This window comes from Lissotriton helveticus, chromosome 4_1 (assembly GCF_964261635.1).
Source record: "Lissotriton helveticus chromosome 4_1, aLisHel1.1, whole genome shotgun sequence".
In the NCBI taxonomy this organism is placed as follows: Eukaryota; Metazoa; Chordata; class Amphibia; order Caudata; family Salamandridae; genus Lissotriton; species Lissotriton helveticus.
In genome coordinates, this window is record NC_136063.1 from 1,141,946,362 (window position 1) to 1,142,090,540 (window position 144,179).

Consider the following 144,179-nt stretch of genomic DNA (forward strand, 5'->3'; position numbering starts at 1 on the left):
GGGTGCACCCTAACCTAGACCACTTAAAGAATCGGATTACTCACAGTTTGGAAAAATCACGCCTTCAGCATTTCTGAAGACTTAATTCGATCTGTAAGGCAAAAGGGACATTGAAAAACACATACACAAGACATGACAAATACATATATACCGCCTGGTACCTAGTTTAAACCAACGAGCGATCCTGTGCAAACATAAAATGCCCTTTAGTGTGATTGTCTAGATTTGTACCGTCACAAATTATGGTCGGCCCCGTGGGCAAGTATTCCGACCAAGTAATGCTTCCTATTCAGGTTTCTAGGTGCGGTTAGGCATTGTTGGCATTTAAATAAAAATTGCAGGATGCGCCAATACACTTATTAGGATGTTATGCGCAGTGATACTTGACCGTCATAGAGTGAAATCCCCTGTGACCGGAGCTCATCGTGACTAGTTGTTAATTAGAGATTGGCCTCGGATAGTTGCCCGAGCAAACAAAGTGGAACTAGCTTGCAAAGTGAAAAAAACCTCTGTGATTATTGGGTCTATGGTTAAGAAGGTTGCAAATAAAGTTTAAGGAGATAGGAGGCTTATGTTTCGAAATGAGGTTGTATTACAGCAAGGGTCCTGGCAGGGGGCAGTGACTGCGAGTCACTCGCTGGCAGGTGGGAGACAGAAAAACGAGGGTCATTACGATTTTACGCTAGGGAAAAATATTGACTGGTGCGTCCTGTGCCACTTACTGCTTTAAAGCCAGCCACCCGCGTTGCCTAGGTCATACCCGTCTACAGGACCCTAAAACTATAAATGCTCCTCCATCACGAAGATATATACGGAAGTACCACCACTGTCTCTAGGCAGTGTTGCCAGATTTTAGACCCGTCCCAAGCCCAAAGCCGCTCAAATATAAGCCCAACACAAGCCCAATCAGACCAGTTCCAGCCCAAAAACCAGCCCAAATTAGCAAATCTCAAATTATGCACAAATTGTCATCAGAAACAATTTTAAGGACAAATATACATTCTATTTCACCAACAGGTTTATCTTGGCAGTCACTACTGGGACTAATCAGTATGTGAGAAGGAAATGAGTGAGTAAAACTTGCACAATTAGCATTCTCACAAACTATTCCCCATTAATCACACCACTGTAAATATGCACTATCCACAACATAGTTATATGTATGTTATTATTAGATAAATGTAAATAACCATTAGGGACTTATTTCAAGTTGTCTAGTAATAACAGAAGCAAAAACATTACAGAATAAGTACCATTCACACAAGATACTTGGGCATTTTTTTAAACTAGACAAAAAGTCTGCTGTATATATCGGGAAATAACATGTGAACAACTTTTTGGGGAGCGATTCTGCACACTTTTGCCCCCATAATTTCCTCTAGGTAGGGCTAGGAGAAAAGTTCACGAGCATAATCGGAAATGAGCAGTTTAAGGGATCATACTGTAATAAGTGAAAAGTGGAAAACCAGGCACAAAAACATTTGCAATGGACATTTCTCGACCATTTGCAGTGGATATTTCTCGTCGTACACCACTTTAATGCGACAATATAGTGTTCTTCTTAGAAGAATTGCACTTTAATGCGACAATATAGTGTTCTTCTTAGAAGAATTGCACTATCTCTCATGCATGCATGTATCAGCCCTTGCCCAAAGGTTAAAACCATAACAAATCTCATTGTTGTGGAATTCATTATTTTAGTTTCCGCAGAGTAGATCCTGGACACTGACATAACCCTTCCAAGTGCTTTGTAAACTGATAAAAGCTTGAAGTGGTTTATGTTTTTAAATAACATGAAGCATTTACAATGCAAGTGTGCCAGTTTTCTCTTGTGTACCATACGCTATTTACCCCTCCATAGTTGTCTTAAACCTACATACAATCACTATTAGGTTTTACATTATCACTAAATACAATTGCATCAATTCTTGTTTACCATTTTCCAGGGAGGCTGGCCTACAGTGCATCTAGCAGTGCAAGAAGGACTGGTCTGAAAAATCAGTATGCAGATGTGTTTTCTGTTTTGAGGGCCCGTTTTATGGTCTGGTGGGCCAACTTTTGCTATGGATTTCCCTGATATTACCACAAACACTCCCTACAGCAAGCACAAATACCAGGCACAGCTGACAGAATGACGTCTACGTGCATGCGTGAGCACCAATCGCGTCCGAAGAATGCACCGCTAACCTAGTGACAGAGTTGTCAGCGCTCCAGGGCTTGGAATGCGCATGCGTATAGAGTGGTGAGCTTAATGTAAGTCATACGCATGTGTGCAAGCGGGTAATACTCTAGGCTGAAGGGCAACAGCCTAATCAAAACAAGCATTTGCAATGCAATAGGTCTCGTATTAGGAAAGTTTGAGCTATTGGTCTTGTAAATGACAATTTTATTATTTATGTGTTGGTTTTGAAAATAGCTAAATTAATAGCTTTGTCATTTACAATGCCAAAAGTTATAACTTTCGCAAATGTGACACCTATAGCATTTGTAATGCAACATGTTTTGTATTTACGTGACTTAGATATATTGATATTACAAATTACAATGGCTTTTAATTTTTTAAAATAATTAATACTTAAATAAAAGTGATTGTAATTTATAATGGCAATAGCTTAAACTTTTGTAAATAACTTGTGAAGATTATGTTCAGTGTATTTTATTGTGACGAAAATTCAAGAACAGAAGTGAAATATTAACATCTTTTTGTGACATTTGTAATAAAGCTTAATACATTGAGAGAACATATTTTAACCAGTTGTTGTTGAATGGTTGCGCAGAGTGATGCTGGGGTGGTGCAGAGTGATGCTGGGGAGGTGCTGAGTGATGCTGGGGTGGTGCTGAGTGATGCTGGGGTGGTGCTGAGTGATGCTGGGGTGGTGCTGAGTGATGCTGGGGTGATGCGATAGAGTGTAATTATGTGGCTTGTAACTATGTGGCACTGAGTGGTATTGTTTGGAGTGTATGTTGCATTGAGTGCATTGTAATTATGTAGCATATAATTATGTGGCACTGAGTGGAATTGTGTGGAGTGTGTAATGCATTCAGTAGAGTGTAATTATGTGGCGTGTAATTATGTGGCACTGAGTGGTATTGTTTGGAGTGTATGTTGCATTGTAATTATGTAGCATATAATTATGTGTTCACCCAGTGGTATTGTGTGGAGTGTGGTATTCAGTAGAGTGTAATTATGTGGTGTGTAATTATGTGGCACTGAGTGGTATTTGGAGTGTATGTTGTATTGAGCGCAGTGTAATTATGTGGCGTGTAATTATGAGGCACTGAGTGGTATTTGGAGTGTAAGTTGTACTGAGGGTATTGTAATTATGTGGCATGTAACTATGTGGCAATGAGTGGTATTTGGAGTGTATGTTGCATTGAGTGCAGTGTAATTATGTGGTGTGTAACTATGTGGCACTGAGTGGTACTTGGAGTGTATGTTGCATTAAGTGCAGAGTAATTATGTAGCATATAATTATGTGGCACTGAGTGGTATTGTGTGGAGTGTGTTTTACATTCAGTAGAGTGTAATGATGTGGTGTGTAATTATGTGGCACTGAGTGGTATTTGGAGTGTATGTTGCCATCCATCTGCGGGGCCCTGATTTCCGAGAGCGCGTGTACAGAATCAGAGCGCGTGGCACTCCCAAACGCAGTAGATTGGTTGGAAGCGCACACCGAAGCACAGCACAAATGCAAGCGCACAGGACACTTCCTGTCTGGAAGTGCATTGGGTTTCTAGATTACGTATTCACAATAGTACCAAGTAAAGATAATCATTCACCCATTGTGGCTTCCAAAAAGGATGTGCGTCATCTGGTAGGATACAAGGTCACACAAACCCTGGAAAGGGTGGAGAGCGGCAGGAAGATTATATGTTTTATGAAATGCCTGAAACACTGTAGAGACGAACATTAAAGCAATACTGAAAAAAAGAGTCGACTACGTCTTCTGCATTCCTCCTGGCCTAAATGTCTGACTTACCACTGGAATATTATAATTACAAAGCTGGCATAAAGCAGGCTGAGGATCAAGTTACTAATTTCTTGCGAGCAAGCGCTGTAAAGCGGTTTCTGCCAGTAGCGGCTCTCCTGACAAAAAACGTGTGTCTCGTTCATGATGTGACCTGTGGGGAAAACTGCCTTTAATCAAGCAACCGAAAAATGGTATGCAGTTGTGGTCCTGGCTCAAATATCAGACAGCGGGCGAACAAAATGAAGGAGTTGGAAAAAGCTTTCAACGCAGCAACATGTGAAAACAACGTTCTTAACCCTCTCTGCCGTCCGTGCTTGTACAGAAACTGGGACGGAACATAGGCCAGGGCCAAAATAAAAGTGGCCCCTGTTACAGAATTAGATAGTCAAAAAGTGCCTGCGTTTGCAAATCAGTGCAGTTTTGAATATGTTAAGACAAGCGGTGTTAGCAAGGAATGGGAGGGTGTATGCATTTGTCCTCGCTGCGGGCAATGTTTATGTCAACAGTAAACAAGGCACGGCCTGCAGCCATGAATAAGTGACGGCGGGGGGCGGGTGACTGATTTCCGAGAGCGCGTGTACAGAATCAGAGCGCGTGGCACTCCCAAACGCAGTAGATTGGTTGGAAGCGCACACCGAAGCACAGCACAAATGCGAGCGCACAGGACACTTCCTGTGTGGAAGTGCATTGGGTTTCTGGATTACGTATTCACAATAGTACCAAGTAAAGATAATCATTCCCCCATTGTGGCTTCCAAAAAGGATGTGCGTCATCTGGTAGGATACAAGGTCACACAAACCCTGGAAAGGGTGGAGAGCGGCAGGAAGATTATATGTTTTATGAAATGCCTGAAACACTGTAGAGACGAACATTAAAGCAATACTGAAAAAAAAGAGTCGACTACGTCTTCTGCATTCCTCCTGGCCTAAATGTCTGACTTACCACTGGAATATTATAATTACAAAGCTGGCATAAAGCAGGCTGAGGATCAAGTTACTAATTTCTTGCGAGCAAGCGCTGTAAAGCGGTTTCTGCCAGTAGCGGCTCTCCTGACAAAAAACGTGTGTCTCGTTCATGATGTGACCTGTGGGGAAAACTGGCTTTAATCAAGCAACTGAAAAATGGTATGCAGTTGTGGTCCTGGCTCAAATATCAGACAGCGGGGGAACAAAATGAAGGGGTTGGAAAAAGCTTTCAACGCAGCAACATGTGAAAACAACGTTCTTAACCCTCTCTGCCGTCCGTGCTTGTACAGAAACTGGGACGGAACATAGGCCAGGGCCAAAATAAAAGTGGCCCCTGTTACAGAATTAGATAGTTAAAAAGTTGCCTGTGTTTTCAAATCAGTGCAGTTTTGAATATGTTAAGACAAGCGGTGTGAGTGTTTTGCAAGGAATGGGAGGGTGTATGCATTTGTCCTCGCTGCGGGCAATGTTTATGTCAACAGTAAACAAGGCACGGCCTGCAGCCGTGAATAAGTGACAGCGGGGGGGCGGGGCAGCTGAAGCCTTTGATGTGGCAAATGCTGCTGGCAGGGGGAAGCCTGTGGGGAAATGCGAGGCGCAGCCGTGAATAAGTGACGGCGGGGGCGGGGCAGCTGAAGCCTTTGATGTGGCAAATGCTGCTGGCAGGGGGAAGCCTGTGGGGAAATGCAAGCTCGTGCACGAAGGAGCTTGTGGTCATGTGATTTCACGTGAACTGTTGAGAATCCTCATCATAAAAAAGTGGATGGATCGGAAAAGGTCTCTCTACGAGACCTAAACATTGTGCGATGGTGGATGCCGGTGACAAGAGAAGCCAAATACAGTGTATGGCAACAGAATGTAAACCCTGACCCTTAGTGATATTATGGTACAGGGTCAGTGAGTGTGAATTCCTCGCTACTACATTGAAAAAATAATAACAGCACGAGAGGCTACCATAGGCCCATAGACAGACTAAATATGTGCGCAGATTCCACTGGGGGACAAAGAATGGCAACGTAGTGACCCCTAAGGAAATTCAGGTACAAGGTTAGAAAGTGTCGAGTCCTCATAAGTATGAAAAAATCGCAGGGAAAGGACTGCTCCTGTGGGTGGTGATGTAAAAAAAAACTTTAATAGACTAACTATGAGTACAGTTTCCACTGGGGGACAGGGCAGGATGCTAAAGCCTGTTAAAATCATAGATAGGGGAGCGAACAGAGCTTATTGGTTCTGAAACACAGAGGGACCGCAGCTACTCTGCCACGGCCTATTTTACAGGAGTCCTAAAGTTTTAATAATACTTAGAATTTGTGGGAAGGGTGATGTTGTAGTTATCTATTAGAAGGATTAAAGTACCCCATAAGGTATATTATTAGGATATTGCATGTCACCTTGGCATTTAGTCTAGTTCTCTATGTGGTCACAGAACACGTTAATGACTTGCAATATCCTCATAATGTATTGCAGGGGGTATTTAATTCCAGATATAATCTGCCTAGACATATTTCCATCTCATTATTTCCCCACGAAGCTGCTAGGCTCTCTACAAAAAACAGACCCCACGAAAGCTACTGACCGTTCTATACACAGCAATAATTAGTGCTGCCCAAACTATCAATCTGAAATCATGTTATGATACTTTCCAGCCTGGAACCTGTGATCCTTTAACCTTAATCTCTTAATCACACCAAAGTTGTTCTGTGCTAGTTCTAGTTTGCAGTCTTTTTACCACCTAGGCCTTCTACACTGCAACTTTCTACCACAAAGAGAGTCAGTCAAATCTTTATTTGACTAAGTCATATAAGTACATTATAACAAATACAGTGATAAAATATAAATAAATATATAAACATATTCAATTAATAATTACAAACGTACATCCTAAATAAGTAGATCCAAATCTTACAATGCACCTTTCCTTAATCTTTTTTCAGACAGCTATTGCTAGACCCGGGATCCCTGGTTGGCTGAGGAAGGTACTGTAGTGCATGAGCCACTTTAGTGGTCTGATGATCTGTGATGACCCTCGATCACCACCATTGTGTACTGATTTTAGTGTGCTATGTTACTTTAGCCTTAATGTAGGATGGTCTTGCATTACAATAATCTTGCCAAGGAATAGAAGGTATGGGATGTCGAGGTGCAGAGTTGTTGGTGATGGTGCACACATGTGCTCCATAGGGGATACTGAGGGATTAAGGGCATAGTATGATTTGAGTTAGGTGAATTATGACTTTAGCCTATTGGCTTTGACGTGGTCTAATATTATTCTGCTTTCCAAGTAGTAGAGGCCTATGCTTGAGCAACTCCATATTCTAAACTGCAGCCATCTTCTGAGCCTCTGTAGGTGAGAGGTGATATTTGAGATTACATGTGTTGTTCACCGGCAGTGAACCAGAGCAGACCAGTTCTTATCAGGCGGAATGTGCCTTCTTCGCATTGGCGCCAGAACAAAAGCTTGGCCAGCTGCTGTTGGGTGCTTGGTGTGGAAAAGTACAGGAATCTTGTGAGAAAGGTAGGCGGGTTCTTCCAGAAGCTTCGATAGAGGATAGAGTTCTATATTAGAGAAGGGGGTCCGAGAGAGCAGAGAGAGAGAGTTTCTGAGAGGCAGAGAGCTGAGATGCTGATATGCTGAGCTGAGATGCTGGTCTGGTGTTTTGGCGGTCTGATGATACATCACGGTGCAGACGTGCAGACGTGTGTGTGCCACAGAGAGTACGGAACCAACCAGTGAGGGAAAGAGAGACGGACCCTTCTTCAGATGACAAGACGCCTAAGATTATGGTGAGGTGTTCGATGTATATCTAACTTTATCTAACTATGCTTTTATTTTCAGGCTCTATGTATATCTATGTGCTGATGATTGCTGCTAATATGTACTGTGATGTTTAGTTATTTCTTTCTTTTGTCATCCTATTATCATGTAATAAAGAAACCCTAGAGCATATCATTTGTTGGTATTCCTTGTGAGGGAAGGTTGAGACCCCTTTTTTACCAAGTACTTACAGAGGGATGGGCGATTCCCCTCTAATGGGTAATTGTTGATACGGAAGGGAAAGTGCCTCCCATCAGGGATGTCTAAATTACATTGCTAGGAGGAGCATGCGCTGTGTACCCTCTTAGATTAGGAGGTGTTGTGAATTTCTGCGTACCCTCTTGGATTGGGAGGTGTTGTGACTTGTTGTTATTTGCGAGCTCCTCAGCAATGGTCTTATATGTTGTCAGTGTTTATTCCTTTCTTGGGTAAGTATTGTGAAATGTGGTGTCTTTCTGTAACCTGAGAAAGGGTGTGGTAAGTAATGACCTGGTGACTGACAGAAGCACCAAAACATACAGAGAAACACGTCATTACAGGTACCTTAGGCCAAATAGGGACTTCAAGGAAATGAAGGTTATCTTCTGAGATTGCCCCCACTCACCGCCTTGGTAGCTTGGCACGAGCAGCCAGGCTTATCTTCAAGGCAAATGTGTGAAGTATTTGCAACCACGCTCACAGCAACCCAATGATGACACCACAAATAGACTCCACACAAGTTTTATAAAAACGAGTATAAATTTCATATAAAAAGATAAGATATAAATCCAACATATGAGTATACTATTTCTCCTGGTCGGTTGTTAGGCCAGCCAGCCCTTGTAAGTACTGGTGATATTAATGAGCACTTCTAAACATTCCACTGTAATCCTAATACCATGTTATGCAGTTTGTAATGCTAGAATAGGCACTTTTGATTTGTAAAAATAATGCAATGTGTAACACACAATCAGGCACTTTCCAATGTAAAAATAATGCAATGCGTAACGCAACAATCAAGCACTTTGAAATGTAAGAATAATGCGAAGGTAACGCAACAATCAGACACTTTGCAATGTAAGAATAATGCAATCCGTAATACAACCACCAGGTACGTTGTTATGCAGAAATAAGGCAATGCGTAATACACTAGTCAGGTAGTTCGTTGTGCAGAAACAATGCAATGCGTAATACGCTAATCAGGTAGTTCGTTATGCAGAAACAATGCAATGCGTAATACGCTAATCAGGTAGTTCCTTATGCAGAAACAATGCAATGCGACATACGACAATCAGGTTGTTTGTTATGCAGAAATAATGCCATACAATATACACTAATCAGGTAGTTCGTTATGCAGGAATAATGCAATGCGTAAAACACTAATTAGGTATTCCTTTATGCAGAAATGATGCAATGTGTTATACGACAATCAGGTACTCCGTTATGCAGAAATAAGATAATACGTAATACACTCTGGCACTGATCACAGTGCCTTAGGTGGTCTCTCCACCACTTTCTGACTCGCAGTCAGCCTCTGTCAACAGTTGCCCCCAACAAGGGTATGGTGTAACAAAACGTGCAGCTCCACACTACGGCCCCGGTACTGCCACTCCCTTGGCAATACAGGCCACGATACGAGCCGAATCAAAGGCTCGCGCTGCCGAATGAGAGAGAGGCCGAGAGCATCTCCCTCCGAGCCCGCACCCCACCCCAGGAGTCGACACATGTTACTTGGGGGGCGCAAACTCACTCTCCTCTCCTCATCCAGCAGCTTGGGCCTCTGATGCAATCTTTGTAAATTGGCAACGGCGGGCTTGGGCAGGCAGCTCAGCTCCTCCAGCGCTGCCGGTCCAGACCGCTACAGCTACGAAGCTCTCAGGCTGCCACAGGGCACATGCACACAGCATCGCTGATACTCCCTTGAGCTTCGGGTGGACGATCATCGGGCACTCCACACTAAGGTCTCAGGCTGCACGAAGAACACGCGCACAGTGTCGCTGAGACTCACTTTAACTCCGGTGCACGTTAATAAGGCAATCCTCATGAAGGTCTCAGGCTGCACAAAGCACACGCACACAGTGTCGCTGAAACTCACCTGGACTCCGGGTGCACGATAACAAGGCAATCCTCATGAAGGTCTCACGCTACACAAAGCACATGAACACAGTGTTGATGAGACTCACTTGGATTCCAGTGCAAACAATAACTGGACAATCCTCCCAAAGAGTTCAGTCTGCAAAAAGGACATGCAGACAGTGTCGCTGATCCTTGCTTGGAATCCAGGTGCCCACAATCACAGGGCACAGCTTACGAGGGTCTCAGTCTGTAACAAGGAAACGCACAAAGCGCTGTTAAGACTCTCCTGGAAACTTTTGTGTTCCTGAGTTTTCGCAACAGGGAGCCAACTCAACTCGGGCCCTTGGGTATAACTTACTTCAGGACACAGCACAGCAAAGTCCTTTCAAGCAAGGGGACACACACACAGCAAAGTCCCTTTAGCCTTTCCTTTGTTAAACAGCCAACTGCCGGCCAGTCCCAGAACACACAGCAAGAGTCAGTCCTTTCCTTCAGTCTTTTTAGTGATTTCTGCCTTGACAAAGGTTCCTCTTGAACACAAAGTAGCTCCAGTCTTGTTCAATCTTGATCAAGCTATTCTCCAAGTTCAGCTCTCATAGTTACCCCTCAATGGCTTTGAAGTCTTTGTGTTCAGGGGGGCACTGACCCCTGTTCAAACCAGTTCTGGGTGACACCTTCTTACTTTGGATAGAGGGGGTCTGGATTCTCAATCACTCTGCAGGAGATGGGACAATTAGGCCTCCTAAGGTTACTCCTTTCCTACACTCCAGGTGCAGGTCAGCCTGTTGTTGTCTCATCTCCTCCCCTGGGTCAAGACATTCCGCAGATCCTATTCGTTTTCAAATCCAAACAGTCAATCCACAACCAGACAGAGACACACAGAAATGTTAGAGCACAAAAACCCAGCCTCTTCTGAAAGAGTGGCTTCTAAACACACAATGCAAAAACACCTTCAGAAAAAGATGTGTTATTACATTGTGAGTTCAGGCACACTAAACTTCACCTCTCCATCTTAAGCCTTTGGGAAGATAGGCTGGAAAACAAATTACACAGCCTTCCCATTCTATCCTATGGGCAAGATGGCCTTTCAACAGTCATGACATGGTACACACCTTGGTACATGTCCTACTTTTTACATGCACTGCAACCTGCCCATGGGTATCCTGGACCTACCATAGGGGTGTATGATGTGCATAGAAAGGGAAGGGGAAGGTCTGGCAAGTGGGTACACTTCTCAGAACAACATGGCAGTTTAACAAACTGCGGGCAGGCACTGCAATGGCAGGCCTGAGTTCCCTTTTTAAGGCTACTTGTGTGGGTGACACAATTAGTGCTGCAGGCCCACTAGTAGCATTTGCATTACCAGCCCTGGAACACATAGTGCACTTTACTAGTAAGGCAAACATACCAATCATGGACAACCAATTACCATTACACTTTATACAGGGAGCACATGCACTTTGACATCGTTTAGCAGTGGCAAAGTGTCCAAAGCATCTAAGTTGGCAACACCATGTCAGACAAAAGGTCTAGGGGCGGAAGCAAAATGTTTAGGGTACTTTAGCCAAAAAGGGCTAAGTCCCACAGCTACTCAATTCCATATGTTTCCCCAACAGGCAAGGTACACCTAATATAATCAATTACTGTATAACAGGCATGGTTGTATGAGGAGTTATCATAAGGACAGTTAGGAAGAGTTTCAAACCAAGATCCCTACACAGGGAATGCAAACAGAAAGCACTAAGTATTTAATATAAACAGGTCAGATAGAATTTTAATTGAGTATTCCAAACTAGAACTAAATAGGTCTCCATATCCAATATAGTCAGCATAGCAGAACGCAAAACTACTGACTGCATTCTTTGTGCTCTTTTAGTTCATACATCATACAGTGATTGTAAAACAGACACTCTACACAATCTCTAGAAGCACTGCATATTCTCTCTGGGCCATCGAAATACTCAGAAACCTCTAAAGTGTTAAAAGACTACTAATCATAAGAGAGCCAAGGAATAGGCAACATATTGTTCAGAGTTAGACGATCTTCATAAAAGTCCCCAAATCGTTAGCTCATGGATTCACCCATAGTCAAAGCCATAGTAATAGAGGGCTTACTTTGATGTTATCTTCCAAGTAACCTAGTCTCACTTCAAAGTGACTTATATGAGATTGAAAGACTCAGAGAATGGCCAGTAGGTATGTATGAAGTAATTCCCTTCTGTCTGCAACATTTAGGTGTTAATATATCCCCATACTCCTGCCCCATGTTGGGCCACAGATACGCATTTACCCCTATACACCCGGATAATCTATTTCACCAGTTTACGGTGCAACATTGAGGCAAATGTATAAAGACAGTCTATAGTTCTATGAAGATGCTGTATTCTTAGCTTAAGTAACTAACCTCAGGTTAATGCAGAGTCAAACGGAATTCCTAAACTTGTGAAGAGTTTAACTTTAGCTACTGGGACTACCCAAATAGTGTGATACTTAAATTTTGTTGTTTTTGGTCCCCTTGTCATAATGAAAGATTTGGTTAAAGTTGTTTTTGAGTCTTGGTCTACATATAATTGGTGAATGAGTCAAGCTGAGGTTGTAGCCTGTTGCCGTCCTTGATATAAGGACCGCATCATCTGCATATACAACAAAATTGTCTGGTCTTTTCCCCATTTGTGTTATGTCTTTCTCAGTAATGTTCAATTCTTTCTCTATCCCACTGATGCATATTAAAACAAAAAGGGAGTCAAAACATATCACTGGCGAACCCAGGCTTTTGATTTTATTGCAGTAGAACATTTGCCATTTTGCTGATAACAGATCCCAGAAGATGCATCCCAGTGTAAGCGTCTGTGCAGACTAACTAATGACTTTTCCACTCCCATGTTAAAAGCACAGGTGAGGTCCTCAAATGCCATATAAAAGGCTCATCTCCTGGCATTTACATACTTCCCTATGAGAAAGTATAGGTTGAGGTGTTACTCTACAGTTTCCAATCCAAAGTGGAAGCAACAAGATATTACCTTCCTGAGCCGTGTCGCCAATCTGGAAAGAAGAACTCTACCCAAAATGTTAGAGATGGAATCTAATTTTATTATATTTATTTATTTAGTGCTTCATATAGCACCAGCTAGATCTGGGGGTATCAGAACGCCATACAACATGGTCAGGCAATATCAGTCAATAGCAATACTTTACAACATTGTCAAAAGAATTGTCAGTCCATAGTAATAGAGTATACTTCAAGAATCGAGTGTCGAGCCATTGTAGAATCGTGGAAGATACCAGCATGGGACTAGGCAGTAATTTCAGAGTGAGTTAGGTGTTCTTTCCTGGATGGTTGATGTGTTGCATTTAGAATGGCTCTCAGTGGGGCTGAGTAAGATTGTGGGGTGCCTGTGAGAGTGTTGTTCCCATACTCCAGTCTGGACAGAAGCAGAGCATGTGTGAGGCTTTTTTGATCTTTTGGTGGGAGGAAGGGCTTAATTTTGTTAAGGAGTTTAGGTTGTAGAAGGCACCCTTTGCTATAGTCTTTATGTGTGAGCTCATATTCAGACTTGAGTACAGGGTAATCTCCAGAAATTTGACAGAGTCTGCCAAGGTTAGTTTGCAGTTTAGAGCGTCTAGATTATTCAGTCACTCTTAGATCTGGGGGGACAGGCTGTGATTAGACAGAAGGAGAATTTCCGTATTTTTTGCGGAGTTTGAGGTTGTTGTGAGTCAGCCATTCTGGACTTTTGTTAGAGTAGAATTCAGCTGGCGTATGTCTTCCGAGACGGTAATATCCAAGTGGAGTTGGGTGTCATCTGCATAAAGGTGGTAGGCGATGTTTACTTGTTTAGATAATGCGATGAGGAGTTCCATGTAGATATTAAAGAGTGTAGGTCAGAGGATTGAGCACTGGGGGATGCTCAGATTGGTGGCAGAGGTATCAGAAGTCGAGATGTTTATTATTATTTGTTGCGAACAGTTATGCAGAGATGATGCGAACCATTGCAACCCCATACCATCCGCTCCCATCCATTGTTGCAGGAATTTCAGAAGATGCTTGTGGTCGACCATGTTGAAGGCCTCTGCTAGGTAAAGGAGGCTGAGGAGGCAGCATCTATCTGCAGCCAGATAGTTATGTATAACATCTGCTATATTCAGATGTGTGAGTCACGTGGAGCGAAGAGGGCAGCTCCGAGCACCGAATTAGAACTCGACTTGACCTGACCTGTCCAACCAGCGGGGGTCGACTGACGGCAGGATAAGGCGAAAGGAGAAGGAGAAGTTGAACACGGGAGCGCCGCGGGCAGCAACACAGCAGGTGAAAAATGGGAGGCCGTCGGAAGCGGGCTTGGGTTTGGTCCCGTGTGTCTCATAGACTGACTGATTACATCTCCCATCCCAGCCCTCCCTCGCTTCCCCCTGCCCTACTCTGCCACCCATGCCACCCTGATCCCCTGCAAGCCAGGTCACATTTTGGTGGTTGGAGGTCACAGTCATCGAAGCAGACTTGAGAGCAAGCGCGGCTGCCCTTTAGCGGGTGGCCGCACTAAGAGAGTGCCCCTGGTAGTGTGCGGTGGTGACCCGATAGATCTGGTGCAGCCTGCAGCCCGCAACTGCCTTGTGAGCCCCGCTTGCTACATTTTGCTACACTCTGAACCTTGAATTTGCCTAAAGCCACCTCAGCCGCAGCACCCTCCCAGCAGCCACTTAGCACTTCGCATCCAGCATCCAGCAATTTACAGTTTCCAGCTCAGCTCAGTTTCCAGCTCACACAGCTCACAGCCTTCAGGCTTCAGCCAACAGCCTACAGCCAGTGGCTCGCGCCGACCTTTGGTGCCCTTTTTGCTCCTAGTCCTTTTTTTTGGTCCCAGACAGCTTTGAACGCACCTAGTCTACCCCAGTTCCTTCTATCTTCCTACATTAAGCGCCCTCATAGCTGAACCCCTCAGGAAAGCCGGCTGCACCATCTCTCAGCAAGAGTTATTTTTGTTAAAGAATGAGATCGGGGTGGGTGAGGAAAGTATCAGCAAGGCCTGTGGAGAAAAAAATCGCAAGTAGTTTGGAAGCATTAGCCGAATTTCCTGAACCCCCGAGCAATCACAACATCTACCACCTGTGATTCTACCTACTGGTTGCGACCCTGATTTAGGACATGCCCCCAAGCTCTGGCAGCCTTTAGTGCAAGACTGACTTGCCAAAGCACATCCGTCACATCCCGCAATTGATGGGATGGCTGCAGCGCAGGAATATCAGAGAAAAGAGGCACTAAAACCGGGCACAATAGCCCCCCAAGCCCAAGCCCAACGATTAAACAACTTACATTAAGGGACTATTTCAGGAGCCTATTGCCATCGGCGTCCTTGAAGAGGAACCCCAGCACAGCAGACACATCCCAGATCACCCCCCACGAAAACCATTGCGTCTTTGAATCAAATTTCAATTCAGCCCATGATTCACGCAGCTGCTAATGAAGGTGAAAGTTCCTCACAACCATGTTCTACAGCAAAGACGGCCCCTCAGAGCACAGATTCTGCAGAAGCCCCCGAAGGAAACCAACTGTCTCAGTCACCTGGACAGCCCTTTTTGGATCAAAACTCAGTTCAAATGGAACCAGTGCTCTCCCAAGTCCCTTCCTTTAATGTTGCCAGTTCACCAATTGCTCAGCCAATTCAGAACCCAAGTCACTTTTCCCCATTAGCATCAAAATTGTCATCTATAAGTCTACCCGACAGTCAAAAAAAGAGCACTAGAGTCTTGATCCCCCAAGTTGTGTCTCATTTCCGCCCCACATTTGACAATCCCAACTTGGAAAACTCACTAAAAAAGGCCGACCAAGGTGACCAAACCGGTAATTCAGAAGGATTGGGTGAGAATGTTATCCTTTCTTCTCTAGAGCTCACGTTTTTTTCAACAGATCCTCAAAAACCTGCAGTTCAGGCAAGCCCATCAAGTGGGCTCAATGATCTCTGGTCTCAGTTATTGCAAACCCTCCAAACCTTGGCAGCAGCCCTAGCTTATCACTCGGACAAGATGGAACTGCAGGTGCACCTTTTGAACACGCTAGCGGTGTACACCGCAGGAATTGACCAAAAACTAAAGGCCCTCAATCTGCTCATCACTAAAACCCAATCTCAAGGCCAACTGGTACAATCGGGGTGCTGCTGTTCCCCCATAATTGATTCTTTATCATCTCTACAACAATTTCTCAGTGCTAACAGAAATAAAGAAACTCCCATCGCCAAAATCACCAGACCTCCTGCCCCCAGCTCTCAACCCAGGCAAGGGGCCCACCACCATTGAAGACCAACTCTCATCCACTTCCCTGTGTTCCACGGAGCCTGTAGATAGTAAATCAACTTCCACCCAATTAGTTCAACAATATATTACACATAGGCTGTCAAAACGGGAAAGAAAAAGACTACGGAAGAGTCGGAGCAAACATACAATCGAAACTAAAACCTTAAATGATAGTAGCCTCGTCACTACCAACTTAGACCAAGCACGAGTGCCGTTGCATACCTCTGTAGTAAACCTGTCCTCCAGCTTTGTAGCAAAAAGCCCGACTCCCCGAAGAGATTGCTCACTCCCACACACCGAGCAAGAGGGCATTTTCCAAGACTAACAGCCCCATTCACAGCACCTCGCGCAAGCAACACCTGGATTCAGTCGACCTGCAATAGCCGTGCCTACTCCAGTTACAGAACAACTGGGAACCGAAATTCCCACAACGTTCCCCCCAGTTACCCGCCCAAATTATCGAAACAGAGGTGGGTAAGCCTCACCATGTCCCGCAATGCGCAGTCAAAGAACCCGTTTACCAGATTTTTTCAAATGCTTCAAGCGATCAACAGCTGGCGCCTATGAGCAAAAGTCTCTCTACTTTACCCCCAATAATTAGAAATTGCGAGCCGTCCTCTTCATCGGCAGTTACATGTTCGATAAAGCAGGTTCCGATTGATAACCCAAAGAAATAAAAGCCTTAAATGATCAACGAAGTTCCTGCTCATCCCCCCTCCAACCCAGGCACCGTTCTATTGCTAACTCCAGCGTATGTTTCAAGAGGCCCCCACGACATTCTAAATTGTGGGAACATATTAAGACTACTCAAATCATTTCCCAACTTGTGCTTCCTGCAGTCCAAAGACATAATCGCCATCAAATTCATTCCACCATTTGGTACCAACACGGGTGATACAACTGAATTAACGCTCAGGTCCTCAACAATTCGAGAACTGGTCCAGTCAAAAACCAAACAATTAAAAAACTGGGGCATAACAATGCGCCCCTCTTTATCCAACAATTTTGGAAAATAATCAGACCCAAGCCCCAAGTGACAGCTCGGTTCCCTTTTCAGTATTAAAGTCAGCAAGAAGTCACTCTCCCACAGAACTCAGGAGTACCCAATAAATCAGCAAAACCCCGAAAATGTCAATTGGTCATGGCTCCCAGGAGCCCTAGTAAGAAGCCGGAAAGACTGAAAAACCTCCAACCTCAGTCTGTCAATATGTTCCTGGAAAATAAACGGCCTTGGTCACAAAATCCAATCGGCAGCTACCCTTGGTTTTCTAAAGGAACATGATATTATTCTACTGCAGGAAACCTGGGCAGCAGACAGTATTCCCATTGATGGCTACCTTGAATTTGTGTCTTTCTCAACAAGACAATCCAAGTTTGGCAGGCCGAGTGACGGCCTGGTGATTTATGTGTCAACCAAACTTTCCCAGTCCACTAAGCAGTTAAAATTTGAGGCAGTCTGGCTCTCCGGAATCCTTTTGGGCAATCATCAGATCGATAGCCAGTTCCTTCTACTGAACGTTTATATGTCCCCACGTTCCATGGAGAAAAAAATCAAAACTAGATTGCCTGGCCAATACCGCCTTCAACCTGCTCAGTGAGTATGGCAGTATACCAAGCATAATCACAGGAGATTTTAACACCAACCTTCATTGCAACTTCTCCGAAGAACCAAAATCAGCCCTTTCTATGGTTCCATTACACCTTGCCACAAAGTCAATTCCCATAGGAAACGACCATCGAAATTGGGGGAGTATGCAGTCACTAAGCTAGACAGCGTAGGCTATACCGTATTGAATGTTCGTTTCCCCACGGATACTCCTCCAGCCTGGACTCGAACTGATGGCAGTATCTCCTCCTTTATGGACTTTTCCCTAGGGAGCATGGAACTTCTCCCTTTGATTGAGAGTTATCACATTGCACCGCAGGATGAGAGTGACCACCTGCCGCAAATTATAACAATTTGTGCCAACATCCCGGGTTACAAGGAGCTTGCTCACACACATGCAGCCTGCTACACGGAGAATTTAAAAAGGATGAAATGGTCAGATGATGCTGCACCCTTTTTTATTGAAAAACGCAGAATATTGTTAATTCAACTATCTGACACTGATGCTCCTCCTGTCTGCACCTGTGCTAGCTTTATTAACAAACTATTACAAGCAGTTCCACTTAAGAGGAGCACTGAGCAGTTTGCATCCCGACCACTCATCTCAACAGCTACAAAAAAGCTAAAGCTATGCAGAAATCGTGCCGTTCGGAAATGCAGGAAGAGCCCAGGTAATAAATCCGCTTTCAAGGACTACAAGCAAGCTCAAGCAGCTTTTAAGTCCGCAGTACGTAGGGAAAAACAAGCCGCTATGGATCAATTCTGGGTGAAGCTCCTCTGAAAGCAAGAACCCAAACTCAAAGAAATTCTGGTGTCTTGTAAATAGGGGCCAGCTAGGTGGAAGCGGCCATGGCAGTGCAAACATCAGCGCGGATTAATGGACCCTCTATTTATAATGATAAGGAAGTCAACTGTTCCAACCTTTCTAGTACGCCCGACGCAAAGGTACTAGCCATGGAGGGTACGAAATGAACACGGTCAGGCCTCAGCCCTTCATTCATAAGCACATCACTAGTACCCATAAATGCGGCTTGTGGGATAACATCGATCCACTCTCAGAGACGACAGCGACCCCAGAAGAACTAAAACATAAGATTCTATGTTTAATTACGAAAGCTAGAGCCGATGCTGCTCCTGGGACAAACGGTCTCCCCCAGGCCCTGTTTAAATCGGAAGCCGAATTCTGGTCAGTTAATCTGACCCCCTGTTTTCTTATTGCAGGTTAAACAACACTGTCCCCGAGTCCTGGAGAGGTGCCATCATTCATCCCATATATAAGGGTGGGAAGAGAAACGACCCAGTAACTACCGAATGATAGCACTTTTAGACGTCGAGTCTAAATACTATGCCAGCATTTTATTGGACGAGCTACTGGCCTGGACCAAGGAAACTTAGCGCCTCCCCTTCAATCAGTCAGGGTATGTGGCCAATTCTGGTACAACAACTAATCTACTAACCCTATCCGTTTTAAAGAGAAAGCGTCAGTCCAACAAACCCAACTGCACTGCTGCTTCGTAGATTTTAAAGCGGCCTTCGACCGAGTGCCCCGGGACCTACTGTGGCAAAAATTAAAGTCTTGGGGGGCACCCCGGTCTCTGCTACTTGGAATAGCTCAACTCCATTCTGAAACATGGATTAAAATCAAGCTGGGTGAAGGCTCTCATGTCTCTAGGAAGATTGAGACGAGAAGCGGGGTAAAACAAGGCTGCATGCTGGCACCACTCCTTTTCAACCTGTTTATATCTGATCTTTCACAAATTCTCAACAGTGTTAACCGCCAACCTCCCCAACTAGATGGAGTACGTATTACTAACCTTTCATACGCAGACGATCTGGTGCTGCTTAGCCATACTAAAGTGGGCCTATAGAGGCTACTTGATGAACTGCTCCCCTACACTAAAAGCAATTTCCTAGAGTTGAATCTATCATAAACAAAAACAATCTCCTTTGGGAAGCAAAAGAGGCTGTGTGGAGGGTGACATTTCAACAAGATAAAAATGTATTCAACAACTCACTATAAAAGTCTGGGAATATTTCTTGACTCCAGAAGTTCATTTGTCAAACAGAAAGAAGCACTGAGGATCAAGGCTCTGGCTTTAGAGGGCGTCGCCACGAATCTCTCCAAAAAGCTACTTGGCCCCAGCCCTATCCCGCTGTTGAAGGTGATGAAGGCCAAGATAACTAATTCATTAACATATGGCCACAAGATCATGATGGGCACCACAAATACCCTCTTATAAAACTAATAACCAAAATGTTTAAACATGCATTTCATCTGCCAAAGTCAGCATCGCTTGCACAAGTTCGCATTGAACCAGGTCTACTTGACCACCATGGCATAGAGGCTGGTGCATTCATAAAGTTTTGCAATAGACTACGTCATGCCCGGGAGGGCTCTTTGAAGGCAAGACTCTGGCAAGAAATCCAGAAAAGTCAAGCCAGTAACAAATATCGGCTCCACCTGAACCACAGTCTACAACAACTTGGTGTTGAGGAATTCTGGGGAACAAACCCCTCCCAGTCGGTATTAAAAGTAGTCATTAAGAAGAGCATCAGGCTGTGGTCCTTCCACTCGTACAGGGAAATACTGTCAAAAAGGAAACACGCCTGGGCAGTGATCACAAATTTTAAACCCAGGGTGGTACCCCCATATTTATCTACTACATTTGCACTCTTTTTGAAAAGAAAGTTCTTGGCTCTAAGGATGGGTGAATGGCCTTTTTTAATAAATCTGCCAGGATGGCGCCGACCAGATAACCACACTCATTGTAGGCTGTGCGGCAACCATACCGAAGGACTGGAACACATAGTTTGCCTATGTCCCGCAATGCTCACTGTCAGACGTTTTTTACTGCGCAAAGTATGGAACAGGCTCGGAACTCGATCATGCCGCCAAGCCATAATAGCAGCTTTAAACCCGAGCAACACGAAGCTGAACATCGGAATAACAAAATTTGTTACCAAGGCGCTAAAACCGTTGGAAACCCTTAATGTCCCCAATCACTCCCCATTACGGCAGAGTGGCACCCCACCTCTGGGTTCAGTAACTGTTCTCTGACTACCAAAAACCAGCTGACCCCAAGCTGGCCCTTGAGTTGAACAATAACCACCAAGAAGCTCTCCAGAGTTCTAATGTATAATGCACATTTTGGATTTCTCTGTAATTTTATAGGTTTTTTTTTTTTAAAGAGTTTGCTGCAATTGTTTTTATATTGTAAGAGTTTTTAACCAAATAACAATAAAGCGTTTTCCTCAGTACTGCATTCTTTCCTGAAACCTGATTGGTGTGAGCCGAGTAGGTTGTTGGTGTTGATTAAGTTGGGAGAGAACACATTTCTCAAGAACGTTTGGCAGGAAAGGAAGTTTGGAAACGGGTCTGAAATTGTTGAGGCTGTCATTCGGGTCTGCACCTATTTTTTTTTTTTAGCATAGGGGTTGTTAGCCTGGGATCCTGGGCATGGTTTCCCCTGAGTTTTTGCCTTCAGACCTCCTGTTTTTGCTGACCAGTGTTAAAGTGCATGGGCTCTCTGCTTTAAACATGGTCACATTGGCCTATTCATAATTGGCTTATTTAATTTCTTTATAAGTCCCTAGTAAAGTGCTATATATGTACCCAGGGCCTGTAAATTAAATGCTGCTACTGGGTCTGCTGCACTGATTGTGCCACCCACTTCAGTAGTCCTTCAAATATATTTCTGGCCTGCCACTACAGAACCTGTGTGTGAAGTTTTAAACCTCCATGCCGACCTGGCAAGTTAACCCTCTTGTCAGGCCCAAAGCTTCCCTTTTAATACATACAGGTCACTCCTAGGGTATGCCCTACACAGCCCAAGGGCAGTGTGCAGTGTGCTTAAAACGTAGGCCATGTACCTTTAGGTTTTACATGTCCTAGTAATAAAAACTCTTACATGTGTTTTTCACTACTGCAAGGCCCATCTTTCTCATTGGTTAACATTGGGTTTATCTTATTACATTTAATAAGTGTAATTTCTAATTGGTCAGAGATGGGACCCCCATGTTTGACATCTCTGGAATCACAAATAAAAATCCTAATTCATGGTGTAATTAGATTTTAAATTGTAATTCTGAAAATTCCACTTTTGGAAACTTGGCATTTTTTTACTTTAACCATTTGGTGCCTCCTGGCTGTCTCTGAATATACGTCTGGGGTGGGTGACAGCTGGGCTTTAGGCATTCCCTCTAGACAGCAGAACACAAAGGGAGCTTAAGTGTGATTGATGGGCTATCCACATCCTGGTGGACCATCCTGGGCAAGATGGGAAAGAGGAGCTGACACTTACGCCTGTATAGACTATGTCCTGTCCTCACACAGAGGGCTGTGTACTCCCCTATAGCAAGTCTGGAGCCAGGGCAGGAAGTGCAGGGACTATGTGCACTTCAAATGCCTCTCTTTGAAGTATTCCCCCACTTCCAAAACACAGCTGGGCATAAGTACTGGACTCCTGACACCAACAACTCGGTGCACTTCTGGACCTATGGATACTCAGGAATAAGGACTGGTGTGCTGCTGAAAGGACTGGAAATCTACTGGACTGCTACTCTACTGGACTCCTGCTCTGCTGTGCTGGCCTGCTACTACCTTGCCTGGGAGTTAGAAGAACTAGACCTGCATCTTTACCACGGTTGGTACCAAAGTTGGACCTGCTGCCTATTGCCCTCTTCCCTGAGAGTGAGAATAACTGGACCTACATCTCTCCAATCCAGAACAAAAGGACTTGTATGCTTGCCTACTGTTTTGAAGTCTCAAGGACATCAAAGACTTCCTACCATCCACTTGAGAGTCTTGCCTTGCCAAGTGGTGCCAATCCAGTCCTGGACCCTTGAAAGTGGGTATTGAGTGGTGCGTAGGGAAAAACCACCCATCATCGCTGCACAGCTCACAACTGGCACATCTCCCTCAACGCCCACGCATCACTGCTGCCGCAAGGACCGAAAACATCGTGTTCTCAACTGTGCGGCGCATCGCCTCCAGTTCCTGACATATCCTCAACTTGGATGGCTCGATGATGACACATCGCCTACATTTTCTGGTTGGACGACGATGCATCTCCAACTTGTGCAGCTCAGAACCGATGCATCGCTTACATCCAAAAGGGATCAATGGTGACGCATCGCCTCCTCTGCTCCTCACATCTCATCATTGACATAGACACAACCACAAACCAAAGTACTGTCTCAGCAGGCTAAGGCTGGTCCCTGTATCCGAACCATACTCCGTCGTGGTCAGCCTGAACTTTTGGATTTGACCCTGTGTAGCATGACCAGACAGCCCGCCTGGTGCTTTATGTTTTTAAGCACTACATTTCAGTTTTTTCTTTAAAAATTCATAACTCCGGTTATACTTATTGGATTTTTGTCATTGTGATCTTGTTTTGTTCACTAAATTAAGATCTATTTTCCTAACATTATGTGTGGTGTTTTCACTGTTTGCAGTGCTGCACAAATACTTTACACATTGCCTCTCATGTGAAGCCTGACTGCTCTGTGCTGAGCTACCAGAGGGTGAGCACAGGTTAATTTATGGTGCATATCTAACTTACCTTGACTAGGATTGTGGTTCCTGCTTGGACAAGGTGCATAGCTATGCCAAACACAAACCCAATTTCTAACAGGGGTAAATTGGCCCAGTATGAGGCAGTCAGGCATAACACCATTGCTCAGGTAATTGTTTATTATTTGGGTCCAGAGCGATGTTAAAGTGTGGTCACCTTGTAGATGGCCTCTTCCATGAGTTGTTTGAAAGACTTCCAGCTCCTGCCTGCTGTGGAGGACTTCTGACTGAGACTGATATCCATTGAGGGATAAGATTGTGCTGGCAGGACTGAGGGGTGGTTGGGAAGCTATGAACCTCTGTAGCTGGGGGGAGGGTTGCCAGAGGGTGTCTGCAAGTGATGGTGTAGGGAGAGTTCGATCTTCTAAATTTTACTGTTGAAGACTTTGGCAAAGTCATTGTAACATTCATTCGATTCAGTGGGACTACCTTGGTTGGTTTCAAGGTTTGTTGATTAATGATGTTGAAAAGCTATTTGGGCCTTTTTTTTGTTGCTTTATGTTGCATGTTGCAGAAGAAGGTGGCTTTCTATTTTTGTATACACAGGGACACGATGGACAGAGTGCTGAAACTATTCAGACACTCACCCCCAGTCACAGATCTGGGTTGAATCCATCATCATACTTTAGCTCAATTCTCCACCTCAGTTCAGACACAGCTATATGCAAATCAGTCTTGACCCTGTGCCTCATGGGAGCAGTCCAGCCCAAACTGCCAGGCCATGTCCTCCCTGGACCAGAAACAAGCATCCTGGGACCGGTTTCGGCGTAACACCCCCCTTCAGCCAGGCTAGCTTGAATCCAGTGGCAAATTGAGCAAGGGGCCCATGTCTGGGCATACCCTGCCAACTTGGGGAAAACAAAGCAAACACATGCTAACACATGCATGTATGCAAGCTTTGTATTTCCTGCATTCCCCTCTCAGCGGTAGAGATGTGTTAGAGATCAGTTGCTCTCCAGTATCTTTCTACAAGTCCAAATTGCCATTTCCCCGTGTTGAGGACTTTTTGAACCAGGATCTCGAGGTGGTGTTCTGACCCTTTATAGTTTCAAGGGGGCTGCTTGATCTATGATGGCTTTTATCATCGAATTGTAGTGGTTTGTAAGCTAGTTTGTTGTAAGGTTGTCTGGGGGGGGATGAAGACAGAATTCTTTCTTCCAGATGCGTTGGGGGGATTGGTTTGATGTTTCTCAACAATTTGAAGGTTTTCCAAGATTTGTTTGGAGGTGCTTCTGCTTAGTTCAGGTGGAACAGGATGTTGTGGTGATCTGATTAATTGATTGGAAGGATGTTATCTATTCTTACTGCTTCATTGTGGGCTATAATGACTTTGAAGGCTGCACCTCTGTTGTAAGTTTTCCCCTTGCAGTGTTGGGTAAGATCTTTGCTGCGTAAGACTTCATTTAGAAACTGGATTAGTGTGTTCTTTTCATCACTCCAATGAAGGTTGAAGTTCCTTGGATTATGTTTTTGGCATTAAAAAGCGAGCACTCCGTTATCAGATCTGACAAGTGTTCACTGAAGGAGAGTATGCTTCCTGGTGGGTGATAGAGGAAGCGCCATTTTATAATTTCATTGCCTCTCAGCATTAAGATAGTGCTGAGATATTCAAATGTGGGGTAGAAGAAGGTGTCTGTTTCTGTCATAGTCAAGCTATTCTTGTAGATGATGGCAATTACACCACCTTAGCGGTCCTCCCTGTCCTTCTTAATGATTGAGAAGCCTGAGGGACTGGAAGGTCAAGAATTGGATAAAAGGATTAATTCTGTAAAGTGTCTGTGATGAATGTGATGTCAATGTTATGGTTCAGTATTGCTTCAGCCAGTTCTGTTGCATGCTTGGTCGCTGACCTACAGTTTATGAGCATGCAGTGCATGCTGCTTGTGTTAATGGGCTTCTGGGAGGAAGGTGCCATAGGTATTTTGTTGTATTGAGCTGATGGCCTGGCAATCCGAGGAGGATTTAGGTTGCTACCATTTCCAGTGAATGAATGAATGAATGAATGAATGAATAAAACTTTATTTGTGGTTACTCAAAACCATTAAATATAGCACCACACAACGATGAAACATTACCAATTCCAGTGATCACCTGGATCTTTGAGGTGGGGTGACCAGAGTTGTTGTACGGTCATAAGCTTTAATTTTTTTAAGATGGGAAGTATGACCGCCTCTTTCCATGGCGATACCATTGGGGCAACTGTAACAGCTCTGACTACTTTAGTTAATATTGGGGCCAGAATGTGATGTTTTCTTTGAAGAGATCCACTGGGAATCTGTCCTGCTCTGGGGCTTTCTTCAGGGGGCTGTTCTTTATTGCCCTAGATACTTCTTTCACATTAATAGTGTTAGTTAGGGCAAGGACTGCAGCCATATCAAAGATTTTTTCACTTTGCAAGAAAGAATCAGGCATTATATAACAAGGGTTAAAAGCTTTAGAAAAATGTTTGACTCACATTTTTTCAGATTATGTTCTACACCTTAGGAGTTTCATATTAAGAGTAAAAAATTGAGATTTACAACTTTCCAAAAAGCACCTCTTGGCCTTTCGTTTTCCTACTCATTCCAGATCTTATCAGGACTTGTGTCTCACCTCTTCCTTCTTTGCCTTTATAACAATTAAGTCCGTCTGATGACTTTTATATCTTCTTTGCACTGTGGGCACTTTCTAAGGACTTTATGGGTTGCTTATGGGCAGATGTGCAGAAAGAATTAAACCACTGGTACACCTACTCACTATTCAAAGGTTCCAAGGTCAGTAACTTTGTGGGTATGGAGAAACGCAGTATGCTAAATGTCTGCAATGACCACAGTTTGCCTACGAAATTATACATATAATTAGTGCATCTTTATTTGTTCTTACTGAGTCACAAGCGAATTGGTCAGCATTAATTGTGTCCCATTTAAATCTCTCCCCTTTATTTTTTGGGTAATCACTAACCTATGCCTCCGCAGAACTGCCCTTACCTTTCATGTTTAAGCGTATGGGTAGGGTATGAGGGTTTTGATCACGTATGAAACTCACAATTACTCAACAACAGGCTAAATCAGCTGATGCAGAATAAAATCAATTGTATTGCCATATCTGAATCCAGTACATGTGGGTATTTGCTGCTTGATCGTCAAGACAAAATCACTTGTAAACACCTACTATTTTTTTTATTAGTAGATTATTTAATGATTCACCATATAATACGCGTTTAAAATGTGTCATCTTCTGGTCTAATAAGCCACAATCAAGAGTATTACTAAATTTGCATACAGAGATATTGAAAGCTCACAGCAGGATCCCAATAAAACGGTCCAATTCATCCACTACTTGGGTGGACCTATATCCAAAGTGGCTATTAAAGAAATTAATCAAACACCTAGTATATGTTCCAGGAAGCTTTAATGGCAACAATTACATGACAGCCAGTCAAGATTCTAACATTTGGAGTGGATTCGAGCTATGCTCCATGAGAGAAGGATAGTGTTTTGTTAAAATAATATTCCCTGGCTAGATGGTATAAAAGATGGATTGTTGGCACAATCTTGATTTTTCACATCTCGATCTTCCTGGTTTTTAGTCACCGTTGGGCCGGCAAATTCAATATGCAGGAGTCAGTCTATTTGTTCCAGTGACTCAAATACATCTTCCTAATATCAATACCATATAGAGACCTTAACATGTTCCATCACTGGTAAGACTTGGAGCAGAGTGCATTTAGTAGACTGAGTAATGGTAGATCCAGTATGCTACAAAGCACATTAGCAAGATAATGAAGGTGTTGAAGAAAGATTCAGATTACATAGGTGTTAGACCTGGCATCATTGGCGTGAGTCTCCCTTCCATTTTTACTGATTGCCTCCTCAGTTTTTGATATGTTTTGCTGGTTATATGCTTTGGGCACTGTGCCACTGCTATTCAGTGGCACAGTGCAAGTGCTCCCTATGTTAAATTGATGTACTAATTAGTGATTCCATGATTGGGTTATTTGATTTACTTGTCAGACCCTAGCACAGTGCACCATGTATGCCCAGAGCTTGTAAATCAAATGCTGCTGGTGGGCTTGCAGCACTTGTTGTGCTACCCACAGAAGCAGCTTGTAAAGTGTGTCTCAGGCCTGCCATTGCAAGGCCTGTGTGCAGTCTGTGACTGCCATGTCGATTTGGCAAGTACACCCACTTCCTGGTCCCTAAACCTTCCCTATTCTCCATATCAGACACCCCTATGGTAGGCCCAAGGGCAGCGTTCATTGTAAGTATAAGGTAGGACATGCCCTGGTGAGTGTAACATGTCCTAATTGTGAATTACAGCCGTTTTCGCTTTTCACTATTGCAAGGCTAACTGTTCTCCATAGGCCAGAATGCGCAGTTAGATTATTACATTTTATAATCCTAACTGACTCAGGGAACATGGTAGAAATTCGGATTTAATATGCCTGAACTCAGAATGATAAAATACATCTTTTAGTAAAGTTGGTGTTAACATTCTGTGTTTGAGAGTACCACTTTTAGAAAGTAGGTATTTTCTTGTCTATCCAAAGCCTGCCTCTGCTAGGTTGGGTATTCCTTGTCTGGAGTTTAAGTGACAGGGCTGGAGGATTCCAGGAGACAGGCTGAGGCAGACCAGTGGTGAATAGAGAGATCTGCATCTAGATGGGAGGGAGAAGTTGCACCTGGGACCTGAATAGGGCTGAGCCTTCCCTCCACAATGCTGGCTCCACCTCCTGTGGCGTGTCTGATGTCTCTGCCCTGCGCTGTGAAAGAAGAAAAGGAATCATGTCAACAAAGTGCTCCAGGGCTGTGCTTTCCCTCCACAATGCTGGCTCCACCTCCTGTGGGGCTTCTGATGTTTCTGCCCTGCACTGTGAAAGGAAAGAAAGAGTCCTGTAAACAGAGTGCTCAGGAACTGGTTTGACTGGGCAAAGGCCCCTCTGCCTTTAGAGAACAAAGAGAAAAGTAGAATAAATATTGGGACTCAGACCCAAGAACTTTAGATCACTTCTGGGAACAAGAAACCTTTTGCCAAGGAGAAGAACCAAGGAAGATGCAGGAGTTTGGACTGCCCCTCTGCCAGTGTGCTGTTTGCTGGGTTGGCCTGCAGTGGTTTCTTCATTGCCAAGGAAAGGAGAAGGAACTTTTGAAGGACTTTCATCTTCTTACAGAATATTCTCCAAGGGCTTAAACTTGTGCTTGCCTCCTGCTGAAGTCTCAGGGACCAAAGACTTCACCTCCAGCTACCCTCAGAGTTTCCTGGCTGGGAATTCTGTATGCCAAAACCTGCGTGTCGCTGGGAGCTGGAAGCACAACGCATCGAGAAGAAGTGTGACGCCGCCGCAGCTGAAATCGTCGCATCGCTGAAGAAACGTGCCTTCGCCGCATCTCCCAGAAAGCGTGTCTTCATCAAAGCTGCCTGCTGTCACATCACTGAAGAAGTGTGACGCCATCAAAAGAGTCGCCATCGCATCACTGGAGGAGCGTGTCGCAGGGCCTGTTGTGGCTCCAAAGTAAAGAGTCGTCGCAAGGCTGCCAGGGCGTCTACACATCGTCATCGCATCGCCGCATCAAGGGCACCATCTTCTCACATCGCACCAGGATCATCGCATCGCAATACTATATTGCGTATCGCAACCGGACCGCAAGCCGAGAACCAACGCATCATCCCCGCACCGGTGAGGATCACGACGCATCCCCTACTCTGCACAAGCATTGAGGCACGACTCATCATTTCCCCCAGATCAAGGAACCGACCCATCTCCTCTTTTGCAAGCCTTTTGTTCATTTAGCTTTACACATCCAGGTACTGTGTTGAGAACTTTGTCGCATTTATCATCAACTTGAACTAAGCAACATTTATCATCTTTCAGTCAACTTTAAGTATAGTATTGTGGATTTTTGTCATTTGTGGTCTTGTGTTAAGTCTATATAAATAATTCTTATTTTTATAAAACCTGTGTTGTGTCCGTCTGTAGTGTTTTCACTGTATTACTGTGTATATTCACAAATGCTTAACACACTGCCTCTGAGATAAGCCTGCCTGCTGGTGCCAAGCTACCAAGGGGGTGAGCATGAGTTAGTAAGGAGTGTAATCCCCTTATCCTGACTTAGAAGTAAGGGTCCCTATTTGGACAAAGGTGAATACCATTGCCAACTAGAGACCCCAAGATCTAACAATAGGATTTTTTATTAATCACCCAACAGTCACCTGTAATTTACTCGGGGCTTTTATCGACTCGGGCATTCATTTTTACATAGAGATTTTACCCAAACAGATCCTCTGGTTAACCAGATTGTTTCTTAAACTAATACACCACCTTGTTTTTTAAGACACATCATCACTTCTCGCTTGGATGAGACCAAGGGGGGCACATTTTCACAATGCATAAGGGGTTCAATCGGGGGAGGGGGGGGGACGCAATTTTAGATATCTCTTGCTTACTACATGGTTAACTGTTCTTTTCCAGGAAGCATGAGATACTTCCTCACTTTGTCCCCTCGAGTCTGGGTTTCTTCTAATATCAGCCAGAGTCGCTCTCTCACTTGATATGTTTGCTGGGGGGAGAGGGGTCGTGGGAAGCTGTGGATATACAGGGAACTTGTTGCACAGCAATTCCTGTCCATTGATCCGGTGACTGAGTGATTCCTTGCTAATTTACTTTGGCATGGAGAGTTAGCTCATCATCCTGGGTTTTTAATTTACCTAAAATTATTAACATTAGTGCACAACAATCCTTTAATTGACTTATCCAACTTTGCAAAACATTCGGTACAAAACCCAGTCACTTTATTTTACAGGGAAAGTCTATCCCTCGTTTTACTTCCCATGTTAGCCTGTATGCTTCGTGTGAATATAGGTGGAAGGATCAATGGTCAGATTTGCATTAGATTCTTCCACTCTGCCGTGGTTGGGGGAGGCAGCACCTCCCTCATTTTACTTTTTGAGGGTGGAGATTGAGATAGAGCCAGGTTATCATCAGTGTTGTCATTCAAAGGGGCAAATGTAGCTTTTCTGTCTCTTATATGACTATTACCTGCTGTGAGTAACCCTATCTCTATCCCCGTCTCTGGGCGTGGGCTAATTTCCTGACTACTGCTGTGCTGCATCAAGCCCTCCTCTACAAACCAAATTTCGGTATTAAATGCCCCCATGACTGTGGCCAAGTAGTTTTTTCTGTGAGGCAGTTGCCATGCCTGGATCCTCCTCCCCACCCTTGTATGTGAGGTAACTTTCTTCTAGTAGCCACCATTGAAATCAATTAAAATATCTTGAGCTGGGGAATAGTTACCTCGTCAAAGATGGAGTCTATTGGGGTGGCCCAGCGCAGCCTCCTCCAGCAGCTGACAAGCCAGTGGGGTTCACTCTTGGTCCGACCTTCACCCGGGCACGTCCAGCGCTGCAGGCCACTAAGTGGTGCTTTGTAGAGCCACGTAGCGGTCCCCCGTTGTCCTAGGCAGCTAGAGACTATGGGTGCCGTTAACTTCAGATCCCTGCAACCATTCTTGGGGTCCCGCACTGCAGGGCTCCAAGTAGCGTTGTGTAGAGCTGCATGGCGGTCCCCCGCCCCTCAAGTCAGAAAGGGACTATGGGCTCTGTATCCTCTGAGCCTAGCTAACAGCAGCCGCGGTGCGTCCATTGTGGCGTAGGGGCGGAGCCCCACCAGCCACATGGACCCGCATCGCGGCCGCCGGCCGCAATCCATTCCTATCTACATAAATTACTGTGACAGACTCACTGTACATGACAAAACATAATACCAGCAGCAGCCGCGGGAATTGCGCAGGGGGGGTGGCCTGCTGCAGCTTGAGTGACAGACAGTCCACACACTCAGGCTGCAGCAGACCGTGGTGCGCAAGTGCAAGTTGGTTTGCAACTTGCACAAGCATGCGCACTCACCGCACTGTAAGGTCCCCAGCGGGACCTTGTTCGCCTGACACAGCCCGGGTTTACAAGGGGCGACAGGGCGAGCAGCAAATGTGCCACCCTAGCCAATCCTGGCGCTGCATGCCGCGCCAGGATTGGCTGGTCCACCGGCGCAGCATCCCATTGGATGCCGCGCGTGGGGGGGGACATCCTGTCCAGCAAAGAGCTCTGTCGCGGCCGGGGTTGGCGTCTCTTTCGTGTCGTGTGCTCCAGATTTCGGCCTTAAGATGCTGAGGAACTCAGGCTCACACCGAGTGGAAGGAGACGAAGAGCTCCTTCGAATATGGTGAGTCACTCTGTCGGATGGCGAGGGTCACAGGGTGAGTGGTGAGGCACGGTGTTGAGAGGTACATAAAGATATGGGCACTGTTTGTGATGCGGACCGGGGTCATTAAAGCATGGGGGGGAGACGGGCACATCATTGGTGGTGGGGACAGCGGCCATCTGGAAATTAAACTGCAGTAGTGTTTATAAAAGTGACATGGCGCCCCCAAACCCCCGGGCCCTGATCTCCCGCGCAAATCTGGCAGTGATTACTGCGAGCCTGGCCGAACTCGGCACCCGGCAGCTCCACGCTGAGAGCCGCTCAGAGTCAGGACATGTGCACTTCTCGTTAGCAGGCCTGCAAATGTCACCGGCTCCTGCTCTTAGTTGTCTGCTTTTTTTTTCTGTTAACTTAAAAAAATAAAAAAGTTCAAACAGACCACCGATAAATTCCTAGCTGTGGCCTGAGGAAGCACATTTTTGGGAAGCAAATGTAAAAATGAAAGTCAGAAACAAGACTCGTGAATGCGGATTGTTTTCCTCTCCACTCCCAGCCCCCCCATCCCAAATTTGCCAGTAAGCCTTGAACCGCTTTCCTGTAATAGAAAACTGCATAATGCACGTGTTGTTCTGCTGTGGTGAGTGACGGATGACTGTCATTTCAGTGAGTCATTTTCCCATTTAATAGCTAGACCTCGGATCACGTATTCCTGCGCTGTTAAACCGTTAGCATTGTTAATCTGATTTGGGCATTTAAGGCTGCAGCCGTCTCAAGTTCTCCCTTAACAGGCCTGTGTAGCTCCTTCAGATCGGTGTTGTTTTTTCTTTACATTCCTGCACCTGTCAGAATGCAAAGAAAACAAAATTGCTGTTACCAATCGTGACAACGTGAGGTCTCGGTGAGTAGTGCCCATGGTGCTGATTAAAGAACCTCCAGACCCCAGTTTATTTTATTTATTTTTTTGTATAGCGCCGAAGTTAGCCCAAAGGCTGTCTGAGAGCTTTGCATTTGAAAAGTGCGAAGAGAAAAAACATTTGAAAATCAAAACCACAATTTGCTTCAGTTATATAAAATAATGTCACAGAACTGAAATAAAGACGAATTATTGTCAATCAAGAATGAGCTGTTACAGTTAAATTTATGAAATATATCCAGTGAGTTGTCGATTTATAGTTAGAAAAAATAGGAAGGTGGCAATGGAATATAAATGTAGAGCATGTAGTTCTGGCTTACCTGCCTGATCATATGTGAAGTTATGCAAATTCTCGTTGTATTACAATAGAATTAGATTAACATGCTGCTTGACAAGAACCACAATGTTTCTAAATCGGATCCCAGCTTTGGTATTTGGTATTTTGGTATGAACTGGATAAATGCAACACAATAGATTTGCGAGCACATTAAAAACCAAGGAAAGGCTGTTTACTTCACTTTGCATTTTGAAACACTTGAATGTAATTTTAGTTATCTTACATTTATAAGTGCAAGGTTACAACTACTAAAACTCAAATCAAGGCAAGGCCTACTCACTGACATGGGGCAAGCTGATATCTCTAAATGTAGGCTGTGATCTGTGTTTGCCAGAATCTGGAATTGTAAATTTAGAGAATGGGATAATGGGAAATGTATTTTTACAAATTAACTTTCACTGACATGAAGAAAGTTTTAAGACAGTAAAATCTAGACTATCATCATTTTTTGCCAAACAAAACCACGGGTCTCCAATTAATGTTCACATGTTGCCTGTACATCTTGATATTTACCACGTCCACAACAGCCCTTTGCAATTTCGCTGTACTGAATGATCACATCATATTAGTAACATGTATAAATTCCTTTGAGGTGGCCCTGGAGAGAATATCCATACATTTAATAATTACTCTTTGATGTCATTGACAGCTGTACTTGTTTTCTAACATAGTTCCAGAATTAATCAGTTTGTGAGAAAAATGCTAAGACTAAAATTGGAAGGGAGCCTAGTTTTTGGAAAGCCTGACTACTTCAGTGTGTAAAATGTTAGCTGTTGTGATAAAAGTCAGTGTAAGGCAATAACTGTGCTGGATGCCGCTTGCAATCACTCAACTCTACGTTTCATAGGCCTGAGATCTGAGTGGAGAGCCAGACTGCCTCTTGGACTTGTTAGAGTCCCATAAGGGCATAGGAAGTAAAGCAGTTGACTCAGTAATAAAACATCAACCCGCAGGTTTAAGAATATTTCTGAGGCCCACAGCTGGAAGTGATATTTTAGAACCACTGCAGTCTAGGTGAGTATTTCAGGACTTTGATCTTGCTTTTGAAAGTTGTTGGCTATTTTTGAGAGTAAGACGATCCAAAGGAGGCAAAACACAATCATGTGTATATTGAAAATTACAGGTCTCTTGAAATTAGTAGCCATCTGCAGCCCAGTCACATTCTTTAAGGAAGTACACCTCCCATGTCTTTCTGGTAATGTGAGTTATGAAAAAACAGGACATACATCTAAAGGTAGTTTGTGCAACACAGGTTCCATGTGAACATTAAATTGTGAGTGTTTTGTATTTAAAAAATGCTTTCCTTCATTTATGAAGGAAAACCAAAGGTGGTGATGGATGGAGCGTTGACAATACAAACACTCACTCCCAGTCAACTGATCTGGGTTTAACCCATCACAGTTTTTTTAGCTCACTCCGCCACCCCAGTTCAGACATGGCCATATGCAAATCAGTCTGACCCTGTGCCTCATGGGAACAGTCCAGCCTGAACTGCCAAGCCATGTCTTCCCTGGACTGGAATCAAGTTTCCCAGGACCGGTTTCTGGCATTACAGCCGTCTTCAGCCGGGCTTGCTTGACTCCAGTGGCAAAGTGAGCAAGGGACTCACGTCTGAGCATACCCTGCCAACTTTGCCTCAAGTTTGCCTCTTGAGTATTGAACGACCACTGATCTCTCACTGGCTGAAAGGACTTGTGTGACAAGCATCAGTTCCCAAAGTGGATGTGGTTTTTAAGGGGATGGATGGATGTACGCTTTTAATGGGATATGCTAAAGTATTACCAAAGTATTCCTAAGTGCCCCGGGCTCCTGGTTGTGCAAGCACACCCGCACACAGCAACCTCGAAATGGAAATAAAAACAAAAAAAACTCAGAGATAGTGCAGGAGGCACTGAAAGGTTTGAAAAAAATTGAAGAGGAGTGTTGGGAAAGGGTTAGAAGGCATGGGAAGGTGTGCCAGGCAACAAATGGCTAGGGGCTAATGGGGAAAAGGTGAAATATTTTATAATAAGTTGAGCGGGATGGGGACGAGCGGAGGAAGCTATGGACGAGTAGAGGGAAGCAACAATGAAAGTGACGAGGTGGGGGAAACTAAAGGGGAAGCAGCACACAGAGGAGAGAGCAAGAGAACACACACATTCCTGAGCAAGAGACGGCAGAAACAAAATCTCTCAAAAGCCAGTGCTTCTCTCAGACCCAGAGCATTTCTGCTGCAGATACATGGCGGTGAATGCATTAAAACCACATAATCTTAGGGTCTCCCCCAGATTTGTGCACTGGTTCTTCCGGAGAGCCATCCAACTGTGTTCATGGCTCTGTAGCCAGCCCTTGTAGTTCTTCTACCCTCTCTAGGAGGGAGAGCAGCCTACTGCTGAGTTGCTATTACATGCATATCTGATATTTTATTAATTTTACTGGTTTATCACGCTGTAAATTTTGCTCTGTCATTTCGCTTTTTTGCCCATGTATGTTTCCTATTCCTCCCCTGTTTTTTGTTATTTGACTAGTTCATTCATCCTCTTTTGTATGGTTTAAGGGAGGGGTAGTTCCACTTGTTTTGTTCTGCTTTAGAATATGCTGTAGAACCGTGCATGGTCATTCTGTGGTTATATTGAATAAGCAGCTACCTATGTTATGCCATCTATTAATGTAATAACTGCACTTTCACAATTGCTTTATTAACCTTCCTGCTTTCTCAAATTTGCTTGAAAATGCACGATTTTTCTTCTTTTTTTTCAAAATTTTCTTGGAGGGGGGGTTATCCCCCCAAACCCGCCTTTTGGGGTTCGGGCTCGCTCGCTGCGCTCACTCGCTACGGTGCTGTATGCTAATCACTTTGCGCCCCACAACTTTGAAATGTCACCCACCGCCCCTGGCTAACAGTCTAGGTGCCCTGCAATGCAGGGCTCGAAGTGGCGTTTTGTAGCGCTGTATTGCAGTCTCCAATCCCTGTAGCGCTGCGTGGTGGAGTGGACCCTCGCTCCTACAGACAGCAAGGGATTATGGGCTCTGTAGTCCTCTGAGTCCCGCAAACAGTCTTGGCGTCCCGCCTTGTGGGGCTCGAAGTAGCGCTTTGTATTGCAGTCTCCCATCCCCGTGGTGGGCTCTTGCCCCTACAGACAACAAGGGACTATGGGCTCTGTATCCTCTGAGCCTAGCTAACAGTCTAGGTGACCTGCAATGCGGTGCTCGAAGTGGCGCTCTGTAGCGCTGCGTGGTGGACCCTCGCTCCTATGAACAGCAAGGGAGTATGGACTCTGTATCCTCTGAGTCCCGCAAACAGTCTTGGCGTCCCGCCCTGCAGTGCTCGAAGTAGTGCGTGGTGATTCCCTGTCCCTATAGACAGCAAGGCACTATGGGCTCTGTAGTCCTGGAATCCAGCAAACAGTTTTGATGTACAAGGCATTTGTGTAAACCCCCTCTGGGCCAATACGCATTTGTGCAATGCCGGCCTCCCCAGGAGTTATAAAAAAACATTGTCATTTCTTTTCTCGCTACTAGAAGATTTAAAGTGAATACTACCCACTCATCCCAAATATTTAAATATACGTATAAACAATGTCTGCCTCTATTGTGTCATTACCTATCGAACTGTAAAAATGTGTCTTTTTCATTGCCACAAAATTGGCACATAACAATTACATACATGGTTAATCTTTGTTAAATTACAAACAGACCACCATTATTACTCTATGTAACAACACATCATTCTCATGTATAACGTTTCTGCTTGAAATGGTACAGCTGCCAAATAAATACATGATTTGCCCATAATCATAAATACATGTAATAACAAAATTAATCAAGAGAACCAGAGCATACCTGATAGCAACTCACTGAGTACTGCCGGGAATAATACAAAGTCAAAGTCAAAGTCAAAAAACCACTTTATTCGATTTAGTTAAAAATCATAAAAGCATGCTGCAGTCAATAGAAAAGGACAATTTGATATCATAAAAATTACATATAGAATTATCATTTATGTACACGGTTTAAAAACAATTAAAAACAGCTAAAAAGAGAAGGTAATTATTAGCCAAAATTGCAGATACAAGGAACATATTTCATCTTCCAAAGAGTACCCCCAAGTTACATTCTCAATCGCCTCCCCCTAGTCCTAACTGCAGCAACAAGATAGCTTCATGTGAAGATAATAACATAAGTAAGACAGCTAGCCAAGAAAAGTCATGAATTAAAAAAAGTTACTGAAAAATTTAATCAGATTGAAAACCATCTATTTTGTTTAATAAACATTCGATTTAAAAAAAGAAGAAAAAACATACACATTCCTCAAAAGTTTTAAAATTTCATAGTGAATCTATATAAAAAACACAAGTCCTAAACAGTTTTCCTAAAAATAATAACACAAACGATCTACTATATTTTCATAAATTCACAATAAATGGCAATCAAATATTGCTTCCACTTCTAGACCTAAAATGGAACATTTCGCAGTGGGTGGCAGTTAATAATCTTTCGACGCACGTTTCGGCGTTTTCAGCAAACGCCTTCCTCAGGAGCCACAACTTATCATCAATAAAAAACTTGTTCTTCGTTTGGTCTAATTACTTCACGCTTGTTTTATTAGATACTCTGTTTACGAACAGGAAGATGCGTCAAAAAGTCTCCAGTGAAACCTTTACAGGGATCGTTTAGCTTCTCATGGATATTTTCTTCACTCGGACGCTAAGTGCTACTAAAAATTATATTTACTGTTGAAACGCATAACTTGATAATCGATCGAGATAATAGTTTCCTTTGCCAACAATGGTATATTCCCGAATGCAGAAACGATAGTTCTTGGAATAGACTCTCTTAACCGGTCGGTCCTTTTTATTAGACTTCGACCGGTATTTCCTTTGATACGGAGTTGAGAAATCGATGGACGTGGGACCGCCGTGAAGCAAGTCTGTTGGCGTCTCCCGACCATTAGAAATAATTTCTAATGGTCGGGAGACGCCAACAGACTCAACTCCGTATCAAAGGAAATACCGGTAAAGGTAAAGGTTTCACTGGAGACTTTTTGACGCATCTTCCTGTTCGTAAACAGAGTATCTAATAAAACAAGCGTGAAGTAATTAGACCAAACGAAGAACAAGTTTTTTATTGATGATAAGTTGTGGCTCCTGAGGAAGGCGTTTGCTGAAACGCCGAAACGCGCGTCGAAAGATTATTAACTGCCACCCACTGCGAAATGTTCCATTTTAGGTCTAGAAGTGGAAGCAATATTTGATTGCCATTTATTGTGAATTTATGAAAATATAGTAGATCGTTTGTGTTATTATTTTTAGGAAAACTGTTTAGGACTTGTGTTTTTTATATAGATTCAGTATGAAATTTTAAAACTTTTGAGGAATGTGTATGTTTTTTCTTCTTTTTTTTAAATCGAATGTTTATTAAACAAAATAGATGGTTTTCAATCTGATTAAATTTGTCAGTAACTTTTTTTAATTCATGACTTTTCTTGGCTAGCTGTCTTACTTATGTTATTATCTTCACATGATTTTTGTCCCTGTCTCCTGATCAGGGGGTCCTTGTTGTTCACGCAACAAGATAGCTTGCCACGCTAAACATGACCAAAGGTGAATCCAACAGTTGGAGATATAGGAGGGCTGGTTTTGCCTGGAGAAAAGCTTTATCCTTCAATAAGGGTACCAGGTACTTCTGTCTGGGCGTGTTATAAAAATAGCAAAACAGCATTAGATGCATGTTATCCTGCCGCGAAAAATTATCACAATTACATACAGGTGCATCTTCCTGCTTAAACCAACCCTGACTGTCGCACAGAACCATGTAAATCTGGTTGAACCAGAATTTTACTAGAAGCCACCTATGAAAAGGGGTATTCACTGTAGCAAGGTACGGCTGCATATCTAAGCAGGTGAAAGTTAGGTAATGAGCTCTAACCATGGGCTTAATGAGTTGCTGATCCTCTCTCTCCAGGGTCTTCAATTTCGAGAAATTGAGTTTGACCCAATTTAAATCAGATTTCTTCAGACCCGTGGGAGCAGTAAATATCTCTGGGCGTCCTAATTCCAAAGAGCACCTATGGATATATGACAGCCAAGCAATGTTATTGGATTTCTCCAATGTTAGACAGTCCAACAGTATTTTATGGTTTAAGCCTAGGTTATTATTAATCCAGGTCCTAATCCATAAGAGAATAGGTGCCATTAAAAGGATATCGGTGATATACCCTAAACCTAACTCCTGGTGAACTGAAAATGTAGCTGTCGATTGAGGGAGTCCTAATAAGGCCCGAAGGAACTTATTTTCCTCCCTTTGAATGATTTCGGTATTCACATAGCCCCACAAACCTGCGCCATACCTGGCTATTGCCAGAGTTTTTGCCCTATACAAGCTTAGTAAAGCACCGCTCGGCTTTCCTCCCAGTCTCCTAGAAAAACTTAAAATAGCATTTGTCGAACTCCTCACCGCTTAAGTCTTGGCTGTAATTTGAGGTAACCAACTACCCTTTGTATCAAAAATCACACCAAGATAAGTAAAAATGTTGACATTAGTGATCACTTCACCATTACAATAAAACGATTTGGAATTGTTTTTAACAGCCCCAAAAGCCATAACATGGGATTTTGAATTGTTTACCACTAAGTCAAGTGAGGACATGAACTCACTAAATGCATTTAAAAGTCTCTGCAGGCCTAAATGTGTCCGAGCTATTAGTGCAGCATCGTCTGCGTACAGGAGAACGGGGATGCGAGTATCCCCTGCACGCGGTGTATCCAAGGTAGCAGTTAAAAGGTTTTTCTCCAATGAGTTTATATATAGAGTGAACAACATGGGGGCAAGGATGCAGCCCTGCCGTACACCCCTGCTTGATTTGAACCAGCCTGTGCGATTGCCTTCTTGGTCCATTCTGATCGATGCCTTTAGGTCTTTGTGAAGTTCAGCCAGAAAATGTACAAGAGGGGGATCAAGGCCCAATTTCAACAGCATAGTCCACAGCCGCGCTCTGTTCACTAGATCAAAGGCCGTGGACAGGTCCATAAATGCAACAAAGATTGACCCCTTTGATACCGTAGAATATTTAGAAATTATTAGATGGAGATTTAAGCACTGGTCCTCTGTGCCTCTTCCTGAGCGGAACCCATACTGGGCATCCGATAAGATGTCATTTTTCAGAGACCAATTGTTGATTCTTGCCAATAAAACTTTGCCCAAAACCTTCATAGAAGAATCCAACAAGGATATGGGTCGGTAGCATTTGGGATCGCTTCTTTGACCTTTTTTAAAAATAGGGACAATGATTGAACAAGCCCAAGTTTTTGGCAAACCCCCCTCAAGTACACAGTTAAAAACATTAGCTAGTAGCTCTGCCCACATACCTGGGTTTAGCTTATAAAGATCCAGAGGAACCCCATCTGGACCGGGGGCTTTGTTTGCAGCTGAACCTTTTAAAGCAACCTCCACTTCAGTTTTAGTGAAACATAGCTTTGGAGGAGAAGTTGAGAAACAAGACATGCTAAATGTCTCGACCATTTCATTTGACCCATAGATATTAGAAAAATGTTTGAGCCACTCTGCTTCAGCTATGTTTACTTCTAAATCTGAATTGTTTGATTGAGCAAATAAAGGGTTATTGATTATAGACCAAAATTTGGAGCTTTGTTTAAGGATAGCAGAATCCATCAAGGAATCCCAGGCTTCCTCTTTAATAGCCTTTTTTCTGATCTTTATTGCCACTGCATATTTCTTCCTCAAGTGTGCCACCAATGACCTATCTCTAGGGGATTGTTTAAGCGCTTCCAACAGAGCAGAATGTGCCTTGGAGCAAGTATGGTCAAACCAACCAAAAGCTGGGATAGGTCCCCTCTTTGGTCTAGCTATAAGCTCTTTTTCTACTCTAGCGCAAATATCCTCAAAAGCGCAAACTACCTCCCTCCCCCCCATGTCTGAATCCCTACATATCCCAAATTCCGCTGCCATATTTTGCTCAATTACGGCAAGGAAATCCTCAGGGCAAACTTTGCACCATTTAAGGCGCCTTCCCTGGTCTATGCTCCTCACATCCTTCACAGCGGTGGACCTCAAAGCCCCTTTGCGTAGACCTATGGAAGCATCTAAGACTAGCGACACTGGGTTGTGGTCACTGAACCCACTTACTATGGCATTATAAAACAATACATAGCGGAGCAAACCCGGGGACATGAAAATATAATCGATGATCGATTCACTTCCCCTCGCGTTGTATGTAGCCACACGCTCCTTTAAGTCTAAGAACCCTGGTTCAAATAAATCATTAGAGGAAAGCAAATCCTCCATTGCCATACCCTTAAGGCTATGCTCAAAATGTGGCAGAGTCGTATATTCTGGGCCAGTATCAACCTCAATCTGGCAATGTAGCCCACACAAATGAACATTAAAATCTCCCATCAGTATGAGTTGAACAAAAGTGGTTTGTTTTGACATGTAATTAGTTAAAAAAGAAGACAACTCTTCTAAAACAAAATTAAGAGGACCCCCCTGCACAGAGTTATAACAGTTTATTAGCACTATCTTGTTATTGTCTTTTTGCAGAATTTCCACCAGCTGAAAATAATATGAGAAGCTGGGGATTTCCTTAATAGTGCCTGTTACGTTAACTGAGACTAAAAGCAACAAGCCCCCCCTATCCCTTCCCGCCGTGGAACTCTGTGCTTTGACAAAAAAAGATGTATAACCATCCACCCACAAAGCATTTTCTCGTGCCCAAGTTTCCTGTAAGGCCAGTATGTCATGTTCTTTTATCTTATGTAGCCAAATCGGGTCATCCTGCTTAGAACGTAATCCCGCAATATTCCAGGAAAGTAGCCTGATGTTCCCCCTACCCAAAGCTAAAGGGTCATTTATGGCAGTGATTGTGTTACATGACAAATCAGTAGAAACATTTTCATTACAAGAGACGTTCAGGCTATTATGACTATGCTCTAGTCAATCAATATCTAAATTATTTGCCAGAGCCAAGAATCTATTCGACAATATTAAGTCATTGGTAGGGATATTTTTTACAGAATTAACTGTGCCACCAGCCCTGGGTTGCTTGGTCACCCATCGGTTCGCTTGTAAAGGTGGAATAGGTTTGTCTTCAACCCATACATTGTTAATAAGATGTGACATAGTGTTCTCTCCACCACCTAACCTACTAACTGGGGGATAAAAAAAGCCAAGGGGCATCGCACGAACACCTTTGCCTACTGAATCCAGTGGGGAAGCATCCCAAAAGAGACGGCTGGAGACGTTTCTTGATTTAAAATTTACAATTACGCAGTCTCCAGCTACACTTTTCCTAGTTGTGCCCACCTAGTCAACCCTTCTTCCTGTCAAGATATTATCTGCGATGTTACTTGCACCCATGCAATTCGCATTACACCAATTTTTAGTATGCTTCAAAAGTGTTTCATGGTGTTCAACCTCCCCCACAGCAAATTTCGGTACGTTAACCAGTATAGCTACCAATGGTGTTGCATCAGGAGGTAAATTAACTGGGGGTACCATACTCCCCCGGCCCCCCTGTGTAGCTCTAGGCCTTACTATTGGGGTTTCACTAGATGCGGCTTCTAGCAAAGGTGCAGATAAACCCTTTTTAACCTCCCCTTTGTTTTGAGCAGGGTTCTCAGGAGTCACTTTAGTAGCCACACTAGCAACAATAGTGGATGGGCCACCAGGCTTGGGTGCAGGAACCTGTACCGCTGTTGAGCAAGGCGCCTCTTGTATAGTAGTTGAAAGAGCCCGTGTGTTTAAAATGTCATTGAGGCGCTCGCATTTCACCAGAAGCTCCTTGACACAATCCTTCAATGTTTCAGTAATGTCAGTGGCAATCTGGATAAGGGCGGATTCCAGCCTATCCGAGAAAAGTTTTTCAAGTAGAGCTGAGATACCCTCTTCAGTAACACACAATGCGCGCTGAGCCCCAGGCTGGCTACAAGCTATGCTTCCTGAATCATATGTAGACGCCGTAATAGATGGTCTCACTGTTTCCGGCAGTACCGGGGTCGGGAGAACCATGGGAGATTGTGGCTGAGTTGGCCTACATGACTCAATAATAACCCTGGGTTCCAACGGGATACAATTAATGGTGGAGGTATTTAATGAGTCCGCGCCTACCGGAGTAGTTTCCAAACCCAATTCACGCTCTGACTCTGCAATCTGGGTTGATAGTTCAGACACTTTCGTAGTCAAATACGTGATGATGCTAGTAGTGTACTTAGGGACCTTAGCTTTAGCCTCGCCAACCGGCGCTGTCACGAATTTGCGCTTACCCATGATGTTAGAGATGTGGCCCGTCCCGTCCCTGTTTGTCCTTGGACGGCCTTAGACGGCCCGCCCTCTGCCCGGGCTCCGCCCGGCGTCGCCCGCGCGCGTCCCGCGACGCGGAGGGAGCGTCTGCTCTATGTAGCGCCTCCGGGCGCGAAGAGTGCGGGAGGCAGGAAGTACCCGCAAAGCTCGCTGGGAGCTGTAGTCTCCAGCCGCGGTGTTGTTGCTGTGGCAACGAGACTACAGCGTTCCCCACCCAGGAGCTGGCACTGGAGCTGCTGCGGCGTGGAGGTATGCTGTCCGGTAAGCTCCTCGCTGGAAAAGTCCCCCCGCTCCACCGAGGGAGCGTCTGCTCTATGTAGCGCCTCCGGGCGCGAAGAGTGCGGGAGGCAGGAAGTGCCCGCAAAGCTCGCTGGGAGCTGTAGTCTCCAGCCGCGGTGTTGTTGCTGTGGCGGCGAGACTACAGCGTTCCCCACCCAGGAGCTGCTGCGGCGTGGAGGTATGCTGTCCGGTAAGCTCCTCGCTGGAAAAGTAATGTACCTTAAGATCTCTGGGACTGATCCGTAAGATCTCTTGGACTGATCCTTAAGATCTCTGGGACTGATCCTTAAGATCTCTGGGACTGATCCGTAAGATCTCTAGCACTGATCCTTAAGATCTCTGGGACTGATCCTTAAGATCTCTGGGACTGATCCGTAAGATCTCTGGGACTGATTACCAGAATGATCTGAGAACGGCACATCTTGCTTTGGCTTCTAACAGCTCCTGTTTCTGATCAGGATATGGTGGTGGGGAGTAGCGCCAAGGCAGACCCCTGCGTTGTGGCCACACATCTTCCTCTCATGCTGTTCTTACAATTGCTGCTGAGAAATAAGCACACAACACAAGGTTTGCATCATATGTGGCCTGCAGCCGGTGCTCCTCTTCATTAACAGTACAACAGGGAGGTGTGCAAACCAATACCGTCCTAGAGTCTTTTGGCTTATTACGTATCCTTTTCTGTGTGGTGTCGTGTGACAGGTTTTAAAACAAGAATTATTTTCCAAAATGTCATATGTGCTTTTGCCTTAAATTTTGTGCAAAAAAAACTGAATCCGTTGCTAACACCATAACACATTTCACTATCCAGTGTGTCTTCGTCTCAGCTGTGTGTCGATTATGTCACTATTAAATTATGACTGGGTATCTAAAAACTAGCATTACTTTACCATCACTACAGTATCAATAATACATACCTAGTGTTGTGGTATGAAATTACTATTTATCAATATGAAAGACATCATATTTGCTAGGGACCTTTTTGTCTGGCAATTTATTATGAAAAACCTAGTAGCACTAAATATGACTTTTGCGTTCTGTATACAGGGGAGAGCTACATTACTCCAGTACTGGAGCTACAGATCAGCTACACACTTACACTCAGATACCCACGAGGGTACATGAATACAGCAGTGCATGACAGAGATGTTTTTGAGCCTCTTGGGAGAGACCACAGGCCCTATAATCCCACTGACCAGCTTTAAATCCACGTATTCAATCTTTTTTATTGTTAAAACACACAGGCATGGGCTACAGAGGCAAGTATGGGAAGAGCTGAGGCCAGCATTGGTACTATTTCTTTCTACAAGCAATCGAGTGTGGATGAAAATAACAAACTTTAGGATACTCCAGATTCACCTGCGGAACTCAACTGGGCACCTACTAATCCAGATACTGCCACAGCTCTTGGTGCAAATCTGACCAAACATGGAATTAAAAAGGAAAGGTAAACAAAGTTTTTTCTTATTATGCGGACCAGAAGAAACGAAAGGTCAGCTGTTCGGCTTACCTAATGGTAACTGTCAAAAAGCATGCAGCTTGAATAGAGGTGCTGATAGATAAACTCGGTAGACAAAGCACATTTCACAGACAGATCTACTTCCCTTCCTTCCAGTAGTGGCTGCCTCGGAATAGTGGTGACAGAGGGTGGGGGATGAAAACAATTAAAAATAAACTCACCTTCTTCTTCGCCACTGCACATCTCTCCACTGTCCTCCCCACCAGCGGAAGCCACCAGGCTCCCGGACTCTCCCAGCCAATCACAACGCTACTCTACAGCGTCGTGATTGGTCTGAGCAGCCTGTTTAGCCACTCAGGCAGTACCTGGAGGCTGGGCACGTTCTCCACTGGTCTGTGCAACACAGCCCAGTGTAGAACATGCCAAGTGCGCCTGACTGTTTGGCCGGCGCCAGAGGGAAGACCAAGCCATCATGTACATTTAGAGAGGCAGTGCAAACCACTCCTGCTCCCTCTAAATGATGGATTTATACCCAGATCTCTGTATTGGGGTGAATGTATGACATTGTTCTGCAATCTGTCCATCAACTGTTGTTTTTGCATTTGTCACTCCGAGTGGGACGGGTATGCTCAGACGTGAGTCCCGTGCTCTCCATGCCACTGGAATCAAGCTATCCTGGCTGATGAGGGCTGAAAGCCCGAACCCAGTCCTAGGATGCTTGATTCCAGTCCAGGTAGAACTTGGCTTGGCAGTTCGGGCTGGACTGTTCCCATTGGGCACAGGGTCAACACTGATTTGCATATGGCTGGATTCAAACTGTAATGGCATGGTGAGCAAAAAAACGATGGATTTAGGCCCAGATCTCTGTACTGGGGTGAATGTATGACATTGTTCTGCATTTTGTCCATCAACTGTTGTTTTTGCACCTGTTCCCTCTATGGCGGGGAGCCCAGCCCTGCCCCACCCGACCTGGCTGGAGTCCTGCAAAGAAAAATACAATGATAATAGCTTCTTGTTATTATCATTTGAGCAGTGGGGCAACGCTCCTCCACCTTAGCGGAGGAGCCGCCACTGCTTCCTTCTCTTCCCACTGCCTCTATTATCATGTGTTCTATGACAGGACTGAAGGTGAGGATTATGCATACTTCCTTCGCTGCAAAACCATAACAGTTATATACCAACTGTATTAAAACCAAACCAGACTTCCCAGACACGGACGTCAATTCACCAGAATAACTGGAAGTGACACACACGCCCATTAAACTCCACTTTCACTCACGCATACATACTTACACATACACACAAATTCACACATGTATACTCTCACACATAAGCACACTGTCACCCACAAGCACGCACACAACATACACGTAAAAACATTTTTTACTTAGCTCAGCTGCCATGGAAGGGCATATTCCAGCTAATTTTACCCCATTTGTATCACACTATTAGAGAATAATATATTTTATTTATTCACTATTAGTGCAATAAAAAATCGACAAACAATAAAGAGAGTGGAGCCCCTGCTGCACCCGCGTTACTGGTGCTAAATTTACCATCTCTGAGGCCAGGGGTCGCAAAGGCAGTGCTAGGGGTAGCAAATGGCAAGCCGGGGGTCGCAGCTGTGACCCCTGGCGTCCCCTGGGAGCCCGGGTGAAATAAACCACAGCGTGTGGCCAATGTAGTGCGGCCACTTGATCCATATCCTCAGCCCTCTGAATACTTCCTTCCAGCCTCTTTCTTTGCTGCTTCACAGTCAGGTATTTATTTAAATGCACTTTCCTGCGGTGAATTGGTAGTGCTTTTTGTTGACTTGCAATTGTACACCTGCGTTTTTTTAACGCGTCTGCGATCGTCAAGCTATTTTCGTTGCTGGCTGAAGTGCTTTCATTACTGCTCTTCTCCGAAAATTTCCTGCACATACTGCTGTGTCTTTGCCTCAGGGAGGTGGCCGGGAAGACAGGTTGCATAGCAGGAAGCGCTCAGCAGATGAGACTGAATGGGGCAATCATCATAACTGTGAGCTTAATTTTAGTTAAGAAGCACAGATTTTTCAGAAACCAAACAGATCATAAAACAATGCATCCAAAAATCTATGCAATATCAACTCTATAAGAAAATGCATATACATAATCATAAACAATTAATTAATATCAGAGACTTTTTGCTGGGCTGAAACTAACAATGGAAGCACTTTACCTTCACCGCAGCAACCTTCTTCTCTGTTGCCTTAGCTCTGCACCCAGGGTTGGATTGGGATAAAAAATCGACCAGGGCACACCCCAAAAAAGTGGCCAAATTTGCGTATTGGCTTTCTGCATAAACACTGCTTCAGCGAAGTTCTATGAAAAGGAAGGGGGTGGGGGCATGTTTTATACAAACAAACGCACAGATTAGTTCACACTGCTGAGCCACACATGAATGCAAGTAAAACCACTTCTGCTCAGGCCCCCTGCCCCTGCTCAATCAGCATACATTAACGGGCCAGCCCAGCGAGAGAAAGGGAGTGATACCTCTGCCCATCTGCCTCTAGAAAGGCCACTCAGGCACCTACTGGGCCACTGGCAGCAATCTTAACAGCACAGACCGACCCCAGGCTGCCCAAAAAAAGCATCACACAGCTAGAACCTGGCTACTGGCCCTTTAGCCATTTCCCGAGTGCCCGTGTTACCAATCTGACCCTGCACACCTCCCCTCTACAGGGCAGTGCCTCTGGAGAGAGGCACAAACCAAGGGTGACCAGATTTTAAAAACCGAAAACCAGGACGTTTAATAAATACAGAAGTAGGACTACAACTCTTGAACTGACAAACCCCAGCTGACTGGCCTGCAAGGTGGCACTTGACAATGCGATCAGCTAGATGCATCGCGTCTTTTGCAGAGATTTTTCTCAGGAACGTAAGACCCTTTGCAGTGGAGACTTTCCCAATGGGTGTTTTTGTTCTCTACTAAGGATTTACTCCTGGAAGGAAAATAATGTAGTTTAAATATTGATACTGACTCCTACATGTAGAGTAGTAAAAAGCTGTGCAGAACAGTGGTTCTTCTTTAGGCAGAAAGAGTACAGAGCGGTGCAAGGGACCACTCATGCCCTAAAACCTGGCTTCATTGGAGCCATTGATAACTCTGTGCTGAAACTGGTGCTTAAAGCAGTTCACAGTCAGCGACATCTTAAGGATTTTGGGGGAACGTTAGGAAACATTTTTGAATTTGTGGTAACATTTCTAATTTCATGCTTTATTTGGCCGAGTCACTAATACTGCACTGGCACATTCATCCAAATCTTAAATGTGTTTACATCTAATATTCAGGGATAGTGATGTGCGTTTCAGTATTGTAACACAGCAGCAGCTCACTAATATTACTGCGAGTAATCTCGGTGCCACCCTCCCATTTCTCATATGCGAGGTCCTGTTTTGATCTAAAAGAAACTTTTTTTAATGGATGTTGCATGTTACATAAACACAATATGTCTCTGTAAGAAATGTCTGTAATAGGAACTCACATATCAACCACAATAACAATTAAACAGAGGAAAACAGAGTTTAAAATACTCTGTCTAAGAATTTCTAAGGGTAATTAGGGCAAGACTCTCTGCAGAACAGAGCAGGCTCTTTCAGGGGGCCTCTTGAAAGGCTGGGTCCCTGGGCCAGAGCCCCCTTTGCCCATGCCTTAAAACCTCTCTTTCACAGTAGCATTTAGCAGGGAGCTGTTATAAATCCCCTTTTTCTAGGTCACCTCCCCCTTGAGCACAGGTGAGGAGCTGACACGCAGTAGAGCAGTAGATGTCCACAAGATATCCAGACAGGGCAAACTCTTGCACAAAAGCGGACTTCCCATGGACCTGGACTAGTTTGAAAAATTAGGTGAACCTCTATGACAAGCATGGAGTCAGAGAATTCTAGACCCTAGAATGAGGTGAAAAAGGAAGCTGGCCTTAATTATGAAAATGTTATCTAAGCCCACATCTGAGGGGGCTTATTTCTCAGGCTATGAGGGAAGAAGAGGGATGTATGTGATTCTGGGCATGGCACCTATACTAAAGGAGTTGCAAACCTGATCAGTTATCAGGGCTTGAGGACACAGCACCCTGTTGTCAGGAAAAAGGGTCAGCAGATGAGCCCAAAGACATTGTAAATGTAAGAAAGAAAATGCCTCTTTTTTATGTTGTTACCCCTATTTTTTTTAACTGATGCAAACGTTTTTGACTCTGCGCACTGGGCACTCCTAACCAGGCCCCAGTGAATGAGCTCTCACACCTCAAACATATCAAAATTGGCACCTTTTCTGATTGGCATATTTACTGTAACTATAAGTCCCTAGTATGTGGTACAAAAGTGTAGCCAGGGCCTAAAAAATAAATGTAATTAGTGGTCTGCAATTTTACGTAGAAAAATCAACATTTTGCCAGATCTAAACCTTTCGTTTTAATACTTTTAAGTCACCCGTAAAGTAGGCCCTACATGAGCATAGGGCAGGGTGCATGGTATATGAAAATTAGGACATGTGTATTTTATATTTTACATGGTCTGCCAGTGAAAACCTCTGAAGTCCTTTTTCAATGTGGCACAAATGGCTTGCTCTACAATAGGAAAGCACTGGGTTACATTGTAACACTTTATAATGCTTAATCTCAGTTTGTAAGCTAGAAAAATGATTCAAGGACACATTTTATTAGTAAGTTAAAATCCAACTTAATTGTCGAATCAGAATTTTATTACTGTTTTCAACATTGAGTGAAAAGTTTTATGACTGCCAAGTTCAGTAATTTCAAAGGCACCATTTTCCTGAAGTTGCAAAGTTGCAAAGTCTTCAAAAGTCTTCAAGGATGGAGAACAAGGGAATCGACTTAGCCACCCTTCCCACACTAAAGCTAAATGATCTAAGGATGCTATGCAGGAATAGTTTCTGTTTTCCAGGAATCACTGCCATAAAGGAGGATCTCAAGGAAGCCCACAGAGCCTGGGGAAACCAAGGAGAGCTCAGGCTCAGTTGGAGGAAGAGATCACCCCTGAGAGTGGGAAGGAGGAGACTGTCAGTGATCCATTTCAAGCAGAAGGGGACCAGGAGAGTGTGGTCCCCACAATTAGTTCAAGGAATAACTTCCTGTCTGGGAGCAAAAGAAGCTCCATTTCATTGAGGAGGCCTAAGAGCCTGGAAACCCAGCTAGGCCTTCTAGAGATTCATGAGTGGAAGCTATCTCTAGAAGAAAGGATATTGGCTCTGACGGAAAAGAAGGTCAAGCTGGGAATGAAATCCCAAGAACATGGTGGCACTGGCAGCAACATTAAATCAGAGGTGACTGCAGAGAGTGCCTATGATCCCAGGTTGCCAAAAGGGATTGTTCCTAAGTATGTAGAGGGGGACGATATATAAACAAGGGCTGGCATCCTATGAGAGAGCCCTTAGGATAAGAACGGTTGGGTGCACAAAATTGGGGGTCCTTATTGTGGGAACTCATACCAACAATAGTGAGAGCTAGACTTCTGACTCTAGAGGATGAGGTGGCAGAGCCTTACACTCACAAGAAGGGGGCACTCATCAAGCTATTTTGTCCTACTCCACAGGTTTACAGGCTTACGTTAAGGAACACTCACAAGGGTGCAACACAGACCTGGGTGGATTTTGGAGATACCTTTGTAAAGTCACTGGAAGGCTGGATTAAATGTAACAGAGTAGATTACTACAAAGGGCTCTACAATTTGGTGGTGAAAGGGCACATACTTGCAAATTGTACCTCAGAGAAGTTACATCAGCATGTGGTAGATTCTAAGCTATCTAGCCCTAGAAAGCTGGGGAAGATGGCTGATGAATGGGTATGTACTAAGCGGCCCAAGAAGTGCCAAGGTGATGAACACAATAAAGGGGGTGTTAGAAAATAGTCCTTTCTGAATAGTCACCATAAAATGTTTGCCTTTCTCCTCCTTTTTTTCTGACCTTCTTTTAATTGCTTTAGGACTCTGGGCACTTTACCACTTCAGACCAGTGCTAAGGTGCACCTGCTCTCTTTTCTAATAATGGTATCATTGGTTTACACCTGTTTAGAATATTTGATTTACTTGGGAAGGGATATACCAGGGGCCTGACACATATGGTGTCCAACAACATTGAGAGTTACAGCAAGGCTGAGCCGAGGAGGTTGTGCAGAGAGAGGGTACTGAGAATTCCAAAGGGTGAACCAAAGTTGGAGTATCAATTTGCCATTAGAGCATGGGAGGACGTCCACAGAATGCAATCTGCACCACCAGAAGAGTCTGAAAAGGACTACTTCAGTACTGTAGACAAAGGAGGCTTGGTGCCTAGCTTCAAGGCGCTAGCGTAACGAATATTTAGGGAGCCCCCCTTCAAGGCACATGAAGGGCTCCCCACTCCGTATTTAATATGGAGCTCTCAAGCCTGAGTAAGGTGCTGAGGTGGCCCCCTGCAGCTTGGGGCCCCCCCGCACCACTGGGGCTGCTGGGGCCTGTGTTACACCCCTGCTTCAAGGAGAGAGATGCCCTGCTGGCCCTATAAGAGAAGGGGAGGTTGAGGTATACCCCCAATGGGTATTTCTGTGAACTTCCCAGCATATCTGCAGTTAAAAGCTCTCACTATAAATAAAGACTCAGGCCTCGATTATGATTAGGTTTACGGTTGGTCGGACCGCTGACCCCTATTGCAGCGGTCAGGAGACCACCTTACAGGCCGGCAATCACAAAGCTGTCGGTAGCATGCAGGTGGCAAGCTGTGGCCAATGTAAATGGCCGCAGCACATGCCACCGCCTTGCAGCACCACAAGCAGGTCCATGCAACAAGTGCCATGTACTAAGCACTACATGACCCATGTTGCAGGGAGATGAGTGGGTGCCCCAATGGGCACTTCTCAGTGGCCTACAACACCAGGTGGCCCTGTTTGGGGCCCTCATATCACTTTCTGACAATCTTTTCATGGTGGTGTTTCTGCCATGAAAAGGCTTTCGAAAAGGTATTTCTGACTCCCACAGCGGTACCTTGTCTCAGCACCGTCGTCATTCAGAGCCGCGACTCCAATTGCCACTCCGTTGGCATTTGGTCAGACTGAAGGGCTGTCGGAGGTCAGGCCGCCACTGATGAACTCTCAGTAGTGGTCCAACCATCATCGTAATCAGACCCTCAATACCACATTGTATAGACAGTTTCTGGAAAAGTTTTTTTTCAAATGCATCCCTGCATTCCAATTTTTTAAGATGATGCTGAAATGGAAAACATAGTGGGGGTTACTGCACTCCTGCAGTAAGGCTTGGTGTTTTTTAGACTCATTAGTTCAGTAACTCTACTATGTTTAATACCCTTATGATTATGAGGGCTGGAGAGGCTCTTGTACAAGGAAAAGATCCACTGGCCAAAACCCCTATGCTGAAAATCGTTCCAGCACCTACGTTGAAGGTATGCAGCAACCACAATAAAGAAAGTACAATTTCAGTCCGTCATTGTAAAGATCATCTTCACCAATAGATCACTGTACACTTTTTAAAGATCACAACTGAAGCGTTTACTTCTAAAACCCTTTAATACGTTTCTGAATGCTTAATTAAAGTACCCAAAACACTCGTCTGCAGCTCTTTAACCTATTGCCCAGCCCTCTTCTATTTGAAGTGCTGAATAAATTACTGGGTGCATGTGCGTCGAATCACAAACAACTGAGTCCTTCCTTTATTTCCATTATGAGTTATTCGAAATAGAAAAGTGGGAAGCCGTTTCTGTTACTGGGTTCCTGTCGTTACTGTTGTTTTATTGGTTCCTAAAACAGCAGTTCAGTTTTATGAACGTTTAGCAATTTATTTGAAGTCCTGCGCATCTCTGTGGCAAGCGTGTAAGGAGGAGCATAATTCTTGCGAGAACAGCACACCTTTCCAAAACACGAGTTTCTTGGTACTGTGAGGTTCGACTGATTTCTAATTTTTGATTTATAAGGCCAGATTTCCTTTAAATGTAAACGAAGTATTTAATCGATAAACAGGTCTCCATAGAATCCCAATGTTATTGCTGTCTCTAGACACCCCTGAGGTAGACCTAAAATAAGATTGATTACTGGGATACAGTGATGCTCATTGTAGAATTGGGCCCTATAAAAGGTTCCCGAGTTAGTTCAAAACAAGCAAGCAAGGAAACATTCCTGGTTCGCAAAAATTAGAGGGCTACTTGTCCACATCAAATTTATTAGCAACACAGCCTGCAACTTTGGACTCGCCTACAAATTAGATTATATAGGTCTTCTTCATTATAACGTAATTTGTATCAGTGTTCATCCTAACCAAAGGTCAAATAATAAACGGAATAAAAAAATAATGAAACATGCAGAATACATTTCATGAAAGTGAAATTGTTTTCGGATTCCTTTAATTGTATAATACAAGAGTTAGAGACCTACAGAAAAACAAATGCATATGCAATTGAAACTAGAAATATGGGGCAGATTTACTGAGAATTCACGCGACATAGTGCAGCAGTGCAGCAAAGCAAGTTGCTGCTAAGCGTGAGTGGGAGAGAGCTGAAGAGGACAACATTTACAAAGCTAATGCACTTGTTGTTGCCTAGCACTAACGCGGGCAACCTTGCTCCATACTGGAAGGGTGCCTGTGTTACAGGCAAGTTTATTTTTGTGCAGGAAGGAAATATTCCTGCACAAAAACAATCCAAAAATGCATTTTCCTCTTTATATGTGTGGTGCCGAATGCTTCACGCAGAGGAGGATGTAACGTGGAGAAATAAACATATTTTTTCTCAGTACGTCTCTCTGTGGTATACCAATTTTCTGCAATTAGAACTTTATAAATTTGGAATTGCGTGAAATCCATGGGCGGATGCACAGGAATGCCCATGCTCCAGATATGGAATGCCTACCACTAAGAAACATAAAGCAAAGCAGCACATGATGCTGCGTTGTGCTCCATTTCTTTAAAAAGCCATGCAAGGCCACGCAAATCAAGCCTTGTGTGGCTCTGTAAATCCCAAATAAGCCTTTGGATTGCTCTGCGTCACCTTGCAGACATATGGGCAATGCAAAGTCTTAGTAAATATGGGCCTATATGGAGCCCTGGTTCCTCTTTTCTGGTATGCCCATCCCCTCGGAGAGTTTATTGGTATTAGAGCCAACCTATACAGGATTAGGTACGGACAGGTTACTTTGAGACATGTGTGATACAGCGTCGTCCCCTACCTCTCCAATACGGGGTCCTCCAGCAAGATCCCCTGCCTCAGAATCCGACTCTGTAGCGTCCCTGACAACCTGGGCTCCACCCCTCTGTCCTTCGTTGCAGGACCCAATCGAAACTGGGGTGAGACCGGAAGCACAATCCCGGGACCCCGGAAGTCCCTCCCTAATCCGGGAGCCGGAACACGGAAAAGACGGAGCCGAGGAGAGAGGAGTGTTCAATGCAGCGAACTTGTGGCAGGAGGCTCGAACGAACACGGAACCAGAGAAGGCGACTCCGGAAGAGGAGGAAGACGTTTGGAGCGAGGACTGGTGGAGTCCACAGGAGGTGGCTGGGGAGCGCCCGCAACTCACGGAAGAGTTGCGGCAGGGCATGTGAGTAACATATCTCCAAGTCTATTGTCGATAGCACTGTAGCAACTTAGGTGCTGTGTATATATCTGTGTATATAACAAAAGCATCACCTTGGGCTTAGAACTGCACTGTATTTAAACCCTGTATAGCATCACTGGAGCTCACATGGACACTATTGTAATTAAGCCCCTCACCTACCCCTCACTTCCACCCCCCCGACTTTTGCTCTCTCTCTGCCTACCTACCCCAATCCAATTCCCCTCCTTCCTCACGGTCTCTTTCCAATCCCTCACACCCCGGTGTCGGTAGAAAGACTCGAGCATTCCGGTCCAGTTGGACTAATAGCCTCTTTGTTTCTTGTTTCCCTCTACCCTCCGAGGACCCCATCCAGAACAACCCAGGCCAAAGATCCGACTTCCCGGTTTCATCTCACGGAGAAGACCCGGACTCCCCTCCCTTTAAGCTCATCTTTGTGTTTCATTTATTTCACCATACAAACTGTTGTATAAGAATAATAAAACAAGGGAAACCATCGCCCACTACATACGGCCTCCACGCCTGTTATTCCGGTCCGCCACAGCCCCACGATCACAACATGCCAAAGTATAAGTGTCCTAACTCATTCCATAACTTATTATGTAACTGTATCTTGACCTGGTTACTCGGGTCCCAGAGCTCAACTAATGTAAACCATCCCTCACCAAAATGGAAGCTCTTCATTTGGTGTGATTACAGTGTTTACAGTGGTATTTATTTACTAATAAATTGTAGTATCCATTTAGTATGCTTGAAGACTATGTAGTATGCCCACAAGCAGAAATCTGCAAATGAGGTAATACTAGTTCTACTCAACCACCCTTCAAATACATGATAAACATTTCAGTTGACTGCTAAAAGAAGACTAGTAGTGTTCCAGAAGAATAGTGTTTGAAGCTAGCAGTATTCTGGGAGAGAATATTTGCAGCACTATTGTGCTATTTCAAGTGCAACATGAAGGCTAGACTCATTTATTGTGACCGCTAATTGAAGACCAGTGCTATATTTGTGAGCAATATCTGAAGACTGAAGGCAATGACTGGCAAGAGTTTAGTAAGACTAGCAGAATTCAAAGTGAATGTTACTTGAACACTAGTCACATTAATTCTGATTCATTTATAGTCATTTTAGTCATTGGTTGATTAATGATGGCTTTTGAACTAAATATTATGTGTTTTATATATTGGGAGTCAATGATTCTAATACGCCTGTTACAAACTGATCAATCATGCATTCAGTAAGCATTTTATGGTTGTGGTATGTGAGAAGAGATCATAGGAGAAGCACAAAGCAAATGGGCTGTGCCAGAAATACACAGGATTGTACCAGGAGACCCCTCCTCCTGCAAGTAGAGAGTCAGTGAAATTGTCGAGAACCTGGCTGCATTCCCACTTGGTCCATGACAAGACCGGATCACCACCGTTTGTTTTCAGATTGCCCAAAATGAGCAATTTTGCAAAATTCAAATAGTTGTCAGATAAAAAGTAATTGTTCTAATTCTTCCTGCGTTGATTGTCCACCAGACTCTATTAATGTTAGACCTCTTAAAAACAATTCACTAAACACATTTGTACAAGACGTTTATGGCATTGATTTGTACATTTTGTTAAAGGAAATGCAGTTGGACATAATAGTGTGTGATAAGACATTTCATTGATATTCGCCTATGGAAGAGCTTTTGGCTTTGCCAATGTGTTTTAGCCATGTTGTGGACTAGCTAGTGGTGTGGAGTGTTCCAGAGTGGAATGGCGAAGAGTGGAATAGAGTGTTGTAGAATGGAGTGGTAGAAAGTGTCATGTGTTGGAGTGACAGAGTGGAGTCACGTAGAGTGGCGTACAGTGGAGTGGCATAGAGCACAGTTACTGATCTGTTGCTGCATAGTGAAAGTCCTTTTACGAATGTTGATGGGTCACCTTTCTGTAGCCTATAGCTGTATTTGAGTTTTAAAGTAGTAATAATGGAGTAAACCCATTGCTAAGACAATATCAACCACAATAACAACGTAATCGAGGCTGTTTCAGCTGTGGTTTACTCCGATGTCTGCTTTTTCGTCACAATAAAAAAAATTGTTAAAAAACAACAACAATAAAAACGTTAAAATAGTAAATGCACAAATATGTCACAAAATATCCTGCATTCGTCCACAAAATTTGCCTTTCTCTACCGCATAATTTAGTCAACTATGCCCCATGATTTGGTCCTCTCCAGCTGCATAATTCCAGTGGCCCCTACATAGATTGACAATTTCTTGAGGTAATGGAAATACAGTTGCCTGTTGATTCTCAAATATTTACCAGCAGCAGTGAATAAGAAGAGAAAGGTTTAGTGGTGACTAGTGTTACTAGGATGTTTGGAGAGTAGGTGATGGTATAGTGAGCAGGAAGCCAAGTGGCTTTGAGTAGGGTCTGCAAAACTGAGAAGGATATTGAGTAATTTTTTAATGACTGCAGATTAGTGTAAATGTTAGTAAAGCATGTAATATATGCAAAGGAGCTAGTTCTCTGTGCGGGGAAGATTGACAAGGTATAGAGATTGAGAGGCATGTGACACTGGAGGAAGGAGTGCCATTCAGGTTGCATCAGGTTTATCAGATGAAACTATATTACAGGAACATCTCATGTGAAGTCCTAGGCTTCATTTAACACATCAAAGTATTTTGAGAGTAACAGTCTTGGATTCAAACTAGCGAACAAATTGTACTAACAAAGTAAACAATTTGTAAAAACAAAGCCAATAAAACAAATGTGTGTCAAGGTGACATGATGTTGTATGATGACCTTGCACAAATGCTTGGGCTGAGTATGGTTGGTAGTATTGGTACGGCCGCAAACTAATTGGGTTTTCTAGATGAGGAATGCCGAATATCTGCGAATGCTTGGTGTAAGGTTGCTGGGGTGGCATTGGATGATAAGCTTCTAGTACTATGGATGAGTATTACTGTAGGGCCAACGTGTTCTGGGCCAGAGGTTAAACAGCACAGGCACAATGGTTTTCTAGGTGACAGGGATAAAGCTGGCTGTAAATAAAGGGCACAGTGACTGCGAGATGCAAGGTATCCATGGGTGGGTACTGGCATGGCTGGTACAATGATCTGGCTGAGTGACGTGGGCTATGAGTGATGAGGAGCAAGAACTGGATAGGCTGAGGTTGGGGTGTCACCACTGAATCTTCTGGGGACATGCATACGGCTTCGGAAGATTCTAGGTTTAACAGGTTTCAAAATTATGTGAAGGGTGCTGGGGACAAGAGTGCAATTGGTGAGGCTTGGAGCAACAGATCGGTTGCTCCAAGCTAACTCCCACAACTGTATGACAAGAAGCCACCTCAAACTCAATTCGCTCAGAACTGAATTGCTCTTACTCACCCTAACAAAGGGTCCCCTCGACATCAAAGACTGGATAAAACATCTAACACACTTCAATTGCCTTCCACAAGTTATAAATATAGCGAGATCTCTGGGAATTGCACTCAACAAGAATCTCAAAATGCAAGAGCACATTAGATCAGCCATCAAAGGAGCCAACCTTCAAATCAGCATTCTGAGAAGAATAAAACCCTTCCTCTTCTTTGAGTACCTCAAAACAGCTGTACAAGCTCTAGTAATCCCCAGGTTAGAATATGGATGTGTAGTGTAGTTCCTATATTCCCAATAGGCTCTGCGCATTGGAATAACATATCCTATAGATTTGAAGTAGGACTTAGGTCGACTAGGTCTCTATCGAATATATTAGACTTAATTGTGAGTGCCAGCTAGCTCAGAGGTCACTAGAAACTTTCTCGAATTCACAAGACGGGATTAGTTTCTGAAAACCGCATAAACATGACAACTTTGTTTCCCCAAGAATAAAACTGATCTTCAGAGTAGTGGAAACAATAGATAGATATTTTACTTAGTCAATTGTGCATGCTTCCTTTCATCAGAGATGCAGAGAAATAGAGAGGCGGGCGTTTTCAATAAAAGGTTTTATTGAACAGTCTTCTTTCTCAAGCAAGTCAAGTGAACTGCTACAATCGTAATACTGGTTGCAAAGTATAATGCGTACAGTAAGAATAGTATTATAAAATAATACTGTAAAAGCATTGTATGGTTCCTAGACAATAGATAAATACATACATACATAACAAAGCAAAAAAGTACTCAGCTGGTGCTTCTAAAATACGCCTACCCCAATGTACCTAACCTAAGTCTAATACGAGGGAAGAAGTAAGTGAGGTGTGGCATAGGTTTAGTTTTCTTTGCCAAAAATCTAACCAAGATTTCTCTTAGGATCTAATCAGCTCTGACAGAGGCGGCAGAACCTGAGACTCTTTGGGATGCCCGAGGGATCCGAGGGAGCAGATGCAAGGGTCTACATGGTAAATTTTTTACAGAGGGCATTCCCGGATCTGTCTGACTGGGATTGGGATTCACAGCTCCAGCGGGTACACAGACTTCGCATTACTCCTAGAATCCAGGAGAGTAAATATCCACGGCCCTTCTTAATTCACTTTGGTAACTACCTGCTGCGACAAGCAGTCTCAATGAAAGCCAGACCAAGTACTCCAGTTACAATTGATAATGTAACCTTCTTTGTAAAATCTGATCTCAGCAAGGTTACTATGGACAAAAGATGGGGGCTACGTAAATTGATCGATGCTTTTAGGTCCCATGGAGCAATGGCCTATTTACAAGAACCTGCTCGCCTCAAAGTTAACAAATCCGGACATAGTTACTTCTTCCATGACGTTAAAGAAGCGGAGCATTTTCTTTCAAAAACGGATCTAAAAACTTAACCAAGAAAACAATGGGATAGAATGAAACGGAGGCAAAAAAAAAAAAGGACAAATCAGATTAATTTGCTATGGTTGCTACTGTTGTTTATAACTTACTAGGGTTATTTTCTCTTTCTCTCTTTCTTATTCTTGTCTTTTACTTTGGGGCCAATGGTCTTTCTGTATGAGAGCAATATAGAGGGCTCGGGTTCCTGTGGAATCCTCTCTGGGTGGCTGCCCCTCAAGCGGCAGCTGAAGATAGAGGGAGGCTTCCGGGTAGGTACAGGGGGGAGGGTATTAGTGGGGTTTGGGTTGGGGTGGGTGGGAGAGTGGAAGGGAGGGGAGAGCAAGGGAGGAGGGTTGGGAGGAGCAAAGGGGGAAAAACTTTTTTTTGCAGGAAGGCTGGATTGTTTAGATTGCTTCAAATTAGATTTGTTTGTATTAATACAACTTTTTTTTTGCAGAGGAAAGACAATTGCACAATTGCATGATTATAGGAAATGTCCAAAATTAGATTTTTAGTTTGGAATGTTGCTGGTCTCAATAACAAACAGAAAAGAAAATTAGTACAAGAAGAAATGGATATGTATAAGCCTCATTTAGCATTTATGTCTGAAACACACGTTAGTTACCAAGATAGAAAGCTACTGTCTCAAATGGGCTATGATTTGCTTGTTTCCTCCTCTTTAGGAGCTTCGATACGTGGTGTTGCTATACTTAAACAGAAAAGATTACCGATGGAAATTATCAAAACCGCTTCTGATGCACGGGGTAGATGGGCGATTGCACAAGTTCAATTGGAAACTAAGAAATTTGTTTTTTGTCTGGTTTACGGGCCTAATATTGATGATCCGAAATTGTATGAGCAGTTAAATATTGAGTTATTGGAGTGGGAGGGGAAAATTTTGGTAATGGGAGATTTCAACTGAGCTATGGATAATAAAATAGACACTACTGGTTTAGGCAGTGCTAAGAGGATGCGTAAGGTCAGGGCAGCTATTACGGAGCTGGGTAGAATTCACAATTTAAAAGACATATGGCGCTCAAAACACCCAAAATTAGCTGGTTTTACTTACTATTCCGCGCCTCATCGATCTTGTTCCAGAATTGACATGGTGTGGCCTTCTGAACAGATAATAGAAAATTGCACTATAGAACTATGTCCGAGGGTGACCTCGGATCATAACCCGATATTAATGGAACTTAAAATCACTGAACAAAATCCGGCTGCACGACTTTTTACATTTCCAAGGTATTTGTTTAGCGACTCACAATTTGTCTTACTTTTAAAGAAACATATTAAAGAATATATAGAATTAAACATTAATACTGCTCAGATAAATACGGTTTGGGATGCTTGTAAGTGCACCATTAGGGGCTTTGTTCAACAATATATTTTTAGGAAAAACGCTGAAAGCCGCAGAGAAACTAAGGTAACTATTTCTAATATTTCGCGGGTAGAGCAACAGCTAGTAGAAGCCGTTACTCAAAAAACATCTAATATTGAACCATTAAGGATGGAGCTGTTAAAATTAAAATCTTCCATTAAACAGTCATTAAGAGAAGGGTACAGTGCTAAAATCCATAAATATAAACTGGTTCAATATGAGGGAGGGGACAGAATTGGAAAAGTTCTCGCATATAAAGTCGCTGATAAGAAAGCCAGAACTAGGATTAAACAAATCAAAGGTTTAGATTTATGCAATTATGAACAAACAGATCAGATCCTCGACCAATTTACTAAATATTATCATAAATTATACACACCTGACAATGCCCCTACTACTGCTAAAATACTTCAGTATCTCGATGAGCATATGCCCACACCTATAGATACTCAAGCTGTGCAGCAGCTTAATTCTAAAATAACAATGTCTGAAATAAAGGAGGCAACCCTCGCCCTACCCTCTGGCAAAGCGGCAGGTGAGGATAGCTTGCCTATAGAGCTATACAAAGTATGTGCTCAGGAATTACTCCCTCTCCTGGAAACCGTAATGGACTCTATAATTGAGACTAGAACGGCTCCTATGTCTTGGAAAATTGCAAAAATAGTTTCTTTTAAAGAAAAAGAAGCCCCCGGAAGAATGCGGCTCTTATCGGCCGATCTCTTTGATCAACTCTGACGCAAAAATATTTTCCAAAATTTTGGCCAAACGCTTAGCCCCCATAATGCAAGTTTTGGTTAACTCCCAGCAACATGGTTTTGTGACTGGGAGAGATACCACAGCCCATGTAAATATGGCAATTACAGCCTTCGATGTTGCCTCAACTACTCTCACCCCACTCGGGATGGTAATGTTAGATGCGGAAAAGGCATTTGACCGAGTGGGGTGGGAGTATTTGTGGGAGGTTTTGAAGAAAATAGGTATCGAGGGCCCCTACTTTGATTGGGTACGTTCGCTCTACGATGCACCTCGGGCGAAGATCAGCTATGGGGGAACGGAGTCACCTACATTTTTGATAGAGCGGGGAACAAGGCAAGGTTGCCCTCTGTCCCCTCTACTTTTTGCGATATCTTTGGAGCCTTTCTTAAATGCATTAACAGCTCAGGACCGAATTATACCGGCACAACATGGGGGTAAAATTTTGAAGATAACTGCTTACGCAGATGATATAGCGATATACACTACTGATTTTGTTACAGCAATTCCGGCAATAATACAGGAGGCTGGAAATTTTGGAGATGTGTCCGGCTATAAACTTAACGTAAGTAAGACACAAGTCATTGCTAATCACAAACCACTGGAACCAGTTCTCGGTCTATGTCAAAGCGCGACCTATCTTGGAATCAAGTTGACAGCTAATATAGACAAAGTGATAACTATGAACTATGACTCCATTTTAAAAGAAATCACGTTACTTCTAAAAAAATGGCACACGATTCCACTCAGTCTAGTGGGGCGTATTAATCTAATAAAAATGAAGATTTTGCCCAAACTTTTGTATCTATTCAGATCAATTCCCTTGTTAACCAACAAACTTTTTTTCAAGAAACTAGAAGGCGTTTGTAGCAACTTTGTGTGGGGTTATAAAAAAGCGCGTAGATCTATCAAATTATTGAAGCTACCTATCGAAAAGGGAGGTTTGATGTTCCCTGATTTCAGATTATATTATTTCGCTACTTTTTCTTTACGTATACGAAGTTTGTTGAAAAATGACAGTTCGTTATTTTATCACCACTATATGCTGGGACCTGACTGCAACCAATTTTTATTTCGTGTACACGATCCTAACTACTTCAAAAGAGTTAAATTTAAGACCGCGAGACATATCAAGAAAATCTGGGATCAAATTATGACTCTAGAAAAAATTTCCTATTATAATGCTGAGCTTAGACTGTGGGGCAATCCTGGGCTACCTGGCATTTTAAACCACTTCAAATACTGGGGCGTGTTGACGCCCCAATCCGGACGCACAGCATTGAATCGTGCATTTCAATAATGCCACAGTAAGTCCATTTTCATCAATTTTTATTCAATGAATCCACTAGTTAAACATTTCAAACTCGTTGATCTGTCACATGTACTCCACTTATAGATGCCTGTATTCCTTTAAACGCTGAAGGTATGCACGTGGCTTTGTCCTAAAGCACGGAATGCAACATAAGTATTTCTCCTGAGATAATCTTTTTCACCCAATGCATTTCGAGCCCCTCACGGCTCTTCGTCAGGGGTTTATCTACAAATTTAAAACATTTCGGTTAGACTAAACATTCACAAATTCCTGTCACAAGAGTATTATCCGCAGATGCAACAATAGAGAGGTATATACATACTATTTACGTTCTTCCCGCCACTAACGTTTTTGCCCACTGAAATCAATTAAACCTGAATGAATGCTGGTTCCAACTTCTTTAACTCACTCATTTCATTTTGTTTACACCGTGATAACTTAAACACCCACTGCTTAGTTCCCATGAATGTGAATACACCACCTTTTACAACCCCCAAACATAATCCCATACCTTCAATAAAACGTTCTGGTTCCTACTCTCCATCCGATGATCAAAAACCCAACTCTGTTCATCAATGCCTCACTCCATTTTCAACGGCTGTGTTGCGATCCCACCGTTTTCTCATCATTTAAACTCTCGCTTTAAACTCACGTTTCCTCCCCTTCAAAGCATCAAACTACCAGTCCCAGAATGCCTTACAAAAAGCTCATCAACTAATCTCATACAAGTGTTGTACTGTTTGTTGTTCAAAAATGACTTGTTTTCACTTCGTAACCCCTCTCCCAGTCATTTAAACACATTGACATTGAATTCCCCGCCCACCCGTGAATGTCACATTAAACGCTAATGGCACAGAGTATGACTAAATCACTAAACAAACCCGCTGATTTTACTCATCAATATCGCGCTTTCTGTCACCATGGCATTCTTCTAGCGTCGGGGTCCGGTTCAGAGGATTCTTGCAGGTTGAGAAGCGGGTTGTGAGCGCAGAGGGCGATGTGCCAAGCGCGCTCCAATCCTCCTCCCGAGACCCATGGTGCTAGTAGCGCCCTGTTTTAAAGTGCTGATACACCCTTGAATTTTTGGGTTTTTTGGAATGAGCAATTGCTCTTCTAATTTTTAAGCACTTTTTTCACTTTTCCTTTTTTCACTTACACGTCCCCAGGTTAGGGTGGACTATTAGAGTGTCCATACCGCCGGGGTATAGTCCTGAAGAATGCCATGGTGAATATATACCACAGATAAGGCAGAAACATGTTGACTGATTTTAATAAACTTGTGGTATTTAGCTGAATTTATTCAATATCCTAAAAACCTTGGCCTTTAAATTCAGACACATATACCACTTACTCGTGTCTTAGGGATCATTCATTAAAAGTTTTTCGATACCCTCAGTCACTTTTAATTTAGCAATCTCCACAACACGTCCTCCCCACACGACCAGCTCCGCAGTATTTCTGGCGTCGCAGCACACCGAAGAGACACTCGGTCTCTTCGGTGGGGCCCGATGATGAAGCATGACACTGACTAGGTCGGTGTGTGAGGGCTTTCCTACTCAAATGGAGTACCTGTGATTAATATTGACCACTTATCTCCTTGCTCATATATTTGGTAGCTTTGTATATGACCGGACCTCTCTTCTTTTGTTGTCTGATTGTAGAAGTATCACATTCGGACTCTTTATCATGCCTTTACTCAGACAAAGTCAAATCACTTATAAGCCTTAGCTATGGTCATCTGATTGCAAACAAACGGGACGATAGTGGGAATCTAGCGGTTAAATGGTCATCTAGACTGGGAGTTAACATCAACCCTAAACAGATTTCAGCCTCACTATGCCAAATAAACCGGGTAGTCCAATCGTCAAATTTAAGGCTCCAGTTATATCGAACAGTTACTCAGCTATACTATACTCCACAAAGAATAGCTAGTTGGACACGTGGCAACCAGACTAACGATCGTACTAAATGTCCGAAATGTGATATGGAAGCAGCAGGTATCGAGCATATGTTGGTTTTATGCCCGAAGCTATCTATATTTTGGAAAGGGATAACTGATGTTTTGCTGAGGAAAAAAATTAATATTCCGCCGATATCGCCACAGCTGATCTTACTCGATATTCAAGACAATCTTAGTCAGTGTAAGGGTCTATTAACAATTGTCTATGCATGTGCTAGGCTAGTTATAGCTAGATCCTGGATCTTAAAAGATCCTCCATGCGTAATGGAATGGTGGAATTTGATAAACGAAATCAATGTTATGGAACTTTCCTTAGCAAGACTTAGAGGACCCAATGCTTTGAAAAAAAAAGAAAAAATTTGGGGAACTTTTTTTTCTTAATTGTAATTATGCTTTGAGATCAGTGTTAAATTTTTTGTTCCAACTATGGTTCGTTAAAAAGTAATTTTGAAACTATATATGTCTATTCCCTGCTCTAGCTGTTAAAGGAGAAATTGTATTTTCTTTTTCTTTTTTTTTGTATTCAAATTTGATGAAGATGTTCTTCCTGCAATAATAAACATATTTAAAAAAAAAAAAAGGTTCTAATCAGCTCCGTACCTTGGTTTTAGAATGAAGGAGGTCTGGTATCTCTGTCTCGGGACTCGATTTCCCAACACCCCGCGAGGGGAGCTTGGAAACCCTGGAGCTGGATTCTCAGTGAGAGAAAGGACAGCTTCTCCGTCAGTCCGTCAGCTGGAGTGTCGGCTTCCTTCGGCACTTGCTGTAGTGAGCTGCGTCGGGCAAGTAGGTAGTCGAGCTGCTCCGAACCACCGTGTGCTTGCTGGGGCAAGTGTAGGCTTATTTATACCTTGAAGATTCCTCGTTTAACGTAAAGTCGGACATAATAACATCATCAAAGAACCCCAAGGGAATGGTAGTTCTTTGAAAACTCCATGAATTCTAGGACAAATCAATATTCAAGCAAGGGGGTGTCCCTGACTGCTGAAGCGGAGTTTTCCAAGAAATCATTGTGGCTTTTTGGAACTAGTGGAAGTAGCCATGCCTGTATTTGGACTGGATGGGTGATGTCTAAATATGGGTATGATTTCTATGTCTATATAAGGGCAATGTGAATTATACCTATATAAGGGCATGAATCGGATATTTTCGCTCGGATCCTAAAACGCCATACAACACCCATTCCCTTTATTATGTTCGATATTACTAAATTCGAAGCACTTTTAAACATATCTAAAGCATGAGGTGTAAAAAATCCCTCTTAAAATACATAAAATGCATTTGAAATGGTTGTGCTCGAAAGATTAGAATTTGTGCTGTACGCATTTAAAAAAAGCTATATTTTCATTCAAAGCATATAGTGTGACATTGGAAAATGCTTTATCAGAATGAGTCATGAAATAACATTTATGAAATGGCTCTTAAATACAGAAGAAAAAAGTCGAGACCATTCCATGGCAGAATATTTAAACTGTTTAGGTTGTGGACAAGGTCACATATTGTCACTTGGAAGTGTTTCAAAGAATTTGTGTTCTCTAAGAATAGTTCTACTTTAAGCAGATTACTTTGTGCCAAAAAAAAGTTCAATTTTGGAAAAGTCAAATCGCAGAAAAATAGAGTTTTTAAAGTTGGAAGTTTTGTTTTGAAAAGTGAAGGTCGAATACAGAGTCCCATAGAACGCTGAGTGCTAACTTCAAAAGTCATTCAAAAGGAGAATTCAAGTTAGGAGAAAACATGAAATCTTCTAAGCTGGCAAAGAAATTGTCTACCACAGTAGGTGAAAGTTGTACCACTTCATTAAGTTAACCGAAAGCACAAAAATGTGAAGCATCGCCATTAGCGTTAGCCGTATTAGCAATGTTCGTCGGAGATGGAGATGAAGGTGGTACCAGTGTGCCTGTCGATCCATGTATCTCACCGTCAGCAGATTGCGTCTGTGAGATCTCAATGAATGCCGTCATCAGGATTGGTAGCCGCTGGGGATAACACGATGCATGGACCGTTACTGAACCAAGCAACGCATCAACATCCGTTGGCAGTGCTGATGGAAGTGTTAGACAGACGTCCAACACGCATTCTTCTCCACATAGCAGGCATCGTAGAACAGGTAAGATGCAATCTTGCCAGATTGGTCGGAATGATAGGAATCCCGTGGTATTCAGGTCTCTTAAACGAGCCAGGCCCAACATCTGTATCATGCGCTCACGACACTTCATTGCCAGGAAAGTGTTCTCAATGGTAAGCGGGTGTCACTGCTGACCAGACTTGCCGTATCGGAGCAGAAGGAACAAGAATAGTATTCCTGCTATGAGTCCCAAAATGAGAGGCAGGCCGCCGAACACAGAGTGCACGAAGTTTGGAAAAATGCTGAGGACTGGTTTAAAAGGTGCTAACAGTCCCGAAAAAACTGTCTTAAATACATGTACAATACCACTGGTATCAGACATGTTTAAGATATGACCTGACATTTCTACAAAATGTATTGGACAGTTTGTGGATAAAAGGGCATGTATCTCTGCAGAGGACCTTGCAACTTGTAGTTCATACGTCTCTTTAGACGAGGTCAGTGGCACAGTTTTATGTAAAAGAATGGCTTTCTTTCTGCTAAATTATCAATTCAAATAGAAGAGATGTTCAGTGAAGGCCATAGCGGCGACTCCCCGTCTGTCTTAGCTTTAGCAAACAATACTTGAATACAACAAGTGACCATGGCTGACACAGTTACGAGATAGGCTATTCCTTGCATCAATCCACAACAGCTGTGATCATTCGCCATTATATAGCTCCCGTTAGAAAGCTGCCTAAAAATTGGATCTATCACTGCTGATGGAGAACCTTGCAGGTGGCAGGATAAGTTGTTCGAAGAACCTTCACAGATTCCATGTAAATTAATACCCTGGCATAAAAGTGTACCGCTTAGTGCACTTTTACATTGTGTACCACTAAGAAATACTTATTTTCCCCACTCCAACATCTGTGTGTGTATGGTAATTCCCAGGTTGACTTTATGTATTCCTTACCCAATCTTTCATATACGGCAACTGAAAATTGTGACAGGCAGAGTGATTATCCTGTGTATTGTCCATTCTGTTGCAGGCTTTTCTGAAACAGTTAATGGTAATCTTTCCAGTTTTTCAATGCTCAGCACCGTATAGTCTGCTCCTCTCTGTGCCAAACTGATTTGTTTATCTGTAAGGTTAAATACAGAAAACAATGATGTGGTGTTGATTAGATGCCATGGCACATATCCAGAACGAAGATTTTGTAACGTCCAGCCTAAAAGCATTATAGGACGTAATTGTGACTGTCCATGCTGTAGCATGAGCAAGTCCTGTTCCATTATGTAAATGGCAGAGGATACTATGCTGTCCAAAGAATAAATTCTGGATGACTGGGTCGTTAACCCATTGTCAACTACAGAGAGTGCTTTCTCTAAATCAATACGATCAATTTGTCGTATTCTTTCTGCAGTCTCTGCCTGTGTCGCTTTCCAAGCTTCATTATAAATGGCATATATACCTGCGTATATGAAACGTTTATGACGTCGTTTTGTCCTTTAAATCAACGCCATCTTTAAGTAAAGATAAGTGTTGTTTAACCTCTGTGAGTGTAGATTTTTGTAGCCACTCAAGGCACAGTTTTCCTACACTGTATGTTGTTACTATCCCTGGATGTTGTCTCTGGACATATCTTGGATCTGGCCTAGTTACTGTAAACCCTTGTGTCTTGTTCAGAAATCTATCTTGACAGTTATTCATGTCTGTGGGCCAGATTAACCATTGTTTCCAATCAGGATCAGTTCTGTTTTTTAATAAAATAGTTTTTACGTCGACCCCTCCTTCTGAAGTGTTTCTGCTATCAGATGTCGGTGTAGGTATGGACTGTTTTTTTAAATCTTTTATCTTGGCCAGGCCAAGGCAGGATGTCTGTTGCACCGTGTCATTCAAAAACATTATTTGTTCAGGGATAATGCAGGCTCAAAATAAAGCTTCTATTCCTTGCACCTGCCAGTCTTTTGAGCCCCAGACAGTTTTTGTTTCTATATTGTCACTCCAAAAGTCGAAGCCTAATGAGGACAGCTGGGCATAAAAGGGTGCTGAATAAATTTGCTTTGTATTTGTTAACATACTTTTCATTCCTGTTGTTAGATCTGGGGGTCTCTAGTTGGCAAAGGTATTCACCTTTGTCCAAATAGGGACCCTTACTTCTAAGTCAGGATAAGGGGATTACACTCCTTAATAACCCCTGCTCACCCCCTTGGTAGCTTGGCACGAGCAGACAGGCTTATCTCAGAGGCAGTGTGTTAAGCATTTGTGAATATACACAGTAATACAGTGATAACACTACAGATGGACACAACACAGGTTTTATAAAAATAACCTATAAGTAATCTTTATATAGACTTAAGCACAAGACCACAAACAACAAAAATCCACAATACTACACTTAAGATTACTTAAAAAGATGATTAAAGTCTCTTAGATCAAGTTGCTGTTAAATGCGACAAAGTTCTCAACAAAGTACCTGGATGCATAACGCAAAGTGAACAAAAGGCTTGCAAAAGGGGAGATGAGTCGGTTCCGTGATCCGGGGGAACGGTTGCATCCTGCCTCAATGGCTGCGCAGAGTAAGGGACTCGTCATGAGCCTTACCGGCAGAGGTGATGCGTAGATTCTCGGCTTGCGGGCCCCTTGCGAGGCGCAAGATAGCGCCTTGATGCGATGCGATGATCCAGTTGCGATGCGAGAACATGGCGCCCTTGATGCGGTGATGTGATGATGATGCGATGACGCCCTGGCAGCCTTGCGACGACTCTGTACTTTGGAGCCGCGATAGGCCCTGTGACGCGCTTCTCTGGTGATGCGATGGCGACTCTCACGATGGTGTCACGCTTCTCCGGTGATGCGACAGCAGACAGCTTCGATGAACACACGCTTCCAGGGAGATGCGATGAAGGCTCGCTTCTCCGGCGTTGCGACGAATACAGCTGCGGCGGCGACACACTTCTTCTCGATGCTTCGCGCTTCCAGCTCCCAGCAGCACGCACGTGACTGGAGTCAGAATTCCCAACAAGGAAATTCAGGAGGGAGCTGGAGGTGAAGTCTTTTGGCCCTGAGACTTCAGCAGGAGGCAAGCACAGTTCAAGCCCTTGGAAAATATTCTGTAGATGAAAATCCTTACAAAGTTCCTTCTCCTTTCCCTTGGCAATGAAACAACCACTGCAGGCCAACCCAGCAAACAGCACACTGGCAGAGGGGCAGTCCAAACTCCTGCAGCTTCCTTGGTTCTTCTCCTTGGCGGAAAGGTTTCTTGTTCCAGAAGTGATCTAAAGTCTGTGGGACTGGATCCCAATATTTATACCCCAAAATCCTTTGTTCTCTGAAGGCAGAGAGGCCTCTGCCTATTTCAAACCAGTTCCTGAGCACCTTGTTGACATGACTCTTCTCTTCCTTTCACTGTGCAGGGCAGAGACATCAGACACCCCACAGGAGGTGGAGCCAGCACAGGGGAGGGAAGATCCAGCTCTGGAGCACTCTGTTGACAGTATTCCTCTTATCCTTTCACTGTGAGTGGCAGAGACATCGGACAAGCCAAAGGGGGTGGAGCCAGCATTGTAGAGGAAAGGCCCAGCCCTATTCAGGTCCCAGGTACACTCTCCCCCTCCCATCTGGATGTAAATCTCTCTATTCACCACTGGGCTGTCCCAGACTGTCTCCTGGAATTTCCCCAGCCCTGTCACACACAAACCCAGACAAGGAATACACAAACCAGCAGAGGCAGGCTCAAATGGTTAGGCAAGCAAATACCTACTTTCTAAAAGTGGTATTTGCAAACACAGAATATTAAAATAAACGTTACTGAAAGATGTATTTTATTATTCTGAGTTCATGCATACTAAACTCAAATTTTTACCATGTTCCCTCAGTCAGTTAGGATTATAAGAATGTAATAATCTTCACTGCCCATTCTGGCCTATGAGAACAGGTAGCCTTCAATAGTGAAACACGGAAATGGCTGTAATTCACTATTAGAACATGCTACACACATCAGAGCATGTCCTACCTTATACTTACAATGCACCCTGCCCTTGGGCCTACCATAGGGGTGTCTAATATGAAGCAAAGGGAACGTTTAGAGACTGGCAAGTGGGTGCACTTGACCAAGTCGACATGGCAGTGCGAGACTGCACACAGGCCTTGCAATGGCAGGCCTGAGACACACTTTACAAGCTGCTTCTGTAGGTGGCACAACCAGTGCTGCAAGACCACCAGCAGCATTTGATTTACAAGCCCTGGGCACACCTGGTGCACTGCACTAGGGGCTGACAGATAAATCAAATAACCCAATCATGGAATTCAATGCAGTATATCAATTTAACATAGGGAGCACTTGCACTGTGGCACTGATTAGCAGTGGCACAGTGCCCAAAGCATAAATCCAGCAAAAACATATCAAAACAGAGGAGGCAATCCGTCAAAAATGGAAGGGAGACTCACGCCAATGATGTCAGGTCTAACACGTGTCCCCTCCAGGTGAAATGTGGGGAGAACTACCCTTCCCCTAGGGAGTTCTCTTCACTAAGGCAGAAAAATCTGGACAGACCATCAGCGTTGACGTGTTCTGTACCAGGGCGGTGTTCCACCGTAAAGTCCATACCCTGTAGGGAAATGGACCACCTCAACAACTTTGGGTCTCACCCCTCATCTGCATCAGCCACCTGAGGGGCCTGTGGTATGTCTGAACCCGGAAGTGAGTCACAAACAGGTATGGTCTCAACTTCTTCAGTGCCCAGACCACAGCAAATGCCTCGCGCTCAATTGCACTCCACCTCTGTTACTGTGCACATGGCAGTCTTCAGGGCATCAAAAGCCTTCTGACAGGTGTCAGTCCAGTTCACTTTATTAGGCTGCTTCCTGGAAGTCAGCTCAGTCAAGGGTGCAACAATGTTGCCATACCCCTTGACAAACCTCCTGTAGTACCGTGTGAGTCCTAAAAAGGCTCTCACCTGTGTCTGAGTCTTTGGGGTTCCCATGCCAGAATGGTATCAATCTTGGGTTGTAGGGGCGCGACCTGGCCGCTTCCTACCTGGTGACCCAAGTACACAACAGAGCCCTGCCCGATCTGGCACTTACTGGCTTTGATCGTGAGGCCTGCCTTGGGAAGTGCCATCAACACTTCCCAGAGGTGCTGCAAGTGTTCTGCCCAACTGGCGCTGAACACTGCAATGTCATCCAGGTAGGCAGCACTGAAATCCTCCAGCCCAGCCAACACCAGGTTGACCAACCACTGAAAGGTGGCAGATGCATTCTTCATCCCAAAGGGCATAACCCGGAATTGGTAGTGCCCATCTGATGTGGAGAATGCTGACCTCTCCTTAGCCCCATCAGTCAAGGCGATCTGCCAGTACCCAGACGTCAAATCAAACGTACTAAGGTACCGGGAAGCCCCTAACCGATCAATGAGCTCATAAGCTCTGGGGATGGGGTGTGCATCAGTCCTGGTGACAGAATTGAGCCCTCTGTAGTCCACACAGAACCGGAGTTCGGGTGTGGCACCCAGCGAGGCAGCCTTTGGGACCAAGACCACTGGGCTGGCCCAAGGACTGTTTGAGGACTCAATGACCCCCTAAAGCAAACATCTTGGAGATCTCCTCCTTAATGTAAGCCCTAACCTTGTCAGTCACTCTGTAAGCCGTGTGCTTCACAGGAGGACTGTCACCAGTGTCCACATCATGGACGCACCACTCTGTGACACCAGGAACCAAGGAAAATAGATCAGAGAATTGTCCCAATAACTGGTGACAATCTTGCTGCTGATCAGGGGTCAGTGTGGCAGAGAGGCTGACACCATCCACTGACCCATCTTGCTCTGTTGCAGACAGGAGGTCAGGAAGAGGCTCAGCATGCCCACTTCGGACCTTTCTAAGTGGGGCTTCTAGGCGGTTAACATGCAGGACCCGCAAGGGGTTCCTGGGAGACCACAAGTTCACCAGATAGGTGACATCAGTCTTGCGCTCCACCACCTCATATGGACTGGTCCACCTGTCCTGGAGCGCACAAGGCTCCACAGGGGCCATGCCCAAACTTTTTCTCCAGGCTGAAGCTCCATCAGAGTGGCATTCTGATCGTACCACCGTTTCATTTCCTCCTGGCTGGCTTCCAGATTCGCCTGAGCGAGATCCCTGAAACGCCGAGTCTGGTTCCTGAAGGCCAGCATGTAGTTATGTACATCCTGGGGAGGTTTCCTGGGAGATTTCTCCCAGCCTTCCTTGACCAAACTCAAAGGTCCTCTGACAGGGTGACCATACAAAAGCTCAAAGGGGCTGAACCCTGGAGACTTTTGTGGCACCTCACAGTAGGCAAACAAAATGCATGGCAAGAGGACGCCCCATTTACGCCTCATTGGTTCTTCAAGACCCATGATCATGCCTTTAAGGGTCCGGTTGAATCTTTCAACCAGCCAATTTCCTTGTGGGTGGCAAGGAGTGTTGAACTTGTAGGTAACACCACACTCCTTCCATAGAGACTTCATATAATTGGAAATGAAGTTTGTACCTCGGTCAGACACAACCTCTCTGGGGAACCCCACACGGGAGAAGACCCCCATCAGTGCACGTCCCACCACGGGGGCCGTCACTGTACTGAGCTGAATGGCTTCCGGGTACCGAGTAGCATGGTCCACCAAGACCAGGATAAACCTGTATGCCAATGGCTGTCTTGGGGTCCAGTCGCCCCACAATGTCAATCCCCACCCATTCAAAGGGGGTACTGGCCACAGGGAAAGGTTGGAGAGGGGCCTTGTGCCTCCTCCCACTCTTCCCACTTGCCTGGCAAGTTTGAGAAGTACTACAATGAGTATCTGAACTCTTCCGCATCTGGGGCCAATAAAAGTGGTAGACAAGCCTTTCAAAGGTCTTGTTCTACCCCAGATGACCAGCTAAAGGAACATCATGAGCCAAACCCAGTAGGAAGGCTCTGGAGCACTGGGGTACCACCAGCACATGGGCTGACCCAGGCTCAGCAACCTTAGGCTCGCTATACAGGAGACCATTCTCCCAGTAGATCCACTGTGATCCAAACTGATTACCTGCTGCCTGGTTTGTGGCCTGTTGCCTCAAACCCACAAGAGAAGGGCACTTCTTCTGCTCTTCACAAAATTCCACCCTGGAGGGACCCCCTTCTTGCTGTTAATGGGTCAGCTCAGGTAGGTTCCCCAGTTCAAAAACTTGCTCCCCTGTAGGTTCCAGGGCATCCTCCTCAAGGTCTGCCTCCTCCTGGACCGTGGGAACAATGGGGGCTGGTTTCCCACGCCCCCCACCTCTTCTCTTTAAGGCAGGTCCCTGGGCCATACTTTCAGGCTCCAGGGTCTCTTGAACACCCTTAGCTGCCATAGACCGAGTGGTCACACATGCTCACTCAGGCAGACCCAACATCTCTAAATGCACCTTCCTCTCCACCTTAACCCAAAGGGAGCTTTCTAAATCATTAACTAACAGACAATCAACAGGCATGGATGGCCTCCTGAAGAGTACCAGAGACTCCCCCCCACGTAAAGGGAACTTGAGCCACTTTGCAATGGCTCTCTGTGTTGTCAGCAGCAACAACTGGGAAGAATGCATGAGGGACTACCTGCTCTTCAGAGACCAAGTGACACTTGACAGCTGTCACACTTGCTCCTGTGTCTCTGAGAGTCTCCACTCTATGGCCATTGATGGTCACCCACTGCCTGTATTTTTTAGTGTTCTCAGGCAGCTGAGTTTTAGGGGCCATCTCAAAGTCTCCTAATGAGACAGGGGACATTTCTGCGGGACTCCATCCACCTTGGGCACCCATCTCCTCCCCACCCAGGGCTACACTGGCCATCTGACGGGGTGGTGCACGGGGTGGCACATACTGTCCTTTCTGAGGACACTGGGGATCATACCAACGGTGTCCCACCTGCTTACACTGAAAGCAGGTAACAGGCCCCCTATGAACAGGTTTACCTGTCGGGGGTCCTGACTTCTTTTCAGGGGGAGTCTGGGAACCCTTACCTTGGTTCCCCTGGGAATTACTTTGGGGGCCTTTTTGGAACTCCCTCTGTTTACCCTTGTCCCCCCCACTCTTCTGCTGGGGACCCTGCCCACCTTTGGCGGAGTCTCCCACTAGACCCTTGTGGACCCTGGTACTGACCCAGCGGTCCGCCTCTTCAGCAAGCTTTCTAGGATTAGTCAACTTGCAATCAATAAGGTGCTGGAGTAGCTCTGGAAAACAATTAGCAGACAAGTGCTCCCTAGCAATCAAATCATAGAGCGCTTGAAAATTATCAACACTGCTACCCCTCACCCAACCATCCATAGCTCTGCAAAAGAAAGACACATATTCTACCCAAGTGGTTCCCTCCAGTTTCTTACAATTCCTGAACCTCTGTCTATAGAGCTCTGGAGCGAACCCATACCTTGTCATCAGTGCTTCCTTCATGTGGTGATAAGACACCCTATGCTCACTTGGTAGGTCTAACAAAGTATCCCTCCCCTCAATCAGAAAGCGGCCCCACAACCCCGCTCCCCAATCCTTCTCAGGGAACCGGTGGGCCAACATTGCTATCTCATAGGCTGCAAACCACTGACCAATATCTTCACCTTTGTGAAAATCTTTGATGACATCCTTAGGAATATGTACCCTGCCTTCTGAAGGCACAGATTGTGCGCTGCCACCAGAGGGATGGATTTCTAAGCCCTTGGCCTTGATCTCTAACTCCCTCAACATTCTCTCATGCTCCATTCTCATTCTCTCCCTTTCCAAAGACAACCTGTTATTCTCTGTTTCCCTCTGACTCTCCATCTTAAACTTAAACAACTCCAGCTTGTGCGCCTTATTCCTCTCCCTGTCTTCCAACTCTCTGGGGGACAGGTCTTTAGAAGATATGCTGCTGCCAGGTGGGGACGGCACCCCTCCCCTGGCTGGAAACACTGGCCTATCTATTTGCCCATCTGCATCCCCGAATGCTCCACCACAAGATCAGGGACATTTCTTGCTTCTACCCAGGCCCTCAGCGCCTTTTGGTAGTCTTCCTTTTTAGAAACGCCTGGTGTAGAAACTTTAAATTTCCTGCAGAGATCCAACCTCTCCTCCTCAAAATCAAGATCCATAGATGCAACAGATGCTGGTCTACTCGTGGTAGTAAGAATTGGGAGTTTTCAGGGGGAAAAAACTAACAGTCCAAGTAAAAAGGATTCTAAAAAAAGTATGTGGTCGCGTTTGGTCTGCACTCACTAGTAGTGTACACCAATCACTGTATATGAAACACAAATGCAAAGTCCAAATCCACACCGCTGACCACCAATGTTAGATCTGGGGGTCTCTAGTTGGCAATGGTATTCACCTTTGTCCAAATATTGACCCTTACTTCTAAGTCAGGATAAGGGGATTACACTCCTTAATAACCTCTGCTCACCCCCTTGGTAGCTTGGCACGAGCAAACAGGCTTATCTCAGAGGCAGTGTGTTAAGCATTTGTGAATATACACAGTAATACAGTGATAACACTACAGATGGACACAACACAGGTTTTAAAAAAATAAGTATTCTTTATATAGACTTAAACACAAGTCCACAAACGACAAAAATCCACAATACTACACTTAAGATTACTTAAAAAGATGATTAAAGTCTCTTAGATCAAGTTGCTGTTAAATGCGACAAAGTTCTCAACAAAGTACCTGGATGCGTAACGCAAAGTGGACAAAAGGCTTGCAAAAGGGGAGATGCATTGGTTCCATGATCTGGGGGAACGGTTGCGTCCTGGCTCAATACTTGCGCAGAGTAGGGGACTCGTCGTGAGCCTTACTGGCGGAGGTGATGCGTAGATTCTCGGCTTGCGGGCCCGTTGCGAGGCGCAAGATGGCGCCCTGATGCGGTGCGATGATCCAGTTGCGATGCGAGAAGATGGTGCCCTTGAGGCGGCGATGCGATGACGATGCAATGACGCCCTGGCAGCCTTGCGACGACTCTGTACTTTGGAGCCGCGACAGGCCCTGCGACACGCTTCTCCGGTGATGCAATGGCGACTCTCACGATGGCGTCACGCTTCTCCGGTGATGCGACAGCAGACAGCAGACAGCTTCGATGAAAACACACTTCCAGGGAGATGCGATGAAGGCTCGCTTCTCCGGCGTTGCAACGAATTTAGCTGCGGTGGCGACACGCTTCTTCTCGATGCGTCGTGCTTCCAGCTCCCAGCGCCACGCAAGTGACTGGAGTCAGAATTCCCAGCAAGGAAATTCAGGAGGGAGCTGGAGCTGAAGTCTTTTGGCCCTGAGACTTCAGCAGGAGGCAAGCACCGTTCAAGCCCTTGGAGAAAATTCTGTAGATGAAAGTCCTTACAAAGTTCCTTTCCCTTGGCAATGAAGCAACCACTGCAGGCCAACCCAGCAAACAGCACACTGGCAGAGGGGCAGTCCAAACACTTCTGCAGCTTCCTTGGTTCTTTTCCTTGGCAGAAAGGTTTCTTGTTCCAGAAGTGATCTAAAGTCTGTGGGACTGAGTCCCAATATTTATACCCCAAAATACTTTGTTATCTGAAGCCAGAGAGGCCCCTGCCTAGTTCAAACCAGTTCCTGAGCACTTTGTTGACATGACTCTTCTCTTCCTTTCACTGTGCAGGGCAGAGACATCAGACGCCCCACAGGAGGTGGAGCCAGCACAGGGGAGGGAAGATCCAGCTCTGGAGCACTCTGTTGACAGGATTCTTCTTCCCCTTTCACTGTGCAGGGCAGAGACATCAGACAAGCCACAGGGGGTGGAGCCAGCATTGTAGAGGGTAGACCCAGCCCTATTCAGGTCCCAGGTGCACTCTCCCCCTCCCATCTGGATGTAAATCTCTCTATTCACCACTGGGCTGTCCCAGACTGTCCTATGGAATTTCCCCAGCCCTGTCACACACAAACCCAGACAAGGAATACACAAACCAGCAGAGGCAGGCTCAAATGGTTAGGCAAACAAATACCTACTTTCTAAAAGTGGTATTTGAAAACACAGTATATTAAAAGAAACTTTACTAAAAGATGTATTTTATTATTCTGAGTTCAGGCATGCTAAACTCGAATTTCTACCATGTTCCCTGAGTCAGTTAGGATTATAAGAATGTAATAATCTTCACTGCCCATTCTGGCCTACGAGAACAGGTAGCCTTCAATAGTGAAAAATGAAAATGGCTATAATTCACTATTAGAACATGCTACACACATCAGAGCATGTCCTACCTTATATTTACAATCACCCTGCCCTTGGGCCTACCATAGGGGTGTCTAATATGAAGCAAAGGGAAGGTTTAGGGACTGGCAAGAGGGTGTACTTGGCCAAGTCGACATGGCAGTGCTAGACTGCACACAGGCCTTGCAATGGCAGGCCTGAGACACACTTTACAAGCTGCGTCCGTGGGTGGCACAACCAGTGCTGTAAGTCCACCAGCAGCATTTCATTTCCAAGCACTGCGCACACATGGTGCACTGTACTAGGGACTGACAGATAAATCAAATAACCCAATTATGAAATCCAATTCAGTATATCAATTTAACATAGGGAGCACTTGCACCGTGGCACTGATTAGCAGTGGCACAGTGCCCAAAGCATAAATCCAGCAAAAACATATCAAAACAGAGGAGGCAATCCATCAAAAATGGAAGGGAGACTCACGCCAATGATGTCAGGTCTAACTCCTGTCTTATTAACATTTTTAAAGTAAAAGGTTTCTGGATATGAGACATTAAAACCTGAGAAGTATGGACATTTTTCATAAAATGTGTTTGAGCTACCTTTTGGTGGCCTTGGACAATGTTCCCATTGATTGAAAGTATAAACATTTCTAGGATTTGCAGATTTGTGCAAATAATGGTGACCATAATGATTATAACAATACATTTGTGCATAATCTGATGAACCTTCTAAGTATTCATGTTTTGTGAATTTTGCAGACATCTCTAAATCTGACATCATATTATTAACCGTCTCAAAGTCTCAATCATCAGAAAACGTGCTGGGTGAAACAAAGTCACTCAAGGAAACCTTAAATTGATGTGGAATCTTCAACAGCTCTGCCGGACCATAAATGTCATAATCCGTTCTGTCCCATGCTATACCACCAGGTATAGGGATGGCTGTGGTGTTTACTGATGTCAAGTCTCTTTGTTCATGATGAGATGATTTGTGTGGCCTTAGGAGCAAGTTGATGTTCTTTCTTGCTGTGTCCATTTTACTATATTTTCCATTTATTAGCATCCCCAAAGTTAATACCATGATTAGCCAAAGTAGGAGAAAAGCTACGCCAAGCACAATCCAAAGTTTAACCCATGGTGAAATTAGATACGTTTTTTCAAGTTGTGGAAAAAGTTCTGTTACTTGTTCTTTAAATGTTTTATTGCTGGCATTCTTTCAGGCTCACTGGGATCCTCACAAAACGTATCAAAGTTGATGAAATAGCCAGAGCAGTTCTGTCAATTGTTGGAATTGCATCAGGATTTTTTTAAATCACTGGGCCTACCGGATCCTTTGTCTATTAGTGCAGTATGATGCTACATCATTGTAGACAGGAGTGTCTTGATGAACTGTAATTTGGGTTTCAAGAGGCACCAGTTCCATAGCTTTATTGCTTAGTCCTTCTTTTCTTACTGCAGATTCTTCAAAGGTGATGAGTCTTAAAGTTTGAACCTCTTGGATAGTAGCAAGATTTGGTCTTCTGCTATATCTTTGAGTCCACTGGGCCTACTACTTATTATCGGCCACATGATGTGGTTTGACCAGGTCGATGGATACAAACCTGTTCTCTTTTTTTCCAGAAAGGGGCGGCAGTAACACTGTTTTTGATCCGTGGATTGCTAGTACAGGTACTGGTTTTCTGTAAGAAGGCCCAAATTCCTTCTTATCCGCGATCTTTCCTCTGACTAGATCCCCAATCTTTGTAATCCAGACAGGCCTTGCTGGGACGGGTGGTTCTCCTTCAGTGGTCATTGGCTTCTGTATTGTGTTGCTTTGACTTCTCCTTGTCTCGTTTAAGTCCTGCAAAACAGCCAAACGGTCTTTGATATCAAAGGGTTTTTGTTCCACCACTGAAGTGTGACGATTGAGGTCCTAGACAAGCATTCTAGTACCAAAAAGGATCTCATATGGAGTGATTCCACCCAGAGAATTTCTTAGCAGATTATTTAAACTATGTCGGACACTTATTAGATGTTTGACCCACCTGTCACCCAAGCCTAATACCCTAGCTGTTATAGATTGCTTTATGTCCCGGTTTTTTCTTTCCACTACAGAATTTCCCTCAGGATGGAATGGACTCGAATACCGCAATTCGACGCCCAGATTGGCCATGACCTCCTTGTAAGCTTTGGAGCTAAAGGCAGGACCCTGGTCAGAATGTAGCGTGCCGACTGCGTATGTGCCGATAAAGACTCGCAAATCTTTTATAACAGTTCAGGCGAAAGCCGAGCACTGAGGCCAAATGAATCTGTCCTAATAGTTGTGGGATCTCATTCGTCCATAGGGACGTCTGGGTGTAGACAGCCTAATGCTGTCTAGCAAAGGTGTCTGTCCTGGGCTGGCTACACTGTAGTCAGGTATCTGGCGGCGTTTTCTGCTGTGATCTCTGTTGCAGTCAGGGCAATTAATTGCAAACTCGTGAATGTGGGCATTCATCCCTGGCCACCAGTACGTCTCTTTTAATTCCAGAATGGATTTAGCGATCCCTTGATGTATCAGACCCTCTCCCATATGTGCTTCTTGTATCAAAGCTCCTCTACGTCTCCTGTTTGGGGTTACTCTATCCCCCACTCCAGGGATTCTATAAGCTTGTTTACCCCCAATTGCGGGTTGTGCTGATCCGTTTGTATAAATTATACATTTGTACTGTTCTAGAGGCAGAATCTCAGCGGGGCAGAGGACATTCTTGTTCGTATTGTAGAAATTCTTGTGTTTTCAAGTAGGGTTCAAAAACGTACTGAACGTCTGTTGCAGCAAGAGAGTTAATCCATTGTATCCATCTTGGATGTAAAGCTCTTGCTTTTGTCACTGCCTCTAAGGCAGGTACAGGAGTCATGACCATTATGCTCTTACCCTGTGCGGGAACTCTCTCTTTTGTTACTGCAGTTTGAACCGCTGTCAGAATTTTTTCTGTTGAAGTGAATTTCATTTCAGCTTGTGTGTAGAAGTGTGAGTTGTAAGCAATTGGCACTTTTTCACCTTCATTAAAAGTTAAGTACGTAAATCCGCATCTTCCTGGGATTATTCTGATTACAAGGTTGCGTACGTTTACGCGTGTCTGTAAATGTGATGTTGCTAACATATCTGTTTTCACTGAACACAACATTTCTGTGTGTTTTTGAGTCCACTTTGTTGTTTTAAAATCAGGTTTGATTAATTAGTAGAGAGGTTTAACCCTTTCTGCGTAGTTTAGAATGTATGTTCTTCCAAAAATTCAGGAAACCTAGAATTGACTGTAAGTTTTTCAGCTTTTTTGGAGGTTGGAGCAGCGCACACTTTTCTAAAAAGTTGGCTGCCAGGCTTTTGCCTTCACTTGATAACTCGTATCCTAGAAAAAGGACGTTGAGGTGGGCAATTCTTGATTTTTTAAAGTTGAATTTGTACCCTTAAGAGGCGAATCCAAGTATAATGGTATTCACTCTGTTCAAGTGCCTGTCCAAGTCATCGTCTGTTAGATAGATGTCATCGACATAAGATAATGCAACATCATCATACGTTTGTAGTAACTCTGTTACTCTGGCTGAAAATAACCCCGGACTATTACTGAATCCCTGGGGGAGACGACCGAATTGACGCTGTGTCCCCATGATTGAGAAAGCGGTCAAGTTCCTGCCTTCAGGTGCAATGTTTTGACAGAAGAAACCGTTAGAAATATTTAATGTTGTTTTATATTTTTTGCGCACAATGTTATATATCAGTGCTGCACTGTGTGCATTTTGTACTGCAAAGGTTTTGCAACAAGAGTTTAAATGTCTGTAGTCCAAAACTAGATGATATGTATTGTCTGGTTAGGAGACAGGAAAAAAAGGATTGTTCATTGAAGAGGTGCATGTTTCACTCACCCCTTGATATTCAAGTTGATCTAATATCTCCCTGACCTTTTGTTTAGCTTCTTGCTTAACTGGATACTGCCTCTATGCAATTGGTTGTCATTTTAACTGGATTTTATGGTGAGGTGAATCCTCATCCCATCCTACGTGATTTTTATATAATGCTGGAGCCTGGGCTGCAGCCCATTTTCTGGCATAGGTGTATTTTAAGTGAATTGGAATTTGATTCGAGAAGGATGGCATAATGATGTATTTGCTGTGTGGGCATTCCCTGACAAATTTTGGTGGCCAGTCTTTTTGAGCTAGAAGAATGTCATAACCCTTAGAGAGCTTCTCCCAAAAGAGTGCTCTTATTTTCCTTGCTATGTCCCCCTCCATCCGGAGCGTTACTTCATATAACTTATGGGGTACACTACACCTACTATCAGCTGTTTCAACTTGAATGTACTCATTCAAGTCCACTGTCTCCAGATGATCCTTCAAGATCTTGCGAGCTATGGTGACTTCTGCTGCGCTGTCCAGCATTGTCTGGGCCGACTCTCCGTTCTTGAGTTGTGTCCTCAAGATCTTCAGCATGACTGGTTTTTAGACCTGCTACCTTCTTTTTCGTGAATTGGGTTTTCTTATTTTTTGGAACGTGTTGATCGTCTCTGGACTTCAAGCGTTCTTCCTTGTGTTCTGACCGTCCTGTTCTTTCCGATTTCTGTGAGGAAGTCTGAAAGGTATGAGAGGAACCTGTATCAGTATCTTGATATCTATCAGGTTTTCTCCAATTATCCCTGTTCCTGAGGTTATACCTCTTTTCAGAGGGCTCCTTTTGAGGAGACATTCCTCGGGACTGAGAGCGCTTCTCATTAGAAGTTTGTTTAGTATTCTCCCACTTCTTTTTAGGAGTAGTGAGAGTGTTTTTAATAAAGACCTTTTCAGGATTTTCTGTTAGTTGGGGTTTAACTGGTTTCCGACCCAAACTATCTCTACCTAGTTCTTCATAGGATTTTTCAATTATTCTGGCCAGTTCATATGGTTGCTCAGTTATATCAATTTCTCTTATTTTTTGGCGGATCGCCACTGATGGTGCTTCACCTTTATTATTAGCTAATATTATAGCTGAGACCTGTTTGAAATCTTTCAGTAATTTCATACCCAGATTTAAAGCAGGCTCTACCCCGTATTCATTTTGAATCTGTTTCAGGACGTCTGGTATCCCCCCATAGACGGAACACCATGTGTTTTTGTGTAGATTGCATCAAAGACTGTACCCCAAGTGCCTCAGTCCTCCAGGTGTGGTGCGATCCCCATTGGTAAATAGATTGTTAAAATTCTGCGTTTCTCATGAGGTGTACTGTCAGGAAATACTGCCTCGATTTGAGTAATTTTTTTGAGCTATCCAGAATGGAATTTGTTCCCTTTTTGCAGGTAATTTACCAATGACTGATTGTATAGTCTGTGGTGTAATTTTATTTATGTTCCCCTGGTGATGGGGTTTTTGTGGAATCCTTATAGGAGGTTGGACTGTTAGAGTCCGCATGACATATTGAACCAATTGTCTATGTATTTTTATTAGTTGTTTTAGTTGAACTAATAGTTCTTCACTTGATATTTCTTCATTGTCAGGATGTGGTGTATAGCTGGCTAGTACCGGCCATGTTGCTCCTGGTCTACTTAGTGGACCGAGCCGGGTAATTTGATTTTGATGTTCTAGGGCGTCTTTAAACCAGAGCTGATGCTCTTGGGAAGTTAGTGGAATTTCAATGTCCTCGAAAGGAACGTATTCCGTTGGATTATCCTCTACTTTGTAGAAGTGAAACACATGCGATACTGCATTTGCTTCAGGGAAGATTATCAATGAATAGAATACCTCTGTCTGCCGATATTCATGTGCCTCTATGACAAAAATTACCCTACCACCTCTAGGTGATAGGCCATTAGTTATAAGCTTTATAGCAATGGTTTTCCTTAAAATTTCTGGGATGATTACAGCATCCGGGTCGGTTTCTTGGAAACCGGTAACTTTAAAACCCGGTTGGGCTGCAGCCCCACCGTTCTCGCTTTCAGTCATTTTGTTGGCTGAAAGTTTGCAGAGCAAGTTTCAAGGAAACAAAGATAGGGTGCACAATATTTTGGAACAATGTATCCTTCAACGTTGAATCAAACCAAAAACGAATACATGTGATTTTCGTCCTACTCAGTAATGGCGGATATTTTATCCCATTACTCACTCCAGACGTCTATTGGAGTATTTTACGGGAAAAGGGGTCCCTGTGAAAAGCACGACTGAGTTACTCCAGTATCTAGTGTTAAATTAGTGCCTTACCAAACGTTGGGGGCCATGTAGTGTAGTTCCTATATTCCCAATAGGCTCTGCGCATTGGAATAACATATCCTATAGATTTGGTTTAGGTCGACTAGGTCTCTATCGAATATATTAGACTTTATTGTGAGTGCCAGATAGCTCAGAGGTCACTAGAAGCTTTCTCGAATTCACAAGAAGGGATTAGTTTCTGACAACCGCATAAACATGACAACTTTGTTTCCCCAAGAATAAAACTGATCTTCAGAGTGGTAGAAACAATAGATAGACATTATACTCAGTCAATCGTGCATGCTGCATTTCATCAGAGATGCAGAGAAATGGTGAGACGGGCGTTTTCAATAAAAGGGTTTTATTGAACAGTCTTCTTTCTCAAGCAAGTGAAGTGAACTGCTACAATCGTAATACTGGTTGCAAAGCATTATGTGTACAGTAAGAAGAGTATTATAAAACAATACTGTAAAAGCATTGCATGGTTCCTAGACCATAGATAAATACATACATAAATAACAAAGCTAAAAAGTACTCAACTGGTGCTTCTAAAATACGCCTACCCCAATGTACCTAACCTAAGTCTAGTGCGAGGGAAGAAGTAAGTGAGGTGTAGCATAGGTTTAGTTTTCTTTGCCAAGAATCTAACCAAGATTTCTCTTAGGGTCTAATCAGCTCCGTACCTTGGTTTTAGAATGAAGGAGGTCTGGCATCTCTGCCTCGGGACTCGATTTTCCAACACCCCGTGAGGGGAGCTTGGAAACACTGGAGCTGGATTCTCAGCGAGAGAAAGGACTGCTTCTCTGTCAGTGCGTCAGCTGGAGGGTCGGCTTCCTTCGGCACTTGCTGTAGCAAGCTGCGTAGGGCAAGTAGATAGTCAAGCTGCTCCAAACCACTGTGTGTTTGCTAAGGCAAGTGTAGGCATATTTATACCTTGAAGGTGCCTAGTTTGATGTAAAGTCGGACACAATAACGTCATCAAAGAACCCCAAGGGAATGGAGTTCTTTGAAAACTCCATGATTTCTAGGACAAATCAATATTCAAGCAAGGGGATGTCCCTGACTGTTGAAGCCGAGTTTTCCAAGAAAGCGTTGTGGATTTTTGGAACTAGTGGAAGTAGCCATGCCTGTATTTGGACCGGATGGGTTATGTCTAAATATGGGTATGATTTCTATGTCTATATAAGTGCAATGTGAATTATACCTAAATAAGGGCATGAATCAGTAATTTTTGCTTGGATCCTAAAATGCCATACAACAGAATGACTACCTTGTTTGATTTGCCCATATCTAAACTGGCTTCACTAAATGTCTCCCTTAATTCTGCTACAAGACTCATCACTGGATCCAAAAACAACAACCACAACACTCCCGACCTGAAGACACTAAACTGACTCCCTTATGATGCAAGGATACAGCTGAAAATTGCTTGCTTGTCACATAAAGCACTGCACTTTAACACACTGAAGAACATAACGGACAAACTGGAACTGTCTAGCGGCTGCAGATCATCTAGGAGTGCCAGTACCTTACTGTTAAAAACACAGACATTTTGGGGGGAATAAACCTACAACCGAAACTTCTCCGGAATGACCCCCAGAATCTGTAACTCCATTTCCCCTGATATCAGACTGAATCCATCAATCACCTCATTCGAGAAAAAAAGTCAAACTGTTTCTGATGACCAAATATCTACTCTAAAACGCTCTAACTCAGCATATAAGATGTAACTGACACAATGTCCAAACCTGGGCTCGCACTTGCCGTTGGTCGGTTGGGTGAATAACTCATGGAACTCCTCCTGATTTGCAATGGCTATTGACAGCATTTGGTGCTTGGTTGTCATATTTTCATCTTGCCTAACCAATTGTAAAGTACTCCAATACCCTATTAGGGTCAAGTCTGTGCTATATAAAACTTTATAAATAAAATAATAGGTGCTGGACTGATAATAGGGATGCTGAAGATTTGTGGGTTTTACATTGCTTGGACATTCTGTGGCTGCAGATGCAGACCTCTGGCAACCAAGAGTTGGGGGCAGTGTGATGAAGGCTGGACAAGGCCTAACTTTAATGGGTAACTTAAAAGGAACAGAGTAGTTTGTGTTCCACTTCTTTAGTATATGGTTTGGTCTCCCCCTGGAGACCACTGTGTACTTGTTCTTACTTACCTATTTTACATTTGAAAAATTGTGTGTATTGTGTTGATGTCTCCGGGTAAGAGATTTACCAATGTGTTAGTGAGTGTGCATAATAAATATAACTATTTTTATGACTACTGTGTTGTTCTGTTTTGTTTAACATGCATTATGTGATTAGTTCTGGTAAAACAAGCTGCTTAACACTCCTTCGGGATTAAGCCTGAAGGCTGTTCTCCACAGCTACCACTTAAGAGTGCTTTCTATGGTTGTCTAAGACAACTACAATCACCATATACAGGAAAATGCTCCTCACAGATATAGGGGCTTGTGCTCAATTCAAAATGGTTCACAAATCATAGAGGACCACATTGCCTACAATGAGCGGAGAGCTGAGGAATAGGAATCCACTAGCAAGCATCACTGAGCAATTGAGAGCACACGTGGAAGAAGCATCATGCAAGCGACAAGTAGGGATCAGCTCCAGCCTCGCCTACCGGGCTAGGAGTACACACACGATCAACAGAACCTGATAGAGGCAGCTGGAAGGAAACACAAGTGCATATGGTATGATGGGGCATAGGCACAAAAGTAAACAGATTCAAAGATACTGCCAGCACATGAACTCCAAACTCCATAGGAGGGCAGCCCAACCAAGTGTCAATCATCTGGGGTAGACTAACACATTCTTGGAAATTCCTTGCAATACTGCAAGGCCCCAAAATTCTTATGCATATCAGCTGGTTGAGAGGCAGTAGGTTCTTCTATCCTATTACAGCCTCTTCCACCTTTCTCTTGTCCCTGCCGCTTGCTGCCTCGTAGCCATTGGGAAAGATTGTCAGAGCTCTGTGCTGATGACCTTGCCTCTGACTGTGCCCGCTATAAAGGCTGGATATGACATTAGCCTGCATCCCCAGGCAGGCAATATTGTTGTTTCTTCTGCTGGGGTGCCGCCTCCTTCACCGACAGTGCTTTTGGGTAGGAACACTGTGGTCAACGTCACTCCCAATTGGTTATTGAATGTCTGATACTTGTACAACGTATCACTCCTCCTTTCCCACAACCATGCTCTCAGTTCTGAACAGCAGTGGGAATTGGGCCCAGAGAGAAAGCTGCTGAGCTGTGGCAATGGATTACTGTCTGCACAGGGTCTCATGGTATGCACCACGATTTGACCCCGATTGTACCAGTGCAGTGTTGGGAACACAGTAAACAGGCCTTCCTGGTGAATTAATTAATTTCGGTGATAACACACGCATTAATTGATCAGATAGGCAGAGGCCTGCCAGCTGCACAAGAACCAAAGCGTGGTTTCATTGCATTTTATTTTTAAATAGTGATTTTGGGTAGAGAACCAGGTACTCTTGGAGCAGACAGAAGAGACTGAGTTTTGGGTTGGGGATAGGGATGGAGGGAAGCATGCCTTAGTAGTATAAAATTAGAGAACAAAACGTAGGGGAAATTAGTTGAAGGAGAGAAGAGAGAGTGGAAAGCGGAAGATAGGGAATTACACTTTCTGATGTAGTCTGTTTGACTGCTGAGACAATAAAGCACTGTCCATAAAAGACTTCATGACACAGCCTGCCAGCCTTGAGAAGGGGGTGGGCAGCAAATTAAGGAGCACGTGTACAAGGGGATTGCGCCAGTGGAACATCACTGTTTTCGATGTTCCGCTAGTGCAATGCCCAGTACCATATTTACAAAGCGGCTTTGAGCCACTTAACATGGCTAAGTATGGTATCCTTTCCGGCAAGTATGTGTGTGACAGAGGCATGCAATGGGTGTAGCTGTGGGCGTTCCACTGCAACACCCTTGGCTTTTTGGCGCTGTGCCAGATTTACAAGGATGTGTAAATATGAGGCAGCGCCAAAACTAATGCCATGCAAAAGCAGGCATTAGAATGGCGCAACGCAGCACACATAGAAAGGGCAATTTGCTACTTCTATGTGTGCTGTAAAATGAGTGTTTTTATGCCATTAGGGACACCTTCCTGTATATAAACAATCTTCCCTGCAACGCAGGCACCCCTGCACTGTGGGGCATGGGTGTCTGTGTTGGCGCTAAGCAGCTATTTGTAATGCAAGTGCAAGGGAAAACACAGGGGTGCGCCGGGTTCTTTTAAATACGGCGCCACTTTGCATTTTTGAAATTACGTGCCGCTGCACAATTTGCCGCAGCGCTGCAACAATTTCCTTGTACATATGCCCTTAGTTTCGATTTCAGGTAGAAACCTGCAAGGCCCCTTTGGAGAATCGAATGGGTTACCCTCAGTGACACCTTCATCTGGAGAGAACTGTTAATCAGACACAAGGGCGTAATGCAGGTCCTTACAATCCCTGCATTACAGGGGCGCCCTCAACAGTCATGGTGTCCCAAAACCTTCGGTAAGAGCCCTTTAAGCCCAACCAGTCTCCCATCTATGACATGCAGAAGACTCTAGAGCCCCTGTTCATATTCTGCAGGGGGGCGTCCTATAATTTTGCATTACTGAACTGGCTACCTTCACGCTGTATTGCCACCTCCTCTCTTGCTCAACTTCGTCCTATTTTAAGAGCTTGAACTACAATACAATATCAGTGAGAGGCATGTTTTCAGCCAACAGACCACATGAAAGGTGAAACTGCAAGTCCCTAATTCCGATGTCATTGTTGGATAAACCACCAACTATGGAAAACATATTGCATGAAGGGGACTCATTGATGCCTTTTTTAAAGGCATGTTTGGCCATTTGGACATGTCTGCAACCATGGGTGAATTTTAGTAATGGGCATTGAGGTATCCAATGGCAGTGTGGTGAGCAATTTTCTTGTCATGTCCATACAAAGTAAAGTGGGCCTTTTTTAAACTATCTACAGTAATTCTTATCCTTTACTTAGCCATTGTAGGTATTCTAAGAGTAAGCAGACAGTGGAATTTCTTTGTAGATCTTAAAATATTTCGGAGTCACTCAGTTGACACTAGTTCACTAGATTGCATAAAAAGGGGTAATTTCTGAAGCTAATTACATTTATTAGACGTTACTGCTATGTTATGCTCGAAAACAGTATGACTCAAAATGTCACACATACAGCATTGAAATTTTCCATATAAGCATCTGAAAATGAAGAAATGTCACACATAAGCACACTGACAATGCAGCTAATGGAGCGAGCCAGGCAGGAGTGGCCGAAGGCTGAAAGCTCAAGTAAAGACTGAGGTGTGATGGAGCAGGGGGAAAGACAACATTTTTTGTGTACCCCTTGTAAAGTCATTCTCTCATATCTGTAACATTTACTAATTTTGGGAAGCATGATAACTAATCAACAAAGTGCACATAGAATAGACACCACACGTAGGAAAACTAGTTGTTATTCTGCTAAAAATTAATTTGCTAATAAATCAAAAATCATATTATTATAGAGCTGTGATATTGTATATATAGTCAAATAAAACGTGTGTATCTGTGCTTATGTTAGAAGTTTTGTGGCAAAAAGAATACAGATGTAAGTAAATTACGCATATTTGTATGCTTTTGCTAGGTAACTACTAACAGGGAAAATTTAGAATGGTGGGAGGTAAACAGAAGGGTTAAAATTCTATATCTAACGTCTGTTGTGTTTTTTTTCAAATTAGTTCCCATTGAGGCCCGTGCGGCCTAGTCTGAAAATGGCTGTTTAAACGAAACAATGAAAATGACTCCGGGAAAGATGGGCCCCACACATGCATGGAGTATGCTAGAAATGAGTGAATGGCCTGTGCTTGGAGCGAGAGATGTCAAGGTCGGCTTGGCCTATGACTGGGAGACGTGCCAAAGGGTGCTTGCATTTAAAAGACTGGGAAAGGAAGATGTTGTTACCTTATTATGAATAAAAGATACAAGGACTGAACGACAATTGCAAACATGGACAATTTAGTCAGGAGAAAGTATTGGGAATGACAGGACAAAAAAATTGAGAACTGGTTTGGACATGGAGGTCATGAGTGATCATCACCACCCCTCGAATGGACCAATGAGAAATGAGTGCAGACCCTGAAAGTTTCAATTTTGGGTTAGATAGTTAGTGAAAATGGTATAAAAGAGCTTGTGTGTAAGAGAAAAAGAGTTGTTTCCGTGGATTTTATTTCACACCACGACATGCTGTTGGTTTGAACAATTTTATGGTACAAAGACTTTGAATTATTTTTTTTACTTTAGATTTTGATGGGGCAAAGAGATCGAATGCGGCGATCTATGTCGGGAGGGAGACATTGAGGAGGTTAGAAAGACAGTCAGCTTGGGAACCTGTTCTATGCAGTTCTGTCATCTTCCTATGGCAGATTGGTAATATGTTTTCTAAATTTTCATTTCTTGAATGTAATAAATAAATGCTAAAAGGTTTGCTTGTTTAAAGAAAATGCTATTTTTCCTTTCCTATTGAATTTAGATAAATTCTCTGTAAAATATAAACTTGAGCCTGTTTTTATTTAGAATAAAGGTCATGACAAATTAAACATTGAAATGATGGGAATAATGTGATTGAGCAGGTCTTAATCACCATCAATTGACTTCTATTAGTTGGTCCATCGACCAAATAGCGGAGTACCTTGATGTTTATTTCCTTATGTTTTGCCGAGTAAACTTGATATGTACATATATGTATGTAATGTATAACATTTAGAGTCTAGGTTAATGAGGTTCCCCGCTATCCAGCAGCTTGCCTTCTATTCCACTGATTCAGTAGTAGTGTGATGTGTGGATGTGTGACTTGCGGTGCTATGGGCCCCACCGATGAGTAAAGTGAAGTTGATCCTGGGTTGAGTGGGATGAGATTTGAGGGTTGTTTGGGAGCCACGCTGGATCAGATTTCCTGGTAGCAGAGGTCTGGTTACTATAGGTCAGTTTGGTGATTAGTAATGGTTATTTTGATTAGCTTAGTGGATATAAAACCTCTATATTCAAAGGTTTATGTTTAACACTTTGTGTTGAATTTGTATGACGTTATGTGTAGTCGGAATTTTCGAAGCTTCCGGGAAGTAGGAAGTTGGTTGCTCTGTATGTAGGCAGGGAAAAGCGTGTAATAAAGTAGTCACATGGAATCGTACATTGTCTAGTTTCATAGTTGATAACACAGGAAGGTGTTATGTTAGGGAATTCTTGTATAAGTCACGTTGAATGAATAGCATTGGGTATTCTTGTGAAACTCTGGCCTTAATTCTCACGAGCTATAGTCTCTACATGTGTTTTATCCCCAGAGAAACAGGTTTGCCTTCTGCATGATAGAAGGGTGAGGTAGAGGGAAGTGCTACTTTATCGGTGAAATGAAATTCTGTGGTAGGGTAGAGGTAAGCACTGCCTACTGGAAATACAGAAAACTTGGTTTTAGTGAAATAGACAATGGAAATGTTTTTGTGTCGTAACTAACCGCTTTAAGTTGTAAAAAATATATAAATAAAGTGTTGATACATTTTGTAAAGGAGGGGTCAGCAGAAGCAAGAGTAGAACTGACATCAGCAAGAGTCGTGCTGGGTTAGGTCCACGTGACTGTGACGTTTGCAAATTCTGATTGGTGCATTAGCAAGAACTGTGCTCGAATAGGTCTGTGTGATTGTGACGTGTACTGTTCTGATTGGTGTGTTAATGTGAATCACGCTGGGATAGGACAGAATATCGGAACCGGCTGAAAAGGAGCGTGCGATTGTTTTGAAAGGAAAATCTGTGAAAAATTGATAATTATTATGAGCAAGACAGGGAGAAACCTTCATGGTTCAAGAAAATTGAGAATCTATTTAAGAAGGACAAGGAAATAGTCACCAGAGAGGGAAAAGTGCTTCCTCCCTGAAAATGCCAGCATCATACATGATAACGAAATATGGCTATCATACTTGCATTTGGCTAGATAATTGGGCGAAGTATACAAAAAATGATGGAGTATTACCATTTCCAGAAACAGGTTTGTTTAGCGCAGCAGTGTTACGAAATTCGAGAGAAAAGATGGTAAGACTTGAACCGAGACCTAGACCAACACAATTTGAAGCCTTGATAGAATGGGAAGATGAGATGCATGAAATAGAAAGAGAGAGATTCAGAGATGTAAAGGAGAGCCAATGTAGTATGAGAGGATTATGGGGAACGACTCATGAGAGTAGAATGAGAAGATGGAGAAATGCTTATATGTGGGATGGAATGTATCCAATGCGAACAGTAGATGAGACTATAGGGAGAAAATGTACAGAGAAGAGAAAAAATGTATTACCTGAAAAGGGTGGTTGTGGAGATAGTGATACAGAAGACGAGGTGCTGGAGGATATTCTAAATAGAAGACCCCCCTCCATACCAGCCAACTTCTGCACCGCCAAAGGAGAATGGATTGACAGTAACCCCAAAACAATATTCTGAAGTAAGGAATACCCCGGAAAAACAAGAGATTATACAAATTGAAAAACCTTGTACTTCTGAATTAGCGAGATCGATAAATGAATTAGCCGAAAAAATCCAAGAATTAACGAGAAATTTAGAAACTGTAACTGTACCAGTAACTATAGGTCCTGCAATACCAGTTTGAAAATCAGAGAATAAATGAGCCTTCGTTAACCATTCCTTTAAATCCAAGTTTGCAAAAGGTAAAAGAAAAGATTTATCCTGACTTGAATGAAACAAAGAATACAGTTAGAACAACACCACCTGATTTAACTATGAATCAAAGTCCAATATATAGAATTCCTATGAGAGCAGAATCAGCTACTGAAACCCCAGAGAAAAGTATAGATAGAGTAGATTTGACAAAAACTCCAATAGGACCAACAGCAGAAGAATTAAATGATTGGGTTAAAACCTTACAAAAGAAAGATTTGGAACCTAAACTTTTAGATGTCGTTAGATTAAAAATAGACATGGAAGAACTGATTATTGGAACTATTGGAACTGAAAGATTAAAAACATATCAGGATGAGGAACTAATGTTCATGTGTAAAAGTGTAACTTGGAGAGCTACAAATCTACATGATAAACTAGAAGAAACAGCGAACGAATTAGGGATAGAATTTGCAAAAATGAAATTATTACAGAAACCCTACAGAGTATATTTTACTGAAAAAGATATAGATAATTTTAATACAACAGGAAGATTAACCCAGATAAAAGAATTAATTGTATTACTGAGAAAATGGGGAGATTTAGACCGCTGGAGAAGCAGGTGGTTACAGAAAAATGAAGAGGCCATTGATAAAACATCCTTAGCTTTCCCTATGAAAGAAAAAGAACCAGTTGTAACCGAATATCCCATGAGAGAAATACCAGGAGGAGGTTATGTAGATGTACCATGGACTAGACAAGATATATTGTCATTTACAAATGATTTCCCAAGATTATGAGAAAAACCTGTAGAATGGTATAGACAAGTAGATAGGTTTGTAAAAGTTTCAAAGGTGTTGTGGGAAGATTTAGATGGATTGTTTGATATAGTTGTACTTGTGGATTTGTGGACAGAATGGAAAATTACAATTGATTGACCAAAAGAAGAATAGCCAAGAGATGCTAAAACAGGTACTCCAGGTCCAGAGGTAATGAGGAAATATGACCAAGTTATAACATTTTTGAAAAATAAAATTCCTCCTAAAGAAACAGACTGGGTAAAAATTGATAGAACTACTCAAGAACCTTAAGAATCTGTACATGCTTATTATGAAAGATTGCTTCTAGTTTTTAAACAATACAGTGGATATGAAATTTTGGGTGAGAAGGATATGAGTCATTTTGTATATAGGTTTGTGTTTGGTTTGAAACCTGAAACAGGTGACATGATAAAGCACCACATGATGTGTTGGCAGTCCAGTTCAGTGGACGATGTATTGAGATACACAAAGTATTGTAGTGATGAAATCGACGCTAAACAGCCAAAGCTTAAAGAAAAGGCTATGTGGGCACAAGTGAAAGTTGCAGAACAGCAAGAAGCCCAATTGATTAATCAAAATAATTAAGTGGGTCAACCCAACATGAAAGGAAATATGAATAAAGGAAAAGGACAAATGAATATAGATGAGGCTAAAAAGAAATGGCCATGTCATAATTGTGGCAAGATAGGGCATTGGATGAACAAGTGTAAGTTACCCCCAAAGGTTAACCCTGAAAATAAATCATTGAATCCACAGGTGCAGAATGAGGTAAATCAACAATCACCACCACAGCAACGGGTAGTAACTCAACAGAGTCAGGTGCCATTACCATCTGTCCCACAGAGTGTTAATCTTCAGAAATACAGTGCAGAGACAGGATTCTATGGAGGAGAGCAGGTGAAAAGATCATCGAGTTCAGCTGCTGTTCCGCAGTTTTAGTTGAGGTCGGATGGAAATGAGTCCGATGAGAGTTATTGGCGTTGCCTAGGGGCGGAAGTTGAGTGCGTGCTTGGCGCAACTCTGGAGGTAGATCAGTCTGGTCCTTTTGTGAATGGAATAGTTAATGGTGTAAATATCACTTTCCAAGTGGACCCAGGTGCCACCCGTTCTACAGTCAGATAGGTAGAAATTCAAAACCTTCCTCTCTCAGGTGAGCATATACAAGTTGTAGATGTGACGAACAGGCAGATCAAGACCCCTTTCACACAACCCTTGGAGGTGGAAATTAGGAATTTTAAAGAAATGCATCATTTTGTAGTATGTGACAGCATTCCTGTTAATTTGATTTGACGCGACATACTTTGCAAAATGAACTGTGCCATTTACTGTTCACCAGATGGCATTGCTTTTCAGACAGCAGATGATGATATTCTGTATAAAAGGACAATGTCAATAATAGATTCAGAAAAAATTGACACATTTCCTGTGTTTGACAAGGAGAAGATTCCAATTGAATTAAAAGAAACAGTCAAAGAAGAAGTGTGGGATTTAACAGGAGAAGAGATAGGTCTAATGAAAGGAGTGAGTCCTGTAAAAATTACTGTAAAAGAAAGAGCTATTTACCCAAATACCCCACAGTATAAATTAATGCCAGAAATAATTGAAGCAAGGAATCCTGAAAGAAATAATGTGTAGTCCGTGTAATTCACCAATAATGGGACTGAAAAAGCCAAATGGAACTTTTAGGATAGTAAAGGATTTAAGAAAGATGAATGAAATTGTTGTCCCATGTTGTCCAATAGTATCAAATCTGGCTGTGAAATTATAATCAAAGTCCACATGATGCTGAATGGTAGACAGTCATTGATTTGTGTAATGCATTCTTTACAGTTCCATTACATCCTGAAAGCTAGCCAAGTTTTGCGTTCAGGTTTGGCGAGCGTATTTTGGCATGGTGCGGAATTCCTCAAGGGTATCCTGAAAGTCCTTCCGTTTTCAATCAGATATTGAAGAAATCATTGGAAAGCCTAAAAATGCCTGAAAAATCTGTTTTGGTTCAATATATTCATGACCTACTAGTGGCATCAAGGACCAAAGAAGCTTGTATTTCTGATACTATTGCATTACTGAATCATTTGCCAGAAGGAGGACATAAAGAGTCTCCATCAAAATTACAGTTCTGTCAACAAGAAGTACAATATCTAGGTCATAAGATTGGAAAAGGGACAAGAAAAGTGACCTCAAAAAGAATCAAGATTATCAGAGGAAATAACCCCCCAAAGACACAGAAGCAAGTGAAATGTTTCTGGGAATGGTTGGTTATTGCCGACAGTGGATAAGTGGATTACAAAAGGAGATGTAAAATATCCTATATTGCTGAATGAAAAAGAGATGGAAGCATTTGAGCAGTTGAAAACTAGCTTGTGTGAAGCACCAGCATTAGGCATGAATTGTATTGCAGTGAAAGAGATGGGTGTGCATTATCAGTTCTGATTCAGAGGTATGGGAGAATGAGAAGACCAATTGCATATTTCTCAGCTGTTTTGGATCCAGTAGCCAAAGCATTGCCAGGATGTCTGAAAGCTGTTGCTGCTACAAGTGTGAGTTTGGAACAGAGTGAAGGGATAGTGATGGGGTACCCAATAAAAGTATATGTGCCACATTCAGTTGAGATCCTCCTCACTAGGACCAAAACGCAGCATATGACACACAGTTGTTTGACCTTATATTAAAAAGTGATTCTGGGTGTGGACAACGTGACAGTTGCCAGATGTGTGAATGTGAATCCTTCTACTTTGTTGCCTGATACATTAGATGTGGAGGTCAAAAATGACGTAGATCATAAATGTTTGGATGTGCTTGAGTATTGTACCAAACCAAGACCTGACATTAAGGATGAACCTTTGGAAGAATCAGACTATGTGTTGTTTGTGGATGATTCATGCCTGAGAACAGATGAAGGTGTTTTGAGTGCTGCATGTGCTGTATGTACAGTGGCAGATGTCATGGAAGCATCTTGTTTGAAAGGAATACGTTCCTCCCAAGTGGCTGAGCTGATTGCTTTGATTAGAGCGTGCAAATTGGGAAAAGATGTCCGAATTACTGTAGTGACTGACAGTCAATACGGATTCGGAGTTGTCCATGATTATGGACAACTGTGGTCTCAAAGAGAATATATGACTTCTGTGGGATCACCCATTAGAAATGGTGAATTTGTGAGAATGTTGCTTGAGGCGATACAGCTGCCAAAAAGAATTGCCGTAGTGAAGTGTGCTGCTCACAAAAATGGAGATGACTATGTCACAGAAGGTAACAGGTTTGCAGATGCAATAGCCCATTATTGTGCAAAGAACTCATCATCTATAAATCGGGGCAGAGAAAAAGAACATGTTTAAACTCCTTTGTGTAGCGATCACCCATCAGGTATTAACCCGGCAGGCTCATCCACGCCGTTTTTTTATTCATACACCCGGGTGGAGGATGAGACAAAGCTGTAGACGCTACAAATCCCAGCAGGCAGTGGGACGAGAAAGAAACAGGTCAGGGACAGCCCCGTACTTAAGCACCTCCTCCTTATGAGGAAGGGGCTTGACAATCCGTGACCAGAGGATTCAAGATGGCGGAAGGTGCTCCCCGCCGGATTTCAGCTTGAAGAATTGCCGCATTTTCCAGCCCCATTCATTGCCATAGAGAAACGCCGTCAGAAACTGACCCCCGATCCTGGACTCAGGCCGAGTTGCAGGGAAGGTTCAGGTATTGTCGGAAGGAGCACAGGAGCGCTTCCCTCCATTTCATTAACTATGTGTGCCATTCAGCATCAGAGGAGCACTCGAGAGAAATGCAGGAGTGTTTCTTTCATTAACCACGCTTTTGGGTACTGGTGCCGAACTCAGTGATTCACGGAAGACGCGCTGGAGCGCTTTCTTCCATTTTAATATATTTGCACGTTTATAAATTGCTGAGAGCTATCAACCCTCTCTGAGCATTTCCCAGTTTATAGCACAGCGGTTTAGTAAACCGCTATTAGTTACCGGAGGGTTATTGTTTTTTTTTCCATTATTTGAAGTTGACATTCAAGCTGTACTTCTCTAGCACAGGCTAGTAGCATGCTTCGTGCTGTGAAATGGATATTTTGTTTCTGTTTTAAAGTACATTATTTCTCCACAACGCAGAAGATTTAGCAGTACAGAGGTATTCGCTTCCTTACCACAATTCTGCAAAGACACGTACATAATCACAGGGGGATGGGGATTTAAAGGTGGAAAGGATCCTGTTTTTCCTGGAATGTACTTTATATGTGGGACCAAAGCTTGTTATAGGTTACCAGATCATTGGTATGGGACGTGCTATGAAGGCCTGGTCTTTCCAAAAATATTTCATGTAGATAGGGGAACTAACGGAAATCGTGAGATAGGTAAACCATTAACACGTAGAAGAAGGGAAAGTTTTTTAGAAATAATAGGTGACATTTTTGGAGCATTGGTACAAGCAGTAGATATATCATTTAATGCAAATAAAATTCAGAAATTATCAACGATAGTAGATCGATTATCAACAAATACTGCCCGAGAATTTTTAATGGTAAATACTGAAATGGTTGCTATAAGAGCTATGGGGATGCAAAATTGATTTGCTCTTGACATTTTTTTGGCAAAAGAAGGAGGAGTTTGTGGAGTTTTAAAAGTGCAACTCTGTTGTACGTACATACCTGACCAAAGTCAGATAATTCAAAAATATATTAAGAATATCTCTGAATTACATAAAGAAATTACTCCACTGGAGGTTGATGGTGTTCTAGAGAAACTCGGTATGGAGTTTTTCTGAGTAAAGAAATGGTTTGCAGAAATAGGTAGTGCAATAGAAGGGAAAGTGTTAATTTTCTTAAAATAGTAATTTTTATAGCATTAATATTAAGACTAGTGTTTAAATATGTTAGAAAAAGGAAAACTGAAAAATCTGATAATGGAGAAAATTGAAAACAGTAAGGAATGAGAATGTGAAATGAGAGAAATAGAGTTGGAAGAATTTAAAGAGAAAATGTATAAAGATACAAAAAGACAAAGTGTAAAAGATACTAAAGTTTCAGCTAAAACGAATGAAAAGAACATGAAACATGTTTTTATTGAAATTTAGTTGGGTTGATTGGTGGTGATAAAATCACCAAAGTGGGGAGTTGATGGAGCAGGGGAAAGACAAAACTTATTGTGTTCCCCTTGTAAAGTCATTCTCTCATAACTGTAACATTTACTAATTGTGTGAAGCATGAAAAGTAATCAACAAAGGACACATAGAATAGACACCACACATGGGAAAATGAATTGCTATTCTGCTAAAAATTAATTTGCTAATAAATCAAAAGTCATATTAATATAGAGCTGTGATATTGTAGATATAGTCTAATAAAACGTGTGTATCTGTGCTTATGTTAGAAGTTTTGTTGCAAAAAGAATGCAGATGGTAAGTAAATGACGCATATTCGGGTGCTTTTGCTAGGTAACTACTAACAGGGAAAATTTAGATTGGTGGGAGGTGAACAGAAGGGTTAAAATACTATATCTAACATTTGTTGTGTTTGTTTTTATATTAGTTCCCATTGAGGCCCGTGTGGCCTAGTCTGACAATAGCTGTTTAATGAAACAATAAAAATTACTCCGGGAAAGATCGCCCTACGCATGTGCGGAGTATGCTAGAAATGAGTGAATGGCCTGTGCTCGGAGTGAGAGATGTCAAGGTCGGCTTGGCCTATGACTGGGAGAACTGCCAAAGAATGCTTGCATTTAAAAGCCTGGAAAAGGAAGACAATGTTACCTTATTATGAATAAAAGATACAAGGACTGAACGACAATTGCAAACATGGACAATTTAGTCATGAGAAAGTATTGGGAATGACAGGACAAAAAAAAATGAGAACTGGTTTGGACAAGGAGGACATGAGGTGATCATCATCACCCCTCTAATGGACCAATGAGAAATGACTGCGGACCCTGAAAGTTTCAATTTTGGGTTAGATAGTTAGTCAAAAGGGTATAAAAGAGCTTGTGCATAAGAGAGAAAGAGTTGGATTCATGAATATTATTTCGCACCACGACATGCTGTCGGTGTGAACAATTTTATGGTGCAAAGACTTTGAATAATTTTTTTGCCTTTCAATTTTGATGGGGCAAAGCGATCGAATGCGGAGATCTGTGTCGGGAGGGAGCCATCGAGGAGGTTAAAAAGACAGTCAGCTTGGGAACCTGTTCTATGCAGTTCTGTCATCTTCCTATGGCAGATTGGTAATATGTTTTCTACATTTTCATTTCTTGAATGTAATTAATAAATGCTAAAACTTTTGCTTGTCTAAAGAAAATGCTATTTTTCCTTTCCTATTGAATTTAGATAAATTCTCTGTAAAATATAAACTCAAGTCTGTTTTTATTTAGAAAAAAAATGTTATGACAAATTGAACATTGAAATTATGAGAATAATGTGATTGAGCTGGTCTTAATCGCCATCAATTGACTTCTACTAGTTGGTCCATCAACCAAATAGCAGAGTACCTTGATGTTTATTTCCTTATGTTTTGCTGAGTAAACTTGATATGTACATATATGTATGTAATTTATAAAATGTAGAGTCTAGGTTAATGAGGTACCCCGCTATCCAGCAGCTCGCCTTCTTTTCCACTGATTCAGGAGTAGTGTGATGTGTGGATGTGTGACTCGCGGTGCTATGGGCCCCGCCGATGATGACTAAAGTGAAGTTGATCCTGGGTTGAGTGGGATGAGATTTGAGGGTTGTTTGGGAGCCGCGCTGGATCAGGTGCCAGGGCACATACGCTATAAACAGACAAGGGTGTACACACTCTCACTAAAGTTACTTCACTGCCATTTCTGGTGATGGACACAGCATGGAAATGTTCTCATTTTTTCATGCTCTCCCTTTCTCCAGCTTACCGCTCCTAATTTTCAATTGAAAACACAACTCAGCAAAGCAAAGGAAACTTTTCAGCCCAAGTCGGACAAAATAGGAGCCCAACTCAACTCTGCTCTGCAGAACAAGCCCAAATGCCCATCAACAAAAGACCAAAAGAAGAAAGACAAAAGAATGAAAGAACTGGAGTTCCACAGAATGAGGAAAATAGGTTAGAACAGTAAATGAGTGCATTGAGGAGAAACATGTATTATCTGTTGTAAAGCAAACAGCTTAATAGGTAGTTCAATTATTAACGTACTCCAGCATGGAAAAGAATATATATGGCTTGTATAATATTTAAATCAAATTGTCTGAAAAGTGCAGAAACAACTTTTAGAGCTCAAACCATTTACAGTAGTAATGTCAAAAGTTTACTAAGTTTCACAAGTGAGTTTGCATTTTCTTTGGCTCCCAATTCAAATTGAAGTGCATTTTGGGGGCTGTATTTCTAATTCCCTTAACCAATTATTAGGCTCACACTGTCTTACCTATGTCACTGTCATAGTTGCAAAGGTTGTAGAATGCTATGTGTGACATTTTCATAATTTTAGTGTAATTATGAGTGACATTCAACGATTATTAGTGACACTTTTGCACAAGCAAATCAAGCAATGAAGACAAGGGAAACATAAATATCACAAATTACACCTATTTGAGCAACGAGAAACTCTAAGAAACTCTAAGAAGACCTTAAGTCCAGATGGGCTGAAGAGGGCAGCTGCAGGTAGGGAAAACATCCTGTGCCAAGCCAGCACCGCCAGCACAAACTCGCAGCACAGATCAACGTAAGGTAGGCGGGTCTATGGGCATGCGACAAGGGGAAAATACAAAGTAATGGTTTTGTATATTACACTATAGTGAAAAGTGACAATGACCTGGGAAAACCATCTCTGCATGACGATTGCACAGGCCCAGTATCACGAGGATGAGGCGTTCTTTAATCATCAATCAGCACTCCCTAAGGTAATGGCCCGGATTGGAAAAGTGGCTAAACTGAATTTTGTGCATACTGCAGTGTGACTGCTGCACATCACTCAGGTGTAACTATTACTCCAAGGGGTTGAATTAAATTCGGAAGCCAAGTATAATTAATACAGTGACACTTTGTGTTACTGAGCACCATGCTGGTGCGGGCGAGGACAGCCGTGACGACTCCCCCTAGCACTGTCCCGCCCGGTCTGGGGCAGGCAGCGCTGCGGTCCAGGACACTGACCAACTCGCCCAGCATTGCTCTTCATCACAGCTGCAATGGTCTGGTGCAGAACGACCAGGCTGCTGAGTACCGCACCACCACTCTCCTGCTGCCGCGGCGATCCCGATCAGTCTGCAGCATGATTATGCTTAAACGTGTTGGGCACGATGCAGCAGGCGGTTACCCTCTCTAACTACGCAGCCAAAGAACTTAAACTGGGGTCCGCTCGCACCACAGGCGGCCAGGCCTGCCTATTGTTGACTAGAAAAGCAAAATCCACACCAAAGACTCATGAGGTGACGTCATTACTGAAATGTCATTGCTGCAGCATTGGGTCCTGCCTCAAGCAGCCTGCGGAGTGCATTCTGTCAGCTAAAACTTTGCCTACTAGTAGAAGTGCAATATAGCAGTGCTCAGGCAGGCAGCTGAGGCGCTAAAAATGCGTGACAATGCTTTTTAGTGTGGTGATGCAGAGTACCACACTGAAATGAGTTAGTCTAACGCCTAATGCGTGGTACTTGGCAGGACTGCACTGTACGTAACTTCACATCCCAATACTGAGTTTAAGCCATATTGAAATGATTGAGTTTTGCTATCACTGCTGAGTTTTTGTCAAGTGTTCTGTGGTAGTGGTTGTGCCTAAGTTTCTGAAATGAGCGCACTGTTCTTTTTCTCTGTTATCTTCGATATATTTAACTACTATTATACCAAGATGGAGCTCTATCTTTCAGTGGTTCTTGCCCTGTTTTAGCATTCCACAATCACATTGCCTCCATTGCTCCCCCTTTGAGCTGTATTAATGTACTAGTCCTTTCCCTTATTGTGGTGTTTTTTCTTATAAACCATGTTTGTCACCTGCTGTGCACGAAAGGCTGAACAGCCAAAAATGTTTGCATAAACTAAACTAAAATATAAACCCTGTGAGCACTGTACAACAGTTATCAGAAGTTTAGAGCAACCAGACTAATAGGCCAACTGCACTGTTTGGGTGGTCTACCTATAGTTCAACTAAACACACACACTGTACATATTACACCTTTCAGATCATGTACTTAATGCATAGAGATACATAGAAATACAGGAAATATTATTTGGGTTACTATTCTTAAAGCCTACATAAATACATTATGCATACATAAATACATTATACACAAATACCCAATCTATTTGTAAATGCATACAAATCATTTGAAAATCATCAGAAAAAATACTATTTCATTGATGCTAGTGAAGTCATCAGATTCTCATTTTCAAATCATCCTCAAGTCATTAGAAATAGTCACACCTCAAGAATTAATCAGATATGCATTTTCAAATCATCCTCAAGTCATCAGAAATAGTCACCCCTTGTGAAGTAATCAGATACTTTCAACCTTGAGTCATCTGGAATATTCCCATCTTGTGAAGTCATCAGATGCTCATTTTCAAGTCATCCGCAAATCATCATCTCCCAAGTTTCTAAACTTTGCTGATGTCTTAAAGAGGGTGATGATGTCTGATGACATGAACATCACTGCTACAGTAGTTCAATGGTCATTCAATCATTCTATGAAGGCTTCTAAAGTAATCCTGTTTGACATGGGAAATAAAACAATCAATGGGTGCATTTAAATCACATGCTCCTGCCTTTCACACAAAACTCATCTCTAACTTCCTGCCTCTTCCTCCTTTCCATCCCCCCAAAACATTCAGAACTGAATGAAAGAATGCTTTCTCCATCCCCTCTCTAGTGAGCAGGGCACCGGATCCACACACTGCTCGGCACAGCAGCTCTATCCCCCTCGCTCTTGGTCACACTGGCACTGTGCTTCCACTTCTTCTCCGATACAATGCAAGTAGATAAAAGAAACAGAAAACGGACTGCACCAGATGCACTTGGCGGCCATCAAACATTTGCAAAGACAACCTGTTCCTATCTTATACTCACAACCTCTCTGCAGATGTGTACACCATCTTTAGAAGCCTTTATTTTTTTGCTTGAGCCAAGTATTGTAGAAGCAGGTGAGATACAGGACGCATTTTAATTTGTGTTGAAAGTAAAACATTTTATATAGCGCAAACTTGGCAGGAAAGACATTAGAGCGCGCTTTATGTGAGAACAAGATATTTTTACACTTGAGAGCCAGATGTTGCAATTTTTTTTTAGGAACAGAGAGGTTAAGTGAACTAATCAAGGGATGTTGAACAGAGTTCAGGATTCGAAACACAAAGTTGTTTCAACACTTCACTTATTCTTTTACTATAACTGTCACACATATTATTGTAGAAATGTGTATTCCTTTACAATGACAGCCACATATATTAGGGTGTTTTACGAGTACCTAAACGATTAGACAAAAAAATACAAACAATTTGTAAACTTTATTACTAGTTAGATGGTACATCTTTTTAAGAATAGCAATACATTTAAGGCTCTAATAATTTAAATTGATCTTAATAATAATGAAAATATATACACACCCATGCATATTTGTTTGTTAATATTGTGATAGAATATTATTAACCTAGCCATACCATTCAGTTTAGCTTTCAACGTTTGGACAAAAATGCTTTGCACATTCATCTTTTTAATATGATAATAGTAAACACAATAGCTGATATGCATATGAATCTCTACATACCAAATCATTCAGTTCAGCAACACTTGAATAGAAGAATGTGATCAGTGGTCTAGTAATATTTATTTAAGTCCAGTAGTATTCCTATTCACAGATTTTGCTGCATTGTAGATGAAGACTATTTGATTAGCAAATAAGTGTTTGATTAGTATTCTGTTAGTGTTCAAGAAGTATCGCTAACATTTCAATAGCCTTCATACACTAGGCTTCACAAAAAGAATACTACTGAATACTAAAATTGACATAAAATAGTCTTCAAATGCTATAAAAAGACAGGTTAACCACTAAATATAGTATTCAACTTCGAAGGGACTATCCTTAATTGTGACCTCAGCAGACTGGGGTTTTTGGCGACCCAGATTGTACACAGATCACATTGCACTCGTTCAGGAAACACCGTAAAATATACCCCTGTTCTGGCTCTTGTGGCCTCTCTGTTACTCTTAGGCAATCTAAGACAAAGCGAACATTATTTCTTATGTTCATATTCCTCACTCAAGGACTGGGTATAGTAACCTCCATAGCAGCACTCCAGGGCTGCCTTTTCATATTATCAGAGGTTCTTCATGCAATACGTATTGAGGTGGTAGAAGGGACATTTAAGTCAGTATTAGGCCCTGAGCCACCTGTGCTGTCAGATTGACTCAAGTCTAGTAAGCATTGTCGTGATTCCATTATGACTCAAAGGCTGGTGGATTTTTTTTTTAAACATAGGTTGTTCGATGGTGAAACTGCTTTTTGTTGTTTCCATATGTGGCACAGTTAATCTTAGAGGAAAGCTTTTTAGTACATGAAAACAATTGTTAGGGATTGACACTGAGCTCCTTATGGCCACTGCTGCTGATCTAGAGAATATCTCTTTGAGAGTCTGTTTAGTTTTCTGTTTCAGTGTTTTGAAGGACAGCACATTTCTGATTATTAGGGGTATCAAATGTGTTCATTCTGGCAACAAGCTGGAAGGATTGCTCAGTTTTTCAGAAGGAAAACTTTGGGAGTGAGACAGACCATTTTGAATTTCATTCTTGATTTGGGGGCAACTGGAAGCAATGTAGCTCGTTGAGGTCTGGGATATATGGGCCGATGTTCTCGCTCCAAAGAGGAGTTATAGATCACATAACTGAGTCATGAAACACCATTGTATAACATTTCCTAGTTCGGGATGGACTGTTCCCATGAGGCACAGGGTCAGACTGATTTGCATATGGCCATGTCTGAACTGGGGTGGCGGAGTGAGCTAAAGAACGGTGATGGATTAAACCCAGATCAGTTGACTGAGGGTGAGTGTTTGTATTGTCAACGCTCCGTCCATCATCACCTTTGGTTTTACTTTGTTCGCCCTAAGTTGGCAGGGTATGCTCAGACGTGAGTCCCTTGCTCACTTTGCCACTGGAGTCAAGCAAGCCCGGCTGAAGACGGCTGTAATGCCAGAAACCGGTCCTGGGAAGCTTGATTCCGGTCCAGGGATGACACGGCTTGGCAGTTCGGGCTGGACTGTTCCCATGAGGCACAGGGTCAGACTGATTTGCACATGGCCATGTCTGAAAAGGGGGAGCGGAGTGAGCTAAAGAACGGTGATGGATTAAACCCAGATCAGTTGACTGGGGGTGAGTGTTTGTATTGTCCACACTCCGTCCATCATCACCTTTGGTTTTACTTTGTTCGCCCAAAGTTGGCAGGGTATGCTCAGACGTGAGTCCCTTGCTCACTTTGCCACTGGAGTCAAGCAAGCCCGGCTGAAGACGGCTGTAATGCCAGAAACCGGTCCTGGGAAGCTTGATTCCGGTCCAGGGAAGACATGGCTTGGCAGTTCGGGCTGGACTGTTCCCATGAGGCACAGGGTCAGACTCATTTGCATATGGCCATGTCTGAACTGGGGTGGCAGAATGAGCTAAAGAACGGTGATGGATTAAACCCAGATCAGTTGACTGGGGGTGAGTGTTTGTAATGTCAACGCTCCGTCCATCATCACCTTTGGTTTTTCTTTGTTCGCCCTAAGTTGGCAGGGTATGCTCAGACGTGAGTCCCTTGCTCACTTTGCCACTGGAGTCAAGCAAGCCCGGCTGAAGACGGCTGTAATGCCAGAAACCGGTCCTGGGAAGCTTGATTCCGGTCCAGGGAAGACATGGCTTGGCAGTTCGGGCTGGACTGTTCCCATGAGGCACAGGGTCAGACTGATTTGCATATGGCCATGTCTGAACTGGGGTGGCGGAGTGAGCTAAAGAACGGTGATGGATTAAACCCAGATCAGTTGACTGGGGGTGAGTGTTTGTATTGTCAACGTTCCGTCCATCATTACCTTTGGTTTTTCTTTGATCGCCCTAAGTTGGCAGAGTATGCTCAGACGTGAGTCCCTTGCTCACTTTGCCACTGGAGTCAAGCAAGCCCGGCTGAAGACGGCTGTAATGCCAGAAACCGGTCCTGGGAAGCTTGATTCCGGTCCAGGGATGACATGGCTTGGCAGTTCGGGCTGGACTGTTCCCATGAGGCACAGGGTCAGACTGATTTGCACATGGCCATGTCTGAAAAGGGGGAGCGGAGTGAGCTAAAGAACGGTGATGGATTAAACCCAGATCAGTTGACTGGGGGTGAGTGTTTGTATTGTCAATGCTCCGTCCATCATCACCTTTGGTTTTTCTTTGTTCGCTCTAAGTTGGCAGGGTATGCTCAGACGTGAGTTACTTGCTCACTTTGCCACTGGAGTCAAGCAAGCCCAGCTGAAGACGGCTGTAATGCCAGAAACCGGTCCTGGGAAGCTTGATTCCGGTCCAGGGAAGACATGGCTTGGCAGTTCGGGCTGGACTGTTCCCATGAGGCACAGGGTCAGACTGATTTGCATATGGCCATGTCTGAACTGGGGTGGCGGAATGAGCTAAAGAACGTTGATGGATTAAACCCAGATCAGTTGACTGGGGGTGAGTGTTTGTAATGTCAACGCTCCGTCCATCATCACCTTTGGTTTTTCTTTGTTCGCCCTAAGTTGGCAGGGTATGCTCAGACGTGAGTCCCTTGCTCACTTTGCCACTGGAGTCAAGCAAGCCCGGCTGAAGACGGCTGTAATGCCAGAAACCGGTCCTGGGAAGCTTGATTCCGGTCCAGGGAAGACATGGCTTGGCAGTTCGGGCTGGACTGTTCCCATGAGGCACAGGGTCAGACTGATTTGCATATGGCCATGTCTGAACTGGGGTGGCGGAGTGAGCTAAAGAACGGTGATGGATTAAACCCAGATCAGTTGACTGGGGGTGAGTGTTTGTATTGTCAACGCTCCGTCCATCATTACCTTTGGTTTTTCTTTGTTCGCCCTAAGTTGGCAGAGTATGCTCAGACGTGAGTCCCTTGCTCACTTTGCCACTGGAGTCAAGCAAGCCCGGCTGAAGACGGCTGTAATGCCAGAAACCGGTCCTGGGAAGCTTGATTCGGGTCAAGGGAAGACATGGCTTGGCAGTTCGGGCTGGACTGTTCCCATGAGGCACAGGGTCAGACTGATTTGCATATGGCCATGTCTGAACTGGGGTGGCGGAGTGAGCTAAAGAACGGTGATGGATTAAACCCAGATCAGTTGACTGGGGGTGAGTGTTTGTATTGTCAACGCTCCGTCCATCATTACCTTTGGTTTTTCTTTGTTCGCCCTAAGTTGGCAGAGTATGCTCAGACGTGAGTCCCTTGCTCACTTTGCCACTGGAGTCAAGCAAGCCCGGCTGAAGACGGCTGTAATGCCAGAAACCGGTCCTGGGAAGCTTGATTCCGGTCCAGGGAAGACATGGCTTGGCAGTTCGGGCTGGACTGTTCCCATGAGGCACAGGGTCAGACTGATTTGCATATGGCCATGTCTGAACTGGGGTGGCGGAGTGAGCTAAAGAACGGTGATGGATTAAACCCAGATCAGTTGACTGGGGGTGAGTGTTTGTATTGTCAACGTTCCGTCCATCATTACCTTTGGTTTTTCTTTGTTCGCCCTAAGTTGGCAGAGTATGCTCAGACGTGAGTCCCTTGCTCACTTTGCCACTGGAGTCAAGCAAGCCCGGCTGAAGACGGCTGTAATGCCAGAAACCGGTCCTGGGAAGCTTGATTCCGGTCCAGGGATGACATGGCTTGGCAGTTCGGGCTGGACTGTTCCCATGAGGCACAGGGTCAGACTGATTTGCACATGGCCATGTCTGAAAAGGGGGAGCGGAGTGAGCTAAAGAACGGTGATGGATTAAACCCAGATCAGTTGACTGGGGGTGAGTGTTTGTATTGTCAATGCTCCGTCCATCATCACCTTTGGTTTTTCTTTGTTCGCTCTAAGTTGGCAGGGTATGCTCAGACGTGAGTTACTTGCTCACTTTGCCACTGGAGTCAAGCAAGCCCGGCTGAAGACGGCTGTAATGCCAGAAACCGGTCCTGGGAAGCTTGATTCCGGTCCAGGGAAGACATGGCTTGGCAGTTCGGGCTGGACTGTTCCCATGAGGCACAGGGTCAGACTGATTTGCATATGGCCATGTCTGAACTGGGGTGGCGGAATGAGCTAAAGAACGTTGATGGATTAAACCCAGATCAGTTGACTGCGGGTGAGTGTTTGTAATGTCAACGCTCCGTCCATCATCACCTTTGGTTTTTCTTTGTTCGCCCTAAGTTGGCAGGGTATGCTCAGATGTGAGTCCCTTGCTCACTTTGCCACTGGAGTCAAGCAAGCCCGGCTGAAGACGGCTGTAATGCCAGAAACCGGTCCTGGGAAGCTTGATTCCGGTCCAGGGAAGACATGGCTTGGCAGTTCGGGCTGGACTGTTCCCATGAGTCACAGGGTCAGACTGATTTGCATATGGCCATGTCTGAACTGGGGTGGCGGAGTGAGCTAAAGAACGGTGATGGATTAAACCCATATCAGTTGACTGGGGGTGAGTGTTTGTATTGTCAACGCTCCTTTCATCATCACCTTCAGTTTTTCTTTACCCAAAGATGGAGTGCCAGTGGTACACGTCAATTTACACAGTCAGTTTTTTAAGCTTTATAATTTGGGACGTCAAAGCTACTTTTGTCTCTTTCAGGGAGATGATAGATTACTTGTCTGTTCAATGGAAAGCTCAACATAACATGCCATACAAACATCTAAAAGTCCAATCTGATCATGATTGGTAGCAACATCATTATATTAGCATAGCAACTGGTCTGTTTAGCCATACTGTCACTGCAATAGCTGAATATATTATTGGTGATTGGCCCGTCATTCCCAAAGTTACTAAATTACCAGATGGAGTTAGCATCACTATTCTGAGAAGCAGAAACCAGGTTATTCCAAATATTGGCAATATGCACTGTTTGCTTGTTCTTTGCTAGATTTCACAATCTGATTAAAGCAGAAAGCAAAGTGAGCTATGGATCAAGGATGTAGCCTATTGTGAGCAAAAAACACGCATCAGTGTTCAAACTGCAACATTTTCCTCCTTTTAACCATGGGGAACCAAGCTTGTTGACACTACTACTGTTAAAAGCAAACATCATTTTCCTATGTGCAGCATAAGAAAACATTTAGATATCTGATGTTTAATCTTTCTAGTTAGGGTTACAGAAGGAATATTTGAATGATGGAAGGCATTTGGAGGTAGAGTTGAATGTTGTTTGCCTAACTTTCAGGTATAGTTCTCATCAGTTACACACAGGCATTGAATTCAGTCTGGGCTAATAGGGAAACTATGAGACTCTGCATGCCACTTGGCAAATCCTGAGGTGAGATGTTTTTCATTAGACGTAACTGTACATCTTAAAACAACAATGCATCCCTACAGTTGATCCATTTCAACACACGCATGAACTCAATTTCTGACTTCATACAACCCTTCGATGGCGTACACTACACAAATGGTGTTGTTACACAAAGTATGACATAGAAAAATGTAGAGAATGCTTACATTGCTCAAAACTATGAAACGTTATTTTTATTGAGCTTATATGTCCAGCTGTAGTGGGGCTATGATGATGGCATGCTTTTAACCCGGTTACGCGTCTTACATCGATTTTGGAACACACATATACGGCGGAATGCTGGAACTTATCATGGCTCCGTGACTGTTATCTAAAAGAACAACTATACATTTTTGACAATTAAATTAGATTGGGACACTTACTGCACTACGCACGTGTAAAGGAACAAAAGAGAGAAGAATTTTGGAAAGCAAGGTTCGGTGATCATGTGATATTCTTAGCCTTGAAAAAGCCCATATGGGGCGAAACGCGCGTCGGTTGTGAAGAACCTGGTTTTAAAAAAGAAATAAAGTTTGTTTTGTATCTACACTACGTGATTCTTTGTGGACTAAGAACTTGTATCTGAGTGCATCAATTGCACATGGATAAAAGAAACTACTGTGGATGTGCACTGATATGACCTTTTTGTTACATGGATGGGACATTCTTTAACACCTTCTGAGGTGGACAGACTGTCCTTGGATAATGCTGTAGAAGGATAAGCATTTTTCGTATCATAGTTGCACTTCAAGAATATTGGACTATCCACTGAGAGATATTGTGATTACATAATAAGGAGACTAATGCTGATGTGCAGATCAATCATAGCAAATCCTTCTTTCTTCTTTTGTTAATGATGGCATGCTTTAATCTCTTGTGACTTAGGGCCTGATTTAGATCTTGGTAGATGGGTTACTCCATCACAACGGTGACACATATCCCGTTTGCCGAAATATAAATCCCATAGGATATAGTGGGATTTATATTTCGGCGGACAGTATATCTGACACAGTTGTGATGGGTAACCCATTTGCCAAGATCTAAATCTGGCCATTTATGATCATTTCGGGACCGGTTATGACTTTAGTGTTGTGGTGTCGGACCCACCCTGCCGCCGCACCTCAAAGCTGTGGTCAGACTGCCTGCCAAATTAGGAGTTTTCTCCTGTCTGGCGGGCTGGTTTATGGCATCCCCATAGCAGTGCCTCTAAAAATGGGCACCACAATGGGAACACCAAAAACAGTTCCTGCACTGCATGGACCGAAGAGTCCATGCCGTGCAGAAACTGGGGAGCATGCACACAGGGGGGCACATGTTGTGCCCCCTGTGTGTATCCCCGTGTGGAGGTGGCACAGGGGGCCCTGCAGGGCACTCTTTGTTTCCTCTCCGCAGCAGTTGTTTATGTAGAAGGAATCTCCATGACACCACCGGCGGAGTGGAAGCTCATAATATACTTGGTGGGACTGCGGCAGTCCTAGCAAGGATATATCCCAGCCTCCCCACCGCCGCAACAGCGCTAGGGACTGGCGGTTCCCTGGCAGCTGCGACAGGGCTGGGGCTGTGTCCGACTGGCCAAATCTTAATAGGGCAGTCGAGAGACTGCCGCCGCCACGTCCCTATGAGTCTCGTTGTCCGTGGACCACTAGACTTGTAATTGTGGCCTTACGGTCAAGATCGGTCCTTAATAACCCAAATCAGTTCTCTAAAAAGGAAATGGTTTGTCCAATAGTTATGTTAGCATCCTTTCCCTTTCTCTTCTTGACTTTTGTCTACAGAATTGCTTTTGTACACACAGAGATCTATTCAGCAAACACTACTTAGGGTATACAAATCTTGCTCTGTCACCTTTATGATTACTATCTGACGTAGATAGATGAAGGGGTGGTATTCAAGTAGGCCACCAGTAGTATAGAATTACTGCTGACAATAAATTACCACTTTAACAGTGGAAATTGTGTCTGGGATTGCCCTCACTCATTCCTGAACACTCCTTGCCTTATGAATATCACTCGTACAAACGATGTATTTGAGGATGATGCAACCTAAGTATCACAAGATAGAAATGCAGGAGCCTGAAATTGCGCTGCATTTTTTATCAATGCTATGCAAGTTCGCTTAAGCTTCACAAAACTACTCAGTGAGTTAAACACATATAGCTGACATCTACTCTAATGGGTACATGAAGGTTTGTGCCCAAGCAAGGCCATCTTAGCCTTCCATCCAGCCGCGGTCAGTGCAGGTAACAGCGGTGGGGCCTTGTAAAGGGAGAATCTGAGGGACGATGCAGAGGGAAAATTAATTTTTCATTTAATTTTCCCTCTGCATCGTTCCTTGGATTCACTTCTTACACGGCCCCACCGATGTTACCTGCACAGACCCCGACTGCTTCCATCCTTCCGCAGTCGGTAAAGTAAACATGCTTACCTTGGGTATTGGCAACACATAGCTTTGACAGTTATGTGGTGGAAAATGCTACACTAAAAACAACATACTACTATTTTCATTAGGCTTGAATAACTAGATACCAGACACCAGAAGTTTGAAACCAGAGGCGTGCACATGAGGGCTATTGCTTGCTGAGTACACCTAGGGGTCGATTTCGATTCGGGAAAAACCGCTCCGAATAGCCGTTCGGAGCGTTTTTTCTGTATGAATCGTACCTTGCAACGTCCCCCGTACGTACGAAGAAGTACGATTCGTACCAGGAGCTGGACTCCGTACGAATCGTACAGAGACCGTACAAATCAAATCCCCATACGATTCTCCCTCGGAACCCGCTGTACACGACATCTGTATGGTTCGTGGCTGGTTTTTCCGACCCAGCAAGTACACTTCGTGTGGGGTACGCACGTACCACCCTTTTTCTACGGGAGCTGAAAACAGCCGTAAAAGCAGGGTTTGCCCCGAAACAGGTACGGAACGGGCCCCCCCGGGTACGGTGCGTACACCCCATGATCGCAGGGGTACGGTGCGTACTCCTGCGATCATGGGGTGTACGCACCGTACCCCGCAATCGCAGGGTGTACGCACCGTACCCCATGTTCGCTGGGTGTACGGTGCGTACACCCTGCGATCGCGGGGTACGATGCGTACACCCCATGATTGCAGGGGTACGATGCGTACACCCCATGATTGCAGGGGTACGCACCATACCCCTGCGATCATGGAGTGTACGCACCGTACGGTGTGTATGTGAATGTGTGCTTTTCCGTACGAATCGCCCTTACCTGACGTGGACTGTACGAATCTCGTCCTCATCCCCCGGTCCGGGTCGTACTCGTCGGTTCGTACGGCATGTTCACGATTCGTACGGAGACGGCTCCAGAAAAGAATCGTACGGACGATTTTTTTCCCGAATCGGAATGGACCCCCATATGTATACTTGTATGGGGAGGGACTCACATAAAGTCAAGGAGGGGATAGGATAATGGTCTCATTGAGGTGATGGTATTGTGTGATCAGGAGACACCAGGGTGATGGTGAACTTGGAGGAATAAAATTGCAGTAAATAGAAGGCTTAGGACTAACTTCAGTACCAGTGTATAGTTCAGGATGGTGCATGTTTCATTTTATTATAGTTTACTTGTTACCTAGTAATTGTGCTGTACAACTCTAAGATACTGTTTTGGTTATTTTTCAACACATCACAAATTGCCACTGCTGGTCTTCTCACATGTCCAGTGTTCAACACGCACCATACTGTAACCAACACAGGCCCATGAGAGAACCTAATACAAATTACTGTGCTAAATTAGTGCTAAGTCCTATTGTTCAGCTGTGGACCACTCCGTGACTGTTCATGGGTATCATGAGGTCAGGGCGCAGTATGAATTTGTCATCATCTATCTCAAAGTTTTCAGATACTGCATTTTCTTTTCATTCTTGACAGACTGTCATGACTACTTGCCTCTGTGTCAGTGAAGGTGGGGTCCTGTCACTTTATGTGACGATGGCTATGCTGCACTGTTCTCTTGATGCATGGAATCAGGGTCGACTTTAGCGCTGGTGGCGCCCGGTGGGACAATCCTTTTTAGCATTCCCCCATGACCTCCTCCTCAGATTCTCTCACTACCACCCAGAAAGAGGGCCCCACATTTCTCCATAGCCCCTCTCTCGCATACATTTTTATTTGTTTTAAAGCGCTGGTAAAGGCTGGCTTTAGTAATCCGCTCAGCTATCCACATAAAATAGAGATATGTTCTTTGAGGCAGACATATTAACCCTCTGTGACACTTTATTGCAAGTCAAACCTGCCACTAGACAAAACTTTGATCTCTCTCCAGCAGGTATATTAATCACCAAAGTTAACTTGACACTTTTACTGGTGCCTGAAATCTGGACACACAGGAACTCTGCATCAGCTGCTTTTAAATCATAAGTTAGTGCTAAACACAGCGCCCCCACCTGAGGTCAGTGCCCCCCCCTCCAGATCAGCACCCAGTGGGGACGCACCTGTCACACTAAAGCCAGCCCTGCATGGAATATGTTTATTAAGGTGCACTTTATTTACAGCATCTTATAACAAGCATAATGCTTAGAGATCGAATAGAAAACTACAAATTACAGTATAACTATAACTAATACACATTCTGATATGGCATTCCAATTTAGTTAAAATTATATAGGACTGATAATGTGTTTTATCTTAAAATTAAGTCATAGAAATACTACATAGAATATTGAAAAACTAATGTGACAATAATCATCATAGCCTTCTCATATACTATGTCTATTATACAAGACCAATTAACTTATGACAGTAATAATTTCCTATGGAATTTACACTTCGTCATGAGAACCAAATGCCAGTTCATCGAAGATGTGCAAGCATCCAATTAAATGAATAGGATAAAACATGAATTTTCCGATTGTTCAACAACCTTGTTTATAAAATGTACATGGAGTAGTCGACTTACTTGTAAAAGTAGTCAAATACTGTTATGTATCTGATTTTGCCACGTTCCTTGCTGCAGAGCGTGGGTCGGCTTGTTGGAAAGATGATTTGATTGTGATCTCTGTAATGTTTGCAAAATGTGATTAAGCCATCACTGTAAGGCGCGCTAGTTGTACATGAAACCAGCTGGTTTCTACACCAATATTTTACATTATATGGTAGACTTTTTTGAAAAAGACATTCACTTAATTCTTGTGTTGATCATTTGTATTTATTTATTCCTTTGGAAAGGTTTTCATCAACATCCATAGTAATTCATTTCATTCATGAATATTTTCTTGTATTATTTCATACATTATTTCCTTCCCGCCCAATGCATTTCGGGATGAACCTTCGTCAGGGGCCTATAGGATGAAAGCATACAGGACCTTAGTATTCAGTGACCGAACTTAAATAGTAAATACGACAATTAAATACATGCAGTAAATTTATATACAAATACAGGTGAACTTCACATAAGCTCAAATAAATAAACAGGCTGTGTGGATATAACGAACAAATACTGATGTGTGTGATAATTTCGTTACTAAAACAAGAATAGATTTCCTAATAAAGTGCTAATGGGGTCAGGCTTACTCCCGTGGGGAAATAATGCCGATAACGTATAGGCAGAAAGTGGAAATGACCGTGGACTTACCGAGAAAATAATGCGCGGCGTTCTCGTGGTTCCAAACGCGGAACTGGTCGGATAAATTAAGAGCCAATGAGGTAGCTGGTTATATGAGAGTGTAAAGATCACGTGATCAAGTGAACTTAAGATGACGATCGAAAATCCTCATGATTACCGAATCCAAGATAGGAATATGTATAGCGTTCTCTAACATAGTCCGTAAATCATTAAGACTGTAGTCTTAGGTTTTTAAAAAACTCGCGGTCAAGAAGACCGGGTAGCGATTGAAACAGGCTATGTGATAGGGTGTCGGACGGTCACGTGGTACGTTGTTCGGTGGTAAACAAACCTATGGGAACTGATTCGCTCAGTCAACGCTGTAAAGATCTGGAAATTGAAGCGTAGAAATAAGAGGGGAAACTATCTGTTAAATGAAAGTGTCAAGGTGAAAGTGTCCATATGGAAAAGTAGAGAATGTGTATAAATAATAACAATACTAGGGTCAACATTATAGTAAACGTTCAAACATATATAGTGGGCATTTTAGAAATTAAATCTCAGGTATAAAATCTTGAAATCATGCACAAAGTATAACAAAATGCATTACACCTCTGATCTTCATATTACTGATAGAGTAGCGGAGAGTCTCTCGTGGTACCAAGTGTAGTGTATAGGTCACAAAAAGCATGAATATTCGATTCTGTCATTAATCCCTGTGGGTTGCAGGGAATTCAATTTTTTGATCCAATAAAATTCTGCCTGTAGACGTTGTTTCAATGGGTCTATGTCATATCGTTGTGGGAGTATCTCCAGTATGGTAAATTTCAGCTGCGCAATTTGGTGACTGCGTTCTAGCCAATGATTGGCTACTGCTGATTTTGTCTGCTTTGTCCGAATATTACTTTTATGTTCCGAAATTCTGGTTTTGATTTTCCTTTCTGTTTGTCCGACATATATCTTGCCGCAGGGGCATTTTATTGCATAAATCAAATTTTTGGTGTCACAATTGCCTGTGTATTGAAGATTGATTTTGTTGCCTTTAGTTGGATGCATAAATGTGTTGCCTAGTATTACGTTGTTGCAGTGTATGCAATTAAAACATTTAGACATTCCTTTATGTGAAGTTTTGATTGATTTGGTAGATGTTAGCATTTCCTTTAAATTTCTTGATCTTTTAAAGGCAAAGGTTAGTCGGTCATTGTAAAGGTTGGTTAAATCCGGTTCATCTCTAATCAAAGCCCAGTGATGGTTAATGATTTTTTTGATTTTCGTGGCTGCAGTTGAAAATTTTAAGACACACACTGTCTTTTGTTCAGATGTCTTAGGTTTGGATGTTAATAAACTCTCTCTAGATAAAGTTGCTACTTTGTTGATTGACTGCTCCAAAATATCTTTAGGATATCCACGATCTAGATATTGTTGTTGTTGATCTTTGATTGTTTTATCTAAAATTTGTTGATCGGAAGTGATTCTTTTTTGTCTAATGAATTGAGATGTTGGAAGGTGTTTTTTCAGCGTTTCCGGATGAAAGCTTTGGAACAATAAGCTGGAGTTGCGGTCTGTACTTTTTTTATACACTTGAGTGTGTATATCTTGATTCATGATGGTTATTCGAACATCTAAGAAGGAGATGGTTTCCTTATGTATACTGTATGTGAATTGTATTCTGGGATTCACTTGATTGAGTTCCATGATGTTAGTTAACAGTTTTTCTTTCTCTCCTTTCCAGATCACGAACAGATCGTCAATGAATCTTTTGAATATTATTAGATGGTCTGTCCAGTTCGTATTGTTCAAGATGTTATCATGTTCAAATTTTGACATATACATATTAGCATATGAGGGCGCTCCCCCAAAGCCCATCGAGGTTCCATTACATTGGTTGAAAAACTTGTTGTTCCATTCGAAATAACTGTGATATAATGCAAAGTGCATTAGCTCAGTTAAGAAAATCTTGTTTGCTTCACATTCTTGATCGTGTAACAAGTTCCATTCAAAGGCTTCCAGGCTTTCATTATGCGGAATGGATGTATATAATGATACTACATCAATTGTGCATAGCCAATATTCAGAGTCGGGTTCCAATTCGATAGTTCTGAGCAAATTCAAAAATGCAGTCGTGTCTTTAATGTAAGTGCGTCCTCTTTGTACGATTGGTTGTAAGAAACAGTCTAGATATTTACCAATACTGTCTGATATGGACCCACAAGCGGACACTATGGGTCTAAATGGTGGTTTCTTCATGTCTTTATGAATTTTTGGCAACATGTATATTTTGGGTCTGCGAGGATATTTAGTATCCAGAAATTTGTATGTTCTTTCATCGATCCATTTCATTTCTAGAGCATGTTCCAAAATAAGTTTGAGGGTTTTTTGATACTCTTCAGTTGGGTCGATATCCAACGGGATATATGTATTAGTGTCATTCACGTGTTGGTTAACATTGTCTTGATAAAAGTCAGTATCCATTATAACAAGGGCTCCCCCTTTGTCTGCTCTTTGAAAGGTTAGTTCAGTGTCTCTCGATAAACAAGTGATAGTACTCAATTCTGCTTTAGACAGGTTGCTTTTGGTGGTTTTGTTGAAGTTAATTTTCTGAATGTCTGTTAGAATGAGTCTTTCGCATATTTCTATGGTTTTATGAGAGTGCGGTGCACAAAAAGTACTCTTGGGTTTGAATGTTTTGATGGTAGTTCCTGGTGCAGGTATGTCATCCTTAAAAAAATATTTGAGTTTAAGTGTTCTGAAGAATTTAAACAGTGCTATCTCTGTCTCAGCCAGATTCGTTTTATAAGTCGGTACGAATGATGTTCCTTTATTAACACAGCCATCTGTGCCGGTGTCAGCACTTTAGATGATATGTTAATCACTAAGTCGTTTTTTGGACTTTCTGACTCCTTGTTCGTTTGGCTATTTCTTCTGGAGATTCTTCTACCTCTCCTGTTGCGCCTCCTGGGGGGGCGTTGGCTGCTGGACTGATGTCTAAAAAAGGCTGTTTTTTAGTAGATGTGCTGGGTTGCTGAGTTTTATCCATAGGCTGTCTAGTTTGAGAGATATCTGATTCAGAGACTAAACTTTCTTGTGAAGAGTTAGTTGTGGGTTTTGTTTTTGGTTGTTGCCATTTCCTTTGGTTATATATTTCTGCCCAAGTGTACACTTCGTCATACTTATAATCGATGGTATCTCTTTTGTACTTTCTCACTTTTCTGTCATTTACTTTCTTGGCATACTTATCTAATTTCTTGTTTACATCTTCTAGAGTGGTTTGTAAATCCGGAAATTTTTCAAGTTCTTTTTTCATGTTGTTGAGATCTGTCTCTATTTCTTTAAGCACTTTGGATAATTCTTGTATAATAAGTAACATTAGATCAAGCGAGCATTTGTTAAGAATTTGATACCATTTATCAACAAATTGTTTGCTATTTTTACACAACATTGGTTTTAGAGCGATTCTCAGCCCTCTGGGTATCCTCTTGTTCTTGTGATAATGAATCAGAGTAGTAGCGTGTAGTCTTTGGTTGATTTCTTTTTTACTAAGAAATTCAAATTGTCTGATGAGTTGTGCTGTGGTTGACACGTTCGGACTGAAGGCTCTGGTCTCCTGTATGAGTCCATATATTTCTTCTGCTGCCTCTGGTGTGAAAGCTAAAAGTTCTGCTTGCTTAGAGGTCATCTGGGCGATATCATCTAATTGCATTTTGTCAATCTTTGTTGGTGCACTGGGAGACTTATAAAACGAATCTGGCTGAGACAGAGATAGCACTGTTTAAATTCTTCAGAACACTTAAACTCAAATATTTTTTTAAGGATGCCATACCTGCACCAGGAACTACCATCAAAACATTCAAACCCAAGAGTACTTTTTGTGCACCGCACTCTCATAAAACCATAGAAATATGCGAAAGACTCATTCTAACAGACATTCAGAAAATTAACTTCAACAAAACCACCAAAAGCAACCTGTCTAAAGCAGAATTGAGTACTATCACTTGTTTATCGAGAGACACTGAACTAACCTTGCAAAGAGCAGACAAAGGGGGAGCCCTTGTTATAATGGATACTGACTTTTATCAAGACAATGTTAACCAACACGTGAATGACACTAATACATATATCCCGTTGGATATCGACCCAACTGAAGAGTATCAAAAAACCCTCAAACTTATTTTGGAACATGCTCTAGAAATTAAATGGATCGATGAAAGAACATACAAATTTCTGGATACTAAATATCCTCGCAGACCCAAAATATACATGTTGCCAAAAATTCATAAAGACATGAAGAAACCACCATTTAGACCCATAGTGTCCGCTTGTGGGTCCATATCAGACAGTATTGGTAAATATCTAGACTGTTTCTTACAACCAATCGTACAAAGAGGACGCACTTACATTAAAGACACGACTGCATTTTTGAATTTGCTCAGAACTATCGAATTGGAACCCGACTCTGAATATTGGCTATGCACAATTGATGTAGTATCATTATATACATCCATTCCGCATAATGAAGGCCTGGAAGCCTTTGAATGGAACTTGTTACACGATCAAGAATGTGAAGCAAACAAGATTTTCTTAACTGAGCTAATGCACTTTGCATTATATCACAGTTATTTCGAATGGAACAACAAGTTTTTCAACCAATGTAATGGAACCTCGATGGGCTTTGGGGGAGCGCCCTCATATGCTAATATGTATATGTCAAAATTTGAACATGATAACATCTTGAACAATACGAACTGGACAGACCATCTAATAATATTCAAAAGATTCATTGACGATCTGTTCGTGATCTGGAAAGGAGAGAAAGAAAAACTGTTAACTAACATCATGGAACTCAATCAAGTGAATCCCAGAATACAATTCACATACAGTATACATAAGGAAACCATCTCCTTCTTAGATGTTCGAATAACCATCATGAATCAAGATATACACACTCAAGTGTATAAAAAAAGTACAGACCGCAACTCCAGCTTATTGTTCCAAAGCTTTCATCCGGAAACGCTGAAAAAACACCTTCCAACATCTCAATTCATTAGACAAAAAAGAATCACTTCCGATCAACAAATTTTAGATAAAACAATCAAAGATCAACAACAACAATATCTAGATCGTGGATATCCTAAAGATATTTTGGAGCAGTCAATCAACAAAGTAGCAACTTTATCTAGAGAGAGTTTATTAACATCCAAACCTAAGACATCTGAACAAAAGACAGTGTGTGTCTTAAAATTTTCAACTGCAGCCACGAAAATCTAAAAAATCATTAACCATCACTGGGCTTTGATTAGAGATGAACCGGATTTAACCAACCTTTACAATGACCGACTAACCTTTGCCTTTAAAAGATCAAGAAATTTAAAGGAAATGCTAACATCTACCAAATCAATCAAAACTTCACATAAAGGAATGTCTAAATGTAATTGCATACACTGCAACAACGTAATACTAGGCAACACATTTATGCATCCAACTAAAGGCAACAAAATCAATCTTCAATACACAGGCAATTGTGACACCAAAAATGTGATTTATGCAATAAAATGCCCGTGCAGCAAGATATATGTCGGACAAACAGAAAGGAAAATCAAAACCAGAATTTCGGAACATAAAAGTAATATTCGGACAAAGCAGACAAAATCAGCAGTAGCCAATCATTGGCTAGAACGCAGTCACCAAATTGCGCAGCTGAAATTTACCATACTGGAGATACTCCCACAACGATATGACACAGACCCATTGAAACAACGTCTACAGGCAGAATTTTATTGGATCAAAAAATTGAATTCCCTGCAACCCACAGGGATTAATGACAGAATCGAATATTCATGCTTTTTGTGACCTATACACTACACTTGGTACCACGAGAGACTCTCCGCTACTCTATCAGTAATATGAAGATCAGAGGTGTAATGCATTTTGTTATACTTTGTGCATGATTTCAAGATTTTATACCTGAGATTTAATTTCTAAAATGCCCACTATATATGTTTGAACGTTTACTATAATGTTGACCCTAGTATTGTTATTATTTATACACATTCTCTACTTTTCCATATGGACACTTTCACCTTGACACTTTCATTTAACAGATAGTTTCCCCTCTTTTTTCTACGCTTCAATTTCCAGATCTTTACAGCGTTGACTGAGCGAATCAGTTCCCATAGGTTTGTTTACCACCGAACAACGTACCACGTGACCGTCCGACACCCTATCACATAGCCTGTTTCAATCGCTACCCGGTCTTCTTGACCGCGAGTTTTTTAAAAACCTAAGACTACAGTCTTAATGATTTACGGACTATGTTAGAGAACGCTATACATATTCCTATCTTGGATTCGGTAATCATGAGGATTTTCGATCGTCATCTTAAGTTCACTTGATCACGTGATCTTTACACTCTCATATAACCAGCTACCTCATTGGCTCTTAATTTATCCGACCAGTTCCGCGTTTGGAACCACGAGAACGCCGCGCATTATTTTCTCGGTAAGTCCACGGTCATTTCCACTTTCTGTCTATACGTTATCGGCATTATTTCCCCACGGGAGTAAGCCTGACCCCATTAGCACTTTATTAGGAAATCTATTCTTGTTTTAGTAACGAAATTATCACACACATCAGTATTTGTTCGTTATATCCACACAGCCTGTTTATTTATTTGAGCTTATGTGAAGTTCACCTGTATTTGTATATAAATTTACTGCATGTATTTAATTGTCGTATTTACTATTTAAGTTCGGTCACTGAATACTAAGGTCCTGTATGCTTTCATCCTATAGGCCCCTGACGAAGGTTCATCCCGAAATGCATTGGGCGGGAAGGAAATAATGTATGAAATAATACAAGAAAATATTCATGAATGAAATGAATTACTATGGATGTTGATGAAAACCTTTCCAAAGGAATAAATAAATACAAATGATCAACACAAGAATTAAGTGAATGTCTTTTTCAAAAAAGTCTACCATATAATGTAAAATATTGGTGTAGAAACCAGCTGGTTTCATGTACAACTAGCGCGCCTTACAGTGATGGCTTAATCACATTTTGCAATCATAATTCAAGGCACCATAGGCACGGTGTGACAAGGAAACGCGCCAAGAATCTTTCAACCTCAATTTAAGTTTTAAAGCGTGCACGGAGATCTATTAACCTCATCTCTGTAATGTTCTCAGTGGTTTGCACTCAGTACTTTTGTTCTTTTATGATGAGCACCATGGATGCGTGGTTGTTCGTAATTTGCTCCATCTCCTGCAGTGCATGTGGTTTATGGTACGTATATTTATGACCTTATTAAAAAATAACTCAAAAGTTAACTTTTTGATTTTATTTACTACCACTTTTAATCTGTGCTATTTCTAGAATACTAATGGGTGCACAGTTTATTTTCCTTCCGTTGCAAAACACTCACCATTTTCATTTAGGCATGATGTGGCAGTAAGGTATTAACAATGACACTAGTCCTATTCTGGTTTTATTTTATGCCTGTGAATCGATCCTATGATTGCTACTGTTCATAATAAATGCTTTTTCAAATCACTTTCAATAGCAGTGGAAACCTGCATTTTCTGTAAGTGACTCCCCCTCTTCCATTTTATTTCTGTCAGCTGGTTGTGGTGTCCTGGTGATACTATGATGCCATGTTAGGCACCTTACAGTTGCCCTAAACAAACAGGAATTAAAAATATAAGAGCCTAATCAACAACTGGAGTAAATCTACAATAAAAGGAAGGGTTTTTATGAATAAGGTCCATCTTGAACAGACAGATGTATTTACATATCTAGGGATAACACTTGGAAGGAAATTAAATTTGAGACCCGAGGTTGACATAATGTCCATGAAGCATGCCCAACTAGCAGGAGCATTATTGAAAGAGCAGAGGCTGTCCCACACCAAACCAGTAGGCCCAGCGCTAAAGATATATGATGCAAAAGTTAGGGCCTCGATTTTGTATGGCACAGAGTTTTGGGGCCTCGACAATTTGACACGCCTGACCATGGCCCAGTATAAATTCTTGAGAGACCTGGTCAACCTTCCACAATCTATTCCTCCCAATCCCCTACATCTAGACTTGGGTTGCTGTCCTCTAGAAGAAATATATCGATACAGACCTCTAGAGTATTGGCAAAGGCTCTGGTCTACCCCAAAATTGTCACACTATGCAAATGCTCTATTAGATGTAAGAGGGGTGGATTTATCATGCAAAATACCCTGGTTACAAAAAATAAAGTTTACATTGGCTAACATGGGGCTGAGACGTTTATGGGAAGATCCCGTAGGCAGTCTGTTTCACTCCAAGAAAATATTTAAGGAGACATACTAGAATATGGTTTAAATGAATTGTCTGAAATCCACCGACACCTCCCTGTGAGGCATATTTTTGGGACACAAGCAAGATACCCTGTATGAGGAGTATTGGGATTTAATAACTTAACCTTGTGATAGAAAGCTATTCCATCAATTCAAGGTGGGTACATTTCCCGTTAAATCGATTTACTCATAAATGGAATGGCTCATTGGACAACAAATGTGTTTCATGTCCTGAGCAGGTTAAGTCAATCCCTCACATCTTATTTGTGTGTCCAGCATATAAGCTACAGAGAGAGAAATGGTTGAAACCAATATGTTCCAATCCGGGTATTAGATCTAGTGTCACAGCCCTTCGTATTTTAAAGACCAATACGCAGGAGCCCATTGTGATAGCCATGGCCCCATTTTTAGCTGGGTGTGGGGTATAAAAGCCATAAACATGAATAAATAAGAAGTAATAAATGGCGTTTGTATCCAGTATTTAGCAGCATTGGAAAGGGGACATTTTGTAGGTATGATAGGTAGGTGGAGCTGATTGAGTAATGTATTTGTTAGTCTACTGAATACAGAAATTATTAACTCAATTTAAACCTTTTAATACCATAGATGATTGTAAACTAATTTTGTATTTAATGTATTTTATCTTACAGTTCTATGTCGGTTATTCATCAAAACTATTATCGTTTTTTTAACAATTGTATGTATACTTGTGTCTTTCTCCCATTTTATGTAACAGTGTTATCAATTGTGTATTTTATGATCTAAACGATCAAAATAAAGACTGGTTTGACTTGACTTGAATTCTACAATATCACTCCAAAGCTGAACTGTCTGCGTTAGCTACTGGTCCAGATCCACATCATCTTCCAGATCAGCTGCATCAATTGTAAGGCCACGAGAAACACCGCCTCAAATTTACAGCCTCAGGTGGACAGCAACATACTAGGAGTTAGAACGCCACCTGACTGGAAAGAACACTGTGGGCAAAGGGAAATAAACGAAAGGCAGGATTTTCTAAATATGCTCCCAGGATATGAAACAACATCCTTGGTGATATCAGACCTGTTGGAACACTGCAGATTTTGAAGAAGCTGTCAAGGGACACCATCGGTCCCCAAAAGAAATATACCAATTTCCGTCCTTTTAGTAAACTGCTTTCAATTTCCCCCTTGGACTCACTATTTCCCCACACAGCAGTAACACACCTGTTCTCTGAATTTCGGTAAACAGATATGAATTGTTCCAGGGAGTCTTGCTCTTGGTTAGTGCTCCTATGCTTTCCAGTAAGGCGCATGGTATAAAGAAATAATACATGTATGCATACATTCTCCTCAATCCAGACTAGTATGTATCTAACTAAACAAAATGGAATCACAACATCCTGTCATGTTTAGCATTAGCTTTAATCTTGCATCTGGGTGAAATTCTACAGCCTGGTCTTTAACTAAAAAACATCTCTGAACTGCTTTTGCACTAGAGGAATATTTATTAGTTCATTGGGAAGGTCTTGCGTTTTTAATCATCCACATGAATAAGCATGCATACTTGCTACAGTCTGCTTGGATGTGTAAAGGACCTCTTGCACTCCCTCTTCTACATCGCCTTATCATGAACTTGATGTTCTTACAATTCCGTTAATTAATATGTGTAGCTAAGCCCATATTTGTATATATTATCAGCAAAATATGTGCTTCTACAAACAAGCAATAATCACCTTCACAAAATCTATATTTTTCTTGGACTGTCACATCCACCACCTTGAAAAGCACCACCAGCAACATGGACCACTTGACCTTCAAACTCCTCATCACCACTAACTACATCTTGAGGGGAACCCTCATTTATCGCCCTCCCATGGGCCATCCTCAGCAGCAATAGTATGGCTTCGTCAATCCCTGATATTTAACTACAGCACCTTCATCTTCTTCAGTGACATCAACTACCACCTGCATGATCTCACAAATCCAAACATGACCAGCCTCCTAGTGGACATGTCCAACGTCTGACTCTCACAGCAAGTGGCATTCTCAACGCACACTGCCAGACACCTAGGATATCCCATATTTAACAGCTTCAGCTTACCCATCCCACAGCACCCCAGAAAAACTATCACTAAATCTTCACTGCGGGACTGGAACAAGATCTCTGAAGTATCCAGGTTTTGCAAACTCCTAAACCACTGGCCTCAACACAACAGCAACCTCACCTTAATCATCTCCAACTTGAATGCCTGGATCACCGTCTTTACAGATACCATGGTTCTCCTCAAAGCCAACAAAGCCACGAGAATCATGTCAAAAGCAAGCAGGTACACCAGAAGAGCTCTGGCTCAACAAATACCATTGCAGGCACATTAACACAGATGGAGACAAAATTAGAATGACACAGACCAGAGCACCTTCAAATCCGTCCAAAAACTGTACTATCAGCAAATCAGAGTCACCAATCGCGCATCGACCACATAGGAAATCTTTTCTATAGTGAAATAATTCACTTCTTCTGCAGCAAGCTTCACCAGCATAACATCCATTCAGCATTTATCAAACCTTCGAACTCCAAGGTGAACCCTTCCACCCGGGTAGCTCTTGTGCCCAACTCTACCAACACCCAGAGGATACACCTGACCACCTAGCCAATCATCACTACTCAAGAAACCTAAATGACCATGCAGTCCTTACACCCCAGAGCACTCTCAACCCCATACCCTCACCACGTTTTCATCAGAAGGACTGAACCCCATAACAGCAGCCCGCAAACCAAACCTGACAGACTCAATCACAGTCATCTACCTGATGCCTGGGAGCATTTCACAGTACTCCCCCCTCATGAGACACTCAGCAGGTCCAAAGAGGCTTGCCAACTACTGGCTTATCTTCCTTCTACCCTACCCCGCAAAAGTCCTAGAAAAGACGATAAACAATTACTAGCCACCCACCTCACTGACAACTACCTCCTCAATGCCACTCAATCCAGATTAAGGCCCAACTGCAGCACAGAGACAGTACAGAGACCGTCTTCATTGTCAAGACAGATGACATACAGATGATCATGGACACACATGACACAGAGGACCTCATCCTACTGTATCTTTCCACAGTCTTTGACATCGTTTCCCACCACAACCTTATCCAACAACTGCCTTAAGCTAGCATCCAAGGTGCCACAATTCACTGGATTTGCTCCTTCCTGACATGCTACACCCAGTCAGACAGCCTGGCAATCTTCATCTCGATGCCATCTACCCCATCTGCAGAGCTCCACACGGATCCCACTATGCCCCTGTTAGAAATGGGATTCCTGGTTGGCTAAGGTATGCACCCAAGCCAGGCAGAGCCCACCACTCTAGTCAGGGGAAGCTAGATACACACTAAAGATAACCTGTGCTCACCCTCTGGTAGCTTGGCACAGAGCAGACCGACTTATCAAAAGAGGCAATATGTAAAGTATTTGTGTAACACACAAAGAACAAAACAATGAATACACCACAAAAAGACGGATCACTGACATAATATTGACACAAAAAATATTGACTTACGGATTTATTGAAACTGTATTATTGTTTACAAAAATATCAAGTCCCTATACTTAATTGAAAAAGTCACCAATATCGTACACATAAATATTGTTGTTAAAAATATCTAATCTAACATATATTGAAAACAAAAATATCGGAAACAAAAATGATTGTGACTTATAGCTAACCATAGACTACATCAAAAAATCGAAGTCAACAATATCAACTACATTAATATTCAAGTTCAAGTTCAAAAGACCTTTATTCAAATTTCTTTAAAATTCATAAAAGTACCGATCATGACATCAACAAACCTTAATGATATATATATATATACAGATAAAAAGATAAGACATATGATATTTCATTCCAAACAGTGACAATACAATATATTACAGAACAATATGCTACATTTCCATGAAGACACAAATAAAACTAATTGTAATACTCAGGGGTTTTCCATAGTCTTGCGTGCTCGTATGGCCAATCTTAAAAAAGAACTGACACAGAAAGTTAATTCATCACTATCCAGAGCAATCAACATACTGTACGAGTCATTAAGAGTCAGTGGTCTGGATTTTTTTAAAATACGGAGTTAAAAACCATTTGATGAATTTAAGAGAAAAATTACAGAAAAATAAAAAGTGCAAATCATCCTGAATACTCACGCCATCACAGGGACATAAAATAGAATCGGCTCTGTGACAATACCCTAGTGGAAAGGACAGCATAAAGTTTACAGTGCCTGCCCTTAAACGAAACAACAATGATCTCTCCCAGCTAGTCATAGGCAGGGAGAGATAGGGCGGCAGAGTCTGTCCACACAATCCGTTGCCTATGAATTTCATTACAGTTGTTTTTTGTGATTCGCTTCTAAGCCTTTCACTGTTATAAAGTGCATATAGCGCATTCTTGACCTCGACTTTATCCTTTGATTCTATAGTCATAGGATCAGTAAACAAAGTACCTCTGTCAACTTCATTTAGTGATTTAAAGACTTCAGACAACCATGGAATCCTCATTCCGTGGTCGCTACTTAAACAGTCCTTTATAATATTTTGAGTAAGAGCAGCAGCATCATTCCTCCAGATTCTAATCCAGAAAAGTGCAGGTCTTGCTTTAATGAAATCACTTATATATGGAAGATTTAATTCGCTATGACAGATGAAATTTGAGGAGGAGATCGGTGCACCCAACACTTTCCTACAGAAGCGATTTTCCTCCCTTTGGATGCAGAGGCTATTTTTAGATCCCCATACCTCTGCTCCATACGTGGCAACAGGTGCGCACTGTAGTTTAAAAATCTTTAAAATAGCCCTAGTGGCACCTATTTTCTTTGGGCGTGGGAGACTCAAAACAGAGTTGTTGGCCTTCGAGAACTTGCTCGTGGTGTGGGCCAAATGCCCACTCCACGAGCCATTCGCAGCGAAAACCAACACTAAATATGGAAACTTAGGGACAGATCCTAATTTGTCTGTGCCTATCTGTGTGGTATTGAGTTTCCTTTTGCCAGGGCCACAGGACATAATAAAAGATTTTTTAAAATTTACCTTCAAATCCAGATCCTCCATAAACTTAACGAAACTATGTACAAGCAGACGAAGAGCATTAGGAGTGCGGGCCATAAGCACCGCATCGTCTGCATATAAAAGCACTGGAAGTGGTTTCCCTAAAATGACTGGGCCATCTGTAGTAACTTTTTTCAGGCAGGTGGATAAACCATTATTTTGGATGATAAACAACAGGGGTTCTAAAACGCACCCCTGTCTCACCCCCCTCCCTATGTCAATGGCTCCTGATACCTCACCGCCCATCCCGATACGTACCCGTGCTTTCAGGTCAGTATGGAGATAGGCTAGAAAATTTACAAGAGTGTTATCAAGGCCATTGGTTGAAAGGATGGACCAGAGCTTCGATCTATTGACAAGATCGAAAGCGGATGAGAGATCCATAAATGCGAGATAGGTGGGGGAGGAGCGGGCAACACTATATTTGTCAATTATCAGTTTTAAGTTTAAGCATTGCTCCACTGTTCCTACCCCACTACGGAACCCCATCTGACATGGATCTAAAAAGTCAGTGTCAGTTGCCCATTCCAATATTCTGTGAAACATTATACGACCCAATACCTTTAAAGTATTGTCCAAAAGGGAGATAGGGCGATAATTCGCAGGGTCAGACCTATCTCCCTTTTTGTAGATAGGGACAATAATGCTGGTTGCCCAAGTTGTCGGCATAGCTGTTTTTGGAAGACTATTAAAAATATTGAGAAGTATAGGTGTCCACAGGTCGACATCATATTTAATGATATCAATGGGAAGACCGTCCGGTCCAGGTGCCTTATTTCCCAGACTCTCTTTGATAGCTGTTTTAACTTCATGTTCTAAGATAAGTAGACCACCTGATTGACCAAAAGTAGGAGGAGGAAACTCCACTGAGGGGGCTGCATAGATACTAGAAAAATGGGTCACCCATGCTGCGCTTGTTATATTACAGCTGATTTGGGTAAGTTTCTTTCCCATTTCCCTTGTTTTTCTGACAGCTGACCAAAATGGGCCGCTGCCGCCCAAGTTTGCACTGATTAACAAAGAGTCCCATTGATCGGAGAGTAAATTAGCCTTCCGTTCTGATATTTTAATTTTATAGTTTTTCCTGGCTAGCTGAACGGTTACTTTACACCTTGGTTTGATAGAGAGAGCCTTTCTTAGTTCTCTATTTGCCAAGGAACATGATGAATCAAACCACCTTGGCTCTTTACCTTCCTTAGGTAATGGGACAGACAAAAGAGTTTTGAAAGTTGAACACAAAACTTCTAAATCAGCAATTAATTGATCATAATTATCACTTGGGGATTTACAAGAGTCAATCAAATGTGGATATAGCAGTTGTACATTTGCTAAAATAGCCCCACAATCCACTCCCCTCCATTTTAACCGAAGGCCGTCAATTGATGGAGTAATGTCCCTTGCGCCATTTAAATTCTCATAAATCCGACTTGGAGCAAGATCCAAAATTACAACCAGTGGATTGTGGTCGCTGAGGGGTGTTTGTACCACAGAAGTTTTTACTATACAATCTGTTAACAGTGGTGACGTGAATACATAGTCAATGGTAGAGCTACTATGCGCGCCAATATACGTTGGGGCGTAAGGGGAATCAGGTTTATGTCCTATTCTCAAGGCATCATCTAAATCAAATTCAATGAGTAATTTGGACAATTCAGAACCCCTGCGCTCCGCTGGATCAGAATAGGTGTGATTAACAGATCCAGCACTCACTGCTAGTTTTGCGTTGAAATCACCCCCAATTAAAATACCTGACTTATTGTCTACTGAAAGGGAACATTCCAATTTGCTTAAGACCTTTGTTAATGCCAAAAAGTTCTTATTCGGTACATTAATATTGTTAAAACAAGTAATACGTAGCAGTAAACATCACAAAAAACACAATACTTAAGCAAAGAAACATCAAAAAATATGTCCTACAATAATAAGTACAATACATAAATATAATATATTTTACTTAACCAAAATAATACATTTAAAAGATATCAAGATAAAACTCATCTAAATTATACATTACACATGTACACATCCCACTTGCGTGCAACACCTATTTACATTTACAAACAATATTATTCCTTTACCTAAAATAAATATATATAATATTAAAAAAAATAAGTTATCTTGATAATGATCATAAAAAATCATTAATTGGTGTTTTCCAAATAAGATTCCAACTTCCAAACTAAATAAAGCTCAAGCAACCAATACTATTAAACCATACAAAACTATAACCAATAAAATAGCTTAACCAATCAAACAAACAATATAAAAAGCAGAGTAATTAAAACAAAAATTTGCAAAATACACTAAGGGGTCGATTCCGATCCGGTAAAAAAACCGTCCGTACGAATCGTATCCGGAGCCCTCTCCGTACGACTCGTACACACGCCGTACGACCCGACGAGTATGATCCAGACCGGGGCATCAGGACGCGATCCGTGCGGTCCACGTCAGGTAAGGGCGATTTGTACGGGAAAAACGCTCCGAGCGGCTATTCGGAGCGGTTTTTCCCGAATCGGAATCGACCCCTAAATATTTGAAAACGAGGTAACTATACCGGATTTTCCCTGCAAATAGAAGTCTGCAACATTTACAACTGTACACCCACTTCTCCAAGTAAGTACTAATTATATTTAAAAAACGAAGTTAAATAATTTTAACTTTAAAATCAATGATTAATAAACAATTACTAACATACTTTTTAACATTTATGCTTTTTTACAGATTAGTCAATCGACAAGTACACATCAAAGACCACAAAAAAGTAAGCATATCAAAAATACGGCTTTAAACGTACTGAAGCAGCTACAGTTAAAGTCTGAATAACCTAAACATTATAAAACATAAAAAATATAATGTATGCAATATAGAAAAACTACATTTTCTCTTACAACAGAAAAAATACCTGTTTCAAGAAGAAGCTTGCCAAAGAAATTTTTTCCAAGAACCAAAACTTCTCTAAGCAACATACAAGTACGTTTTGAAAAAATAGAAAATGTATATTAAACTGTTTATCAATAACCACATTTATTGAATAAAACATTTATTTAGCTTGATATCATTACAGTTAATAAAGACATGATGACAGAAGGTGCAAAATTTATAAAATCACAGAGGGGAAACTATTACTGTGTCAGGTCTTAACCGCACAGGAGCAGAATGACGCTAATTTCAAATGTGGTGCGCTAAAGGCTTTTATGCGAAAAGGGAGATTAAAGCCAACCGACTTCTAATCTCCAACTAGGACACATTTGTTGTATCTCCTCGTGTGTTTCCTTTAGAAAGAACTGATAGCGTTCAGTTTTAATGGGAGAGATTTAATTTGGCACTCGAAGAATTATCTTTTAACATGCGTCCGAGGTTTCTGAGCAGATGCTGAACTGAGAGGAAACCAAGGAAGCTGCTATGGGAATGCGTGTGAGAACAACACGAGAAGTTTTCCGGACATGTGCAAGGGTTAACACTGACCTTTACTCACAAATATTGAAAACCGTCGGAAACTAACCGCAACTTTGTTTTAATTCGCAAATTACCCTAACTAACTTCCACGATGCCTGAAACTGCTCCTCCTCAGCTGAAGTCTTCAGTGAAGTGTGCCTTGGAATGTTAGAGCGTACTTCACCAGGCAGTAATTAACAAGGAGAACTAGACCACTGAACAGCGGTGTGCTGAAGCATGTTGGAGGCTATGTTGGAATACCTGCGTCGACAACATGCTTGCCAACTCAAGGGGCAACTTACTTTCAGGTGAGTTTGATGGGTTTGAAAGGGGGAAACACTAGCCACAGCCAGGTTGGAGGGAGGAAACCACCCGTGAGTCCTGACATACTGTGTGACATGGGATTCACCCTACAGTCAAGAAAATATTTCTGCTGAAAGTATTAATTGGAAATGTGCAAAATATTTTTCTACCGCATGTTATGGGAGGGCAACTAGCAAAGAAACTCGTAGTAATTAATGCAAAAGAGCATTACCACCCTCCCAATGTAACAGAAATAGAAGTGAGAGAAGTATTAGAAATATAAGAGAAGCAAGCACTAATACACAAAAACCCACAGAACAAATACTTGGGGCCTGATTATGAGTCTGGCGGTCGTGGGACCACCAGACTAGTGGTGGGGTGTGGCAGTGGCAGTCTTCCTATCGCCACATTACGACCTGGGCACCCGTGACGCCTTGGTACGGAGGACTCTGCCAGGGAACTGCCGTTCCTTGGCAGTGGCGTGGCGGGCCTGAGGCAGTAATATGTTTGGGAGGACCGCCGCGGTCCCGTCAAGCATATTATGACTTTCCTCACCGCCACTGATTTCCTGGAGGTCTTACCTCAATGAAAACTGTTGCGGTCAGGAAAGAAAGGTGGCCCTACAGAGCCCATAGTGCCTCCCTCCATGTGTATGGAGTGAGGCACTACATGTTCCCCCCCTCTGTGCATGCACCCCCACTTCCAGCACGGCATGGACTTCATAGTCCATGCTGTGATGGAACATCCTGTGATGTTCTCATTGCAGGGCCCATTTTAAAGGCACCGCTGTGGGAATGCCAAATAAATCACCCGCCACTGACCAAAAAAGTCATAATAAGGCAGCCGGTTCTCACACAGGTTTGGCGGTGCAGCAACTGGATAGTCCCGGGGCTGCACCGCTAAACTTATAATCGGGCCCCTAAAGATATATTACCCGTATGTACCAGAACATATAACCTGTTACCATGAATACTACCTTAAACCACCTAATAACACAAACTAAAAGGGCCATCAGCGTCATCCCACCGGTTCCTAAAACATACAGAGAAATAAACATCACAACACAGCTTACAATGACCCACAAACAGGAACAATTCCTATTATATGATAATAAAAGTAATGACAAATGTATACTTATATTCACTACACCTACCACCTTACTCAAATTAGCCCAGTGTCAAACATGGATGATGGATGGCACATTTAAAATATGTCCCAAACCATTCCATAAACTATACCCCATACATGGTGAATTTCAAAAACCAAATATACCTTTTGTGTATGCACTATTATCAAACAAACAAGGCAGTACCTACTTGGAACTGCCAAACCACATTCAGCAACAGACAAACAACTATTCTCCCCCAAAAAATAATATTGACTTTGAGCTAGCTATTGTCCAATATTTACAAAAAATATACCCTCACACAGCCATATATGGATGTTACTATCATTTTAACCAAAGTATATGGCGTGACCTACAGATTTCTGCAATAAGGTCCCAATTATGACTCTGGCATTCTTACTGCCGTATTGCTATATTGGCATTCCCAAGAAGACCGCTGAGCTGGCAGTCTTCCGCCTGCCATATTATTATGTATGCACCCTGAACCTCCGACAGCTAATGATGGAGTGGTTCCATCCTGTGCCACGGCAGACTGCAATGCTAGTGATGCGTACTCCCACGCCATCAAAGCTGTGTTTTCCAGCCAATTACAATAACACAGTTGTGCTGGTGGTCCCCTAGCGGCAGTTTCAAGACTGAGGTATGCCGTCGCAGTACGCTCTCAGCAAAGCACCAGAACAGTGCCCATTGGATGGATACAAAAACAACACAGCTGTTATCCATTGGCCAAGTAGACACACCACCAAATCACACTATCAAACACACCCGATCAGAGACCATGATCCTTGCTTCCCCACTGCACCACAGCAAGACACAGCAGCAATTCTTTGTTCAGCTATGGCAGTACTTTTATTTCCCTATCCCATTTAACACTCTCCACATACTTTTGTTGCATTTTTTACTAATATACCTTGGTATTTTTTGTTAGTCATTGTTACCCACTTTAATTTTTACTTATTGTCATGCCCAAGAAAATCTGCTTTTTTCAGAGTTGCCAGAAATGCTCGATGAAATCATAAGAGTAGTGACACAATTGTTTGGAACCCAAGTCAAATATACTGCTCTCAGTGGGAAAATGGAAATGTGGTCCAGGACAATCGACAAAGTGAATGTTATAGGTACCAACCTGCGAACAAATGAGACATTTAGAAAGAGGTGGCACAACCTGAGGGTGAAGGTGTGTTCCCTGGTCTCCAAGCATCACCTGGGGGCCCAGAAGACTGGCAGTGGTTCTCCAGGTGCCCCATTACAACTGTTTCACTGGGAGGAGAAGGTCTTGGCCATCCTACTACATTCTGAGGTCTTGACAGGAGTGCCTGGAGGACTGGAGTCTGGTAAGTTACACCTCACTAATTGTCACCACAGTTCAATGTCCTATATGCTCTTTTTTCAGCTTTTGCTACTGTGTGCTCTATTTACTTTCCTAACATGCAGTATTCAAGGTATAAGAGATGTTTGATTGTCAGTTTCAATGTGTATTGTTGAATATAAGACCACATGTATCAATCTCCAGTACATGCCACATGTTGGAATTCTGTCTGTAAGTGTATTACTATAAAATGATCATCATAGGACCCACTATATGTGTCAATATGTAAATGTATTGTGTAGCCCAATTGCATTTTGAAATATGTAACACTAACCATTTGTCAAGTGTTTTCAAGTATTGAAATGACTACAACTGCCACGAGGCCCTGTTTCTGTTACTCTAAACAAGATGCAATTCTGAGTTTTTCCATTCTCACTGGTCTCACATGTTACAACTGTTTTCCAATTCTCATGGACTTAACCATTTGTCAAGTGTTGTTTAGTAGAGATTGAACTTACTACAACTACCTTTAGGCCATCCTTCTGTAACAAAAATCAAGATGCAATTGTGAGTTTGCCCATTCTCACATGTCTCACAATGATCTACTCAGAGACATTTCTACTTACTTAGTTTGATGTTGTCCTTGTCCTGCAACAATTTATGACATAAGCGACACCATAGCAAGTGTGTACCTCAAATATTTATAAAAGATGAAGGTAACTCAGCTGATTAGAATTAGCAGGTGACCCATTGACTCTTCACTGCTCACATGATGACAAATGCTACATATACCAACAAGTTGTGTGCTCGCCTGTATTGTCCACAACCAGTAGCGGCTCGTGTCCTGGCAGAGTGGTGGGTTGGGGGGACAGGTGACAAACAAAGGAGACACTGTGGTAAGTTTTTGTGTTTATATATGCTTTCTGGTAGGGATGTGTTATCCGTGTTTCTTTAATTAGTTCTCTCATAGAATTGCATGACTATTTAGAATGTCAATTGTTGCCAAGGGACATCAGAATGTTTTACTTGAAAGCTACAGTTTGGATTTACAGCTGGGCCAGGTGGATCCATTACTTGCTGCTGGCTCCACAACCATGTAGCCACAGGAATACATCTACAAACCTGAATCCAGCCTCCAGTGTCTTTACTACAACCACAAACTACCAAAAAGGTACCTGCCGCATCACCGTATCTCTGTTGTTCTGCCCCGTCCTCACCAGTACAGGCTTCCCGAATCCCCCATGGCCAATCCTCACGCTGCTTTCATGTTGCTGAAAACAGCATCAGGATTAGCATGAGCACTGATGATTTGCGCTCTCAGTGAGACTGGAAACCTGTGCTTGCTCTCTCCAACCCGGCAAAGCAGCTCTGGTTAGAAACAGCTTCAGTGCACATGACTGTTTGGCCAGTCTGAGAGGGCCGGCAAAACCGTCATGCACACTGACAACAGAGCTTTGCCCACCACTCCCCATCCATGATTGTCCGCCCCAAGCCTTGGCTAATGAAAGAAAAACAAAACAATACTAAACACTTTTCTTATTGTTTTATATTTAAAGTTTTGAGGCTGATGGGGGAAGACGCCCCTCCACCATAGTGGCCACGATGTACACAACTAGGCCTTGGATTGGTCCAATACACATTACTTCTCCACTGTATTGCCTTAAATCATATTCATTCCTTAATTAAAAATGCAACTTATCAGCACATCTAATGAACTTCTCAATTCTTGTACCTTTATTTAATGTCTCAAATGTCTAATTAACAAGTTCTATACCACAGCAATGTATCACAATAGTAATCTCTACCTACTTTGTTTTTTCCTTGGTCTATACTTATTGTGACACAAAACATTTGTATGTAGATACCACACTTAGACCAATACCAATGTTCTCTATGTCTCAACAGGTCGATCTGGCACAGCACCTGCACAGAGCTTGGCCACAGAACAGACTCCCACTCCCCCACTGGATCAAGCCCTCAGCGATGACAACACTCCTGCAGATGTGGATGTGGACTGTCCTGGCACATCTGATCAGCCTGGGCAGAAGGCAACAAACAGTGAGTCTCACTGTGCCCACAATAACACCTTCCACCCCAGCTGCAACACCTCAGCCAACCCCTGTCCCCCAATCTGTTCACCTAGCACAGTCACTAACATCTTGTGCCCCCCAGTCCTGGATCCTGAGATGACAATCCCCAACCCAGTCACTGAGGAACCAGAAACCAGTAAGAGGGTGCACCCTGGGCCAAGGGCATAGACCCGTCAGGTAGGATTCGTGGAAGGGTAACTGTGGGCCCGCTGAGTGAGGACACTGGGGCCACTCACATCCAGGCCACCAATGATCAATTGGGAGCCTATCAGGAGTCCCGAAGCATGATGGGCCAGGTACTAACGGAAATCCGAGAGATGAAGCAGCTGCAAAGGGACATACACTTGGAGCTGGCCAACCACAACTTCAACATGGGCCAGCTCATTGGGGTGCCACAGGACATTCACACAACCCTCTGTAGAACCTTTCCACCACCATCTATTTCTATTTAAAACATTTATAGAGCGCAATAGCTGCCCCAGCCAAGGGGCGTCCCGGCGTTAACAGCAGTGACAGCAGCATTGCCACAAACAGCAGCCTACATAGTAGGAAAAATAAAGGTTTTAATAGCTTTCTTAAAATCAGTGACATTGTTGAAGCCACGAATATGGGAGGGCAGAGAGTTCCAAAGAATCGCCGCTCTGTATCAAAAAGAACAACCTCCGGCCCGAGTTTTCTTAACTCGAGGGACCAACAGCAAATGTTGGCCCATGGAGCGGAGCTAACGGGAAGGAACATAAAAAGAAAGCAGATCTGTCAAGGCGCTGGGGGATCTGAGCTTCAAAATTTTAAAGGCTATATAGAGGGCCTTAAATTCGATCCGTTGAGCCACGGGCAGCCAATGAAGGCGGTGAACAGTACTGGACACTGAACTGACTCTACTCAAGCCCAAAAGGGCTCTGACTGCAGCATTCTGTACTCTCTGTAACCTTTGTATTTCTGCCTTGTTTGCCCCTAAGTACAGGGAGTTCACATAATCAAGCCTGGATATAATTAATGCTTGAATATTAAGCTGTCTGGTCGGGGCATCAAAGAAGCCTAGAATGGGTTTAAGCCCACGTAGTAGACTGAAACAGGTGCTCGCTACCTTCTTCGTTTGTGTCTGGAAACTGAGCGAGAAGTCCATCCATACCCCCAAGTTCTTTACCTCCTGTTTAAGAGGAGGAGGGGCGCCTAAGTTCCTGGGCCACCAATGCTCATTCCACAACCCGTGGCCCTTACCCACCAGCAACACCTCTGACTTACTGGCGTTTAGCTGGAGGCAATTAGCTGTCATACAACCGGCAACTGCCACAAGATCACCTTGAAACTTAGCAGCGTCGTCCTTGGAGTTGCTCGATAGTGCCACAACCAGCTGCGTGTCGTCGGCGTAGGAATCCACTGTCAGTCCTCTACTCTTGGCAAAAACAGCCAAAGGTTGTAAGTACAAATTAAAGAGCAAAGGACTCAGAGAGGAACCCTGAAGTAGTCCATGCTTGATGGGAAAGGTATATGAAGAAAACAGGGGGACAAACATCTAATAGGTCCTGTCAGAGAGAAATGATGCTAGCCACTTCAAAGCAAGGCTGCCTACATCCGCCTCTTTCAACCGGCGCAACAAGGTAGCATGGGACACAGTATCGAACGCGGCACTGAGGTCTAAGTGGATCAGTGCCCATGTCTGTCTTGCGTCCAATGCTGCCCAGAGATGCTCTTGTACCGCCAGAAGCGCTGACTCAGTGCCATGGCCGGCACGAAAACCATTTTACGAGGGATCGAGTGTATTGTTACTAATCAAGTGCTCTGAGAGAATGGAATTAATGTAAGCTTCCACGATTTTTGCAGTCCAAGAGAGCAGTGAGATTGGCCTAAAATTCTCAGGTTTTTTTGCATCCAGAGAATATTTTTTAATAAATGGCAGTACTCTAGCTTGTTTCCATGCTGTAGGTACAACCGCCGAGCTAAGCGATTTGTTGATCACTTGACCAAGAAGGGGAGAGATGGTAGGTAATATTTTCCTAAATTGGTCAGGTTTCAAAGGGTCAGCCGGTGATCCTGATTTAATGTTTGCACAGAGAGCAAGTAACCGGTCTTGTTCAATCTGAGGGAAGACCTCTACGGTGTTCAGCGTACCATTGCTAGGTACTTCAGGACAGTCCAGAGCAATCATGGGAAAGCCGCTATAGATGTCTTCTATCTTTTTTTAAAAGAATAAGGCAAGTTCCTCACATTGCTGGTTCGAGGAGATCAGTGGGCCCACCGTCCCCTTCTGATATTTTAGATCTGAGACAATGAAGAAAATGTTCTTCTCTGGATTAGTGCTATTACTAATTTTTAAGGCATAGAAGACCGCGCGTTCAGTATGGATTGCTTTGTGATAGGTCTTTACTGCATCCAGGTAGTGCACTCTGGATAGAGGGTCAAAGTCCTTCCTCCAAGATCTTGCAAATTTTTTGCAATGACGCTAGCTTTTTATTATACCATAGATTTGATTTGGACATACGATTGGGGGACCACTTAGCTGGAATCAGCCTGTCCAGCGGCTGACTGATCCACTCTGAAAAGGCTAAATAAGCCTTGTCAGGATCCGTCGGCAACACCGGAACAGAGCTCGGGAGAAGAGCTTTAAATTGATCCCAATTTAGCTTATGCCGAGGGCGTTTCAGCGAGTGGGAGTTGTCTAATTTACGTTTAGGAACTATGCCCTGAATGACCAGAGGGACCAAAAAATGGTCTGACCAGGCCATAGGAACCGGCGGTTGAGTCGTAAGGGAAGGGATGTTGGTAAAAACCGGATCCAGCAGATGGCCTACTGAATGAGTAGGACCAGAAACCCGCTGGTCCAACTGACAGGCCGCTAGGTCGGCCATCAGATTCGTCACATCCACATCTGAGTGGCTATCAAAATGAAGATTCAAATCTCCCAGGATAGTAAAATTAGAAGAATCTGCTTCTTCCTATTGTACAACTACATCCAGCCCATCTGCATCTGCGGCAGACACAGGAAGGGTGGCCTTGTCAGAGGAAGACATGCTTGCAGACACCCCTGTCTCAGCAGCAGCGGATTCCCCCCACACTAACAAGCGGGGGCATCTATGCAAAAATCCAAGAGGTGCGGATGGCAAGACACCCACCACCTCCAATAAGAAACCTAGACCTTAGTTCACTCAATTGTTTGCAACACATTCACTTTGTAGAACATTTCTGGACACTTTTCCCTTTCTGATGGGAGTAGTATTTTGGACTTTGGACTTCAAATAATTTGGCATCTACAACTATGGTTTAGTTCACCATGACTGACTTCTTCACTTTTGGTTTTCCCTGTTCGGTTTTGCACAATTTTTATTTTCTCCTTGTTCACTGCAATAAATACACTAGTCAAAAACATATTGTCTGCTGTAGTATGTCTCACATCTAGCAATGTTTATATGTACTGCAATGTGAATTTTACAATGCCAGAACAAGCTACTTCTGTAAGAATGGATGTGTTACATGTACACAATGTTTCACTCAGGTTCACAACCATGTCACACCAACACATGCATACAAGTACCTTGTCTTATAACATCTTAATTCTATTATTCCAATCATAGGCTGGCATGACATCGGAAACATAGCAAATCATACATGACAAATGTTCTGTGTCAGTGATCAAATTTTCAGGTGCAGACCTGAACAACATGGAAGGTGGGAATGCATCAGACAATTTCCTATTGAACAGGCACAATAACATTGCTCTATGTCATCAGTTGGAGCCATATAGCCTACCTCACATCATTTAAAAACAATAAGCAGACACATGGCAGTGCAACAGTTTCTGATCACAGCCTCATTCCAATCAAATGTTCCACCATCTGATGAAATGTCACAGACAAATGTCAGCGATGTGCCACAAACACTTTGGCCTACAATTAGGAGACACATCAGCAGCTACATACAGTTTATATACAATGAGGATTTGGCCAACGTGAAGGGAGTCTAGCATGATTTGGGCCCACAAAAGCATTTTGTTGGCGCGCATGATGGCACATATATTGCATCAGGGCCACCACATGACAAGGAATATCTCCAATGGATTTCTCTTAACTTCCATCCTATATATATATATATATATATATATATATATATATATATATATATATATATATATATATATATATATATATATATATATATATATATATATATATATATATATATATATATATATATATATATATATATATTCATAGAGAAAAAACATAGGTTTCAGGGGTGTTATAGTTAGCTGAACATTTCACTCGTACAAATCCATAGAAATTCTTCCACTATAGTAAGTTCTGCTAACTATAACTCACGCACCCGCAATGCACTGCTGATGATGTCACATATTACATCATTCATGACATGTCAGTGACATCACTGATGACATCTCAAATGACATCACTGATGACATCATCCAGTGAATGTGGTTTAGTTTGAAATGTAAATATATATTATATGTATACCAATCTGTATTGAAGATTGAGTGGATATATAACTGTCTGGATGGAGGATTTAGTAGCTGTCTGGCTGTCTGTTTAAGTGAGTAATTAAAAGTGTCTCACTTAATACATGGATTAGTAACTAAACTATGTGAATGTGTGCATCCCTATCTCTGTTGTTGTATAACATGCTGCATCAGTTACTCAGTAACTACATGAGTGTGTATATTAGTTATTGAATAGTTGGGTGAGTATTTGTATGGGACACTGAGTTTGTGTGTGGTTAGATGGGGTGTGTGTAACTATGCATAGATGTGAGAATGGTTGATTGACTAGGTGTATAGGTTTAAGAGTGTATGTGGTAACAGTTGTTTAGGGGACTGAGTGTATTTATTTGTGTGTTGGTGAGCGAATATATGTTTTAGTTGTACATCTTCCACAAAGTAAAAAAATAAAAGGCATTGTATGTGAGTTGGTGTATATAAATAAGTATATGTAAGAGTCAGGGATTGTGAGAGTAACTATATGAATGAGTGTATAATTGTAATGGGGATATTTTTTAACATATTAACTATGAATTACTATGTATTTGAATACATGAAGGTATTGTGTGTATAATTTTGTAAGTGAGTAAATGTAAGTGTGATTAATTTTTTTCATGAGTAGGATGACTGCATTACCGCCTAAGATGACTGCTGATGTGTCAATGTCTATATATGTGTATAAGTGCATTTGATAGTATTCTATTAATTAGTGACTGCATGTATAAGTGATTCTGTTGTTGAATGGGTAGATGTGTGTGTGTAGACTTAGGAATCAGTGAGTGGGTATGTAGTAACTGGTATTGGTGTGTCAATGGTTTCAAATATGGTACTCTGTATTTTACAGTGAGTGATCAAAGGTTATACTAGTGTATGATGAGGTGTATCAGATAGTCACATGGATGATGTCGTCAGTGATGTCATCAGTGATGTCACTGACCATGTCATGAATGATGTAATATGTGACATCATCAGCAGTGCATTGCGGGTACGCGAGTTATAGTTATCAGAACTAACTATAACAGAGGAATTTCTATGTTTTTTTACAAGTGAAATGTCCAGCTAACTATAACACCCCCGAAACCTATGTTTATTTCTGTGAATTTCTAAGGTTTTTTAAATGCTAATTTCTACCTATAACGTTCCTGAAACCTATATTTTTTTCTGTGAATTTCAAAGATTTTTTAAATGCTAATTTCTAACTATAACATCTCTGAAACCTATGGTTTTTTCAGTGAATTTCAAAGGTCTTTTAAATGCTAATTTTTAAGTGTAATAGTAGTTATACCTATTTTTTTTTACTGATTTTCTACAGTTTTTTAACTGTTTATTTATAAATATGTATTCATTAAATAACATTATATATTTTTCTGAAAATTGCAAAATATAAATTTTTTAAACATTCAACTGAAATACTGTTTAATTTTTTGTTTTATTTTTTATTTCAATATATATTTTTTTCTGTGATCTTTTTATTGATAAACAAATATCAGCAATACAATCACATTTCAGAGGAAGTAGTACATTAGGCTTCACGGGAACAGTAGGTAAATCACGGTATTCAGAATAAATTGTGGAAAGTCTACGGTGAAGGGGGATCTTCGTTACTGGGGACCAGGGGAGGTTGACATATATCTCCTCAATAGAAGTTCCACAAGCCCCAAACACAGGTCAATTTTTTGGGACATCCACGGGCCACATACGTTTTTTCTCGAAACATTGCTCAATCCAAGTCTTTTTCCCAGTCCCACACTATAGGAGGGAGCATCGCTCCCCATCACTGGGGGATGTTTCTTTTGGCTAGCATTAGTCCCAAAGTTACCCATTGTGTCAAGTAGACGTTCAAATCTGTTGGCTAACAGATGTTTAAAAGACACCTGCGGTCTTCCATATGGAGTTGTACGGACAAAACAGCATTAATAATATTGTGAATGTTACGCCAATAGGGTTGAATCAGCTCGCATTCCCAAACTATGTGAATCAAAGTACCCAACTGGCCACATCCTCGTCTACAGTCTCCCCCGTCTGCCCTCCCCATACGCACCAATTGAGGCCCCGCTACATATACCCTGTGTAGGAATTTTAGTTGTTCAAGTCGGAGACAAGCTGGTATTGCCACTACACTGGGAGAGGAGATAGCCTCCTGCCACTCCTCATCATCCATCTTAATGCCATCCCTGGTCCACTTCTCTCGATGGGCCTGGAGAGGATCCAACATGTTGTTGACGGGCTCTTTGTATATCAGTGAAATGGTACTGTCTGGAATATGACCGTCCAATATTCTATCTTTTAGCGGGGATGATTCCGGAGGAGTGACCCCGGGCTGCAGATGAGTACGTAATGCGTGTCTGACCTGAGTTTAGCGAAAGAGTTCTAAGTCAGCCAAATTTTACTGTTGCTGCAAAACGGAGAATGACTTAATGTCTGATTTTTCCCACAGATCACCTATATGGGAAATGCCTATGAGATCCCATTTGTCAAACCCCTTACTCCTCCACAGATTACCCAGTTGTTCGGAACCCCATATTGGTGATGCAAGTGTTAGCTTCCGCCCCCAACCAAGGCATTTAGTGGCCGCATGCCAGACATGTACTGCGTGTTTAGTGGGGCCCGTAAGTGTGTAGCACCGGGGCTTAGAGTAGAGGGCTCTGGTGAAGTTCCCCCCAGAAAGGAGCCACCTATCCATACTATAACCCGGGTCTCCGGGTTGGGTGTAAGTGCAGTGGTTAATGGAGGAGAACTGGGCCG